Source organism: Gracilinanus agilis, chromosome 2 (genome assembly GCF_016433145.1).
Source record: "Gracilinanus agilis isolate LMUSP501 chromosome 2, AgileGrace, whole genome shotgun sequence".
Lineage (NCBI taxonomy): Eukaryota > Metazoa > Chordata > Mammalia > Didelphimorphia > Didelphidae > Gracilinanus > Gracilinanus agilis.
In genome coordinates, this window is record NC_058131.1 from 153,577,540 (window position 1) to 153,712,439 (window position 134,900).

At 39.5% G+C, this 134,900-nt stretch overlaps 4 protein-coding genes across 4 annotated transcripts; 1 reads left to right on the forward strand and 3 right to left on the reverse strand.

The window, feature by feature from the left end:
* Nucleotides 1–11,834: 11,834 nt before the first annotated feature.
* STARD7 (StAR related lipid transfer domain containing 7) lies at nt 11,835–30,161 on the reverse strand. Its single transcript, XM_044663460.1, has 8 exons — nt 29,668–30,161; nt 20,345–20,553; nt 19,957–20,006; nt 18,568–18,678; nt 18,403–18,485; nt 17,698–17,797; nt 13,169–13,253; nt 11,835–12,519 (listed from the first exon to the last, which is right to left on the reverse strand). Exons 1-8 carry the CDS (start codon nt 30,093–30,095, stop codon nt 12,335–12,337), a joined length of 1,251 nt encoding a protein of 416 aa, XP_044519395.1. The 5' UTR covers nt 30,096–30,161; the 3' UTR covers nt 11,835–12,334.
* Nucleotides 30,162–55,822: 25,661 nt separating this feature from the next.
* Nucleotides 55,823–72,171, reverse strand: TMEM127 (transmembrane protein 127). The gene is made up of 3 exons (XM_044660791.1): nt 71,928–72,171; nt 59,056–59,220; nt 55,823–58,824 (listed from the first exon to the last, which is right to left on the reverse strand). The coding sequence occupies exons 1-3, from the start codon at nt 72,169–72,171 to the stop codon at nt 58,517–58,519; spliced, it is 717 nt and encodes a 238-aa protein (XP_044516726.1). The 3' UTR covers nt 55,823–58,516.
* Nucleotides 72,172–72,924: 753 nt separating this feature from the next.
* CIAO1 (cytosolic iron-sulfur assembly component 1) lies at nt 72,925–77,409 on the forward strand. The gene is made up of 7 exons (XM_044660792.1): nt 72,925–73,220; nt 73,821–73,969; nt 74,298–74,409; nt 74,513–74,601; nt 75,702–75,903; nt 76,032–76,119; nt 76,886–77,409. Exons 1-7 carry the CDS (start codon nt 73,082–73,084, stop codon nt 77,124–77,126), a joined length of 1,020 nt encoding a protein of 339 aa, XP_044516727.1. The 5' UTR covers nt 72,925–73,081; the 3' UTR covers nt 77,127–77,409.
* Nucleotides 77,410–78,652: 1,243 nt separating this feature from the next.
* SNRNP200 (small nuclear ribonucleoprotein U5 subunit 200) lies at nt 78,653–120,176 on the reverse strand. The gene is made up of 45 exons (XM_044663461.1): nt 120,042–120,176; nt 118,731–118,894; nt 116,007–116,178; nt 115,037–115,229; nt 113,691–113,746; nt 109,461–109,559; nt 107,413–107,565; nt 107,154–107,253; nt 106,854–106,990; nt 106,357–106,440; nt 106,078–106,251; nt 104,817–104,954; nt 104,442–104,597; nt 103,465–103,635; nt 101,815–102,008; nt 101,109–101,232; nt 100,694–100,843; nt 100,234–100,344; nt 98,073–98,204; nt 97,748–97,936; nt 97,248–97,445; nt 96,697–96,849; nt 96,494–96,574; nt 96,150–96,233; nt 95,202–95,308; nt 94,741–94,859; nt 94,272–94,426; nt 93,474–93,663; nt 92,388–92,561; nt 91,128–91,288; nt 90,421–90,648; nt 89,607–89,798; nt 89,331–89,509; nt 88,822–88,973; nt 88,221–88,329; nt 86,148–86,256; nt 85,548–85,737; nt 83,983–84,147; nt 83,653–83,774; nt 83,289–83,432; nt 83,027–83,203; nt 82,538–82,698; nt 82,330–82,411; nt 79,221–79,313; nt 78,653–79,109 (listed from the first exon to the last, which is right to left on the reverse strand). The coding sequence occupies exons 1-45, from the start codon at nt 120,084–120,086 to the stop codon at nt 78,966–78,968; spliced, it is 6,411 nt and encodes a 2,136-aa protein (XP_044519396.1). The 5' UTR covers nt 120,087–120,176; the 3' UTR covers nt 78,653–78,965.
* Nucleotides 120,177–134,900: the final 14,724 nt, after the last annotated feature.

Genomic DNA, 134,900 nt, shown 5'->3' on the forward strand with positions numbered 1-134,900 from the left:
CTCCTCTTTGGAAGGGTCCAACAAGCCCAAAGTGACTGACTTCCCCTCATTCAGCAAAGATGACCAATCGATTATTCACCACACATTTACTGAATACCTCTAAATGCCCAGCAACTGTGGCAGGTGCTTAAGGGAACACAAAGGGGCAATAAAAGGAGTTTTGTGCTATAATTAGGGAGACATGACATAATATCTGGGCTAAAGTTAAATACAAAGAGATGTCACAAGGCAGTACAAGTGCCAAGTGAATGATACAGACAATAAAGGCAATGAGTTCAGAGGAGAGAAGATATTGCCAGGTTAACACCACCCTCTGGCATTTGGGACATCACTGCAGATCTTTTATGGAGTGGTGAGACACTAGCCTGAAGATTCGCCACCATTTCCTGGACCATCAAGAGACGATCACGTCCTTTCTGGGCTTTCTTCTTGTGTTCGGTTTTTCAGGGTCCATCACCTTGTTACTGGCCAGCTGAGCCGTCAGTCAGTATCGCTGGCCAGTAACAGTATAAAAGCCAATTAAAATTGTTCCAGCTGTGCTGAAAGACCTGATGCTCACACAGCTCAGCCAGAGCCATGGGTGAAAAGAGGGAGAGGGAGTGGGCGCGCTCCCATCCTCTCCCCTTTTTTTACACCTTTTAAGTATTCATTTTACACCCATTAAGTGGAATGACCACCATGGGGCATGAATAGGATGGTTCAAAAAGTTCATGATGGGCGAGATGGAGCTTGAAGGAAGGATAAGACAGTAAGACATAGGGAAAGACAAAGGGGACAGGGCATTCCTGACTTGGAGAACGACGTGAGAAAAGGTTCAGAGGCAGAGATGTGCATTCTAGGATAATGGAAGCAGTTGGGCCACATCAGGGTCTATCAGAAAAGCATGGCGGAGAGGTGAGAAGGTAGGTTGGGGTTTGCCTGTGGAAGGTCTAGAAGGCTGGGTTGTTTGGATTCCGTCCTTTAGAGAGTGGGCTTTGTACAAAGGAGAGACAGGATTAAAACTGTGTTTTAAGACGATGAATCCAGTTATCAATTGGAAGGGGAGACTGAAAGCAGAGAGATCTTCAACTATTGCAATAACAGAGGTATGAGGTGATAAGAAACATGGCAGTGGGAATGGTAAGGAAGGGAAGAATGTAAAAGAAGATTAAATCTGTGATTAGTTGGATGTTGGGAGTAAAAGATAGGAAGGACTATATCTGGGAGTTTCTATACCTGGGCAACTATAATGAGAGGCGTTATATAGGATGTTTTCTGGAAACAGCCAGGTAGCAAAGTGAATTCTTTTTTTAAGTTTATTTTTGAGTCCTGTATCTTCTGTCATAGTATCATTCTAAGAAGAGCTATGAGGGCTGGGTGACTGGAGTTAAGTGACTTGCCTAGGGACACACTGCCGGGAAATGCCTGAGGCTAGGTTTGAATCCAGGTCCTCCTGACTCCAGGCACAAGGCTGTATCCATTGTGCTTAGCTGCCCCAAAAGAATATATTATACCAGGTGGTGGGTGACGGTCTGACAATGTAAAGAGATGAAAAAAAAAAAGGGGGGGATTAGATAAAAATCGCAGGCCATAGGAAACCTCCATGTTAAAAGGGAAGTTAGGGATTTGAGGAAGAAATATTCATACTGTTAGGATAGCCCTCAGGACAACTACCGCACTGTCCCACAATATAATGCTGGTGCTCCTGTCAGAAAGAAATGCTGGCTTTCTTATGCTGCTCTCCACTGGCCAATTATGGGCCCAATCAGATGTGCGCACCTGCCCATCTTGCTAAGAAGGATAAGGCTCTTAGCCAACGGCCCGTGCCAATTCACCCAGCTCGGGGTCTTTCTAGAAAGCAGAAAGTCTCCTGACTAGGAGATGGCGGCAATGGGAGCACGGGGGAGCCTTTCACTGGCATTCAAGGGGACTTCGGCCTGGGCAACACTGGGAAAGTGGGGAGACTCAGGAAGCATGAGCCATTCTCCCATCATCGTGCCTCCAAGAGAGGTCTCTCCAGCACAGTTCCAGACCCACGGAGGAGGAGTTCAGAACCTTTTAGTGAGAGCCGGTCTTACCTATCAGTTTAAGGCAATCAAACACATTTACCTCCCCAGTCCAGGAGAGACAAAGATGTCTATCAAAAACTAACCTCTGCCAAACACACACTGTAAGTTTATACTTCCAAGTGGACACAGGCTTGCCTTGCCCATTCATTATGCCCAAAACATAAAAATTAGGAGTCATTATGAACATAACAAAGATTTACCACATGGTTCCTCTTTTAAAAAAAGAAAAGGAACTTTAGACTTTGGCTCCATCCCGAGCAAAGCCTTTTTATTGGCGCTTGCATGACAGTGTCTCTGAGAGATCATCCAGCCGTGGATTTTGAGCTAGAACCTTGAAGACTGAAACTCAACAGAGATTAAGCAATTTACAGCTAAGTGGGCAGTTCTTGAAATGAAAACCAGCACTCAGTTTGCTATATTATGCAGCCTCTCCTATGAAACTTTACTGTAGAAGCTCTCCTCCTCAGAGAGGGGTATCCATTGTTAAGGTAGAAGCCTAGCATCTTGGCTGGAAAAGATCTTAAAGATCGCGCCATCTACCCTCCGCCAACTCCATCTCCACAAATTTTAGAGATGAAGAAGCAATTCCAGAGCCATTGGCAGACTTGCACCAACAAGACACACTCTCCCTGATCCCAAATGGCCATGAGGTGGGCCTTAGACTCATCGGAGGGCCACAGGCCAAGAAGGGGTTAACAGCAGGGCTCCGCTGAGTCACTGAGGGCAGGATGGAAGGACACCCACTCCAGCCTGCACCTTGGCTGTGGCTCAGAACATGCAGTGCTACCCAAGCCACCTTCACCTTCCTCAGCCACCTCCTCTGTTCACATCCTGTTTCCACCACTCTGAAACCTCTCAACCCTAGCAGACCCATAATGGTTTCACATCACCTCATTTGGGTTGGTTTGGGGGTATAGGCTTTTATTTTTAGCTTAATGGGGGGGCTGTAGAAATGTACACTTCCGTCCAAGAGAGTCTCAGCATCAGAATCTTTCCAAATTTGGCTCCGTGGGCTCTAAGGTTTTTTCTGATAGGATCAAAGGTGCCTTTCTGGTAGTGGAGGCACATGGAGAGGGGAATCACGACTCAAAGAATCATTGAACAAAGAGGAATGGAGAAACTTGTTCTGAACTGAGACTTTCAGAAGCCACCTAGTATACCCCCATTTCCATGGTGCCCCTCTCCCCTTCAAAACCACTGCCCTCTCTGGTGATACCACTACTTAGAAGGCTTATGGGCTAACATAGCCCCACTGGCTTCTCTCTCTGAGGTGGGCAATTTCTTTTTAATTGTTGATAATATCTTAAGAAATATCAGGTCGGGGGGGCAGCTGGGTAGCTCAGTGGATCAAGAGCCAGGCCCAGAGACAGGAGGTCCTAGGTTCAAATCTGGCCTCAGCCACTTCCCAGCTGTCACTTGACTACCCTTGCCACTCTTCTGCCTTGGAGCCAATACACAGTACTGATTCCAAGATGGAAGTTAAGGATTATTAAAAAAAAAAAAAAATCAGGTCATTGGAGGTAGTATTTAAAAAAAAAATCATCCATCCCATTCTTTCTATTCTCTATTGGCAGGCCCCTGAACTTGCCATGGAAGCCCCCTGCCTTTACTGACTTTTACCATTCATTGTGTTGTCTTAGTGTGCACTGCCATAAGGTGGAAAGACTTGATCCCAATTCACATTGTTCAACTTCATCTTGCCTTCACACTGTTCACCATTTTTTTTCTTTCTTCTCTAACTCCACATGGCTATTTCAGACCTTCTCCTTAAGTCTATCAATTCTACCTAGAAATTTTCTTAGTTCTGCTTCAGCTCCCTCCCTCCCTTAAAAGCAACCCACACCCAAAGGTAATTCTACTGAAAGACTGGCTACTCTCAATAACCTATGATGCTCTCCTCTGCCTCCATCACTTAGCTTTGAACTTATTTTCTACTAGATTCTATCACAGCAACAACAAAAACTCTAATTGCTACCGACCAATCTCTTTGCCACCCACCCATCCTCTCCCCGACCCTCTACATCATCCTACCTGATTTCCCCAGCTCAATGTCCCTCCTCTCACCTTTTAGTTTATCCATAATTTATGTAACCTCCAACCAGCTGGGCCCAACTCCTTTCCTATCAGTATCTGTTCACACTGAATTTTTCTTTGAGTTCTTGCACAAAGGAATCCAAAGAAATTAGAAATGGGACCACAGCTACCTTATATAGTCCAGTCTGTTTTACAGTTCCCTCCTGAGGTAAAAATAAAAACCTAGAGGGCTTGGTGATTTGCCCAGATCACACAGTAGTCAGTCAGGAAGAGTTAAGTTTGAAACTCAGCTCCCCTGACCCAAGAGAACTTGCTACAATAAGCTGTGACTACAAAATAAGAATGCCTGAACTTCACAGCAGTTACCTGAGGGAGCTCAAACAGGGGACTCTCTCTCCATTAGAAGTTCTCTATCCTGTTTCTAATATTAACCAGTTCAGCCTACAGTACAGAGCAAAAAATGATAGGCTAGGGGAGAAAGGTCACAATGTTATAAATCAAATTGAATTCTATTAATATATTGCCTGGATCAAACCACTTATTCACAGATTTTTATCTGAAAGAGGAAAGGAAGAAAAGGAGAGGGACGGAAGCACTTCCAATGGAGATGGGGCAGCTCTAAATAAGGAAAAGGGCTGCAGAGTTGGGGATGAGAGAAAAAAAACATTAAAAATCATTCCAGGGTTACTTGATTCCTTCCCTTCAGCTCTAAATACTTTCAGCTTTATATCCATTTTTTAATATTCCCCAGCCTCCCTCATTAATAAGTACTAGGAGGCACAAACCCAAACCCTGCCTTTCCCCACCAAAGCCACCTAATCCAGCACCCACTCTTATTGTGGTTGTCTGACCCACTTCCTTTGCTTCTCACCTGCTGAAATCTTTTGAGAGTCAAGGACTCAAATCTGCCCCTTACAGGGGACAGCGTGCAATAGTCAAGGGAGTTTGTTTTATGCAAAATTCTTCCTCCAGAGCAGAGAAATTCAGGGCTATTAGATGTCTGCTACAGCTCTGCCACCTGCTGTAACCAAGCTGTAGTTGCACAGAGCATTCGAGGTGGAGTCTCAAGTGGCTTAACGGACTTAGAACTGAGAGGTCATCTAATCCAAGCTGCCTCCCTTATTTTACAGAGGAGAAAACTAAGGTCTAGAGAAGTGAAATATCTCTCTGGGATACACAGGAAGACAATGTGAGCTTGTAATAGCCTCTATCATGATATTATCTATAAAATTACAAATACTATGATGGTAAAAAAAACAGAGCCAGGCTACACAGAAAGTTGTCTGAGCTTAAGAGTTGAAAGAACATTCAATTTTGAAAGACCAAGAATTCTGATCAATCTAATAATCTAGAGGACTAATGATACAGCAGTACCCATCTCCTGGGAAAGGGAGTGGTTTTTTCTGATAACATGGAAAATATGGTATATTTCCTAGATGACCCTCTAAAATGTTAATGTTCCATGTCTAAGATAGTCTGTAATTTATCTTCACAATTATAAGGGGTTATTAGAAATCAAATCAGAAATAGATGAGAAAACATACTTATATGTGAGAAAAAGGTCTATGATGGAAATAAAGGCTGGTAAATAAAAAACAAAAAGAACACATACAAAAGATTAATGGGGGAAAAAAAGATTAATGGCAGGATATATAACAACAAATCTGAGAGAATGGAAGTCATTTGTAAGGATTCAAGAGGCTCCAAGAACATTATACACAAAGACAGATACACTGCAGCACATTCGAATATAATGGACTTCTCTACTAGCAGCAATGCAATGATCCAGGACAATTCTGAGGGACTTATGAGAAAGAACTGTGGGAGTAGAAAAACAAGAAAAACAACTGCTTGATCACATAGGTTGATGGGGATATGATTGGGGATGTAGGCTTTAAAAAAAATCACCCTAGTACAAATATGGAAATAGGTCTTGATCAATGACACATGTAAAACCCAGTGGAATTGCTTGTTGGCTATGGGATGGAGATGGAAGAGGGGAGGGAAAGAATATGAATCATGTAACCATGGAAAAATACTGTAAATTAATTAAAGTTATGTTCGCAATAAGAACAAGCAAGGGAAGATTCCCTGTTTAAATAAGTAGTATAATGTAAAACAAGAAAGCAAAATAGCCATTGCTTCCATCTTTATCAAAGAGAATACTCAAACTGTGAAAAAGATTTAGAAGGTCCGGATGCAGGGGATGACCTCAGAAACTTTGAGGTCTGACCAAACTCTAGAAGTTCTGCAATACTTGCTTCTACCATCTTTATGGCTATTGGAACAAATTGTTTTGACGTGCCCATTCTGCTGGGAGAAGTCTTCATGTGCTTGGAACAGACATTCCCCAGATCGCCAACAGGTTTAAACCTGGCTTGAACCTGGCTTAGGCCAGGCTGCCAAGATGGTTTTACCAGAGTGTGTACCATATGAAAGAATGTTCCAAATATGAGAAATAAATGCAAATCAAACAATTTTGGGGTTTCACTCCACCACACAGCAAATTGGTAGAGAAGCTGGTAATAGTAAATGGTAGGTGGTTATTGAATCCCTGGCATCTAATGTACTATGAATTGATTTAGAATTATGCAAATAACTAGAACATCCATAACCTCTGACCCAGAGATTCCACTGTAGGGTATATACCCCAAGGAGGGACAATAACAAAAAAGTAAGGTCCCATATATTAACAAAAATATTTGTAGGAATTTTTTTTAAACCCATAATACCTTCTGCCTTCAAATCAATACTGTATATTGGTTCCAAGGCAGAAGAGTGGGTATGGGCTAGATAATGAGGATTAAGTGACTTGTCCAGGGTCACACAGATAGAAAGTATCTGTGGCCACATTTGAACCCAGAACCTACAAGTCAACAGTGTCACTTTTTTCATATATTGGTTTTGATGAACTGTTTTTCTTCTTTTTTATTCTTTATTATAAGTAATTGCTCTCTATTAAGGGAAGGGGAGGTGATATATTGAGAAATACAGGTGATATTAAAATAAACATAATTAACAAAATGTGATTTAATTAAAATGTAAAATAAACCAATATAATATAATGGCAAAAAAGAAAAAATGTTATGGAAGTCCAAGAAATGAAAAGAGTAAATATTCAAAAATCATTTCAAGTCTCTAGGACTAGAAAAAAAAATCTCGGGAATAAAAAAATTTAAAAACATTTGCAAGTTTTTTTCAATAGTCTTTAAGAAATCATGGTAAATAATAGGTAGTCAGAAAACTAGAGACAGACATCCTAATCTTAAAGGAAAAAGATGTATCCCAGGAGCTACAGATTGGTGAATGATGTCAATCTGGCAAAAATTTATTCAGCGTTTGCAAACATAAGAGCAATATCAGGGACCTAGTAAGGATTCACTAAGAAAAGTTATGTCAAACCTCATTTTTAAGAATAAATTATTAAATCGGTGTAGAAACCATGTATTCTGACTTCAGCAAGGCAATTAGAGAAATATAGGCTAGACAACAGTAGGTAGTAGTTAGGTGAATTAGGCTCTGGTTGAACAATTTAGCTTTCACAAAATGACTGATGAATTAATAGTAACTTTGAGAGACACTACAAGTCAAATGTCCCAGAAAGTTTTGTCCTTGTCCTTGTCCTATTTGACATTTTTAATTAATGACTTGACAGAGAAGTCCTGTTTATCAACTATAGACAATATAGACAATACAAAGCTAGTGATAATTAATGTCAATTGGTATTCAAAAAGTCCTAGGTTAGAATGAGATAGTGTGGTACAAGAGAAAGAGCAAAGGCTTTAAGAGAATCTGAGTTCACAGGAAAACATTGTACATAGTAACAGCAATATTGTAGAGCAATCACATGTGATAGACTTTGCTACCAAAAGGAATACAATTCTGGGGGACTTATGAAAAAGAATGTTATCCATCTCCAAAGAACTGTTGGAGTAAGAATGCAGATAGAAGCATATGATTGATTTATCGCTTGCTTATTTGGGTATGTTTTGGGATTTTGGTTTTATAAGATTATTCACTTTTTTTAAAATTCAATTTGAGATAAATTTAAGGTGCTGTATTTGAGAGTTTAAAAAAAGCCAACAACCAATTATTTGAAATATAGTATTCTAAAGAATCATCTTAAATTAATATGAAGAAAACCTGGAGCTTTTAGCTGAAAAACTAAAGCAATCCAAGATCACACTTAGAGAAGCATAGTATTCCAGATCAAGGAAGATGAGTCACATTGAACCCTTTCATTCAAGTAAAAACACATAATACATTGAGTTTTATGTTCAGGTAAAGAGACAATTAAAGGAACCATTGGAAGAGAGGTAACCAGTATGGTGAAGGGTCTAAATAACATTACAAGAGTAACTATCCAGGTAAGAAAAAGGGAATTTATGATAGCAATCTTCAACTATCTGAAAGGCTGTCATAAAGAAAACTATATTTTATTCAGTATTGTTCCAGAGAACAAGACAACTTACTAGACAATAAAAAGAAACAGATTTGGATTTAGTAAGCATTTTTGAGCAATTACTGTCATTGAACAATTGAATTAGTGGCTTCAAAAAGTTCAAAGCTCCCTTTTCAGTGTAAATACAGTTTAAAGCACCTGTTTAAGACATTATAGGAGACATCCCTACTTTGGAAATAAAGATAAATTATAAAAACTGGGATTATTTCACTTTCCCTCTTAAGGTATTTTTTGCCATTCTTTTATGAAACTTGAAGAAATCAAAGCAGGGAATGAGCCTTGATGGAGCTGTCCTAAAGAACTACTGACATAACTGATGTCCCTCCTAAGCCACAGAACTAGTTCTTCACAAGGTCCTAACAGAGGACAAAAGTCTTAAGAGTCCAAAGTAAATAACCCCACAGTAGGTGGGAAAGGCAGCTACATGTCTCAGTGGATAGAGCCAGGCCTGCAGTCCAGAGGACCTAGGTTCAAATTTAGTTTCAGAGACTCCCTAGTTGTGCCCCTTGGCAAGACACAACCCTATTTTGCCTAGCCATTACCCTTCTGTCATAAGTTACTGAGAGAAAAAGGGTTTAAAAAAAAAACTGAGGGGGATGGGTGTGGGGAGAAGCTTTTAAGTCAGATCTGGGTTCAAATCCTAGCTCTATTACCTCTGACCCCAGGCATGTTACGTAAGCCTTTCTACACCTCAGTTTCCCCACTTCTAGTAAGAGATTAAATGTATAATAATCTTCAAGGTTTCTTCTGACTAAATATAAGCATGAATTCTAAGCCTACTTTTCTTTTCATTCATGTCTTTGATCTTCAAAGGCATTGTAGAGATTGAAGGAAAGCCTTTACATAAAGTATATACCTAATCCATTAAGAATCAGAGATTTAATGTTAAATTCATTAAAATATAAACAAAGGCACACAATAGTGCTTAATAGTGGTTGAAGTTTTAAAAAATAAGCATTATGATTAATGGGATGAAGAGAAGATCCAGATTCCCAAATAAAATAGCAGTTCCAAATTTCACCAATTGGTGTTATAATTTACCCAACCTATAGTATCTTTAAAAAAAATAATAATAAAAAGCAAACTATCTGAAACCTAACTTAGTACATTCTTTCAATCCTTAAATCCTATGGCAAAATTCAATCTCTTTTCTTTCTAACCATGGTAAACCATTTTCCAAATAAGCTTGCCCTTAAGTCCTTAGACTCTTTCTCAACAGTCTTAAACCTCTCATTACTTTTGCTCTGAGAACAGTACCCTTTGCCAATTTACAAAAAAATTGACCATCATTTCTTCCGCAACAGTATATCTTTAAGAAAAGTCACAGCAATTGTCAAGACAGAGACGTAGAAGAAATGGGTGATTCCTTTTTGGTTGCCAAGCCAGGTGACCAAAAGGGAGGGATTAGAATTCAAGCATAAAGCTCTACTCTGAGTATAAACCAATAAATACTGAAAAAGAACAAGCTATTTTTGTTCCCACACCCAAACTTGGAAAATAAAGGGCTGTGCCTTTGCATCAAGCAAAAACAGTCCTCTTTTCAGTTATGACCATGAAGGAAAAGATAGTTCCAACACTGAAAACAGTTCCCCCACCACCACTCCTCCGAAGACAAACACTTTCATACCAATCTGTATGTTTATTCACTTCTGATAAAAATGCCAGTTATTAGTGAAATTATTACAAACCCAAAAGTAACTACTACACTGACATAACCCAGTGCCACAAGACAGAACATGGAATCATACAGAGCATCCTAAGTACCCTAAGCACCTTTAGAGTTGCTCTCTTTATAAACATAGTACCTCCTGTGGGTAATGAAAACTAATGAAACCCAATGACTGTTCCCTGATTTCATCACATCCTGAAATCATGAAAGAAGAATCAATGAAAAGCTTGGGCTCCTCAGTGTACCTCTGTCATATCGTCTGAACAGAAGCCAAGAAAGGTGTTGGTGGGATCACTACCTTGGCACAAGCCCCAATAGATGATAAGAATACCATAGGATGACTGAAGTTACGCTTAGGGTTAGATCTCTTCTCCTCTGAGAGAAATAGGATGTGGGTGGTGAGGGTGGCAAAGAGAAGTTTCCCACCTAAATCTTAGTGACAGGGAGACTTCAAAATCCCCCACCACATTCCAGACTAGTTTTATCCCAGTAACTGAGACCACCCTTATTATTACTGCTCTATAAATGAGAACATAGCTAAGTCTGGAGACTGTACACTTGCCTTCGGCAGAATCCTTCCACAGCCAATATAGCCAATGTACCTGTCCAGAGTAAGGCACTCTAGTCACAATCAAAACCTATTAAATTCAGTTAAGATCATTCATCCACACTCTGCTGATTCCGTTAGCCTTCAAGTTGGATCTTTCCCTGGCCATAGCGGTTAATATATCTGGCCAGAGCAAAACATTTCAGCAAAATTCAAGTCAAGTATACAAGAGCTAATAGTATTTCAATGCAACAAGTAAAAAGATTGGTAATGGGAAAGGGTTTTGTCAAACTTCACTGATTTAGGAAAAATAGGGGAATGAACTTCTCTTTAGTTTTATTCCTCCTCTGGCTTCAATGCTAGGCAAAATGTTCAGATGAACAGCAGCTCAGCCAGCATTTCTTATGATGGCAACTATGGTTATGGCGAAGTTTCTCATTCTAATATCTTACCTTGGTTTATGGTTGGGACCCCTATGGGAAGAGAATTATTTCCCCTTCTCTGTGTATTCTCTTCCCAACTGGGAACAGAGAACAAGTCCCTAGAGAATGTCTCCATGTGATTTTATGTCTGAGCTTCACTACAAGAAGAGGGGCTAAACAAACCTTATGAATTTCCAAAAATGAGACCGACTTAAATCAAACCAAGATGGTTGACAAGTTTGGCATTTTCTTTGCAGTGAGGTTAAAAGGCAATCTTTTGTAGCTAGACTAAGGAGGAATCCTCAAAGCTATTAACTGTGTGATTCCCTATTCCACTTTCTCCGTATAACAGAAAATAAAAATTAAACTTAATTCATATTTTAAGTAACTTGCCATACCATCATCTTGCCTGATCCTGCCCGAATACTGTTAATGTATTATTCTAAAAGGTCTTCTTTTAAGGATAGACCTATGTAGGGGAGGATATGATGAGTAAAAAGATTTAATTCAAACCAAGGAGGACAGCAAATGTATTGAGTGGACTTAAAAGTGGAATCTCAGAGAGAAAAATAACACTTTCTGGGTGGAATAAGGGCATTTCTTGGCACAGCTTTCATGTTGTTCCTAAATAGACAAAGATCAAGAAAGGCACTTGGGCCACATAGGACTGTTTCATTTATGTCATCACATACAAAGACCTACTGCCAAGAGATTTCAATACCCCATTTCCCCCCCAAAATTGATGAAAAACCCAAACAGTCTTGTTTGTGGAGTCTTCAGCAAGTGAAGTCATTGCAGAATGGATGGCACAGAGTAAAATCCAAGCATGAGGAAAATGCTCCAAGGGGGAAAATGGAAGTGTTCTCATCCTTACAGAAGTATAGAAATAACGAATTTAAAATTCTTTGGCCAGGAACACAACAGCTTCCCAGGAGAGATGTCGTCTTCTCAAATGCTCTGAAAAAAGGATGTCAAAAGCACTGAAAGATTCAGGGCCAGATGAATTAGACTCCAGTAATCAAACTATCTTTGTGAGTAAAGCAGACCTCTTCAAATATACCTGGCTTTTCCCTGTTTTGCAACAGGAGTTAAAGGTCCAAAGCAGGCATGAAAGAACTTCTCTCCCACCCCTCCCCCCCAACCTAATTCCCTTTAAGCATATTCAATGCGAGCAGGGCCACAGCTGCCCTCACTCTTTCGATCTGGGGTCTGAGTGGCTGTTTTGGCTTCACTGCCAACATCTAAGGGTTTGGTTGAGATATAGTCCTTCACTTTGATCTCCATGTTCTTGGCTTTTAGGGTGGCCATATGCAGCTTCTCCAGAAAATCTGGCATGCCTATAGGAGAAAGAGGAGATGTCTCTCAGTGACATATTAAAGTTTAGAGGAACTGATTAAGAACAAGAATTCATCCTCTCCTGAGATCATACTCTGATAGTTAACTTATGAAGCACTGTAGAGAACAGGTTTCCTGTACCCATCAAAAAAATGTCTTCCCTGGGCAGACCCAGAAACAAGGACACAGTTCTTCCTGGTCTTGAAAGCTTAAGGCAGGGATGCTCAGCGCTAGCCATATCTCTAAATTTGGAAAGGTACCAATTAATAAAATTTCATCTCTACCTACATTACTTTCCATCTCTTTCCCCTACCCAAGAGAGATTAGAAAAGCTACTTGTTGACAGTAGAAAAGAAATTACATGAGCAAACAATCTGAAATAGAAGAAATTAGAAACAAGACTTCTTAAAACACTTCTCTGAACAAAAAGTTGACTTCAGTTTTTTAAATCAAAATCTTTTCATTATTTAATGAAAATATTTTCTTTCCAAGATTCTGATCAGTGTAGTTTTAAGTTCATTTCTAAGTCATTAAAGATTTAATTCTCAACAGTCTTTGATGTTCCAAGGAAAAACAAGAATATTCTTGATGTTCAGGTATACGACCTATAACATGCCCAACCCAGATTACATTTCCAGCTATAATACTCACCACTAGAGACCATCCAGCTGACGCAGTAACGAGGAAAAACAGTTTGGGGGTTATCACTGTATGTCAGCAAATAGTCAAAGCCATTCTGAAAAGGACAACAGGCAAGATGAAGGATTTTGTGTCACTCATCATTCCAAAGAGTGACCAGGTTCTGTTTCTAGAAAGTATTTCAGTCATAGATACTTATTTCCAATAGTCAATGCTGGCAGCTTATATGAAAGCTTAAGTCTTGCCATAATAAGAGAATGTGTACCGGGCAACTGTTAAGTAGAGCACTTTGTTAGGCAAGGTGGTACCAATGCTTAAAGGGAAAAAATGATGACTTATTTTTTAGCTTCTTTTTAAAAACAGCCTGCATAATGCTAGATATATATCAAAGAAATCAGAGAAAGGTCACATAGGTACTAAAATATGAATTATAGCATTTTTTATGGAAGCAAAGAACTAGAAACAAAATAGGTACCTAACAATCAGAGGACGGCTAAAGTACAATGGTACTTGAATATAACAGAATACTACTGTATTTTAAGAAACAATAAATATGAAGAATTCTGAGAAATATGGGGAAGTTTTTAATGAAGTAAACAGAACTAAGAAAACAATGAATTGTTTTTGTTTTTAAGTTTTAGAAAAGGATGGTTATTTATGTAATGACCCTTCACCTTGATCCTTTGGGAAAATGGGGAACCATGGGAATGGAACCTTGAATATAACATCAGGTTTTTTTTAAATATACTTTTAATTTTTTAAAAACTTTCCCTCTTTATGCTTTATTATAAGTGATATAAAAATAGGAGCTATGAATAAGAATTTATTTTTAGAAAGGGAGAATTATGATCCCATGTTTAATGAAATATAGTAAGACTATTATTACTATTTCCCCCCCTGGGTTATCACTTATTTTATTATTTTTGAGACAAGATAAGAAAACTGGCTTCAAAGTCAGGAAGACAAAGGAAGAATTAAAGTGCCCCCTCTGACAGGGATGTGATTATGAGCAAGTCATTTAAGTTCTCACTGCTCTAGGCCTGTGATGGTGAACCTACGGCACACCTACCAAAGATGGCACAGAGACCTCTCTGTGGGCACAAGAAGGCCCCCAGGGCTAGGAGTCTGGCCCCACCCCCAATGCAGGGGTAGGTGGGGCATGGCACACAGTCCCTAAAAAGTTCCAAAAGGGTTGCCCATCACTGCTCTAGGCTATTCTAAGTTCTAGAGAAAAGTACCAACTTAACATTGGTAGGGAGAGTTTCCTTACCGTTATTTGAAAGTTATGGTGATATTAATTAAAAATTGTTTAAACCAGGAGGACATCAGGAACTTGCTAGTTATCTGACCCTAGGCAACTCATTTAACCCCAATTGCTTAGCCCTTGCCACTCTTCTGCCTTGGAGCTGATAATCAATATCGATTCTAAAACAGAAGGCAAAGAGTTTTATTTAAAAAACAACTAGGTAGAGGGGCAGCTAAGTAGCCCAGTGGCTAGAGTGCCCAGCCTAGAATTGGGGGGACTTGGGTCCAACTCTGACCTCAGACACTTCCTAGCTGTGTGATCCCAGGCAAGTTACTCAACTGTGACTGCGTAGCCCCTACTGCTCTCCTTTGCCTTAGAAATAAGAAAGAAAAGATTTAAGGGAAAAATTTTTTGTTTAAATCATCCATCTTTAGTAAACATCCCTTCTTCTTCCAAAGGTGTTTTCACACATGCTCAGGCCTCCCCCATCTTAAAATAAAAACAAGATAATTCTACCTCTATTATTCTTTCTAGGTACCAGCCACTCTCATTTTCTTTTCCAATTGAAATTCTCAAAGGTATCTATGGCCATTGCTTTAACTTTCTTACCAACCATTAACATCTTAATTCTCTGCAATCTGTTCTCTGTACTCACCATTCTACTGAGAAAAAAAGTTTCCAGTCACTTCCTTTTCACTAAATTCAGTGGGTTTTATTTCTCAGTTCTTTCACCTCAACTTCTAGGTCATTTGATAATGATTACTCTCTATTCATTCTTGAACTTTCCTCTTTTACTAATTTCCATATAATTATGCTTTCCTGATTCTTTTTATATATTTTGCTGGCCCCCTTTTCCTTCTTTTTACCATCTGTGGACATTCTCCAAAGCTCATGTCTTAGCCATCTGCTCAGTCTCAAAATTTGTTTCTTCAAATAAGTGTTCTACTCTCAAGCTTTCCTTTCCTTTCAAACTACCCTTTTTATACAGATCCCTCCCTCCTCAAAAACAATGGATTTTCCAAATGACTACCTATAATTTAGAGTTATACTGCCTATTCTCTTCAAAGTTAAACCTACTTGGAATGTCCCATCATTACCGCAAGAGTTCAACAAGTCCACAACCAAACTTTTTTTTCCTCAAAACTAGTTTCCCTCTTCCAATATCCAAGGAGTTAGTAACACAACTATTATTCTAATCCCACAGAATAGGAACTTTAATCATCCTTTTCTTTTCTTTCAACCCTGCTATGTCACTACAATCTAATTTATTCTCTTTTTTAAATTAAACCCATGCCTTCCATCTTAAAGCCAACTCTAAGACAGAAGAATGGCAAGGGCTAGGCAACTGGGGATAAGTGACTTGTCCAGGATCATACATATAGGAAGTGTCTGAGGCCAGTTTCGAATCCAAATTTGGCATTCATATCCACCTTACTACCTATCTGCTCCTCTATTTGTTCTATTCTTTTTTTTCTTTTTTCTCAAACTTTTTTCTGTCTTAGAATTAGATATTAATTATCAGTTTCAAGCCAAAAGAGTGGTAAGGTGGGGGCAGCTGGGTGGCTCAGTGGATAGAGAGCCAGGCCTAGAGACGAGAGGTCTAGGTTCAAATCTGGCCTCAGACACTTCCCAGCTGTGTAACCCTGGGCAAGTCACTTGACTCCCATTGCTTAGCCCTTACCACTCTTCTGCCTTGGAGCCAATACACAGTATAGACTCCAAGATGGAAGGTAGGGGTTTTTATAAAAAAAGAGTGGTATGGGATAGGCAATACTGGAGTTGTGACTTGTGGGTGACACAGCTAAAAAGTGTCTGAATCCAGATTTGAACCCCAGATCTGCCAATTCCAGGACTGGCTTTCTATCCACTGAGCCACCTGGCTGCCTCATACCCATTTATTTTTGTGAAATGTCTCTGGGTATATCCCTTCCAGTAAGTACTACCTAGTTCCTACTACCACAGTCCAGGTCTTGATCATAATACTAGTATAACAGTTACCTACTTTGTCTTTCTCCCTGACTAATTCATCCTCTTATCAGCCAAGGCATTTTTATTATGTCATTCCCTTGCTCAAGAGCTTACAATGGCTTCCTACTGAATCATATCCAAATTCTCTGCTTTATTTTTAAACTTGACTCCACTCTATCCAATCAATTTTATTTCCCATTACTACCCTCTGTTCCAAACAGAACAGCTTTCTCAATATCCCTTTCTATTAACGCATTCTCACTCCCGCTACGTCATTGCTCATAATGTTGCCTCTATCTGGGATTCTGTCTTTTTCTTCTCTATTTACTCAAAACCCTGCCCTCCAACCCCCTAATTTTTCTAGGTCTGGCTTCTACTTCCATGAAGCTTTTCCCTGTTTCAACAGAACACATGCAAATATATTTGTCCCTCAAATAAAAAAATAAATATTCCTGAGTCTACGATGTCCAAGGCACTATATTTTTCAATAATTGTACATGCACTATTCTTATCACTCTGACTAGAATGTAATATCCTTGTAGGAAGGACTAAGACATATCTTTTATATCCATACAGTGTTTTATTTATATAATAGGTACTTGGATATTTGGTTTACTTTAAGGTATGTAACTAATCAATTTTGCAAGTAGCACATTAGAATACTCCCACTTCCTATTCTTTGCAAGAAAGAGTCAAGCCTTAGATTATTTTTCATTGGGGGAAAGAGGGGAAAGGCATGTGCAGTTTTGGCTTCATAAAATGAATTTTAAAACTTTCTCAGACTTTATTCCAAGGTAAGAGTTGTTAAGAAGCATACTTCAAATAGAGAATGAAATGTTCATTTTTATAGTTTCCATAGAAGGGATAGAATGATGGAAACTTAACATGAATAACTACTCAGATAGGCTCCTCTTGAAGATAAAACAATAGACTGAAATAATATTCCCAAAAGTTATTCATACATCTTTAAAACTAAGTAGTAAAAGGAAGAAATTAGAATCACAGAAAAGAAAAATAACATTCCAGGTACTCAGCTAAGTTAACAAAGCTGTCCAAAAGCAAGTAGAGATAATTATATTTTGCTTACAGAGAAGAACAGCTTTTGGAAAGTACTCTATAGTAACTAGAGAAAGGAAGTAGCCAATGAACCATCTACTTAGCCATTAGTATGACAGTGCCTAACAATCTGTAACCTGGACTCGGAAAAATTTAGTTACTAATCACCACTGCGGCCTCTTTCACCAATGCCATCCTGCTATGTAATTGCAACTCATCCCCACCCTGAGGTCTCAACTATCCAGAATTTCTTGGCTGAAAGAAAGCTCACCTCATCAAATGATTTGTGGGGACGGATAACCATTTGGGACTCATATGACCGGACACGAACAAATTCAGGAGATTCTGGTACATTAGGATGTTCCACGGCACTATAAGGGAGAAGACAAGATAAATGATGACCCTAGAGATAAAAGAATAACCCCAGATATCACTTGTCTTGGCGTGTCTACCTTAAAACAATATTAAGCTTTCTGAGGCTAATGATTCAGGGGGAACAAAAAGCTCAAAAAAAAAAAATTTTTTTTTTGGGTATTCATCTTGTGATCCTATGATTTAATTGGTTTAGGGTATTCCCAGGAGGTAAATCTCCTTTACCAATTCAGATCTGCACTTCCTCAGAGGACTCTGTCTTAATGAGTTTCCTAAGGTACCAAGACAATAAGTAACTTGCCCAGGATCACAAAGTCAAGATATGTGAAAGGGGGAAGTATTCCTGCCTCCAAAATTTCCTGTCACTCCCTTGAACCCCAATTTCTCTTTTGGTAATCAATTGGAAGGTATCATTCTAAAGAAATTTATCTTTTTGGAACTTATCACTGGAAACCTTCTTTCCCTTTAAATCATCTTTGACATTTGTAGCTCAGAATTCATTGAGGAGAGTATTAAGTATTCCAAAGATATTTAAATGGATCTATTAACAGAAGTGAAGATTTTGACCAAAATCATTATTTGCCCCACTCCCAACTATACGCACCGTGATACCAATACCATCACATTGTTTTCTTGATCCACACTGTACCTTCGGACATATACATAATCCCTTGAGTACATTGGATACTAAAGAAACAGAGAGAGAATTAGGTGTCTGTATCAGATATATCTGATGGAAGTAAACATCAATGAAAAGAAAAGTACTCACAGGAAAATGAGTTACCCAGTGAAGAACTTCAGAACCACTTAGCACATCCCTCTCGATGACTTCCAGTTTGATGACGAGAGCATCCCACTTCTTCCTATACTCTGTATCCAGCTGTAGAGAGACCAGAGATCCCAGGTTCAAATCTGACCCATAACTTCATACTTGAGTGACTCTGGGCAAGTCATTTAACTCCCACTGCCTAGTCTTTATTGCACTTCTGCCTTTTAATAGATACTTAATATTAATTCTAAGATGGAAGACATGGGTTTAAAAAAACATATGGAGACTAGGAAATCTCAAAAGTTATGGAAAGCTCTATCAAAAAATCCCTCAAATTTCAGCCATTAGAAAACAGAACACTGAGCATTAGCTTCTGTTTTTATTAGTTAAAAGACAGCTAAGTTAAAAAAAAAAAGTTAAGCGACTATCAAGGAGAAGTTACAACATACTTTACAGGAAAATGGGAGCATTGAAAGACTTATTTTTGTCATACATATGGCACAAAATATTTTTATGGAAAATTGTCAGATCTGTTCAACCTAATCCAAACACTAGAACTTAAAAGGCAAATCTTAACTAATTCCAAAACACTCTGCTGCCTTTCATAGCTACCTCTCATGAGGTAAAGTGGAGAACTTAGAGGGGGAAAAGGGAAACCACTTCAGATAACAGGCTCTGAATTGTATGGTCCATTAAGCAGGATCTGGCTAAATAGCATTTAATTCTGATACTGCACATAACACCCAGGTAATCTAGCAATATTTTGTGAAAATAAACTAAAAACTAAGGACTAAAGCCAATTAAGAGGAAAACAAAGGTTAAAGAATGACTTAAGCTGAATACTTGCCCCACAAAGAAAAGTCAAGTGTCTCAACCCATCCAACTTGCCAGAAAACAAAAAAGATCAAAAAATAAAAATCTTGCTTTGGCTCAGATCCCATTAAAATGAACTTGCTAAGGAATTAACAAAATTCTTTGGCTATATTAAACATGTTGTATTTTATCTATTTAGGAAGCCATTTGCTGGAACTTAAAAAAATACTATATTACAATTATAATGATTATCACAATGTAAAATACTTCTGTAATATTTCATACTAAAACCAAAAACCTACTTGTCCATTCTCTCAGTTGATATTCAGAGTCAACTGATTTGAAAAAAGAGAAAATCATACTATATCCACTTAACAGATGAGGAAACTGAAGCACAAAGAAGTTATAAAATGGGCTAAATTCATAGTGTATTGAAGCGTAAATGGCCAACTTGACAGCCAATACTAATACGATTTCTTTGGACAGGAAAATTTCCTTGATAAAGATTTTCCCCCCTATCAATGATACTAATTAGACTCATTAGGTCTAAACTTTGAGGGGAAAAAGTTGACTCACCTGAACATTGAAGAATTGTCTGGGTGTCACATCAGTATATGTTCCAAAAACTAAAAGGAAAATAGGTGTGTCACTACAATTGTTAATCGGCTTCTAATTCAACTGTGATTAAATTACAGATGTATCACTGAGTATTCATATAAAGACAATAAAGAAATCACACTGAAGCAGAGAAAGAAACATATTTTATAATCTTAAGACTGACAATAGTCAAGCCTAGAATATGAAAAAAAAAAAAAAAAGGGACAGGCAGACCAAAATGGAAGTCAGTCAGAATAAAGTAGTGTGGGAGGAACAAAGGAAAGGGAACCAAATGACAATGCCAGAGATCTGTCCTTCTAGCCAACAATGGCATGTCAAATGTCTTAAGCCAGAAATGAGGATTCACCTCTGTATTGGTATAGATGAGTACCACTGATCAGGCGCCTCCAAAGTTTGAAGTGTTTCTTGTCCATTACCATTTCCCATGGCTGGTCTTTGGTGACTTTATCACTTGTTTCTTCTGTTTGGGGTTTCAATTCGGGGGGGTGGCACTCAACGCCACTGCTTCTGAATACACTAGATATTTCCTCTATTCTTTTCATCTCATCAATAGATCTGAGAAAAGAGAAAGATGAGAACCTGTAAAATCTTATGATCACTGTCATTAGCCAAAAGAAATTTTAATTAATAAAAAAAAAACACAATACAAGAGGGTAAAAAATCCTCCTCATTCTGAGAAACATACTTTCAAATCCCAGAAAAGAGTAAGATTTTAATCTGGGGTTTGGTAGTTATTTAGACCCTGAAAATATCATTACGAATTAATAAGAAACCAAAAAATGGGTAGCGAGACACAAAAAAGGATGCTAAATGAAGCAAATAATTAAACGAATTGTGAATAACAACAAATTACAGCAAGTTAATAAACCTAAGCTGAATTCATTTTTTTCCCTCCCTTTTTCTGGCACATGAACTAAACCAAAAATACTTTATAAAAAAAATAATAAACTACCAAAACCTAGCAAATACAACTCAGAAATGAAAATTATTTTTCAAGCTACTGAACTGATTAAAAGAAAAATATGCAAATATTGGAGGGGATGTGGTGAAATTGGGACATTAATGCATTGCTGGTGGAGTTGTTAATTGATCCAACCATTCTGGGTGGCAATTTGGAACTATGCCCAAAAGGCTTTAAAAGACTATCTGCCTTTTGATCCAGCCATAGCACTGCTTGGATTATACCCCAAAGAGATAATAAGGAAAAAGACTTGTACAAAAATATTTATAGCCGCCCTCTTTGTGGCTGCAAAAAATTGGAAAATGAGAGAATGTCCTTCGATTGGGGAATGGCTGAACAAATTGTGGTATCTATTGGTGATGGAATACTACTGTGCCCAAAGGAATAAAGAACTGGAGGAATTTCATGTGAGCTGGCATGACCTCCAGGAATTGATGCAGAGTGAAAGGAGCAGAACCAGGAGAACATTATACAGAGGCTGATACACTGTGGTACAATCGAACATAACGGACTTCTCTACTAGCAGCAATGCAAGAATCCAGAGCAAGGCTGAGGGACTTATGAGAAAGAAAACTAGCCACATTCAGAGGAAAAACTGTGGAAGGAAAAACACAGAGGAAAAACAACTGCTTGAACACATGGGCTGATGGGGGTATTATTGGGGATGAAGACACTAAATGATAACTCTAGTCCAACTATCAATAATATGGAATTAGGTCTTAATGATACATGTAAAACCCAGTGGAATTGTGCATCGGCTAAGGAAGGTTAGGGGGATTTGGGGAGAGGAAAAGAACATGAAACATGTTAACTATGGGAAAATATTCAAAAGAAAAAAATATAAAAAAGAAAAAAGAATATGCTCTCAGAAATTAGTTGGAATTTGAATCCATGTACTAAATGAAAAGTCAAAGCATATAAGATTTGCTGAAATTAAAGGAAACTACAACACTCTAAAATACTCAAAAAGTAAAAAAAAAAATCAAAAAGATAATACAATAAGCAACTCTATGTATAAACACTAAGCACTAATATAGTGTCTATTTAACACTAACAGCAAACATTTATAATGCTTTAAAATTTGCAAAGTGCTTTGCATATATTATAAGTCATTAGTTCCTCACAACAACCTTAAGAGATAGCAATTATTAACATTCCCATCTTACAGAAGTTAAAAGAAGTTAAGTGATTTGGCCAGGGTCACATATCTAATAAGTATCTAAGGCAGTATTTGAACTCCAGTCTTCCTGAGTCCTAACAATTCTATCCACTTTGCTGCCTGGCTGTTCCAACAGTAGCCAGTCCAGTGCTCAATAAAATTACTAAAATAGAAGAAATTGGAAATTCTAAGGAGTTATCTATAACACAATAAAGTTCAGAAATGCAGTATTAACGATGAAGTTCATTTCACATAAGTGATTATTTCCAGAACTAGAAGGAATAGGAAAGATTTCAGATTATAAACATCAAATCCGTACTCTTGGACATTTGTGCTAAGTATTATTTTTTTTCTTTCTTCCTTATTTTTTTAAAGCTTTACCTTCTGTCTTAAAATCAACACTAAGATTCAGTTCCAAGGTAAAAGAGCAGTAAAGACTAGGCAAATGGGGTAAAGTGACTTGCCCAGGGTTATACAGTTAGGAAGTATCTGAGGCCACAATTGAACTCAAGACCTCCTGTCTCCACGCCTGGCTCTCTATTCACTATGTCACCAGCTGCCCCACTGCTAAGTATTCTTAAGTGGGCTTCTGACATAACATAGATTTCCAATTAGTCTGAGTAGAGCAGTAATAAAAAGCTATCTTTCCTTCCTTACCAAAACTTGTGTGACCATTCTACAAGTTTTTCAAAAGAACTAAAAAGTCATCTACCTTATCTGTGGAAAATTCAGTTCTACTATCTCTCAAAAAAAAAAATAAAAAGAAGATTCTTTTCTTTTATTCTACTTTGCCCACTCAATTCCTGGCCAGGGCCTTGGATAAGCCAGCCACAGAACATCAAGTTCCCTAGACACAGTGATGACAAACAGTTTACATACACAATACAGTGTTTCTCCTTATCTAGTCCAAGATGAAAATAAGCACAGCTTGAGAGTTTACAGTGGCCCTGAATCTGAATACCACTAACAGAACAAGGAATTATAATTCATATCCATCATGTCCTATCCTTTAAGGAGAAGGATGATGTCAATAGGTAAATGTAGTTTGGAACCAAGACACTAGAGTTCCTTAGAAATTTGCTAATAGATATGATCAGATGGCTTATTTTCTGAAATTAACTGCAAGCAAAAAGTCTCTGGGACGTAGTTTCAACCATGATACAAAATCTATAAGCTTCAATAATTCAACTGAATCAAATGTTTTCTAGGAGAAGTTTAAAGAACATTTTTACTTTTGAATATGAACTTAATATATTTATATGTAGGTTTCATTTTTTAAAAGTACCACCCAAAAAAATTCCCAACAACCAAAACCAACCTTATCACCTAACAATTATCCCAATGTCTCATCCTTATTAAACATATTAACCCCATTTTTCCAATGAGGAAACTAGAGATTCAGAGATACTAAGTTAGTTGTTTTAGTTAGAACAGAGGGAATTAACCAACAGGAATTTATTAAACTTTGTACATTCATTTCTGGGTCAATCTGAGATTGTACAAGGAGTCAGAGATTCAAGAGATAACTGTGACAAGTGAGCTTCACTTTAATTTCTTTCAAAATACCAAAGCAGATTATTCAAGAAATGGCTAAGGAATATCTTGAAAAAAAAAAAAAAAAGAATGTGAATAAAGAAACACAAGGTATAAGAGAAAGAGTGCTTGACTTGAAGAGTGGAACCTGCCCCTTGAGTTTACCTGCTATGAGACCATGGGCAACTCATTTAACATTTCTGGATCTATTTCCTCATTTGGAAAAATGAATGGAATTAATATCTATATCATCTCTAACCCACAAGGTTACTTTAAGAGTCAAATGAGGTTATGTTATATACACTTTGAAAACCTTAAAATGCTACACATTATTACTATTATTAATTATAAAGAACCAGCATGACTTCATCAAGAACAGGTAATGCCAGATTAATAACTTCATTTCCTTTGTAACAGTGTCAGTCAGTTAATAAGTATTTACTGTTCCTACCAAGTACAGGCACTGTGCTAAACCCTAGAGTCAGGCCTGAAAAGAGGTAAGACAGATGTTGCTATTAAGGAGCTCACAATATGAGACAGAGAACAGAAACATCTAGCAGGGTCTCTGTCATGCAGGTTGGGTTAAATTTTCCCTAAAAAGTAGGGAAGCTGTCCCTAAAATGCAAATGGTCTAGAGAACTATGGCTTAAAGCACTGAGAAGACTTTCTAGTCACCAAGGGCAGTGATGCCAAACAAAAAATTTGTAGATCCTTGTGGGTTGCATATTAACTTAGCCATAAATTAGCATCATTTATGTTGCACTGTATTTTTATTGTGCTCAACATTTTCCATTTACTCTTTAATATGGGCTGTACTCCGGGAGTGCTGTCAATCAGCTTGTGGTGCTGACCCCCTTAATAAAACACTAGGAGGGGGGCAGCTGGGTAGCTCAGTGGATTGAGAGCCAGGTCTAGAAATGGGAGGTCCTAGGTTCAAATCTGATCTCAGACACTTCCCAGCTGTGTGATCCTGGGCAAGTCACTTGACCCCCATTGCCTACCCTTGCCACTCTTACACAGTATTGACTCCAAGACGGAAGGTAAGGGTTTAAAAAAAAAATAATAAAATAAAATAAAACACTAGGAGAAGCTGTGGCCCTCAGACTCAACAGATATCCCGCAGACAAACAAGTTAACACTGGCCCTTCTGACTAGATGTATTTCCATATAAAGAAGAGGCTACATCTGAACTGAACTAGTGCTATAATCTTACTTAAGTTTCCATGCTATTATTAAGTAAATATCTTTTTAAAGTGTTGGATGGTCTACTAAGGTCTCATTTCATTTCAATCCTGAGTCTGAATTGACCCAAAACAAGATTACTAAACTGGCAAATCAGGGGAATATTATGGGAACAATTCACCTAGATGCTAGAAGTATATGATCAAATTGTTCATGCTATTCTTGTGGAAAATTTAAGAGCTATCAACTGGATGATCATATGGCTCAAGGGATTAAGAACTGACTGAATAGCAAATCTCTAAAGGTAGCAGTAATGTTTCAAAATCAACCTGAAAGGTCTCTAATGTAGTACTTCAGAAATCTGTGCTTAGCATTATGCTTATGCCAATTTAATATTTTTATTAGTGACAGATTGCACAATTACCACTTAGGTTCAAAAAAGCAATTTTATAAGTATTACATGAGATTTGAAAACAGGTAGACAAGTGCTTTTTGAAAATGTTCTGGGGTGCACTTCCCTCCTTCCCTTTATTGGACTAGAAGTGGAATATTGCAGAGAAATTATTTTACTCAGTTGATGTGTCAATTAATTTTACTTTTTTCCTTTTTTTTTTGTTTTAAAGGATAACTCACTAGGTAGGAAAGAAGTGAAGGATATATTTGGAAATAAAAGTAATAAAAACAAAAACTATCAATTTAAAAAATGTTAAATAATCTGGTTTTTGGAAAAGTTATTCATGATAACATGTTATGTTAACGTGAAATGAGTTTTTGTTATTTTACATGAATGATCTTAAATAACTGTGCTAGTTTTAATATCTAGTACAAAAAATATTGAAAAATAAATGCTCTTTAGGGGTCCTTATATTTTTTAAAACTCTTACCTTCTGTCTTAGTATCCATTCTAAGACAGAAGAGTTTAAGGGCAAGATAACTGAGGTTAAGTGACTTACCTAGAGTCAAAAAGGCTAAATTTGAACCCAGGTCCTCCTGACTCCAGATCTGGTATTCTATCCATTGTGGTACTAGATGCCCCCTCTGAGTTAGCCTGGCAGCTGGTCCTCAATAATTTTTAAGAGTACAAAAGAGTTAAGACCAAAAAGTTTGAGAATTATTGATGCAGGAAAGCCAGGAGATAATGACCAGCATGGTGAAGTCTCATAATCATGATACATGAGGATTAATAAAAGAAAATAGGGATAAATTTAAGCCAGGGAAAAAAAGACAAAGATATATGATGACTAATTTTCATCAACATTTGAAGGGAACAGGAATATATGAATTTGTTAAGCTATATGGCAGAGGGCAACGGACTACCAGAAGGAAGGGATGGAGGTTACAGAGAAAAATCTAGGCTTGATGTAAGTAAAAACTTCCTAACAGCCAGAACTTTCTAAGAATAAAATGGACTATGCTTTGTGAGTCAATGGCATACAAACTGTTGATGAAAAGTTGATGAAAAGTTCCTTGACAAGTGGGTGCTAGAGCCCCTGCCTCCTTAGCAACCAGATACTAAAGACATGGAAAATTAAGTTCTTACCACCAAAGTCCTTAGCACTGTCAAATAGTTCAACATCAGAAATGGATTCAATTACCATAAAGACAAGGTCTTTACAACTAAATTGTAGATAAAATTTCTATATCTGGTCTTGTCATCCCCACTTCCCCCTCATTTTTGGAATTCAGGCTCCTTCATAGTAAGTAGGGCCTATCTTTTTTGGTTCTAGTTCCAACATTTTGCTTATAGGCAACATTTAAATAAATGTACTTTTTCATTCATTCATAGTGGATTCCTCCTTTTCATATCTTTTAAATGAAGACTAGAGGCCCATTTCTAAAGGATTTTGTTTGGGCTTCTTTTTCAAGAAGTTTGGACAAGATGGGTCTCTAAGATCTTTTGCAACTCCAAGATTATGACTTTGACCTATCTGGTTTCATATAATTTCCACCACAGCTTTCCAAACTATCATCATATTTGGTAATTCTTAGATAGTGACCTGAGACTTTAACTAAAGGCTTCCACACCATTAATTAGGGGCCAATTAATTTAGCTGCTCTATAGTAGAATGGGAGAAAAAAAAATCTCAGGTCAATTTTTACCTAATAATACTACAGAACAAATCCATCAGAAAGATAACTTGAACTGCTGGTCGAAGTAGTCACAGGAGCCTCTTACACAAAAGCAGCTTTAATCTCAAGGACAGAAGAAAGTCACTTTCTTCCTCACCAGTAAGCCAAAAGGATTTTATTTAAGTAAGGGCACTCTAATAAATATCATGCTGAAATATTCAAGTATTCAATTTCCTGAGTTAGGTTTGGAAATGGATAAAAAAAAAAAAAAGACAATATTCTCTATTACATTAACAATCTATAAATATATTTTCTTCTTGTATGAATTAAAGCAAGAGTCTAATGAAGCAGAGCTTCTTCCCATAACTATTCCACATACTGAATATATATATGTGTGTATATATATATTTCTTAATTTCCTTCCTCTCTCGCTGCTGGGTTTTTGTTTTTCACTTTTAAAAGTTATAAGTAAAAATGTTTTATTTTTCTGTAAGGGCACTAGACTCAAAGGTAACTAACTTTTTTGAAAGCCTAGCCAGCAACAAAAATAATCAAAATTTATTAAAAATATCGACCAAGAATCTTAGTGTACAAAGTTTTAGGGTAAGACTTAAGAGACCTGAGCTCTAAATCTTTGGTTCCAGCAATGACAAGTTCCTTCCTCTCTCAGATTCTCTTGATGCTGTTAAAATTAATAAGATAGTGTTAGAATTGTCCTTTAAACTCTCTAGAGGTAAGTACTTAGAATAAGAATTTAAAACCAAGTACTTAAACAAAAAAAAAACATGTATTCAATTAAAAATGCCTGCTGCATTATCATTGTTTAAAATGTCAATAACAGAAATGTGATTACCTTGAAATGTTATAACAAAATAGCTAGGGATTGTGATTTAGGAACCTCATAAAAAAATCTTGTCTTTCATTAGCAGAAAGTATACATCCCTCCAATTCTGTAGGAAACACATACAGTTCTTAGTGCAGTGGGTCATTATTTAAGCCAAGGCAAAAACATTCTGGGAAATAAAAATCCCTAGATTAGAAAATTCTAAGCTGGTTATGGCAATCTCTGCAAGTGCTTATTTCAAAGCAGATGGAAGGAATCAAGAAGTATTTAAGTATGAACAATAATCAACACAAAGCACAGAAATACTCAGGTTAAACTTAAAACATCAAAACTACAAGTTAACCATTGAACACAGTAACAGCAATATTGTGGAATGATCAACTATGATAGACTTACTACTCTTGACAATACAATTATCTCGGACTATTCTGAGAGATTCATGTCAAAGAATTCTCTCCCCCTCCAGAAAAAGCAACTGTTAAAGAGTGGGAATACAGCTCAAAGTATACACTTTTTCACTTTAATTTGTTTTTTTATTTAGGGGTTTTGGTTTTAGATGATTATTCTCTTACAAAAACTAACAATATGGAAATGTTTCGCGTGATAATACATGTATAACCCAGATGGAATTGCTTGCCAGCTCTGAGTAGGGGGAGGGAAGGAAGCCAATTTAGATCATATAACTTCAGAAAACTTACGTGGAAATTTGTTATTACATGTAACTGATAAAATAAAGTGTGAGAGCAACTGAAAAAGAAAACTAAGTTATCATTACAGAGACTTAGAATGGCACCTTACAACCAAATTCTTTATGAAAAATTTCATTCACATTTATTATCTTATCAAACTAACAATATTTTGGGAGTCTTCTGTTCTAAATCTACAGGACTGTAGCAAGAAGACAAAGTTTTAAGAGTATATATTTTTATATGCTTTTTACAAGAACCAATATTCATGAGGAATTCAATAAAGCACTTCCTAGATTTTAGTTTAGGCATTTAAAAAAACCACTTCAGGTAAGCCTTTATTAGCAGAAACAAATCCCAAAGCTGGTAAAAAAAATAAAGATTAGAGCCCAAAGGATACCCAAAACATGGTTTCACATTGTCCAAAGGGGAGGGGTTGATAAAATATTTATCCTGGTCACCAACTGGTCGGAATTCTGGCAAGATGAGCAATGAATGACTGCCACTTCATGTGTGTGTATATACACACACACACACCCCTAGTTACTTCTGGAAGAAGTATTTGCATTTTAAGCATTATCTCTAATTACAGAAATAAAAAATTACCAATTACAAGAATTTCAACAATCAACAAACACATGAAGTAGGCTTTGGGTAAGCCAATGTACTATTTTGTATCCCTGGAATCATAAACAGGCCTCAGAACAGTGAAGCATAAAGTGAAAAGAACACTAACAAGGATTCTTTCAGAAGGAAACTCATTCTGACTCTTTTTTTTCCATATAAAAAGAAAACTATTCTATTGCTTCCTTAAAAATTCCAGGTTTTTGTCTTGAAGTTTAGTTATTGTTTTTCCTTCAATTAAGCCTATTCTGAAGAGTAGATTATGTTAAAGTTTCCTGCACACACAAAAAAATCTTATTTCACTAGTCTTTGCACTATCATCACCCACCTTCCCCACAGGACAAATTTATGCCTCCTTGGAAGAATTCCTTCTTAACTTGGAAGAATGAACTTTTAGAATATGTAATTTTTAAAAAGGACTTTTTTGTCAAATGTCATTGTCACGGAGATTAGCAAATTGGTAAAGTACCAACTAAAAGGCAACAGAATTTTAAAATATATATCCATCCCTTTATGGGAGTTAACTAAAACCCACCAAAGTTCTCTTATAGAATATCCATTCAACAAACATCAAAAACTAAAATTGCAAATTAGAAACCAAATTCCTCACCTCTGTAACTCTTCTTCTTTGATCCTCTCCTCTTCCCACACAAAGATTCCAGTTAGAGCCGCCATCAGTTTACAGGCATTCCCGTGGTGGATATAAAACTTGCGCCAAAGTCTACTGAAGAGGCTCCAGCGCGTTCTCTCGGAGTAGATATTGCCGTAGAGCTGGCCGATCTGCTGAGCACGGCGGACCCTCAAGCTGGTGACATAGCTACACTGGTTAGCTAAAAGCGAGAGCAGGCTCTTATTCTGTCTGGGGCCTCTTTCAATTTCTTTCTGGAACCAACTTAGAAACTGCTGTACCCTGCCCTTGAGGGAGCTCACCTGACGCCCCCAGCCCAGATTCCCATCTGCAAGTCTGGCAAACCTTGCAGAGCTCACACAGTAGAAATAAACACTGGAGGGCGACCTCCTCTGCAGTGAGTGGAACATTCCTGCTAAGTCGGTCCAACCAGTCGGTCCCCCTCGACTCCCTCCCACGGAAAGGATTAGTCAAAGCTTGTGACTTACACAACAGGGACTCACCAGGAGCCTCTTTCTCAAACCAACAAGACTAGGGTTCCCCCTCACCTTCAGCATTTGACTTACAAAAAGTAAATGGAATTCTGGCTTCCAGGGGGAGAAAACCTAGTCCTCCTCTACACAATTGGGACAAAAAATATGCACCCAAATCACTGAGAAAGAAAGGAAGATCCCGGGAACAAACAGGTAACCTGGCAGATTCTCAATGGTTAAGGGTGGCAAAATAGTGGGCCAGTTTCTGCTACAGAAATACTGTGTCTGATGAACTTCTCAGCAGGATTGACTGGTTTCTTGGGTGGGAGGAAGCGTCCAGTGAAACAAGGGAATCAATCTAATCGCAGTCGAAGGGAAGACTCTGCAAACGCTGATGAGAAACCGTATGGGTGTGTGGCGCGGGGAGAGAGAGAAGATAAGAAGATGGACCCCGGGAGAATGAGCGAGAGTGAGAGGGCACGCACGGGTGGGTGACAGGGAGGCTTCATGCAGCCTGGGCCTGAAGGACAAGCGTGACTTCCCACCCCCGGAGGCCTCCCAAGCCGAGGGGCAAAGCGACCTCGGTCTGGAGGCCCGGACTGGTCAGGCAGGTGGTGGCGGGGGTGTCCCAAAGAGGGAGAGGGCCGCTCGAATGGACGCTGGAAATGGGTTAGACTGGGCCCTGAGTAACCAGTCCGTTAGGGCCCGTCGACCTGGTCTCCCTTCGCTGGGCCCCCGCGGTCTCGTCGTCTCGGTCCCCGGAGCCACAAGCCCGACTCGGCCCCGCCCCCGTGCGCACAGGCCGCCGGCCTCCTTCTCCGCAACAGCCGGAGGAGCCAGGACCAACAGTGGCGGGCCGCCGTGCACAGCGGGCCAGAGGGGGCCTAAGCGGAGGTCGGGCACGGGCAGGTTGTCCTGGGGCTCCGGCCCAGCAGCTGCGTAGATGTCGACCCCTCTTCAGCAGCCACCACACACGCTCCTGCCCCTGCAACCTACCTCCCCACCCCCAGCCCCGACTCCGCTACCTCTCTTCTGATTGGCCGTAACCTTCGCTCTCCCGTCACTCACTGGCGCCCAGGAGTGCTTGTCACGAAACTCGGACCCAATTCGTCTAGCCTCGGACTCCGCTAGCAAGGTAGGTGGAGCCGCACGCTGCCTCAACCATTCAAGGGCGCCTTAGTGACGACCCAGGACCCCGACGGCCGCCATGTTCGCGCTCCTACCCCGCCCCATCTCCTCGTGGAGCTGTCTGTGGAGGTGCCTGCGAGAGTGACTGCTTTGTTTTCAAGAGCTCGTGAAGGAATACTATTCCCGAGCTATGGTGGGTTAAGGAAGAGACCCCCAACCCCTGGCCAAATTCCCCCTTCTCCCATTTTCTACAATGGCACTGGGGTGATTGCCCTTGAGCGGGTGCAGTGACGTCATCACTTTAAGGCGCTAAGGCAAGGACCGGAAGAATCTGAAGACCCTGCCCCTTTCGGGTTTGTCTAGGTGTGAATCCAGTCTTGATCTCAACTCCTCTGTATGCAGATAATTCCCAAATCCACTTATCCAGCCCCCACCTCCCTTCTGAACTTGTTTCACATCTCCACCAAGATGTCCCATAGAAATCTCTAAGTTAATGTGCAAAAATCTCAACTCGTCTTTTACCCCTTAAATTTCTCCCTCCATTCATTCAACAAGCATTTCTTGTGTGCCAGATAGGCCGCTAGGAGGCGCAGTTGGATAGAGCGCTGGGCCGAGAGTCAGGCAGACTCATCTTCCTGAGTTCAAATCTGACCTCAGATACTTCCTGACTCAGTGACCTGGGCAAGGCACTTAACCCTGTTTACCTCAATTTCCTTATTTGTAAAATGAGCTGGAGAAGGAAATGGGAACCGACTGCAGTCTCTTTACAAGAAAACCCCAAAATAGAGTCATGAAGAGTTGGTCAAGACTACTTTGTCTTATGAAATCTTGGGGTATTCTTGAATCACCTTAGATAGGACTAGACTGGAACAATAAACCTTCAAGTATAATGATCTTGATCTCAATCATTTCAAGCTAGATAGTAGTATTAGATGTAATCTAATCTTAAGTACCCTTTTGTCTTAGAAGTTTCTCCCTTTGAATCTCAGTCCTCTTCCCTTATCTCCATGTAAGCCAATCAGTTATCTTTCCTTTCCTTAGCCAACCACAAAAAAAAAAAAGGGGGGGGGAGAGCCATTAAAGTAGTTAGAAAGAAAAAGAAAAAGTCTTTAATGAGTACAAGAGAGACAAGGCTCAAGATTCCACCGCCACACAGAGCCAGAGCTCAGGGACTCTGGGAACAATGTCTCTGGGAAAACACACTCCAAAGGAGATTTTCCAATGAGCTGAAGAACTTGGGGGGTCTTACATACCTTTTGGGAAATAAAGGACAGGAAAGTATAATTGATAGGCTTTACTATGGGCACCTGGGGAATGAGGAGTCAAGGACTGGATTATGAGGAAGAGGCTGATGCTTTACAAAAGGATGATTCCAGCCAGGGGCTGGGCTACCTGAGAAGAGGTCTCTGATATACTGAGGAAACTAATAAGGTGAAAAAGGGTACTTAAGATTTTATTATGTCTACTAATTCTACCTAAATTGAGATCATTAGGTACTTTAAGGTTTATTTTTCAGTTGAAGACTAGGTCAGTCTGGGACTTGGCTTAAGGCAAGTTCCCAAGGGCAAAAGGCAAACTTGGGGACTCCATAAACAAAACTGACACCATTATTCTCCCAAATGTCCCAAGTTCTTCAGTTGGAAATTCTCATGATGAAGATTTCCATCATGGTGCATTTTTCTGGTGTGGCATCGGTTTGTGTGTACTCTGAGATGGCCATCCGAACTGTCTCCCTCCTCTGATTAAAGACTTGTTCTTTGCAACTACTTTAGTGGTTCTGTGGTTCTTTTATCCAGGTCAACAAGACTGAAACTGAGCAATTGTGCCAAACATTTCCCTGCTTCAGTGGAAGGCACCATCATTTTTTTAGTAGCCCCTCAGGTTTCTGGCAGAGACATTTTCCACCCTCATTCCTCAAATCCAAGACAGCTGCCAAGTCTTATCAGTTCTACCTCCTCAACGTCCCTCATAGCTTTCCCCTTCCTTTCACACTAAAACTACAACTAGGTAGCTCAAGCCATCCTCACCTCTTAAATGGACTATCCAAACGGGGCTCCAACACCCTGTTGTGACAGTTGGGTTATTTTAAGTGTAACCAGAACTGGTCTGGCCATTCAGGTAACATGAAGGCGACCAATAAAAGGAGGCTACCCCTATCCATACAGGAGGGAGGAAATTCAGGCTATCTGTTAAGCAAACTGGGCATAGGGAAAAGGCCCCTCGGGGATGTCTCCAGACTCCATATACCTGAAGTGGGCATGCCCAGACCAGACCAGTTTACACAAGCAATTCAGAAATATAATGGCTTCTAAGAACCATTTGGTTCCTTCCTTTTTCAGCTTTAGGAAGTTTATTTTTAAAGTTTCTTTAGTTGCAACAACCATCCAAGCCCCCATTAGGAAAATTTCTAGCATCTAATGTTTCTTTCTCTAACCTTATGTTTGGAGAATGATTCCAATATTACAATTATTATTATTATTTTTAAACCCTTACCTTCCCTCTTGGAGTCAATACTGTATATTGGCTTCAAGGCAGAAGAGTGGTAAGGGTAGGCAATGGGGGTTAAGGGACTTGTCCAGGATCACACAGCTGGGAAGTGTCTGGGCCCAGATTTGAACCCAGGACCTCCTGTCTCTAGGCCTGACTCTCAATCCACTGAGCTACCCAGCTGCCCCCTCCAATCTTACAGTTATGTTTACATGTGGCCTCTGCCTTTTTTTATGGTTGAGGAAAAAAATTCAGTTTACTAAAAACATTTCTGAAATAAACCAACAGATTACATCCAAATATCTTTGAATAAATAGACATCAAGAAGTTGAATTGGGGGGGGGGGGTGAATTAACATTTTCTTGAAATTTTTCTCACCCTGGGAAGATATACTTTAAAATTCCAGTAGAGTCAATGATTTGGGTATGAGGGAAAAGGATTTTTCAAGAGTTCGGTAAAAGGTAAAACATGAAGCTCTGTTACTCACTGCCCAGTCTCAGGTCATAAATCCAGGGTAGACTAAAGAGAAGAATCACCTAGAATTGGCATTCCAGGCTGAGGAGCATTTGCTGGCTATAGGCTGTGTACAGAGGCAAGCTTAGAAGCAAGCAGCCATGGTGTGGCTTGACCAGGGCACACCTTGGGGTCTGGGCTCCAGCCTCCAGCCCAATCTGCAAAGGAATCTCAGGCAAAGGGAAGCTGCACTTCTATCCCACTGAACCAGGACAGCTTTCCGGAAAGCCAGCTAAAAGGGGCTGAGCCCAGCAGGGAGCTATAAAAACTCCAAAGGCCTTTTGCTCAGATCTAAACCCACATTAGAAATTTGTAGAGGTGGGAGAAATTACTTCCTGGGATCTTCTCTATCCCCAGTTTCTCATAAACTTTTCCCTTATCCATAGATCTGACAGGCAAAATTTTCTGTTTAAATTGTTTACTCATTTTGAGCTTGTGTTGGCATATGGTATGAGATGTTGGGTCTATGCTTAGTTTTTGCCAGACTGCTTTTCAGTTTTCCCAGCAGTTTTTGTCAGATGGCGAGTCCTTGCCCCCAAAACTTGGATCTTTGTGTTTATCAAATACTATGGAATCAAACACTATGACTATGGTCATTTATATCAGTGTATACCTAATCTGCTCTACTGCTCCACTACTCTATTTCATAGCCACTATCAGATTGTTTTGATGATTTCTACCTTGTAATAGAATTTAAAGTCTAAGTTGGTATTGCTATGTCTCCTTCCTTCACATTTTTTTTATTGATTCCTTTAATGTTCTTAACCTTTTGTTCTTCTAGATGAATTTTACCTTATTTTTGGTTCTACAAAATAATTCTTTGGTAGTTTGATTGGAATGACACTGAATAAGAAAATTAATTTAGGGAGAATTGTAATTTTTATTGTATTGGCTCGGCCTACACATAAGCAATAAATTATTTCTCCAGTTGTTTAGATCTGTCTATTTATCTGAAAGGTATTTTGAAATAATATAGTTCCTCAATTTGCCTTGGCAAATCAAACTCCCAAAAATTTTGTGTTATTTGTAGTTTTTCTAAATGGAATTTCTCTATATCTTCCTGTCAGATTTTATTGTTAATATGTAAAAATGCTGATGATTTATGTGGGTTTATTTTTCATCCTGCAACTTTACTAAAGTTGTTAATTGTTTCAACTAGTTTTTTAGTTGACTTTCTTAGATTCTCTACATATACCATCCTATTAGCTGCAAAGAGAAATAGTTTTGTTTCCTCATTATATGTTCTTATTTCTTCAATTTCTTTTTCTTGTTTTATTGCTATAACTAGCATTCCTAGTAGAACATTGAATAATAGTGGTTATGCTGCATATCTTTGTTTCACTCCTGAGTCAGCCTTACTGGAAAGACTCCTAGTTTATCCACCTTACAGATAATGCTTGCTTTTGGTTTTAGAGAGATACTTCTTATCATTTTAAGGAAAATTTCCATTTATTCCTATGCTTTCTGGTGTTTTTAATAGGAATGAGTGTTGTATTTTGTAAAAACAAAACAAAACTTGTTTTAAACCTTTTCTGCTTTTTTTCCTGCTATATTCATATTTCAAGAACTCTTAAAAGAAAACTTCCCAGACTTCTTAGAACCAAAAGACAAAATGGAAATAGAAAGAATGCATTATCACTTCCTGAAAGAAACCTCAAATTGAAAACTCCCAGAAACATTATAGTTAAAATCTAGAGCTTGTAGGTCAAAGAGAAAAAACACTGCAAGAAGCCAGAAAGAAAGAATTCAAGTACACAGGAACCAGTCAGGAGCCACACACAATTTAGCTGCTACCACTTTTTTTTTTAAAACCCTTAACTTCTGTGTATTGTCTCATAGATGGAAGATTGGTAAGGGTGGGCAATGGGGGTCAAGTGACTTGCCCAGGGTCACACAGCTGGGAAGTGGCTGAGGCCGGATTTGAACCTAGGACCTCCTAGGCCTGACTCTCAATCCACTCAGCTATTCAGCTGTCCCCAACTACCCCCAGCTGCTACCACTTTAAAGAAAAAGAAAACTTGGAATATAATTTCCAGAAGGCAAAGACTTAACAACAAAGAAAAACTGCAAGGGAAAAAATAGGTCTTTAATGAAATAAAAATTTTCAAGGTTTCCAGATAAAAAGACCAGTTAGGAAGAAACTTTGAAATGTAAACCCAAGGGTCAAGAGAAACATAAAAAGGTAAACATGAGTAAATGATCATAAAGGAATAATAAAAGAAAAACGGCTTACATTCTAATTGGGGGAGGTGACATACCCTGTTATCAGCAGCAGCCATAGAGGAATCCAATTAGACAGAAGGCTTGGGATGAGTTCTGTTAGGTCTTGATTATCTTAAAAGAAGAAGGGCGTAATGGAGGGAACTGGAATATACTAGGAGGGGAAAAGAAGGGGAAAGTAAGGGAAAATTATCTCAGAACTGGAATACCAAAGTAGAAGTCTATAAAACAAGGAGAAAGTGATTGAAAAGCAACAGACATTTGAACTTCACTTTCACACACAGAAAAGGGTACAGATAAGCATTTTACTAAGCAAAGAAAAAAGAAGGAAAACCTAAAGGGGGGGAGGGGGGCTTAGAAGGTAGATTAAGAGAGGAATTAATCCTAAACAAAACGAATCCTATGTTGTTCAGTCATTTTAGTCAAGTCCAACTCTTCATGACCCCATTTGGGATTTTCTTGGCAAAGATACTAGAGTGGCTTGACATTTCCTTCACCAGCTCATTTCACAGATGAGAAAACTGAGGCAAACAGGATTAAATGACCTGCCCAGGATCGCATAGCCAGTGTCTGAGACTGAATTTGAACTCATGAAGATGAGCGTTTCTAACTCTAGGCCCAATGCTCTATCCGCTGTGCAATTGAGCTGTCTTCATTTTAATTCTGTGCAAATCTTTATGTTTCATGTGTATTTCTTATAGACAACATTATTTGATGCTGTTTTCTTTTTGTATTTGATATTTTATTTTTCCCAAATTACATGCTAAAAAGTGTGTCATGTTTTTTTTTAATTTTGAGACCCAAATTCTCTCCTTCTTTCTCTCCCCTCCTCCTCACTGAGATGGTAATCAATTTGATATAGGTTTTATATGTGTGTGTCAACTTTGAAAAACACAGAACCACCAAAGTGTCAGAAAGACCAAATCTTTGATCAGAACAAGAGACAGAGCTCAAAACAGCCGCCATACAGAGCCAAAGCTCTGGGTCTCTGGGAACAGTGTCCCTGGGGAAATACACCACCAAAGATGATTTTCCAAAGAGCTGAAGAACTTGGGGGTCTTATATAACTTTTGCAGGAATAAAGGATGTGGAAGTATGATTTATCAGCCTTATAAAGGACTTGAAGAAATGAGGAGTCCAGGGCTGGATCCTCAGGGAGAGGCTAATGCTTTATAATGGATACAGAAGGATGATTCTAGCCAGGAGCTGGTCCACCAGGGAAGGGCTCTCTGATACAGAGGAAGAAACCTCTAAGACAAAAAGGGTGATTGAGGTTTGAGTATTTCTATCATTCTTATTCAGGACACTTAATGGATGCTTGGTGGTCCATTGTCCCCAATGGCAAACTTGGGGGTTCCAAAAACACAGTTGACACGTACAATCATGCAAAACATTTTTCCACATTAATCCTTTTATGGAAGAAAGATCGAAGAAAAAAAAATGGAAGAAAGTGAAATGTAGTATGTTTTGGGTCTGGATTCAGACTCCATCAGTTCTTTTTCTGGAAGCAGATGGCATTTTTTGTCACTAGTCCTGCAGAATTCTCTTAGTCATTGTATTGATGAGAATAGCTAAGTTATTCACAGTGGTTCATTGTACTATATTGCTGTTACTGTGTCCAATGTTCTGATTCTACTCAATTCACTCTGTATTAGTTTGTGCAAGTTTTTCTGAAATGCTTCTGCTCATCATTTCTTATAGCACAGTAATATTCCATTACCCTCATATACTACAACTAACTCAGCCATTCTCCAGTTGATAGGTTTCCCCCTCACCTTCTAATTTTTTGCTACCACAGAAAGGGATGCTTGAAATATTTTTATACATATAAGTCATTTTCCTTTAAAAAAATCTCTTTGAATTAGAGACCTAGTAATGATATTGCTGGGTTAGAGGGTTTTAGAGATCCAACTCTATATTTCTGGGGGTCCTGAGTGGCATTTAGTGGCGTCGGATTGAATGAGAACAGTCAGACTAAATGTTTAGCTCATAACTGCTCCAACTTGCCAAGGAGTCTTGAGTTTAATATATACCAGTTTCACACAAAGAGCACAGAGAAAAAAAATCACAGCTGTGAAGGGGTTACAAATTATACAAAAACCCATTAAAGTCTAAAAAGTAGAGAGATAGGTCCAGGGTCAAAGGCCAAATTCCAACCACCAATTAGTAGGAGATTAATGCTGGGAGCAGAAATATATTTCATAGATATCCTAAACTAATTGAGTCCTGTACTCTTGATTACAGGATTGCACCTGGTCAGATAAAGTCTTGTCTAGCTTTGTCTGTCTCTGGCCTTGATTGTCTAAGTAATATATTTTTTAGAGTTCAGGCTTCTTAATTATCAAGTAGAGAAATTGTTAACTCAGTAGCTGCTGGTCTGCAAAGGACTCAAAGCTTTTCAATAAGTCTATAATATTTTTCCAATAAGAAAAAGTATGGATCATAAAAGGGGTCAAAAGAGGGGTCTCAGATTTTTATCTATTCTCCTATTGGCTTCCCACAGAGGGAATATATTGTTTTTTAGACCTTTGGGCATAAATCCAAATTGCTCTCCAGAATAGTTGAGTCAGTTCACAATTCCCCCAGCTGTGCATTGTGTCTCAAGTTTTCCCACATCCCTTCCAAGTTGTGTCATTTTTCTTTTCCGTCATAATAGCCAATCTGATAAGTGTGGGATACCTCAAAGTTGTTTTAATTTGCATTTCTCTGATACTCTGACTGAGAACTATCTATAGATATCCTCTGACTATCATTTGGGGAATGACTTGTATCTTTCTACATTTGATTCATTTCTTTACGTATTTTAAGATTGAGGCCTTTATTAAAGATACTTGCAAAATTTTTTTTTCACCATTATGATCACTGTGTATTACCCTCTGTTAGCTGGGTTTTGGGGAACCCCAAGTTTTCCCCTTTTCCATGGGAACTTACCTTAAGGGGAGTCCCAAATTGACCTTGTTTCAGACTGGACAATAGACCTTAAAATACTTAATGATCCCAGTTTAGATGGGATTATGTGAAGGGGTGAAGGGATGAAGGTAGAAGGATTGGAGGAATGGGAGAAAGGAGAGAAGAAGGTAGAGGAAGGGAAAGGAAGCTCTGGCAGGGGAAAATTGACCAGAGCCTTTCAGAGCTCAAATAAAAGATCAGAGAGCAACGTTAGGGTTTAGAATAGCTGGGTTTTATTTTAATTAGAAAAGGGAAGGTCTAGGAAAAACTAGGAGGTAGGAAGAAAGGGGAAAAGGCACCAAGAGAGAGTGCTCGGGATCCTAAGAACCTGGAGAGCAGATCCTCCAGAGTAGAGAGAAAATTTGTTTCATACTGTTCTTTTGTGGGTTCTATCAGTCCAGAATTCATTTTGAGGTGCTGTTATATCAAAGTCATTTGGAAGATAATTTGGTAGAGGTCAAGCAGGTTCATGTCAGGTTCACCATTGTAACTACAAATTTATTATTTCCCTCCATTTTCTTGTAGTTTTTCTTTTTTATTCCCACCTGCTTCTTCTTGTCTTACAATTTTTCCTCTTTCCTCCCCCTCCTCCTTTACAAATAAGGTGGCAAAAGAGGGGCATTTTGCCTGACTCTTGTAATTTAAAAATAAAAATGTTTCCTTTCTATTGCAGCTCTCTCTTCCCTTTGTCCAACCCTTAAACCTAGATATTTATTTTTTCTTCTTTGTCTTTCTGACATTTGCATTCATTTTGTTTATGCCTTTTTCTTTTCTTATTTTCTTTTCCTCTTAAATCTTTCTTAAGCTAAGATAATGAACTACCAAGCTCTAAGGCATCTAAATGGGGTGAGTCCTCTGTCTTTTGCTAATAGGCTAGGTCAGTAATGGGCAAACTTTTTAAAGAGGGGGCCAAAGGAAAGGAAATGCTCATCTGTCAGTCTGTTTCTAAGGCAACTCTTCCGAAGTTTCATTGTATTGTATCCTACTCATGGTATTCGTCAGATTAGGGCCATAGTTTGCCCATCACCTCTATAAAGAAGAACACCATCCCTAAGGCATATGCTCCTTTGTCTATGCTAAACATATCATCTAGATTTGAGAGGGCCAGGTCTATAAAAGGAGAAAGAGCCACATAATCGAGATAATTTATATATTTCTAGCTAAAGACTGCTAGAAGAATTTGGGCTTCATATGCTGGTTGACATTCCATTTCTTAAAATACGGGAGAAGGTTTGGTCCACCAAACCTCGCTTAGTGAAGCTGTAGGGATCTACCTACCTGAGGAATAGTCCTTTCACCTGTAATGAAGTTTTTAACTAAAAGAAAAAAAAAAACACAGAACTACTAAATAGCCAGAAAAACCACTCTTTAATTAAGGAAAGGGGTTCAGTACTTTCCTCAAGGCCTCCACATAGAACTGAGTGCTACACACAAAACTTTAGGGGAACAGGGGACTAAGGATGAGAAGGATAGTTGATTGGCTTTACAGTGGTAACAAAGAAAAATGAGGAATCCCAGACAGGAATAACAGTGAGGGGCGGATGCTTTACCCAGGACACTAAAAGGGAAAGAGCCAGCCAAGAGCTGTGCTGCCTCAGTAAAGGACTTTGGCCTAAGGGGAGAAACCACTGGGGCAAAAAGAGATATTTAAGGGGCAGCTGGGTAGCTCAGTGGATTGAGAGCCAGGCCTAGAGACCGGAGGTCCTAGGTTCAAATCCGGCCTCAGCCACTTCCCAGCTGTGTGACCCTGGGCAAGTCACTTGACTCCCATTGCCCACCCTTACCACTCTTCCACCAAGGAGCCAATACACAGAAGTTAAGGGTTTAAAATATATATATATATAAAGAGATATTTAACACTAGATGGGATTAGCCCTCCCCACCTAAACTACTTTAAGGTCTATTGTTAGAATGAGACTCTGAGGTTGGACTTTCCCCTCAGGGAGAAACTCTCAGGTGACAAGGTCAAACTAGGGGCTTTTCATCTTTAAGCTAACTAAAAGTTGGGAGCTTCCAGATTCCATTTCGACACACCCCTCTTTTGGTTAAGGCCAAACTCCACTGCAGACCAACTAAATGGACAAATGGGTGATGCTATATAGGGTTTGACCCTGTTACTAATGGTGGAAAACTTTGAGGCACAGGTCCCAAAATCATGTTAAAAATAAATGCATGGTGGGGCAGCTGGGTAGCTCAGTGGAGTGAGAGTCAGACCTAGAGACAGGAGGTCCTAGGTTCAAACCCGGCCTCAGCCACTTCCCAGCTGTGTGACCCTGGGCAAGTCACTTGACCCCCATTGCCCACCCTTACCAATCTTCCACCTATGAGACAATACACCAAAGTACAAGGGCTAAAAAAAAAAAATAATAAAATAAATAAATGCATGACAATTTCAGCTTCAGAACAATTTTAAAAGTCTCAAAATTAAAATTCACTCCAAAAATTCTCGAAATTAAAAATGCTTCTGACTTTCCCTAGTTTTAAACCTCTCACACGCGCCCCTTGGGGGAGGCCGAGATGTGAGGGATTTTAAAAACTGTTTTCATTCACCTTTAACTACTTAACAATTATTATCTTGCTTAAATAGCTTAGACTTTTTTCGCCTATTAACTATTACTTTGTATAAAAGAAATAATGTTGCAACTGAGTCATAGCCAAAGCAAAAAGCCTGTAGATAAAAATTATTGGGGAAATAATTCTCTGGTGGAAGTATTACAGCATTTCCTGATTCAACTGAATTCTATCCTCTTTAATTATCTATTCATTGTCAGTTAGGGCTCATTCACCCCTGAAGTGAATGTCTACAGGTGATTTTCCTTAGCCTTCCTAGGCGCCAAAGGCTCCCTTCTTATCTCAGTGTTTCCTGCCTTGAGGCTTCAAAATGTATAAACTTTCCTGGTACTGGGAAGCAAAATTCAGTGTTCATCTGAAACTTGTCTATTAAAATTGCTGTTTAGAATTCACCATTTATATGTGTTGTTCCCTCCCCCTCCCCCTGTTGGCATTGATGTTTGCCAGGTTTTCCTTATGACCTGAATTCTTCCTTCTTTTAAATCCTTAGGGAAAAGGACTCTCTTTAATTGGCTAACTCATTAAAAATGACTAAAAATTTCCTATCTATCTGCCTCCACAATTCCTGTATTTTAGACCTTGCCTTTCCAAGGCTTCCTTCATTATATGATTACAGAAAACTTGCTATACCAGGAGAAAAGTGGGAAGTAACTTAAAATGAGGGAGAAATGCTCCCTTAATTTGAACTATTAATGCCATGCATAAATTGGCAGTGATCAAGGATCTCTTGTAGAACTTGACAGGAACTCAGCTGAGCCATTTCTTAGTCCCTCCATTCACTCCATTGACTGCATCAATAACCAATTTTCTCCATAGCATTTTTTCTCCAATTATTTTCCCAAACAATTCACTCTTAAATGGCAATTCTCTTTAACCATGCTCAGAGTTAAAATTAATTATCTTTTGTTTGTTAACAATGTTTCCAGGTTCCATTATTCTTTCCTAGACTCTTCTGATACTACTTTGGGACAAACACATTCTGCAATTCTAGGCCTGTATTGAACTAGCACTCTGGAATCTCTGCCGTAAATTCTCAGATTAACAGATATTATGTTTATGTCTCTTAAGGCAAAATGCTACTATTTTGAACCTTTCCTACTTTAGCTAAATCTGGGGGAATAGCTCTCTTCTTTAGGTTCTCTATTTAAAGGGGACCTTCCTCAGGGTAGAATTAGAATTCCCAGGAGAAATAAAATGGCCAGTTTTATATCTGCATTAGCAATATTTCTAAAAGTCATTGAAAATGATGAGAAACAATACTTATCTGGTTGTGTGACCCTGGGCAAGTCATTTGACCCCCATTGCCTAGCCCTTACCACTCTTCTGCCTTGGAGCCAACACACAGTATTGACTCCAAGATGGAAGGTAAGGGTTTAAAAAAAAAAAAAAAAGAATCCCTTAGATTCCAGGCTGCAGGAAAATCTTTGGCTCCTAAGAAATATCTTGAGCTAATAGTGCTCCAGGGGTTCTAAATAAATTCCTTTTTAACAAGCAATCTAGCAAACTTAACCTTAATAAGTTCTAATCACTTCACCCACACTCCAGACCTGGGGTGATAAAATGCAGGGCATCCTAGAAATTTCCTAAAAATTTCCTAGGTGGGAATTCCTTTCTCTAATTAAGGTCATGTGCCACTAATTGTCTATCAGAAAAATAATGCTCACAAAATAATGCTAAGGGGGCAGCTGGGTGGCTCAGTGGATTGAGAGCCAGACCTAGAGATGGGAGGTCCTAGGTTCAAATGTGACCTCAGACACTTCCCAGCTGTGTGACCCTGGGCAAGTCACTTGACCCCCCCCTTGCCTAGCACTTACCACTCTTCTGCCTTAGAACCAATATACAGTATTGATTCTAAGATGGAAGATACCGGTTTTGATTTTTTAAAATAAATAAATAAAATAAATGCTAAATTGTATTAGTTCTCTCCACTTAAAAAAGGAAAAATTAAAGGTAAACCACTATAGAAAACAATCAGGATTCACTGTTCTTTTAAAACAACAACAACAAAAACTTATCTGTTGTAATGGTTGCACTCTGGAAATTTACCTTAAAAACTCCCCAAATCAGGCTATAGTTCATGTTCTTTTTACTTTTCAAAAAGTAAAACCGACAAAAATTTATCACCAAACACAAAACTTATGATTAATAAAGAAAAGCTTAAAATTACCTTTAAATCACAATACCTAGCCAATTCCCATCTATCTTTTTACTCTAATTTATCTTTGGCTCCAAAATTACATTTCTCTCTGCTGCACCCTACACCTCTCTTTGGCCTGAGGCAAAAACAGCTAGGAGGAAATTTGTCAGTTTAAAAACTATCATTTAAAGCAAAGCCTTTTCCCAAATATGCCTTGTCCTTTTACAACAATGCAATGGCCAGTCGAGTCTGCAGTTTACCAACCTAAAATGAACTTTCTTTACTTCAGAACACACCCACAGGACTTTGGGGTTAAGATGGCTACAGAGTAGTAATTGGACTTTTACTCTCCTCACCAGGGACCCATTTAGGATACTTCAAAAGGCTTCAAGGGCTGATGCTTTACTATGGACACAAAAAGGGAAAGATCCAACCATGGACTGGACTACCTAGAATAAAGGATTTTGGCCTAAGGTGAGAAATTACTGGGACCAAAGAGATACTTAACACCTTGTTGGGATTAGCCCTCCCCACCTAAACTACTATAAAGTCTATTGTTAGTCTGAGACTCTGAGGTTGGACTTTCCCCTCAGGGAGAAACTCTCCTGAAGAGGTCCACTAGGGGCTTTTCACCTTTAAGCTAACTAAATTGGGGTTATTGAATCTTACTAGGCTACAAATTTGGGGACTTCCAGATTCCAAGTTGACTAAGTAATGGGGAAGGAATTGAGATCTCTAAGTCAACTTCCTCTTTTAAAATATCCACCAGTTGGTCCTAGGTTCAAATCCGGCCTCAGACACTTCCCAGCTGTGTGACCCTGGGCAAGTCACTTGACCCCCATTGCCTACCCTTACCACTCTTCCACCTATAAGTCAATACACAGAAGTTAAGGGTTTAAAAATAAAATAAAATAAAATAAAATATCCACCAGTTTAGCCTTCCAGTGTAGATCCAAAGAATGTATGAGGCCAGTCAGAAAGAAGACATGCATCCCATATAAAAGACAGTGTTAGGCCTGATGGAGGGTCTTTCAGTGTTAAGAGGCACTTGTGATCTTTATTAAAAGATCACATGCCTCTATTAATATACGATATTATACTCAGAGAAATGGTCTCATATATTGTTTAAATTCTGGATGCCATATTAAATTCTGGGTGGCAGGAAGGATGAATGGAATGGGAGAAAGGAGACAGGAAGGTAGAGGAAGGGAAAGGTAGGTAGCCAGTGGAAATTGATCAGAGCCCTTCTTGGCTCAAATAAAAGATCCGAAAGCAACTTTGGGTTTAGAATAGCTGGGTTTCATTTAAATTAGGAAAGGGAAGGTCTAGGGAAAACTAAGAGATAGATAGAAAGGGAAAAAGGCACCAAGAGAGAGAGCTCAGGATCTGAGAGCCTCCCAAGTGTATTATTTAGAATTTTTCTCCGGGGTGTGTGTGTTAAATTTTATAATCATAATTTCTGAATTATAATCTATAATACAAGTTAATTTTTAACTCCTTTAGGAGTAATCTGGGGGGTGGGTAATGTATTAGTTCTCAGAAGGGAATGTATGTTTTATAATCTATAATGTAAAGTTTAAATTCTTTTGAGAGTAATTTCAGGATAAGGATTTTGCCATCTCCCCAGAATTCAGACAACAAACCTGTTTGGTGAAGACACCATGAAGATGCCTGAAGAGCCTTCACTGGATCATGAAGATCCAAATTTGAACTTTGGGGTGCAGTTGATTTGAACTATGGGGAGTTGAATGAGTTGAATGCATTTATTTTGAATGGACACTTTATGCCAGAAAAGGGGACTGCCCCCTAAATGGCTTTTGTCAATGCACAGAACATTGGTTTTGTTCTTTCTCCCTTTTATTTCCCTTTTATCTCTGAATTATTGTAAACTTTAATTTGATTATGTTTTCATGATCCATTGGGGAGACTTGTCTCCACAAAGGATCACAGGGGGTAATGTGTTATTTAAAATTACTGGGGTTCTATTTAGAAGTATTAAGCCTCAACATATGTAGATATATGACAAACTTCCTGTGGACATGTGGGGGACTTTGAAACTACATTTCCCATGTCCAACAGGTTTCCTGTTTTGGATGACGTCTTCAAGGTAAAGCACATCTTTAAATATTGGGAAGTCGATTTTGACTTCCTCTTTTGCTACCTGAGCATGCGAAGGTACGAAACATAATGGCTGAGGCGGCAATTTGAATTTTTTATAGGCGTGTGGTCTAATTTATTTCTACTAACGTGGCTTTAATTAAAATATTATTTTTCCTCATAATATCAGCCTTTATCATTTTTAATCCTTACACAGGTCGAGAGCAGACCCTCCAGGGTAGAGAGAACTCCAAAAAGCACCAAACTCTCTCTTTTTTTACTTTCTCTGACACCTCCCACAAAGGAAGTGGGAATTGTCAAGGGAAGTTATAGCAGAGGGCCCTGGGAGTTGTAGTTTTCCAGGGCTTACAACAAATTCAAATGACACAATAGATTATTCTTGGCTGTAAGTTTTTTTCTTTTGTCATGTAAAGACTGAAATTCTCCAGAGACAGTTATTTCTTAAGTTTTAAGTTAGTGTATTAATCAGCTGCTCAAAAAAAAAAAATCTAAACTAACTAGTACACTCCCTCCTTTATCCAAATGGCCACTAATTGAACAGGGGCACTAATGTATTGCTGGTAGAGTTGTGAATGCAGATGGAAGCATATGATTGATTTATCATTTGTTTATTTGGGGATATGTTTTAGGGTTTTGGTTTTATAAGATTATTCACTTACAAAAATTAATAATATGGAAACATGTTTTGCATGTTAAAAATGTATAACCCAGATTGAATTGCTTGCCAGCTCTGGGTGGGGGGAGGGAGGTGATCTGGATTATATATAATTTCAGAAAACTGATGTGGAAATTTATTATTAAAATAAACATTTTTGTAAAGATTTCTTTCTATTGGTATGTTGACCTTTCTTCCTTACCCCAGCTATATTATATGCTCTTAAAAACAGGGGTTATAACTTCATACTTTCCTAGATTAAGATCTCAAGAGATCACCTAAGAGGGGCAAGGTAAAGAAATAAGCATTTACATAGTGTCTACTCTGAGCAAAGCACCATGCTAAATGTTTTACAAATATTATTTCACTTATCCCTTATAACTTTGTGAGGTAGGTGCTATATACCATTTCACAGATGAGAAAACTGAGGTTGAATGATTTGCACAGGGTTACACACTCCTCCAGCAGAGTAGAAGGAATTTATAGCAACTAATAAGTATTCAGTATTCTGCCTCATAGTCCCTGGCATCTCAGCTTCAAGGAGGAAAATGTATCATTGTTTATTCTTCAGGGTCTTTAGTTTTATTTTAGTGATCTTTTCTTTAATATTGTCATAGTCATTATGTATACTGTTCTGGTTCTGCTTATTTTACTTTACAGAATTTCTTGAGCTGTAAATTTCCTCATATTTTTCTGAATTCTTCCAATTAATTATATTTTATCACATTCATGTGCCACAATTTGTCCTGCTATTCTCTATCTAATGGTTACCCACTTTATTTCCAATTCTTTGCTACTGCACAATAAGTGCTATAAATATTTTTCTCATATATTGGAACTTCCTAGGGTTTTGTTTTGTGTTTTAATTTCTTTGGGTCAAATAGCCAGAAGTCTCATGAACTCTAGTTTTAAAATGTTCCTTTTTATTATAAATTTAACAAACATTAATGAACATGAACATTTCAAGAAATGGAGAACAAAAAAGGATTACATATTAAACTGTGAACCTCTTTTAAGTTTATTTTAAAGTATATATTAAATTTAACATAATAGTTACAGAACTGCCCTATTTGTGTGTCCTCAACTTTTTCCCACTTGGTTCTGTGTGGTTTAAAAAAATGTTTCATGGATTCTTTTATTTCTTTTCTTCTTAGGCTTTTTCTACTTCGTCAGAAAGGACGTGTCTAGAGTTCCTCCAAAATAACATTTGAAGGGAAGATATTACTAGGAGTACTCACCTTTATATGGGGAAGTGTTATTGTTTATAGAGGGAAAGTGAGAAAGAGGCTGACCTACCCTCACAGGACCAAGGGTAGAGGAATTGCTATGGAGGATGCAAGTAAATGGAGGCATAATCTGACACTAATACCTAGAATACCAAACTCCTCTGCCATGCTCTACAGTTATCACCTGAATTTATACTCCTCTCACCTCCTTCTACTCTGCTAGAAAGAGTGCATGTGATAAATTTCTGAACTTTCTAAATTTTTATGCCACTTAAATGTCTTTTTTTTTTTAACCATTTCCTTCCATCTTATAATCAATACTATGTATTGGTGGTATGGCTAGACAATGGAGGTTAAGTTAAATGGGGGTTACTTGCCCAGGCTCACACAGCTAGGAAGTGTCTGAGGTCAAATTTGAACCCAGGACCTCCTGTTTCTAAGTCTGGCTCTGAATCTGCAGAGCCATCCAGCTACACCTCAATTTAAATTTCTTAGAACAAAGCCCTCATTGTCTTGCACTAGTTATTTCGGTTGCAAAGGAGAGGGGCATGTTCTTTGGAGAGGTCATTTTAGTGGCTATGTGGCAGATGGTTGGAAGAAGGAAGAAAATGGAAGTGGGGATACTATTTAGGAAGAAGATATTATAACAATTCAAGCAAGAGGTAATGAAATCTTGAACCAGAGATATTATAATGTAGGCAGAGAGGAGGAGATGGACCCACGATGTTATGAAGAAAGAAATGAAAAGAAATGACAAGTAATTGGATATGGGGGGAGAGGGGACAAAAGAATGCAGGATCTAGGATGAACCAGTCAACAAGCATTTAAGCATCTACTGTGCTCCAAGCATTGTGCTAGACCCTGAGGATTCAAAGAATAAATGAATCCTGTTTGCCTCTTTGTTATAATCCAATGATCAGACAATAAATAGCCATCTTCAACTATCTGAAGGTCTGTTTTTTCTAAGGGGATATAAATATATGAGTTGTTATTAGATTATTAGGCTTGTTTTAAAGTTCAACTTCTAGGGCTGAGCCTAGGAGCACTGGGTGAAAGTTGCAGGAGTAGATTTCAGCTCAATTTAAAGAAAAATGTTCTAATAATTAGAGCTGTCAAAAAGCAGAATAGGCTGCCTCAGGAGATATTGGGTTTCCCATCACAAGAGATCTTTAAGGGGAAGCTGAAAGGCTTCTTGTCAGGAATGTTGAAGAGAAGATTCTTTGTCAGGTAAAAATTAGTCTAGACCTGATTTTAAAATATTTAAGTGCCAATATATGCAAGATACCCTGCTGGAGTTACAAAGGCAGGCTCCATGCTCTCAAGGAATTTACAATTAATTTAGGGATTCAAGAAGCTCTTATTTGAAAAGACTCTCAATAATAGCATAAGGAAGCATATGAGTGCCAAGTGATGTACATGCTATAAGAGCTCAGGTGAGTATGAAATATGATTTGATCTAGGAAGTTTTCTGGAAGGTAGGATTTGAGCTGGACTTTAAAGAATGGGTGGGATTCAGATAAGAGAGGTGAAGATGGCTGGTGAAGGAATGGGAGGCAGAGAGTGGTACATAAATACTTTAGTCTAATTTGGCTAGAGTGAGAGAAAAAGTCTGGGACAATAAGATGGGACCAAATGGTGGAAAGATTTGAATGCATAATGTCGTTAGATAGGTCCCTAGAGCTGTAGTCAGATGGTCTGGGTTCAAGTCCAGGTTCTGATTCTGACTATTCCTGTTACCATTGGTGAGTCACTTTTCACCTGTATAGATCTAAGATCTTCATCTATTAAGAGGATTGGATTAGATGCTCTCAGAGATCTCTTCCTGCTCTAAATTTGTGAACCTATGAGTCTAAGATAGGTTAAGTAACTTGTTCGAGGTCACACAAGAAGTATAGGTAGACTCAAAGGCAGCTACAATCCAGGGAAACAAACTTGGTGGAGAAGGGGTTCATCATCCCCTCCACTACTCTACCAACTTCCACTAATAAAGGCAGGCAAAATAATACAACAGAAACACCAGGGCATCCTGAAGGAGAGAAAGGAGGAGACATGTGCCAAACAAGTCAAACTGCCATGACCACTGTCTCCCCTCAGATATTGTTGGAGAAAGCCTTGGTCTCCGAATCCAAAAGTCCCAGGAAAAGAAGTGATGATTCTGTCTTCCACTATTTCTGCTTCCTACTTGGACCTTGTAGTTATCATGATGGGGAATAGACCTTATGGAGAAGACGCCCAACATCATGAGTACCAATCACTGACCAACTGCCCAACAGACAAGATAGGCCGAAGGGCTGGGTCCCCCAGACCACCAGGCCTGCTTCCAGTCTGACCTCCACTGCCATTGTCCAGGGAAGTAACCTTGTGGAGTCACCACCTGTTAATGTTGTAGGACCAAGGCTGCTTCTTGCCACTCAAATCCTTGGCAGTGTCAAGTAGTTCAATATCAGAAACCAATATAATTTTATTAATGGAAATGATGCTAAAGAAGATGCTGTACCCTAAGGACCATGGTAGTCATTCCTTGTGACTTTCAGAGCTAAATGTGAACTAAAATGGGAGCTCTTTGAGAGCCAGCTCTGTTGCTTTTCTTTTTAAATTCCCAGCCCTTTGCACATAGTAATTGCTTTGCTTTTTCATTCATTCACATATATTCATCCATTCTGATACCAAATTCAGTGTTCTTTCTACCAGATAACATTGTTTCTCATAACAAAATTGACCAAGCTGAGTAAGAGGCAGAGCCAGAATTCACCAAAATCCAACAGAGGACCATAATTAACACTTTAAAAATATTAATATCTAATTTAATTGTCTGCCACACACCCCATTTTTATACTTTCTTCTGATTTTACATTCCTTTTGCTCATTCAGAGTTCAGCTTAATAGGGAAAATCCCCTAAATGGATGGAAAAAAAGTCTATTGTTGAGGCCATGATATATACTTGGATAGGTGATCTATAGTTTATCTACCAGTACATACATTTTACATAAATATTACAAATAGGTAGTGAGCTGGGTCCAGAACAAAACAAAGGGAGGAAATAGGGTTAGTTGATTCTAAGAAAGTAGATAATCTTTTTAATGATCCTAAGTTTCTCCATCCAACAAAGACCCATCTCTTTTATGCCAATATTCTTCTGGTGATGTCCAATGGCAACGGAGAAACATACAGGGGCAAGAGGAGGCCTCACATACTGCATTTTAAGGAGTTACTGAATATTCATTCATCCAACAGAACATAGGTATTTGCCAAGAGCTAAGTAATGGAGATGCAAAGACAAGACAAAACAAAACCAAAATCTGAACCTTATTCAAGGTACTTTGATTCTATTTGGGTAGAAGGATGGCATTGTAGAAATGTATGACTATATCTGTATGTATGTATGTTTGTATGTACATATGTATATGTGTCTATACTAGTCATTTAGCAAGAGCAGTGGATAACTGATGGATGGTACACATAGTCCGCTGGTATATACATAAACATTATGGGAATGACAAAGAAGCAGCTAGGTAGCACAACAGATAAGAGTGCCAGGCCTGGAGATGGAGGTCCTGGGTTCAAATCTTGCTTGTGATACTGTCTAGCTGTGTGATCCTGGGCAAGTCATTTAACCCTGATTGCCTAGCCCTTGCTACTCTTCTGTCTTAGACAGAAGGTAAGGGGTTGAGACAGATAGAGACAGAGAGACTACAAGAAGGCCCTGAGCTCATTTGATGGCCCCTCTTTGGTGGATTTATGAGATAACATGGATAAAAGTCACATAGGACATGCATCATTGGAGCAGTAGCAACATCAAGGAGATAACAGATTCAAGGAAATCTTAGTAATAAATACCTGATTATTGTATTGAACAGAACCAACACGTTATCTATCCATTTAGACTTAGAACAGGGACATCAGAGGTCATCTAGGCTAACATCTTCATTTTACATGTGAGAAAGCTTGTGGAATGGCTGTCAGAACTTGACTCCAGGTCCTCCACAACAAATCTAGCACTTGTTCCATTGCACTTTGCATGTGAAATGAGTATCTTTTTAAAAAGTCAACTTCTGCTTTCCTTTATGCTACATCAACATTGTAATGGCTAAGGCTTTTTTGTTTAAACCTGTATATACATGTAAACATGTATACATGTAAAAAGCCATGTGCAGCCCTAGGACCCAGGACTGGTGACTTGCTATGGGATGTGGGTTTGTGGGGGGTACTACTTAAATACTCTTTAAGTAGCTTCTACTACTCATTGAACTTCCTACCCTTATCCAAACTCACATTTCAATCATTCAACAAACATTTGTTAAATGCTTGATCTATGTATACTTTTTTGTTGTTGTTAAAAAGCCTCTCTAAATTTCCAATTGGCAATTTTTTGTGTTGTTTTTCACTTGTCCAACCTTTTATTATCTCATTTAGGGTTTTCTTGGCAAAAATTTGAGTGGTTTGTCATTTCCTTCTCCAGTTCATTTTATAGATGAGAAATTGAGGCAAACAGTCCTTAAATGACTTGTGCAGGGTCACACAGTACTAAATATCTGAGGCTGGATTTGAATTCATGAAGATGAATCTTCCTGATTCCAAGCCTAGTGCTCTATCCACCCACCATACCATCTGGCTGCCTCTAATCGGCAATTGCCATCCCTCTTTTTTTATGTAATCCAAGTCTGAAAGCCCTCTGGTATAGGACTCTTCTCACTAATGGAGATCAGTTCCCTACACTTGAATGAGGGACCAGGCAGGGTGGAGTTGGTGAGAATGGAGAGAGGAAAGCTCCAGTCTCATTAAGTTTCTGCAGTCTTTCTTCTGGCACTTCTGGCTTCTAGCTTAGAGAGAGAAGATAGATAATGCCAAATTCGATTTGAAGTTGCTGAAGAAAAAAAGACTCTCCTCAGAGTCTTATCCTTTAGCCACTTGAAGTGGGGTTTGGCATCATGTTTTAGGTCAGTACAAGAAAGCTTTTCAACCCATAATTCATTTTAGTCCCATCCCCTGGTTGCTACCATTTTCAGAGATAATCTAATTCATACTCCTTCCTCTCACCAGGACTATTTAATCTTGTTCCCAATAAATGATAACTTTAAAAAAAATCACTAGATATGGATCTTCCTTGTAATTTGTCTTAAAGTTTCCCAGTGCTCTGAACACCAACACAAATAAATATATTTGTTGAATTGCTTAAAAAAATTTTCACTCCCCTTGTCCTGTCCAATAGTGGAATTGAAGATGAGTTTTATGATCATAGAATTATAGACTGTTTGAGCAAGATAGGGACCATAAAGATCTTCTAGTTCAACTATTTATTTTATAGATGAGGAAACTAAGTCCCAGAGTAGTTGTGATTTGCTCAAGGGCAAACAGCTAGATTCTGATCACTCTCCTTTTGTATACTGAAAGACTTTCATTTCATTCTCATCTTGGTCTTCTCTAATCAGTTATCTTACACAGTTCATCAAAGATCTGGCCAACCTTTTCATCACTTCTGATGCTCTTTTCTATGCCTTAAATTCTTTACCATTTGTCTAAAGTTTTTGACTACTACAGAGATTGTATTTTTAGGTATATTAAATCAAACTTCAGGTCCTAAGGCAAAAGAAATTAGAAATTTCATGGAATAATGTACTGGATGACATTAAATGATGTTGAACTTCACTAGACCCTTCTGCCAACTCAGGTATGATACATAAGAGGGGGCAATGGGAGTTCCTAAATAAATGAGGGACATTGCCCGGTCTTTGGCCTCCAAGAGACCACCAGATTTGGCAGTCCAAAGATCTGAGTTGGAATCTGTTAATTACTAGTTAATTGACTTGGGGCAAGTCATCTAACATCTCTAGGCTCCTTTTTCTTATCTCTGAAATGGAGATAATTAAATTTGATTTGCCTACCTCTAAGGATTGTAGTGATGAGTAAGAGAGATAAACTATTATCATTATTGGCCTCATCAAACTCTATTATTATACAAAGGCATAGACTGGGGGACAATTCCCAAATATTTATTTTCAGGAATTTTCCCCTTCAGATCTACTGCTGCTTGTAGGACATCTCCACTAGCATCTCACACGTCCCCAAAAGGTTTCCACTAAAGCTGCTCTTCCTCCTAACTATACTATTTCGGACTATGGCATCACCAGTCACCCAGGCTTTCCTATCTACAAGAGTGGGGTTATGCTTGACTATTCCTTCTTTCCTACCCATTGATATTTAATCAGCTATCAAGTATAATATATAACAGTTTCCTCTTTCATATTCATCTGTATCTCTATTACCACTGCCAACTCCTTACTGCAGGCTTTCTATTTTACCACTTGTTTAGCCTTTTGTTAAAAGCTCTACCTTTCCCTGTTCTCTCCTGCTTCAACCCAGAATACTCCCTTATGTAAAGATCTGGGTATGCTATTCCTTTGCCCAGAGATAATTTGTTCCCTGTTACCCTCACAAATTGCCATTTAACTAGGAGTTTACATTTACGTGACAGATTAAAGAGGAAGTAGACATTGTGGCTGGACATAGCAGCTAAAAGATAAAGTACGAGGCCTGTCCCCTGGGGAGGAAGGGACTGACAATGAGTTAAGTCTTGGACTTAAAAGAAAATAAAAAGTATTGCCTATTACTACCAAGTTTCAAATGATTCAGGTCATTTGTTTACTTTTGATGATGAAGTTTCATATCTAACAGTAGAGGGCTGATTGTTAGCCTAAAAAAAGGAACTTGTTGATGGATTGAGGCAGGTACTGGAAGGTTAACTTTCCAGAGGTCTCATCATGTACCATCGTGATGTTATCCCAAATGAGACTAGTCTAGTAAGTTATTACTGAAGAAACCAGCTCAAAAAGCACTGAGGTGGAAATAGGAATGCTGGGCTTGGAGTCATTAGATCTGATTTTTAGCCTCATTTTCAGCAAGTTACTTAATCTTTCTTAGTTTGTTTCCTCAGCTGCAAAATGGGTATACTAATAGCACCTTCCTCATAAGGTTGTTTTGAGAATCAAATGAGATAAAACATGTAAAGTGATTGGTAAACTTGAAAGCAAATGCTAGCAATCGCTCTATATATAGGGTAATAGAATGGATGTTTTAGAAATTAAAATGTTAGTGTGAGGAAACTGATTTGAACGATAGGATTCTGGGGCCTATTTTCAAATTTATTCCCTGCCAAAGATTTTTTTCATAGTTATAGGTATATATGCAATAAGTAGTTATTGCTATGCTTCCTTTCCTCACTTCCTGCCAGGTTCCCACACCCCAACTCTAAATAAACCCAAAGCCTGTGAAGAAGTGGGAGATTGGGCGTTCCTCGAGACATGGGCCATAAGAATATTCAATATTATTTCCTTAATATCTCATTTCAGAAACTTGTAAAATAAATCTAGCATTTAAGAGTTTGCAAATATGCATGCATGTGGGCATGGTTTCAGAGATAGTTTGTGGGTAGCATTAGCTGAAAACATTATTACCCAACAGTTGGTTTCCTTAAAATTGGCCTGCGTGACTGCATACCACCACTTTCCGTCACTAGGCTGTGGTGACAGAGGGAAATTGTTGCCATCAGAAGACCTGAAGTTCTGAATACCAGCTCTGCTTACTACTAGTCTAATTCTGTTCAAGTCATAAGCTCTCTAGGTCTGTTTCCTCATCTGTAAAATACAGGCTTGGTGTCTGGGGGCCATCCTACTGCAAATACAGTGATTTTGACTTCTTAGGAGAAAAACTGGCACCAAGTGGGGCTGCTTCAACAATCAGAAAGGCTTTCTAGCAAACAGCAAGTCTTAGCTCTCACTCTGAACTCTTCCACCAAAGACTGCCATGCAGGGCCTGTTCACTGAGACTACATTCAGCTCTTATGTGCAGTCAACCCCTCTGCCTTTCCCTATGGGCGTCCCACCTTGTGGTTTCAAGAGAAAATGACTTTTCCAACAAAGTTCAAGGAAAACATGCCTCTGCATCTCATAAGCCTAAAGCTCATTTGTAAATAGACTCTTTCAATTTCTATCATTAACTTACAGATTTTTCAGAGGTGGGGAATACATAGCACAACTCTGGAAAACAAATTGTGAAAATATAGGGGCAGTTTTTTACATTCCTGTTTGATTTTTTTTTATTTTTCTTTAGAAAAAAAAAAAACACTGGGAGGAATTTACATGGTAAACCATCAATAGTGGGTCTCAAGAGTAAGAAGAATGAGAATGCATGGAAAATTAATAAAAAGTGGACCACAGGGAAGAGTCCAAAAGGTTTATGCCCAGGATCCTTGGACATAATGATGTTATCTATGCCAAGTTTCCCAGGCTGCCTTCTCTAAAATGGATGGTCACAGAAAGTTGGCTGAGCTCCAGAAATGTGCCAACAACAATGAAAGTACTTGACAGAAATACACTTAAAACAGTTCCTCTGTTTTATGCACAGGCTATTTATATTTGACTTTTTCTTTCATAAGAAGAAAAAGTCCAATGGAGTGTGACAGTCACCACTGCAATTACAATTGAACATCAGAGTAAGGAACTCTAGGCAGCTGGAAAGCCTGGATGCAGGACATGATCTTCATCAAAACAAGTTCTCATTAGCCTGACCTCAGTTCATTCCAGGCTTAAGGGATACATGATGTGGGAACAGGTTGACATTCCTTTTGCAACCAAACACCCAGTACAGCTGGACACTCCTAAAATCCTTTGCTTTGAACTACCCCAAGCCTTGGGTAATGAAGAGGCAGGCAGGCAGGCAATCTGAATGTCTCCCTTTTAGGGTAGTATTTGGACACTGATTTCAAAGATGCCCATATGTATATTAAAGAAAATAGCTTGGTAATTTATCCACTCTGAAAGCTGCCTCCATTATCTTCCTGACAAGCTGGGCTTTTCGGAAGACTCTCTTGAATTTTCCCCACTTTATGCTTCGGTTTTCTGGAAACTAAATTCAGCCAGAGCCAAAGACATGGGTGTGACCGGCAGTGGCCAAAGGTAAGGGGCAGGGCAAGAAAGAACCAGTTGTACAATGCAAAACTAGTGGTACATTCAAGAAGGGGTGAAGAGTGGGCATGCAGCAAGCTGTAGTGCCTCCACCCCAAGTTGCAGTTTCGGTTACCATGTCTGACCCTGAAGGATATTAACTATCAGCTCCTTCATTGACCTGGTCTCCAACAAAGTAGTTCTGAAACCTCACTTTATGGTCTCCCATCAGTTTCAGTTCCTATGTGTAAAATGGTAGGGACAGGGGTCTTGTGGCCTTCTGATGTCATTGTTCCTGATGTGAGGCTGACTTAAACCTCACTGTGAGTCCCGAGGAGCACCATGATGGCCAGGTCACTGCAGCTTCTCAGTCCTTGGCACCCCATGAGGAAGGCAGAGTATCTTGTATCACCTAATAATAACTCAACCTCCTCAAAATAGGTGAAACAATAATAGAGGGTAGAAGGATGGGTTCTGTTATGAAAGATTACAGGAAGAAGGAAGATGGGCTTATAAGAGGATAAGGCCTGAAACACTGTTGAGGCCCAAGGGACCAGGATAAAAATGAAAAACGACAACTTTCTTGTCCCTACTTAAAAAGATAATTTTCCCACTCCCCCCTTTAAAATCACCAAATTTTAAAAGGTGAAAGGTAGGAGAGACTTGGTCCAAGTGGCTCTCATCCTCAAGAGGCAGGCTCTCATCAGTTCTTCTATAGATTCGGTTCTTACCTGTTCAGCTCCTGCAACCTCAACCAAGCAGTACAGAGAGAGACTCCTATGTTTCCTACCAGTGTCTCACCTTCTCAGGGAGGAGGAAACTCAAAGACTAAAGTGCAAAGATTTTCATCATATTGTGTGTGCATCATAGTTTGGGGCAGATCAAGAGAAGGAGCAGGTTTGAGTGGGTGGACAGATACAGTTGATCCCAGAGCTATAGCTGTGGGGTAAGAAAAAAGTATCTGTAATGAGCAAGTCTAGAGAACGAATTCACCTTTGCCCAGGGGCTAATGAGCATGTTATCTCTTTTCACAGACATCACTAACTCTCTCCAAGAGTGGCAAGTGCTGTGAGCCACAGGAGGAATATCCCAGTCCTAAAAATGTGACCCAGAAGGAGAGAAAACTGACATGATCACCCCAGTGGTAGTGGCTATGGTGAGCAGAGAAGACCTGGAGGGGGAAAGAAAGGGGAGAGAAAGAGGACAAGATTTTAAATGAATGAGTTTCCTTTTTCAAGAGATGAGACAGATGAAAAGTCTTAGATGTAGTATCTCTCATTCAGAGGAGTTGGTGAAGTCTCTCAGGACATCAGAGCTAAGTGCTATAAGAAGAGAGATCTTCTGCTTACAGGGGGCAGTAAAGGTATAGGGGCATGGGAACAGGATGCTGAAGAGAGAACCCCAGCCAGCCTCATTATGGTGTGTAGGCAGGGGGTGGCTGGAACTGATTGATGACCTCATACTCGGCCGGATATGGCTCATTCTCTTCCATCTCAGAAAGTAGCTCCAGGGCCTGCTCCTCTTCTTCAGTGGGATAATGGCGCAGAAGGTTGGCAGCAGTGGCCAGGATGGAGGCCCCTCCTGCTCCTGCCACCAAATAGAAGCTGACAGCAAAGGTGACGTAGACCTGGGAGCCATGGTACTTTTTGTGCTGCTGCTGCTGAGCCAAGATGAGCTCTGAAGCCCAATAGCAGAAGCCAATCACTGTGGCACACTGAAGGACTAGACAGGAAGAGAAAAGAGAAAGTGAAAGTTAATGCCCTTCCTAGAGACTGAAGCACCTGAGAATAACAACCTTGGAGAACTATGGGAATTGGCAGCCAGGATTAGGAGAGGTAGAAGGTATGGAAATCCCTTGCTCTCTACCAGCCAGTCACTCTGGGCACCATTCAATGTACAAGAATGTCTTTGCTCAGCTTTTGTTAACACTATCCTGGAAAGCAATGGGGTTACCTGTGAGGATGTGGGCAAAGGCATATCGGCGGGTGATCTTCAGAGCAGGGTGCTTGGGTCCAAATACATCAAGAAGAAAGGCAGAGAGGCTGCACAGGATCCCCAAGAAGCAAAAGGCAGCAATGACACGCAGCAGTAGCACCGTTTGGGGATTCATGCAGAAATCTGTTTGGGGAGAAGGATTTGAGAATCAGACATTTATCTCTAGGCTCCTTCCTCAAACTTCCCCTGGAAGTCTAGCAAAGTTGTTTTTCTTTATGATGTTGTTATTATATTTTCCTGGGTTGTCCCTGATGCCTGGAATGCTCTCTCTTCTCTACCTCTTCCTTCATGTCACTACTAAAATCCCATCTTCTACAGGAATTCTTTTCTGACCCTTATTTTTAGTGCCTTCCCTCCATTAATTATCTCCAATTTATCTGGTATAAAGTTTGTCTGTAGTACAAAACTGTTTGCATGTTGTCTTCCCCATTAAACTATGAGCTCTTTGAGGGAGGGACTGCCTTTTGTCTTTCTTTGTATCTCTTAGTGTAGTGATGGTGAACCTTTTAGAGGTATTAGAGGTGATATGAGAAATGTCCTCAGGTACCCATGGAGAGGGGGAGAGGAGCTTTCTAGTAATAAACGCTGGCAAACTCTGTGCTGGGGGGTGGTTTGAGTGCCCACAGAGAGGGCTCTGAGTGCCCCCTCTGGCACACATGTTATAGGTTTGCCAGCATGGTCCTAGTGCATGGCACAGAGCAGGCACTTCATAAGTATGAGGTGGCTTTAGATTTCTTCCTTTGCCCATCAACTTCTTGTATTCGACAGATTAGGAATAATGTTGTGTGGTCAGACAGAAAATTTCAGGAGGCTGCATCTGGCCCGAGGGCTGTAGTTTGCCCATCACTGCTCTAAATTATTCTCCTGATTATGCTTACTTCATCTACATTGGTTCATACAAGTCTTTCCTCAAGTTTTTCTGGAACTTCTCTTTTGTTTTCTTTCTTACGACATGACAACCTGATAAATATGAGGTGGCTTAGATTTCTTCCTTTGCCCATCAATTTCTTCTTTCATAGATGAAGAAATTGAGGCCCAGAGCAGGGCAATGACTTGTCCAAAGTCCCCATTTGGTAGGGGCAGAGCTAGTCCACATGTACACAAGAATATAAGTACAATGTATAAAGTCACTTCAAGAGGAAGAGGCTAAAAACATCAGGAAGCTCCCTCTACCCTTCTCTGCACATGGTCTCCTCGTCCTCCTAGAGAACCCCAACTTTAAGGAAGATGTCTACCCAGCCCACCCATGTCTGCAGTGCTCTCCAGGTTGGACCTTGACCTCTGGGCTTCCTCTTCAAACTCCCTGGGCTGGTACCTTCATGTCCTCTTGGAGGTCAGAGACTATCCTTTCTACTTGTATTCCTAGGGCTTAGTACCCTACCTGGCACATAGGAGGTAATTAATAAATGCTTACAGACAACACACCTGAGTTGTGCTTCAAGCCAGGACTTTTACAGGGAGGAGCTGAGAAGGGAACACACTTCAGATACAAGGGGCGGGGGAGGGAGAGGGAGACCCCTTTGTGCAAAGACACAGAGGTTGGAGATAGAATGTTGTGAGCAGCTCAGAAAAGAAAACAGTGTGAGACAAGACTGAGAAGATGAGAGTCTAACTGTAGAGGGCTTTAAATGACAGGCTGAGGGCTTTTTAATTTCATTCTTGACACAACAGTGAGTCAGACTGGTTTTAGGATAATCAATCTGAATTGTTCTGATTGTCTTATTTATTACCCTTCTGATAGCCCTTCAGAATGATTTTGTTCCTCCTAAATCTTCTTTTCTTCAGGTTAAACAGATAAAACTCTGTCCCTGGCTCTAGTCCAAATAAGAGTCCCTCAGACTCTGATCAAGATATTTGAGGACAAAGGCCAATCAACATCAACCAGAAACCTAAGTTTGCCTTTCTAAATATTCCAATGGAGAATCATTGGAAGTAATAAGCAGTCCAAGTCACTTCCTTTTCAGATGAGGGACTCTACTACAAGTGGACATCACCCAACAGATAGAGCAATTTGGACAGCAATTTGGACATCTCCGTTCCTCCTCAAATCATGAAATCCTTGCTCTCTAATTAAAAATGTAGGGTAACTTGGCTTTCTGGCAATATATGTATTCTTGAAAAATCATGTGAAATTCCCATTTGTAAACTGAATCCATTTTCCAAATAATTTACTTTATAACTACAGCAATGGATCAAAAAAAGGCAACAATCTTTATCTCTCAGTGTCTCCTAAAGCTTTAACAAAGTTTTGATGTCTATTCTCTGATAAAAAATGATAATTAGGGAGAAAATGAGGGTAACATTTAAGGAGAGCATCGGACTCTTTAGATAAAATTCTTACCCTTTTTATAATGTGACTAGTTATTCCCAAATAGATCTATTTTATAAATTCAAATTTTGAATTAAATTTCCTTAAAGCAGGACATCTTCTATGGACCAAATGTGGCCAGCTTCCTGTGAGGTAAGAAAGATTTTTGCATTTAAAATAAAAATTTGTGGTATATAAAAGTGTAAAAAAAAAAACATTTGGTTTCAGGCAGCCAGCCAGACTTGGCCCTCAGGCTGTAGTTTGTGGATCCCTGTTTTATATATCATTCCCATATGGGTCAGTTCTGAGAAGCTGGTATAATCTGGAGTGGTCACACTTTAATCCACCTGGAAGCAACTAGGTGATGTAGTTAATGGAGCTCAGGGCCTAGAATCAGGAAAGCCTGAGCTTAAATCCATCCTCGGGTATTTAACAGCTAGATGTCTGAGCATGTCACATAACCTATGTTTGCTTCAGTTTCCTCTTCTAAAATGAGGATAATAATAGCATCTACCTCTCAGTGTCTGTCACATAGGAAGTGCTACATAAATGTTACTTATTATTAATATTCTTATTATCCAGGATAGCTGCATGCAATTTGTTCTGTTTACATTTGATATATATGACCTTCTATGACTTGATTACATTTCAAATACCAAAGGGAGAATGAGCACATGCATTGGATTGTAGGAAAATATTCTGTGGAGCTGACTTCCTTTAATGGAGTTTCCTCAACCAAGTAAAGCTTGGCAATTTGGTAATTGAAGAGAAAATCTTTAAGAATACAGAATGAGAAGGGAAGTTAGGTGGCTCAGGGGATAGAGAGCCAAGCTTGTAGATGGGAGGTCCTGGGTTCAAATCTGACCTTAGACACCTCCTAGCTGGGCAAGTCACTTAAGCCCAATTGCTTAGCCATTATCACTCTTTCTGCCTTGGAACCAAAACTTAGTATTAATTCTAAGACAGAAAATAGGGGTTTATAAAAAAATAAACACAGAAAGAAAGCCATTTCTGGGAGGGTTTGGGGAGTATAAATTGTTAGAAACACAAATACATGTTACTATTATTGCTGCTGAAGAAGAAAAATTAATTTCCTAGACTAAATGTTTAACAAGAGCTCAGAAGGTTTTTATTATGTCAGTCAGCAATCCAGCATTTATTAAACGCCTCCTATGTGCTAAATGCTGGGGATTCAAAGAAAGACCAAAATAAAAATTTCCCAGTCTCCATTCTTAAGAAGTGCACAGTCTAACAGGGGAGACAAATGCAAACAATAAGCTCCAGACAGGACAAACTAGGAGAAATCTCAAAGGAAAGACATTAAAATTAATTAAGATTTGAAAAAGATTTCTTGTAGTAGGTGGGACTTTAGCTCAGACTTGAAGGAAGGAAGGAAATTTAAAGAGGTAGAAAAAACCAGGGATGAAACAGGCAGAGAAAATGCTGAGTCAAGAGACGGAGACTTCTTTTATACAAGGAATAGCCAGGAGGCCCATGTCACTAGATAGCAGAGTACACGGAATGGAGTAAGATGTGAAAAAGGTGTGAAAGTAGGAAAGAGTCAGATTATAAAGGGTCTGAAAAGTCAAACAGAGTATTTTATATTTGATCTTGGAAATGGCAGGGAGCCAATGGAATTTATTAAGTGGGGGGCAAAGGAGGAGGCCAGAGTTGACATGATTAAACCTGTACTTTGGGAAAATTACTTTGGCAGCTGAGTAGAGGATGGAATAAAGTGGAAAGAGATCTTGAGGCATGGGAGACTGCTATATTATATATAGGAGACTTATAGTAATGGCACAGCAAGTTATAGTAATACTGTAGGTGTGAGATAATAAAGGCCTGCACCAGAATCAGTATTGGCAGTGTTGGAGGAAAGAAAGGGATCTATCTTCTTTTCTTCCTTCCTTTTTAAAAATAAATGTTACATAGGCAGAAACAACAGGAGTTGACAACTGATTTGATATGGGATATGAAAGTGAGGGGACGAAGATTATACCTAGGTTTTAAGTCTGAGTAACTGGAAAGAGAGTGGTTTTTTGACAGTAATAGAGAAGTTCAAGAGAAGAGAAGGTTTGGTGGGAAAGCTCATGAGTTCTGTTTTAAACAAGTTGAGTTTAAGACACCTATAGAACATTCTTTTTGAAATGACTAATGGGGGGCAGCTGGGTGGCTCAGTGGTTTGAGAGATAGATCTGGAGACCAGAGGTTCCTAGGTCCAAATCTGGCCTCAGACACTTCTCAGCTGTGTGACCCTGGGCAAGTCACTTGACCCCAATTGCCTACCCTTACCACTCTTCTGCCTGGGAGCCAATATACAATATTGACTCCAAGACGGAAGGTAAGGGCCTAAAAACAAACAAACAAACAAATAAAGAAATAAAATAAAATGAAACTAATGTTGCAGGACTGGAACTCAGGAAAGAGGTTAGTGCTAGATAAACAGATTTTTGAAACACCTGCATAGAAATAATAATTGGACTCATGAGAGTTGATGAGGTCACCAAATGAGAGTATAGGGAGAAAAGAGAAGAGGACCCTTGGGGAACAGGTTACTGGGTGTAACACGAATGAAGATGTAGCAAAAGAAAATGAGAAGAGGCAGTAAGACTTGTTGGAAAAAGAACAAAGTGATACCAGAGTCCCAAAACCCCTGAGAGGAGAGAGCATTTAGAAGAATGAAGCAAAATTTCAAATGATGCAGAGGTCAAGATGGGTAAAAGACTGAACAGAGGCCATTAGATAGATGTAACAATTAGGAAATCATTGGTAACTTTGGAGACAGCAGTTTCAGTTCAACAATGAGGTTGGAAGCCAAACTGCAAAGTTTAGAAAAGAATGAGAAGAGAGGAAGCAGTGGCACCATTTACACAGTTTTCTCACAGAATTTAGCCACAAAGGGGAAGAGATATAGACTGGCCTTGGCAAGCAGGAAGGCCATTTTCTCATCAAAGGCTGAAGTGAAACAGGAGATACTGGGGAACCATGTCAGAGGGATATGAAATGAGAGGGAAGGGAAAAGAGGGTGTTAACTGTCTCAATTCTTTTAATGAAGTATGAGGTGAGGGCCTCAGGCAGAGATCCTATTCTCTCATAGGGAATGACATGAGAAGTTTGAAGAGAGAAGAAAAAGTCTGGAATAGCTATTGTGGTGAGTGGAATAGGGAAACATTTAAGGAAGAGGAGAGGACTGGCTTCTTTTTCACTTGAAGGCCCAGTTGAGATTAGCTAGCATAAATTTATAGTGGAATTAGCAGGTTTTTATTTTTCTCAAGTGTCACCCAGTAGCAAATGAATAGATGTAGATGAGGCAAATGGTGGGAGTAATCTGAAGTTCAAGTCTGGTAAAAGGACAAGGGAGCTGGGGATATAAGAGCAGAGGACAGGATAAAGTTGAATTGGTTCATCACTAAGAGTCCAGAGGAGAAGACTGTGTGGTCCAGACAGGAGAGATTACATGAGACAGTACTGGGGAATGGAGTAATTGGTAGAAGAAGTAAGGCAAAGAGAAAGCAGGGAAAAATAAAAAAAGAATCAGATAAAGGAAACTCAGAGTTCCTCAAAATGGAAGTGGGAGGCTTGAGGATGTATCAAGGTCAAGGGTGTGGTGACTCCTCTGAATAGCTAAGGAAGAATGAAATAGGTAATGGGAGCTGAGTAGACTGACATGTTAGGGTACCTGAGGACACATTAACAAGCATGTTGAAGTCCCCTAGAATGAAGGAAGGAGTTAGGATGAAGAAGAGGAAGATAGTCTGGCACTAACCTGATTGAGGAGGGAAGGAGGGAAAATGATCTTGGGATCGGTAGAGAATAGCCACTTGAATCTGGATTGATTGATGAATCTGTAGTGAATGAACCTCAAAACAAGAAAAGTGGGGGCAGCTGGGTGGCTCAGTGGATTGAGAGCCAGACCTAGAGATGGGAGGTCCTAGGTTCAAATCTGGCCTCAGAAACTTCCTAGCTGTGTGACCCTGGGCAAGTCACTTGATGCCCATTGCCTAGCCCTTACCACTCTTCTGCCTTGGAGCCAATACCTTGTATTGGCTCCAAGACAGAAGGTAAGGGTTTAAAAAAAAAAAAAAGTCTGCTTCTTAAAAACTGTATGGCTTTGGACAAACAACTTAAACTTTTCTGAGCTACATTTTCCTCATGAGGTTAGTCCCTACCCTTCTATCAATGATGTAACAACAACAAAAAAGAAATCAATGAAGTTCAAATAGGAAAGGAAATAGTTAACTGGGGGAAAAATCTTTTCAGAAAGTTTCTCTAATAAAGGTTTGATATCAAAGTTCCATAAAGAATGAATTCAAATATATTAAAATGATATCCATTCTCCAATAAATAAATGGTCAAAAAGATATAATCAGTTCTTAAAGGAAAAAAAAATCCAAGCTATCAACACTCCTATGAAATAAAATGCTACAAACTCCTAACAATTAAAGAAATGCAAATCTGAACAACATTGAGGTTCTAGCTCATACCTGTCGAATTGGCAAGGAAGATGACAATTGTTGGAGGGTCTTTGGGGAAAGAGATACACGAATGTACTGTTGCTGTAAATGAGAATTGCTCCAACCATTCTGGTTGCCTTAGTGAACTATCCCTTATTTAGAACTATGCCCCACCCAAAGCATATTTGTACTATGTATATTCTTTGACCCAGTTATACATCTCAAGTCTATATCCCAAAGAGATCAAAGAAGAAAAATCTTCATATATCCAAAAATGTTAATAGTAGCTTTTTGTTGTAGCAAAGAAATGGAAACATAGTAGGTGCCCATCAAATGGAGAATACCGAAATATGGTGTATGAGTGTAATACAACATAATTTTGGAAAATGCTGGGAAGATTTGTATGAACTGATACAAAGTAAAGGAGGAAAACCAGAAAAACAGTTTATACAATAACAAGGTAATCAAGAAAAATAACTTTGAAAAACTTAAGAACTCTGATCAGAGTTAATCATTAATGCAATGACTGACAATGACTTAAAAAACAGACAAGGAAGCATACTATCTAACACCTGACAGAGGGCTAAGGTGCAGAATTAGACTTGTACTTTGATATGGCAAATGTATATATTTATTTTGACTATGCTTTCCTTTTTTATGACAGGATATTTAAGGGAGAGGAGGGAAACTAGTTCTAAGAGTACTCAAAAAAAAGTACCCTCCCCCAAAACCTCTGAATTGTTTTAAAAATGCACAGAAAAGAAATGAAAAAAATTCAGAAGGAAATTGATAAGCAGGAGGGCTTTGAAAATGACACAACTTCATTATATATTTAAAACATTTTTTAAGTTCAATTTTATTTTCTGTTTCAAATTATTTTCTTCTGTCTTCCCCACTCTATTGAGAAGTCAGTGAATTGATATTCCTACTTTACCATATCCCCTCTGACATCTGCCAGTTGTCTTTGTTTTGCTATGTCAAGCCAACCTAATGAGAGAGTAAGGTAATACCTCAGAGTTGTTTAACTGTATTTTCTCTGATTATTAATGATTTAGAGCATTCTTTCCTATGGCTATTATTAGTTTTACTTCTTCCTTTGGAAATTGTCTTTTTATATAATTTGACCATTTTATTATATACTTTTAAAGAGCAAGCTGTATTATAACTAGGATTTGCATTCTTACATATAACCCTTTTTTCTTTCTATTTTGTATATGGAAATATTCTTTTTTGGCATTTGTTAAATTCAGAAAAAAAATTGAAGGTCTGTTGTTTGAAATTAAAATAAACTTATGAATGTGAAAATATTATGAAAACTTAAGAGGACTACACAAATATAAGATGGTATTATCATTATTATTAAATCTATTCCTTTCAAGAAAAGACAAAACCAGAACAAATGATTACTGGGAAAAGGGACAGATGGGGAAAGATAAAAATTTAATTTTAAAAAAGTAGGAGGAGACGTGGAAATTGAAGGAGGCTTCTTTATTTTAATTTAAACCAAATTGTCATACTCCATTCTACTCTGACCCAGTCAAGTCTCCAATAGATGTCATCAGATTTTGTTCTTGAGTTCTTTAAAGTTGGTGGGTATAACTAGACTGCCACCTCTGGCCATACAAAAAGGTTTGTTGTCATCTGAAACAGGATCCTGGGGAATTGACTTTGCCCAAGGTCACTGGTGAGTCACCAATCTGGCCTTGTTTTGAAAGCTCTGGCTCTTCCTGCCTGCCTGCTCATCACTTCAACCACTGCCTTATTCAGACAGGCTGCAGGCCAAATGCCTAACTTTGCTTCAACTAGTTCCCTTTTCTTCTTCTCTCTCTGTCTTAATGGAGTTCCTGTCAACTCCAGGTTACTCCCTGACAGATGGGAAAAGCCTTTGACAGACCCAATCCGTCATAGCATTAGGAAGGCCCACCTGCCTAGTCTTTTTTTCTCCATCTTGATTTTTCTGAATCCACGACAGGCAGCTGACACCTGATCCTAACAGTCCTCTGGGGGAGTCTGTCACCATAGTAACCAAAGTCAAAGAAAATGTATAAACTGGGTCCTGAATGAACTAAAGGCACTAGGAAGGATCTAGCTACACATGTGACAAATCCCAGGTGTACTGTCAAATCCCTGGAAGATACTTGAAATTCCAATGACTGATCATCAACAATGATTCACCAAACACCTAATCTTATCCTTCCACATTCCTAAAAGATGCTACTCCTGGAGCTGCCTCACCTATTTGCCACCCAGCATCCAGACGTAGAAATTAAAAGGGTATTTATAGTTGAGAGTTATCATCACTTTAGCCTTTCTTTGAAGGAAACCCTAACCCCTTTGGAGCAGAGAAAAAGCTGAAGATATCTTTTGAGCTCTTCCTATCCTTGATTTCTTTATATAATGCAGGCCTTAGATTAGAGGATTGAAAGCAATTTAGGCTGACCTGAATGAGATCAAGCTAGTCTGCATTTCCTAAAATCTCCAAAGCTGCCTGAACCACTGCTTAAAGGTGAATATTTCTGCCTCTAAAACACTAAACCTCAACATGAAAGTATTCAAGATTATAAAGAATACAACTTTGACTGGTTTTGGAAGATACTAAACTTGAAAATGATAAACTTTGGACAACTCTTGACTTAATGAAAAAGACCTTATGACTCAGTTCCAGAGTGAACTGTCCATTTTCCCCAATCATCTAAAAAGATTTCCAGGTGTTTCTTCCTCTTTCAGAAACCAATTAAATTCAAATAGATTTTCAACTAGAGGCTTTAATAACCTTGCCTTTTGTTGTAATGTTCAGGGATAGGAGAAATCCTGGGTCTCTATGACATACTAGGACAATTTTTCAAGGTCCACAAAAGATCCAGAACCAGGGTAGGTTATCTATTCATTAATCCTTTTCTCCTCTCAGCTATGTGGGAGGAAAATGGGTAGATACACTACCAGACACTTGTCCCTTCTGGCTCTCTTCTATTGCCCTTTTTGCTAATGCTTCACAGGTGGGCCAGTTGTTCCCAAAGTCAACTTTATTCACTGACATAGGCCTTGCAAAGTTCCAGCATGAAGAAGGTAAAGGAGGTAGTCATATTTAACAAGTTATTATATATAGAAACTATAAAAAGAGTTCACTGAATTGGCTTTCAATCTAAATTGATATCCAATACAGGACATCTTCAATATTTCTTTCTTCCTTTTTTATTTTTAAAAACTCTTACCTTCTGTCTTAGAATCAATACTAAGTGTTAGTTCAAAGGGAGGAGAGGGATAAGGGTTAAGCAATCAAGATTAAGTGATTTGCCCAGAGTCACATAACTAGGAAGTGTCTGAGGCCAAATCTGAACCTAGGACCTTCTGTTTTTAGACCTGACTCTCAATCCACTGAATTACCTAGCTGCCTTCCCCCTTCCCCCCCAATATTGCTATAGATCTGTAATTAGTATTTTTGTGACTTCACATACATCTAACATAGATAATCTACCCAATGTGCCTTTCTTCTAAGTTTAACATTCTGCAGGGATCAGAGAAGCCTTGGGGCTCTCCATTTATGATTTCTCATTATAAAGACCTCTATTTTCTGAAATTATACTGTATTATATATTTGTTTTTAGAGAAGCCAAACATGTAATCAAGGGAAAACTTATGCACCTACTTTAGCTTCTATCTTAGAATCAATATTGTGTATTGGTTCTCAGGCAGAAGAGCAGCAAGGGCTAGGCAACAGGGGTTAAGTAATTTGCCCAGGGTCGCATAGCTAGGAAGTGTCTAAGGCCAGATTTGAACCAAGGACCTCCCATGTCTAGGCCTGGCTCTCAATTCACCAAGCCAGCTAGCTGCCCACTTGGACCTACTTTATATAGACCTTAAAAATGCTAATGACAAGGATCCATAACAAAGCTAAATTTACATGGAATGGTTGGTAATAGAGTCTTAGAGGGTATTACGAAATGTTAAGAAGAGAGTACTGGGTACCATACTAGAAAAAATACCAGAGTCAAAAGACCTAAAGATTATAGTCTTGTTCTAAGCAGGCGTGTGACTTTAGGCAAGTTACAATTTGGGTCCAAGTTTCCTTATCTGTAAAATGAGAAGTCAGGATTGAAATAGTCACATCATTTTTCACCCAATGCCTAATGTCACTAAAATTTTATTCCATAATTTTCCCATGAATGGGGATATAAAGGGCATAGAAAGTGAAAATTGCCAGTTGACTGCCAGATGCTAAGCTCTCCCAATTAATGAAATACAAAAGGATAAACTCTCAAAGCTGGAAAAATGGCAGATAAATTTTATACTCTAGATGAATGGAATTTAAACTAATGCAATCGTGGAACAATTATACAAAACATACTTACATTACACACTTAGTTTCTGATTTGAGCTATCAGATATGTACTAGGAAAGAGAATTAGGTATTGTCATAAACTGTTTCCTGAACATATCAAACCAACAGGCCAATACAGGGTTGGGCAGTACCAGGAAGAATGAATTTGTTATGCAACATATGTAGAAAATCAAAGTATATCTATACTTGGACAACTGTATGAAGTTTGGGCTTCCAAAATGAAGATATAATCAAGCTGGGGAAAGGCCCAAAGACAACTAAAATAAGGGGAAAAAAAAGTTAAAGGGCAAGGCAACATGCAAAGATATGCAAAGGCTAGCAGAGAAATTCATTTATATATTTCTTAAAATACAGGAAACAATTTCTTGAGTTTGAAAGAATCAGATTCCTAAAGTGTTATAAAAATACAAAATAATATAAATATAAAAAGTTCAAGATGTATTTAAAAAATTCATGGGGATTATGTTCATGATGTGTTAAAAGCTAGGGATATTGAGGGTCATAAATCACTTTTTAAGATTAATATCAGTCATGCTTCCTAACAGAACAGTCTTTAATACCACTGTCAGAAACAATGGTGGCCAAAACACTGTAGGCATAATGCAATATAACATTTATTTTATTCCTATAGTATGTGTAGATATTTTATAAGGGTCAGAGGACAACTGGCTATCCTGAAAATTGTAGACTATGACTGTCAATGAATCATTATCATAGATCTGGCTTCCAGCATTTGAATGAAAAACTAAAAGCCTAAATTCCATTCTTGATTTGGTCACAGTAGGACACAAATCACAGGCATATGTACTACAGACACAAACATCCTTTCTATGGACCTCAATTTTCTTCTAAAAACAAAGATAGGAGAATAATTTCTTTTCTTCTAACTACCTCAAAAGAAAGGTAAAAGGGTGAAATGGATAAAACAACTGAACATGTCAGGCCCACTGTAATCATTTCATTAACAGCAATGTCTGACTGAATTTATAAGGGGTTAGAATAAAAAAATGAAACCTAGAAATGAGGAAAAATGACAATTCATTCAGAGAGGCAAATAACTGAAGTTTAAGACACCTTAAGTACTACTGAATCTTTTCTCAACTAACAAAATTAAAACTCCTACCTCAAGACCAGTTAGATTACTATCAAGAAGCCTTCCTGTACCTGGCAAGTTCCTAATTATGCTTAAGAGGAACCCCATTAATTGGGCACTTTCTTATCTTTTTGTCTTTTGTTGTTGTCTAACATAAATGGACACTCCTCGGGAAGAATTTCAGTCAATCATTATCTTGGAGCTGGAAAAGTGCTCTGAGGTCCCCCAGTTTAAGCTATATCTTAACAGGAATCCCTTCCAAAGAAAGCCTGAACAAGTGGTTACCCTGGTTTCTGTGGAGAAGGGAACACCCAATAGAGCAGCCCAATCCATTTGGACAGATCTAATGGCAATTCTGAAGTAGTAAGGGTTTCCTTGGATGGAGTCAAAATCTGTACCTCCCAACCTAACATGGTGTATGCCACAGGGGCTAGCTAAATAGGATTAAAATGAATAAATTAGGGGGTCTCAAACAGAGCCACCTGGTGGGCATGAGCACCATAAAAGCATGGCTGGATAGGTTGCCCATCCTCAGATCCTAGATGCTCAGGTTCTGTCCATCCCCTTCCTCGATCCGTTGCCCCCTTCCTCAGGTGCAGGGAAGAAGCACCCGGGGTAAGACTAGAGCATCCTTACCTTTGAGCAGGTCTGGGTCCACATAGCCTAGCACGTCGGCCACTCCCAACTCCTGGCGAGAGCAGGTGCCCCCGTGGATGTGCAGCCAGGCCGGTTCGGCCAGCGCGGTGCACAGGGCAGTGATGGAGAGAGCCCCCGGCAGCGCCGAGGCCAGACTACGCTCTGGCTGCTTGGGCAGGGTGCTGCCCCCCGGGCCTCTCCGCCGGCGCCCACCGGGCAGCCCTGCGCCTCCCGGAGCGTACATGCCGGGGAGCCCACCGGGCTGGGCCCGATCCTCGGGGACTGCTCGCTCGCTGCTCGCCCGCTGTCTGTCCTCGACTGACCGAAAACCTGGATAGGGAGAAAGAGGAAGGGCGCTGCTGAGGGCGGTCCAGCTCGTGCCCCGGCACGGCGAGGGGCGGAGAACCAGTGCTCAGCGGGGAGGGGACCAGGGACCGTCACTCCAGCTGGGGGAGGGGGGTCCTACCGGCATCCCCACGGCAGCCCCCAACCCCCATCCATCCATCCATCCATCCATCCCCTCCACCCTCCGCTTACCTCCAGCTGGGGGTCGCGCCACGCAGCTCCAGGCCCGTCACCTCTGCTGCCCGCTCCGGGCCCGCCCGCCAGGTTCCCCGGCAGAGCGATCCCGGAGCCCGAACCCGCAACGCCCGGACTCGGCCAGAGCCCGGTCCACTTCCGGCTTCCTCCCCCCTCCCACCCCCACCCCTTCTCTTTCTGGTCGGCTCGTCATGACGCCGCGTGCGTGTTTCGTCAGCTCCCTCCTTTCCCCTCCCCCCATTTCCTAGCTTGTAGTGTATTCTGTCGGGGGATTAATTGGAGACGGCTAGTTCCGGGCCTGGGTAGGATCCGCTTAACCGCGTACGGGGTTCAGTTCGGCGCTGCCCAAGAGAAGGGAGAAGAGCCCACCGTGCTTCTGAGGCTCCAGGCAACAACTACAACTCCCAGAAGGCAGTGAGGCAACCGAGCCTTGCGGACACTACAATTCCCAGGAGGGTTCGTGGCGCGAGAGCGGAAGTGGTGGGGACCCGAGACCTGCCGCGGGAGTCGCCGCGGGAGTCCGGAGCTGAGTTGCAGCTTAAGTCCGAACCGGACCTTGGCGCGGCCTCCTAGGGGGCGAGAAGCCTGAGGTCAGGCCGAGCCTGGGCGCCACAATGAAGGACTCTCTAATACTCCTGGCCCGCGTGCCGGCCCACCCAGACTCACGCTGCTGGTTCCTGGCCTGGAACCCTGCGGGGACCTTGCTGGCCTCGTGCGGCGGCGACCGTAGCATTCGCATCTGGGGCAAGGAGGGTAAGGGCTCCCCTCTCTTCGGGGCCCCTGGCCCTAGAACTTCTCGTCCTCCTCTCCCTCCCACCGCCCCCTCGGTGCCACCCCTCAGGAATCTCCCAAACTGGGTGCCTTGCCTAAATATAGCAACCGACTGCGCTTCACAGTTTGTAAAACGCTTTGCATCCGTTATCTAGTTGGATGAGGGAGGTTAACAAGTGTGAACCTCATCTTAAAGATGAAGAATTCGGTTCAGAGAGGTTATGATGACTTGCCCCTTAATGCCTAGTATTGGCAGGATTTGACCCCAGGTTTTCCAGGCCCCTCAAGTCCAACTTTTTTTTTTTTTCCTGCAGTGTCATCTACCCATCTCCATCTATCATCCTGGAATTCTCTTACCAGGTTCCGCCCCTTCCCTACCTCATTCCCCTAAGTGGCTGGAGAGAAGCTTAACCTCTCCTCCCCCATCCTATAAAAAGTAAGGGCAGTATTCCCTGGTGCTAATGCATCAGTTGATATCTTCTCTAAGTTAAGAAATCTGTTCTGGCTTCCTTCAGACTTCTCCCTCCCCACATGTAGTTTCCAGGCTGATGATGTGAACTTCAGCATCATCTTTCTCTCTAGGCGATGGCTGGGTGTGTAAGTCTGTTCTGGCTGAGGGCCACCAGCGCACCGTGAGGAAGGTGGCCTGGTCCCCTTGTGGGAACTACCTTGCATCTGCAAGTTTTGATGCCACCACTTGTATCTGGAAGAAGAACCAGGATGACTTTGAGGTAACTAGGCTAGAGAGTAGGTGTGTAGGATTTCTTCCAGCTTGCTGACCGAGGATGGCAGAATCCTGAGTCCTACCTGGGATTGGCAATATTTAGTTTATTTCACTTGAGCATTTATTATTTTTGAATAAGTATTTGTTCTTAGTTAACTGGGTGTCAGGCATTCTGTTGCATGCTGGGGCTACAAAGACAAAGAGTCCCTCCATGAGTTTGGAATATAAATACAGATCAATACAAAATATATACAAATAAATTTCTAGGAAGGGAGAAGAGAAACAACAATGACCTTCTCCTTTTATTGATCTTCATCCACCATCTTTTTTCACAGTGCGTAACCACCCTTGAAGGGCATGAAAATGAAGTAAAGTCAGTAGCTTGGGCCCCATCTGGTAGCCTTTTGGCCACCTGCAGCCGGGACAAGAGTGTCTGGGTCTGGGAAGGTGAGTGGCATGACATGGAGAGAATTCAGAACGTTGGTTAGTTAGTTATCCATGGCCTTTATGGTTTTGGCTGTTGGGCTCATAGTCCCCTTCCTTCCTACAGTTGATGAAGAGGATGAATATGAATGTGTCAGTGTCTTGAATTCACATACACAGGATGTTAAACATGTGATATGGCACCCTAGTCAAGAGGTAAGTCAAGGGTAGTAGTAACCCTTGGGACAGAAGGCGTTTGAATATGGGATTGGGAGAATCTTGGACATTAAAAGCTTCATTCTGACCCTCTTGAGCTTCCTAAACTGTTGTGTGTTGTATATGAAACTTTGACTCTACTTTTAAAAACAGACAGTAAAGTCTCTCTAAGCTGTAAGAGCATATGGGGTTACTCCATAACTTCATAACAAAAGCCACTAAAAGTCACCAGGCTGTAGTTGATAGACTTGGAGTCAGAAAGACCTAAATTCAGATTTGTCTCAGATATTTACTAGTTATGTGATCCTGGATAAGTCACTTAACTTAGTTTTTGTCATCTGTAAAATAAGGGTAATGATGCCTGCCTGACAAGATCAAGAGATACGTGTAAATCTCACAACTGTGACATTTGTAAACCCTAAAGTCTTGATGGTGAACCGATGGCACGTGTGTCAAAAGACAGCATGCAGAGACCTCTCTGTGGGCACAAAGGGCCATCCCCTGCAAAGTTGCTCCTTTCCCTTTCTCCACTGTGCTTCCCTGTCCTTTTTCCCTCCCCTAAGCAGAGCACCCAGGTCACGCCCCTCACTTTCTCCCATCCCTGTCAGGGACTAGGGGCTGCAGGCCCTACCCCCGAAAAGATCTCCACTTTCTTCCTTTCCTGCCAGCCACAAGCTTGGGGTGGGGGTGACTCTGGTTCCCCTCCCCCATCCCAAGACTAACTGCTCACCCTCTTTGGGAGTTGTAGCCCAATAGGCAGGTGGGGTTGGATGCAGGGATAGGTCCTGTGGCCATAGGAGGTGGCTTCCTCTGGTACCAGTCAGCTGAGAGCTGGCCCTGCCCCCAAATGCAGAGTGGGGGGCACTGGGTCTCCGAGCTGCCTACCCCCTAGCCTTGCCCCACCTTCCCAGCCCATGAAAGCCTGGCAGCAGCCCCTCCTTCAGCCAGGGCGTGGGAGCACAGGCCCGAAGTCTGGAGTGGAGGTGGGACACAGCACAGGGTCCCCAAAAGGTTCACCATCACTGCCCATAACCATTATATAAATGCTAGCTATTATTAACTTCCCTAGCAGTGTTTATATATATTCTGTGCTCTTCTAGCTATTGGCATCAGCCAGCTATGACGACACAGTTAAGCTCTACAGGGAGGAAGAAGATGACTGGGTATGTTATGCCACCCTGGAGGGCCACGAGTCCACAGTGTGGAGCTTATCCTTTGACCCCAGTGGCGAGCGCCTGGCATCTTGCAGTGATGACCGTACTGTGCGCATTTGGCGCCAATACCTACCAGGCAATGAGCAAGGTGAGTGCAAAAACCAAGACAGAGAGGGAGGCTTTTAAGACTTGGATCAGCAGGTCTTCTAGAGAACATATGCTTCATGAGGCAATGTTTGCACATTTCTCAAACTAACTGGAAGCTCTTTATGACAGGAGTAGTCTGCAATGGTTCTGACCCTACCTGGAAGTGTATTTGCACCTTATCTGGTTTTCATTCCAGAACAGTCTATGATGTCTCTTGGTAAGTCGTTCTCTATGAAGCTGGGTAGACACATCTGCACTGACTTCTGCTAATTGGGTTTGGGCTAATTGTTGATTTTGCCAGTTCTGGCCAGTACAAGCCTTCTGATGTAACTGATGCACAGTAGCTTCTGGTCTGGGAGTATTTCAGGGAACGATAAGTACATGCAGAGATTAGCTTGATTTGGGGTATGGAATAGTCTCCCCTTATGAAGTATGCGTTAGGGAAGACTAGAAAGTAGCTTCAGTATTAATTTTGGCTGAGGACCAAGCCCATGTTGAAAATGGCTAAGGGGACTTTCCCTTCAATCTATCTACCAAGCAAAGATATAGCTAAAATTACATATCAGTATGTTCAAAGAGATCTAGAAATTTTAGAATTATGTAGGTTGGACTCTGGTTATACTCAAAGAAGACCTCAAGTAACTTTTAGCTAAATCTTGGAGACTGGATTTTAGCCTAGCTTGAGAAAACTAGTACAGTGATGGGCAAACTTTTTAAAGAGGGGGCCAAAGAAAAGGAAATGCTCATCTGTCAGTCTGTTTCTAAGGCAACCCTTTCGAAGTTTTGTTGTATTATATCCTACTCATTGTATTCGTCAGATTAGAAATAATGTGGCACAGCTGGATTTTTCATTTCAGGGGGTTGCATCTGGCCTGCGGGCTGAAGTTTGCCCATCACTGAACTAGTATATATCTCCCCAAACATGATGATTCCAATTCTGCTTAGAATCAACCTTTGCATTGAAGAGCAATATTTCTTCCTAGGTGTCACCTTACTGGGGCCCTGGCCACAGCTTGTGGTGATGATGCCATTCGGGTATTTGAAGAAGACCCCAGCTCAGATCCTCAGCAGCCATCCTTTTCCCTAACAGCTCACCTACCGCAGGCCCATTCCCAGGATGTGAACTGTGTAGCTTGGAACCCCAAGGAGCCAGGGCTACTGGCTTCTTGCAGTGATGATGGTGAGATGGCCTTCTGGAAATACCAACGACCAGAAGGTCTCTGAGGCCCTGCTATCTGTTGTTACCATCCCTTGGACCTTCTAGCAGGGGAATAGAATTTATTTTCCCCAGAGGAAAAAAAAATCATGAGAATCAGTTTTTCCAGTCTATGATAAAAGCCTGAAGGAGCACAGTGCTAATTTTACTTCATGTCTGAACTTAATTCCTCTATTCAGTTTGTCAGATGCTGGGTTCAAGAGCCCAGCTCCAGAATCACTAATAATTTTTCTGTCCTGTGATTCAGGCTCCCTAGTTGAATTGTGTAAAATAAATGTTTTAAAAATCTTAGCCTCAGTTTTACTTGTATTAAAATGGGTATGGTGTTAATTATTTAAACATTTATATTATGTATACATCTACTTTCACAGGTTTCATTTTGAGAAATTCCCACCAAGGTGTGTAAAATACTGTTTGACTACTTCAGAGATGTGACTACTGGATGCTAAAATACCTTTTAGTTATACCTTTGACCCAAAGCTCTGTGTCTGTGTCCCCCAGGCCATTCTTGCCAGTTATGACCAGATAGGCCGTTAGGTAGCTCAGTGGACATAGAGAGCTAGGCCTAGAGACACTGAGCTCAGACACTTCTTTAGCCTTGGAACTAATACTTGGTCTCTGTTCTAAAACAGAAAGTTAGAGTTTTTTTAAAAAGAAAAATTTCCAGGGACTTAAGGGAAGCTGGGAGTGAACTATCCAGTGAAGCTAGTCTTGCTCAGATTTAGGAATGAGTGGTTCGTATTCATATTAGCACTTTCATCTCTATATATAAACAAGGTAGGTACAAAAGGAATTGGAGATCATCATCTCAGAAGGAAGGCTGTTTGCAGAAGGTTGGCAGGGTCAGAACTAAAGTTTGCCTCGCATTCCACAACTTGTTTTCATTGGACCCCCAAGAATAACTATGAAAAGATGTTCAAGTCCCCTTCAGATCAAATTTAGCATGTTTTCCAGCTCAACATGCTTTCTAAGAAGAAGTAGAAGATAATGTAGCAATTCAAGGAAATCCACAGATTTAGCACATGAAACTTGTTTGCCAAGCTTGGATTACTTGCTTAAAATGATACTGTGCATATGACCTGAAAAGAAATGAAGGAAGCTCTGTCTAAAACTCTGGATTAATAGCTGACTACATTGTAAGGCTCAAGAAACAATTTATGCTGCCCCCTGGCGCTTGGAAACTGTAGGACTTCAAGACTTCAAAATGCTGAATGTAGAAATACTAGCTTAGGGGATAACCTGTTCCAAAAAATTTTGGGAACTATTGCTAAAGCATTACCTTGATTGAACTAGCCACCCCTCATTCCTTCAAATCATGAACCCTGACAAGATCTGATTTCAGTTAACAAGAAAGGTAATAATTTGAACCCAAACCAAAAATGTCTGGAGGGGTTATCTGGGAACAGCAGTCTCATCAGGCTGTGCTGAGGAGTTTCCTCTGGGTAATGGAGCAGGCTGGAAGACCTATCTTAGCCAAGGGCTATAAACTTTTACTACTAAGTGGAATCATTTAAAAATGTAAACTATTGTCCAGTCAGGGAGTCTTCAAATGATTTTATTAGAATACTCAAAACTCAAAAAGGAACTACAAAATAGCCACATCAGAAAATACTGTACAAGTTACATGCTTCAGCATGGCTGACAAAACCCAGCAGGAATTAATATCAGTAAAGGGATTTGGGGCTAAACAAAATAAGTGAAAATGTTGACAGCCAGGCCAGCACTGGCATGATTCCCTTCAATGTTGGATCTCTGAAAATTGAGGCTCCCAGGTAGTTAAACACACTAGTTACACACTAGCCCCAATCTAGCATTTTTCTTTGAAAGAGTAAATGAATGCCCGGGACTCAGTCAGAATCACTATCACTCTCTGCTTCCTTCACGTCCACACTGAATTTGTATTCCTGGTCACAACCCATGTAGGCATCACTCATAAAATAGAGAGTGTAATTATGGGCACCGGTGGCTGGAGCCACAAAATCAAGCTTCACCTGGAGGGGGGAAAGGAAGCAAGAATGAAGATGAGCAATTCTATGATTTAGAGAGCTTAGTCTGTCCCACCCCGCCTCCTCCACCTAATATTGTTCATTCCAGTCACTTACCTTAGCCTTCTGTTGCAGTGTCAACCTTTTGATGGAGATGAGGCTATTGGATTTGGAATCTCCAATCACCACCCACCAACCCTCCTCACGTTTCTAGAAAAGTGAACAAAGTAAGGACCTTAATTTAAAAAAAAAATTAATTTTGTATTCTCCATTAATTGTAACAAATAGAGCTTCGATGACAGCACCTAGGTGGCGCAGTGGATAAAGCCAGGCCCAAAGACAAGAGGTGCTGGGTTCAAATATAACCTCAATAGCATCCTGGCTATGTGGCCTAACTCCAACTGCCTAACCCTTACCACTCTTCTGCCTATAGTGAATCTGAGATGGAAGGTTGAGAAAAGGAAGAGAGGAAAAACATGGAGCCCCACCTTTTTAGATCTATTAACTATAACACAGCAAAACATTTCATGTGTTAGTTTCTCTCTACAAAGTTTCACAAAGTTATTATAAGAAAAGCAATTAATATAACTCTTTAAAGTGCTATATAAATGTGGGCTATATTATTGGTCCTCCACTCAAGTTCTATTCCAGGGGCTCCTAACGAGACAGAGATGACTCAAAGACTAATAAGACAATGCTAGAAATGGCTTCAGATATGGGCATAACAAGGTACTTGGTGTATTGTCTTAAGGACCAGCCTACCTAAAATTCAGAAGGCTCATCCAGAGTAGTTTGGCCTTAGGGCAACTAAACACAGTGGATAGAACACCAAACCCGGAGTGGGGAGGACCTGGGTTCACATATGAACTCAGACATTTCTTAGCTGTGTGACTCTGGGCAAATCACTTAAAAAGGTTGAGCCTGGTGTGTCAAAATTCGCCGAGCATAACTTGGGTGGTGTGTCACTTCAAGAAAAAAAAAACCATAATTTTGCAATATTTATAGTTTAAATAACAAAAATGTATAATTGTAATGTATAACTGTATTTAATAAACCAAAATAGGTGGAATTGTCACCTAAAGTGTACAGAGTGTCTACACTACACTACAGCAAATCTTTCATCCTCAGCATGTGGCCCCATACTTCTCTGTATGTGGTCGCATGCCATCGAAAATGGCTACGTGTCAGTGCTGACACGTTATAGGTTTGCCACCACTGGCCTAGACTCATGTTAGCAAACCTATGTGTGCAGGGTGAGGGGGGGAAGGGGTGTTTGGGGTGGGAGAGAGAAAGAGAGAGAGAGAGAGAGAGAGAGAGAGAGAGAGAGAGAGAGAGAGAGAGAGAGTGAGTGTGTGTGTGTGTCTTTTAATGTAGTTTGGATACCAAGTGAAGAATTGTTTTGGCCATAAAAACTCATTAAGAGTCTACACTAAGGTGTGAAGAAGTTGGGATCTGTGGAGGAAATGTCCACTCTTGATCTTCTGATATGATGGGGAAAAGTTAAGGAGTTGGACTTTCTTGAAGAGGCCAAGGAATATTTAGTTAGATCTAACCTTATCAGGAAAGGTTGATAGCAGCCTGAAAAATTTTGCCTCCAAATACCTCCTCTGTGGTCTCTAACTGTGTCTGAGATTCCAAGACTCCTTTGAGTCTTGCAGATGTTTCTATCATTAAAGAATACTCTATATTGCAAATGCCCAAAGAAAATGAACACTAATTCCTTGTGTGAATTAGCTGGCACACCAGGCAGGTCACTAAAAGAAGAGATAGGGATAACTATTTCACAGCCAGGCCCACAGCACATCCAAGGTCTTTTATAGTTACTTATGTCAGTGATGTTACTTATCTGACTGTTAAGTAACCACTGCAAAGAACCACATCTCCATACCAGAGTAGTATGGGCACCCACATATCAAAGAGACAACAATCTCAATAACTTATTGAATGTGTAAAAAAAGAGTTTACTGATTTAATAAAATTTAATTATCTGGTTTCCCTTGCTTCTTTAGATTTTTACCTTGTGCAGAAGGGACACTGGGGAGTAGAAAAAGAGAAACTGCTAGAAACAAATCTATTAACAGGTAAGAGCAAGGGAAGGAGACATTAGGAGCCGAAGAAACAACAGGGAAGGAAAGCCTGGAGGTCTGGGTCATCCACTCCAACATATCTTAATAGCCCTTGAGGGTCCATGGGTATAATAGCATAGTATGATAACATTTACAATGAACCTAAGTCATCAAGAAAAGGCAAGAAAACGTATAATCCTTTTCTATTACTTCCAAACTCCTATAAAAATGATTAAAATAGTTTTTATTACCTAAAAAGCTCTAATGCCTAGCATAGTGCCTGTTATAACTTAATGTCTGAACTTAACTTATTTAATTCAGTTATCTGCAAAACCAATGAATCTAGAATACTTCAGTGACAAAAAGAGGAGTCATCTACTTTTCATATACACTTAAAAAATGAGTATACATTATAGGAAGACATTAAGTAGGATACAAGGAAAAGAACGAGTTATGCCGTGGAGCCTGGATTTCAAATTCAAATCGAAAAACCATTAACAGTAGCTATGTTGTACTGTAGCTTCATTTTGCTAAACTTATCCTAATTTCATTTAAATTTGGTTCTAGTGGCACTCTGAAGCTATACAGCTATGCATCAGATACCTCTGATGGAGAGGGTTCTTTGTGTGTGAAACATCCTTAAGTTCAGAGCCCTAGAAGAAGGACTGGAACATCTACCACGATAACCAGCCTCACTCTACTTCTCCCACCCCAAATTTGGTCCTGAAACTAGTTATAGAAATATGAGTGAAGAAAAGGTAGAAGGAAATGGAACTGTCTTCTCATTTATCCCCTGACCAGTTCCAGATGCAAGGGACAGCTAGAAAAATGCTGGGGGTGGCTTGTAATGGACCCATAAATCTGTATTTTAAAATTTTTTTGGCATTCCTGGAGAGAAAAAAACCTCTGCCAACACAGATCAGTATCTATTCTATAACTTAAAAAGTTTTTGAAAAGTTAAGGTTACACAGTATAACTTAAAGGTGAGACTTGAACCCAAGATATCCTGGCTTCAAGGATGGCTCTCTAATCCCTCTGCAATTCTGCTTCTTAAAGCAATATTACTCAATCTAAATGTCCTATTCCTCAATGACATGTTTGGACACTAGTAGTGAAAAAGGGATTCAAACCTGTATCTTAGCAAAATCAGAAGAGCTTACCTGTGGGAAAAGAGGAGCAATGACAGGGCCTGTGACTTCCTCTTCTCGCTCCAGCTGCACCAGCACGACAACTGGTCCACCACTGCAGGAGAAAATCAAGTCATCACCACTCGAAGCAGTGGGCTTAAGCAAGGGGTGCCTCCCCCTGGGGACCCTATGTAAACATTGAGTGTTTCCAGAGCCAGGGAGTCAGACCCTCTCAATTCACCTGCGGATACTCTCTTTTTCCACCACCTCATAAGACAATTCAATATTAGGATAGCGATTACAAAAGCGAGCTACATCAGCAATCTGATTGTCTGATAGTTGAAGCAGTGTGTTGCGTTCTTCATCTTCCATCTCCATAATGTCAAAGACACTCTCCACTCCCTGTAAGGGAACAATGAAGGGTCAGAGAGATCCAGGAGAAAAGGAGGAGAAATACCAATGAAAAGCTATAGGAACTCATTAATTTCACTAACAGTAGCAGGTCTTACTTCTTAACCAAAAGAAATACTATTAGCACGTTAAATCCTCTTGTCTAAGATTTTAACATGTGGATCTTTCATTACCAAATGAGAACCAGAGATTTTCTCAGCTTATAACTGGGCTCCTTTTGCCCTTGGATAAAGTTTAAGTCTAGAAAATTCAGCTAAGATATCAGGTGCTTCCACCCTCAGGCATATCTCTAATGCTAGCAGTCTAAATCTCAGATTACCTTGTCAGTGCACCGTTTGATGTGATCAGAGGTAAAGTGTGGCAGCTGCTTCAGGTAGGAGTCTTTGGACCACATGGCTTGGGTAACCATCTGAGCCAGTTCCATGGCTGCCAGAGCAGGGCTCAGCCAACCATTACTAGAAAGGACATCAACACAGGCTTGAATGAGCCGAATTGCCTACAGGAGAAACAAGAGTGGGTCAGGAATAGGACCTACTGTCTTCCTTCCTTCCACCAGCCCACCTCCTCCAATCACACAGTACCTTGCTAAGGATTTCTTCAGTGTCAGATTGCAATTCAGCACTCAGCTGCATACGAGACAAATGGGCCTGAAGCAACAGGTTGGTCTTAACATGGGGGTCATTGAATTTGGGGTTGTTCAGCTTATGAGGAACCTTCTGAGCCAACTGGAAAGAGGAAGAAAGAAATCTTATGAGGATTAAGGGTCATTTCTTCTTCTTACACAAGGGTTTAATCTAAGGAAGCCACACAGGACCATTCAGCTCTATGGTGAAATCTTCCCAGATTAATAATTAAGTAATATTTAGAATTAGGATTTTTGTTGTGATAGGTTACTATGAACTTCAAATGCCCAGTCTGAACCTCAGAACTATGACTATACCTCACCTGCCGTAACAAGTTATCCTCATGATGTCGGATGGGGATGTTCTCATACTCTGCTGCATTGGAAATGATCTCAATGAGTCCACGCACCTTGGTCTTGGCATTCAGAGACATACTGAAGAGCTCTGGAGAGAGAAGGTTTTGGTAGAAAGTCAAGGACAGCTGGAGAAAGGAACAAAAGAGAAATGCCCAACACCATGGGACTACAATGACATTTCACACAATTTATCACATCCAAAGGGTCTTGGGTAAGCCATTTGTAGCTATCCTTTTTCCCCATAAGCAGGGTTATTCCTGTATGACTTTTCCTCAGATGACCCTAGGTTCCCTTACCAATAGTGGTATAGTTGATATAGTAGTAAGCAGCAATCATGCCCAGGTTCAGAGGTGCCACATCCATCTCATCCTCAATACTGATACATTTGGATTGTTCCAGGTCACTTAGGGTCTGTTCTACCAGTTCCGACAAGTGATCTGACAAATGACGATGGGAGATGCCTATAGATTTAAGAGACCAGTTAAAGACAACATTGGAGGGGCTCTGTTGGATAAAGTTACACTAACATATTGCTGGTAGATCTGTGAATGGGTAAAACCATTTGGGAAAGCAATAAGAATTACCCAAATAAAGAGGTAAAAATGTTTATACCCATTGAGAAGAGATTCTGCTGCTAGGAAGATACTTCAAAGAGGTCATTGATTTTAAAAAGGGGGGAAGTGGTGAAGAGAAGGGTCTCATAAATACCAAAGTACTTAGAATAGCATTTTTTTGTGATAACAAAGAACTAGAAACAAATTAGAGGCCCATCAATTGGAAAATAGTTAAACAAATTGTAGAGTATGAATATAATATGAAATACTGCCCTGCTATAAGGAATGAACAATATAAAGAAGCATGGAAAAACTTGAGAAATGCAAATCAAAACAATTTTGAGGTTTCACCTCATACCCTGCAAATTGGCAAAGATGACAAAGATGGAAAAAAATCAATGTTAAAGGAGTTGTAGGAAGATGGGAACCCTGCTGCTGCATGGAGCTGTGAATCACTACAATCATTCTGGAAAGTAATTTGGGATAATGCACATAGTAATTAAAATAACCTTACTATTTGACCCAGAGATTCCATTACTAAGCTTTAAGCTCCAACAAGGCCATTGATAAGAAAGATCCCATATAAACCAAAATATTTACAACAATATTTTTTGTGATAATAAAGAATCAGAAACAAAGTATATGCCCAGTGATTGATGGTTAAACAAATTGTGCTTCATGAAGGAATATTACTGTGCTGTAAAAGACAAACTAAAAGAAATAATGTAGAGAAACACAGAAAGATATACACGAACTGATGCAAAGTGAAGTAAGCAGACAAGAAAATATACAAAGTACAATGTAAACAGAAAGAACAACCATATGTACAAAAATCAAAAGTAAATGTGGCAAAATTTTAAAGAGATACCATGGTTCAAAGAGATATAATGCTATTTTTTCTTCCCTTTTTAAAAATCGAATTTGTTATGTGGGATGGCTATCTGGAAAGGGGAAGGAAGAAATACTGGAGAAAATTATGGTTAGCTAAAAAGACCAAAAGATATCAACAGAAACTTATACCCCTACTCTCCTCCTCTTTGTAGAAATTGGGGGTGGGAGAAGGAAAAATGACACAAGCATGGAATACTGCATTTGTCAGATTTTCTCAATGTACTGACCAGATTTACCTATTCTCTCGCTATTTTTTTGGGGGGGGGGGGGAATAATATCAAGGAAAATTGAGCTGATATAAAAACAAAAATGAATCAATTTTTTAAAAAAGATTTGTAGAACGGCTAAGGAGCTAGATGTCTAGGACTGACACTAGAAATATCAGGGTAAAGAGGGCTTCAAAAAATCGAGCTCACCTTGTAAGTTGTAGTAATTGGGGTTCTGGGTCATGCGCCGGTATAGGAAGGTCCAGGTGAGATAATCTACTGCATCTTGCTTGTTCTCAATTGTCTTGGTGACAATCTCAGCATTGAAGTGGTCATGCATGCAGTGATCCAGATGAGACTCTACTGGCAATGGCTCATACAGAAATTTCTTAAAGAAATCCTATGAGGAAAAGCAACAGCCGATGAAAAATAAGAACTTACTAGGGCTGACCAATAAGGCATGGATTCTGCCTGAGATGATGATAATAGAAGCTAAAGTTGCAAGTAGCAATCATTGACCTAACCAACTTCTTCTTAGAGAAGAGAGCATCACTAAAGACACGTACAGATGATGAGAATAGAACCAGCCAGGGGTGACAATTAGAAATGAGGGAGCACTAAATAGCATTAGAAACATGAGAGATAGGTATCCACATCTTGTTCAGATTTCATGGAGCTGATCTCTAAGGAGTCTGGGGAATGGACAACAGCAAGAATACTTAAGATGTGACTGAAATCATCATCCAGAACAGAGCTAACAATGTGATGGTTGTTTGAGGCCTACCTTTCAAGGGTCCTTCATATCCTTACCTTTTTGGAGCCTTGACACATGATGACACAGCGTCCTTCATCATCTTGCAAAGGTCGATTGGCATGACCCACCATTTGTAGCACATCATAGATGGGATAATCCACATAACTAATACAAGGGAAAAAAAGGGGGAAAAGACAGTGTATAAATAGATAATGTGAAAAAGAATATGTCCTCATCATTCTCCCCTGAAAACTAAGTAGGGTTTAAAATGTTTCCATTATAGGGTTAGAATATAAGTAAAAGTGCTATTATTTATGAATTTTATGTTTATGGTTTTGTTTATAGCCATATAATTTATCCTAGCAATTTTCAATTTACAGATAAAATATTTAAGGACAAATTTCACATATCCATGGTTTAGGGACCACATAGAGTTTGACCAAAGCTGCAAAAATTACCCAAAATCAAAAGCTACAATATTCCCTTTAAAGAACCTCATGAATCAGTCTTAATTCTTCTAGATAGACATTTCAAGGACTCACTAGACACTATCCTAGCATACTTTACCCCATGACCCTTTTCCATCTCCCAACATCCTCACCATCCTGGAAAAGTCCATTTCTGATGTTAGGCTGCTACAGAACTTTGGAAGAAATTACAAAATTGTACAAATATTTTATATGCAAACAAAAAGGCCTCCTTCTCAAGTGCCAGTTCAGCAATCCTATTCAGTTCTTATTAACTTCCTAACTCATTACCAACAACAACTATCTTAAACCTTTCCCCTACAGCCTCAACACTCAACCCCAAAGCAAGTATCTAAGGTTCCTACATGCCTTAAAAGATAGAAGCTATCTAAAACGAGCTTCCTTATCTCAAAAACCCTCATCTCTGCCATCCTTTCCCTATTTTCTCAAAAGATGAGGTATTCTTTCCTGGAGCAAATCCTTTTCCCACTTATATTCTTAAATCCTTTCCCCTTCTTGACTCCTCAGAGACCTTGTGTCAGCCATTATTCTTTTTCTATCAAGCACCATTTTTTTTTCAGTTAAACTGAGAAGCAATCCATTTTCAATCTATTTTCCCTGGGTCCATATTAGTCTACAAATGTATTCAGGTTTCCCCAATATTGGGGGTGGGGTGGGGAAATCCCTTCATGTTTTCTGACCTCTCTCTTAAAAAAAAAAAAAAAAAAAAAAAGAAAAAAAAAAAAGGTTTTATGTCTGTATCCTCAGCATTCCATTATACTCCAATCCCTTATAATCTTGTCCATATGCAATATTCCTACAGTTCCCTAGAGACCAAATTTATAGGTTGGGAACCACTAGATTAGAGAACCTATCTTCCAAGTCAAACATTTTATGATTTTAGCCTCCAAGTTATCCAAATACAGCCAAGAAAGTGACTATAATCCAAAACATGACCCTTAGGTAATAGGGACAAAGACAATTACCACTGGAACTAAGCTGAGTGCTAAATGGGCTGCATTTTCACTTCATTAATTCCATTTCTTACGTGATCTTTACATATCCATAGCTACTGATTTTGGATTCTCTTTGTTTTACAGAAAAACTCCGCCAAGGACGGTCCCAAGCCCGGCTGAAAAAGGAGGAGGGTTGGGCACGAGGCTAGCAACCTCACCCCGTAAAAATTTCATTTGCTACAGAAACTGCAACCTCATTAAACCAACAAAACCTACGATCGCCTAGTCTGGAAGATTGCTCTCCAACAGAGTCCACGACGCGTGCTGGCAAAAACCAACAAACTCCAGGTCTTTGTTAACAGATGCCTACGTCAAATCTTGAATATCAGATGGCCTGAAAAGATCTCCAATTACCAGACTCTGGGAAAGAACAATTCAGTATCCCATCAGTCAGGATGCTATGAAAAAAAATATGGAACCCACCAGGGAGGAGGAAAGTTGGAAGGCCAAAACAGACCTGGCAAAGATATGCCCAGTTGGGGGAAGTTGCCCAGAACAGAGTCCGTTGGTGTGAGATGGTTGCGGCCCTATGCTCCTCTGGGAGTCAATAGGAATAATAATAATAACAACAATAACAACAACAACAACAACAACAATAGTTTTGCAGGAAGGTAAACCCCATGTAGATGGAAAGTGCTGTACTCACGCATGGATCTTGCCGTTATAATACTGTGTATCCATGATGATCACTAGATGGGCAGCCACATTCATGCCCCAGCACAGACTTCGAGAGGCCACCACCACCTGGATGGCACCTGAACAGTAGAAGGAAAGTAGAAAGGTGAGTCTAAGGATTCCCTTGAGTGAGGTAGGACCCTTGGCTTCCATGCCAGGTTATGACATCTAAGACCTGGAGATGCCAAGGCAGACTTGGCACTTTTTAATCTATGACAAACTGACCACTGCTTCAGGGCAATGTGCCCAGCACCACAGAGATTTAATTCAATGGCACTCTTGCCCAGTTTTGTGTGGGAGTGGGGAGAGAAAGAAGGAAATCTCATAATTTAATAAGGGAAGCCTGCATTAGATTCCAATGATAAGAAAAAGGAAGCGAAAACAGGTTACTTCCTAACAAGATGAAAAGCCTGTTGTGAAGAATAAATAATTGGGGCTGGAGATGGTGAAGTAGGAAAAGCAAATGTCAAACCAAAGTAAGATAATGAAGTGCCAAGTGAACAAAAATAAGATTAAGAGGAGGCTGATGAAGTCCTAAGAAGGCCCTGCAGTGATCTCTGCCAATTCTGTACCTGAGCTGAAGAGCTGCTCTACTAGGCGCCGCTCTGCTGGGCTAAGCCCTTCATGCAGGTAGCCCACACCATTCAGCAGTGTCTCTTTGAGGGTGCTGTCACTCAGCTTCTCCAGGTATGGGATCAGATCCTTCTCTGTGCAGTGTAGAAACCTGATCATGGGAGCAAGGAGAAAAAGCAAAGGATATCTCAGGTGCGGAAGTCTCATACTCTGCCTCAGGCAAAGCTATAGAATGGGTCAGTACACTCGCTAGCAGGCCCACCACCATGAAACACATCTTTCTTGGGACAAAAGGAATGTCTACACCTCTATAAGGACCTCCCTAAGAATAGTTTTCCTGGGAACCTGGGATTTCTGTAGAACTGACTTCTGTGTACAAGATAGGAATACAGAGTGGTCCTGAGCAAGGTGGTGGAGGCAAACTGCCTGTGAGAGCTCTGCTGCTTGAATACTCTTCTGCCATAGATTATACCTCTATGGCAGAAGGAATCTCTGCTACAGAATGTACCTTTGTCGCTGAATGTCTGCTGCACAGGTGGTAAGAATGTCAATGGCAGTCAGGCGAGTCTGCTTGCGTGATGGAACAAAAACAATGACGGGTTTCTTGGGTGAATGCTTTGTGATGGCATGGTACACTGGCTTTGCCATAGACAGTAGGCGAGTCTGTGTGTGGCTAATGTTGAAGCCCTAAGAACCAAAAGGAAAAAGGAAAACATGGATGTCATAAAGCTTGCTGTTCCCTGCATATTTAAAAGCAGATGGGAATGATGGAAGTAGTCCTTACCTGAATATGCAATTCCAAGGGGACAGGACGTACATTGGGGTGAAAATTAAAAGTGGAGGTTGCACTACAGCCTAACCAGTGGGCCACATCCTTAGCATTAGAAAGGGAGGAACTAAGTGCCACAATGCGAATAGGTCTCTCAATCTGAGAAGAAATGTAGCGCATACGAGAGCAGATCACTTCAAGTACAGGCTGTAAGAGAAATAAGAGGATGAATTCAAAAAAAGGGTATCAATTTAGCCTAGTCAGTCCCTCTAGAAACCCAGCTTTTCATTTCCAATAACTTCAATTCCATCCATGACTGGGGGAAGGGAGGAAGCAATGGACCCAAGACTTTCAAAGACCTAGATATGAGTCTTGGCTCCATCCTTTACTAGCTATTCAACCTGAAACAAATTATAATCTAAGCCCGAGTTTTCCATCTGCAAAAGAAGTCTACCAGTGTCTGAAAGTTGCTAATCATAGGTTTAAATGAGTCTACAAAGTACTTTATATATTCATTATTTTATAAATACATACTACAATTATTACTAATCCTTTCTTCAAAGCTAGGGGTCTCTTCTAACATTCTCTATTCCCCCAAATCAATAATCTTCAATGAAAAAACATTCCAGTTTCATTTTTCATGATGCTCTACAAAAAGCATTTAAAATCCTCTCCTCTCCATTGAAATGTTAAGAGTTAAATGGCAGACAGCATTCTCCTGAGGCCATTAAATAAGGAAACTGTCATGCCTGTGTGGGCATCTCAATACCAAGCTTTCCCTAGTGAGAAGTACTAGACCCATATTTTTGCTAACAGACCATATACATACCCCATTTTCACCCCCAATGAGGTGGACCTCATCCACTACAAAGAGGTTGACATTTTGGACATTCTTGCGCTGCTTCCAGCGGCGGGAGAGGATGTCCCACTTTTCAGGTGTGCTGATAATGATATTGCCTTTGCCTAAAAGCTTCAGGTCAGTACTAGTCTCTCCTGTTAGCAGTACTACCTTTTTGTTGAGTCGATCTTGGAACTTCTCATACCAATCCATATACACCTGGCAAGGGAAGAATACAAGAAATAAGCCTCTCCAAGTTGTCACTTCAACCATTCTGAGAAAAAGTTCAGGAGATAAACAGGTCACAAGACTACCTTTTTAGCTACAGGTATCAAAGTACTTTACAAACCTCTGCTGATTCACTGAAGAACACCTTCTCCCACAGGCACAAATAAAGAAAATGAAACATAAAAGGAGGAAAGGCATCAGCTATCACCGAAGGTTTCAGAAACAGGAGAACCTTCATGTAGATTAACAAGGGAAAAATCATGAAGTAAAAGAAAAACTGAATTTGGAGTTCAAGGACTTGGCTTCAAACTCAACTTTGGTATTTATTCAACCTATTATAATAAGCCAGTCATATTTCCTCTCTGAACATCTGTCTAAAATGAAGCCAGGCCAGATTCAGGGCTCTTCTCTGATCCTATGAATAGCTTCTAGGGAAGGTATGCCTAGGGAAAGGTGAGCAGTTTCCTTACCTGTTCTGCTAGAGCCTCCATGGGGGTGATATAGACACAGCGACCTTCAGAGTTCTGCAAGAGCATCCTTAAAATGGCAAATTCAGCACAGATGGTTTTCCCACTGCCCGTTGGGGCACCCACAAATACGTTGTCATCACTATTGTACACCGTATTAAACACTACAAGCCAAAAGAATATCAGTGTTAAATCCAAGAGAGAAGGGAAGGCTAGGCAGACTACTAGGTATAAAAGTTGTGTAAAAACATGGTCTTGTGAGACAAGATGGTGGCTATATCATTGTTGTCATTTTAGCAGCCAATTTCATGCATTCAACAAGAAGTTACTAAGTTTCCTGCTACATACACAAAATTATGGGGAGCAAATGCCAATAGTGATGACCTAAATATTGCTGGGCAAGTCACATGATTTCTCTGGTGCCTCAATGTAAAATGAGAATAATAGCAGCAGCTACTTCATAGGGTTGTTGAGAGGATCAAATGAGTAAACACATGTAAAATGCTTTATAAGCCTTAAAGAGCCATATAGATGTTAGCTACTAATATTATTATTGTTAAGGAAAGAAAAAAGAAAACTCAGGTATTTAGAAGCACAATAGATGAGAATGAGAAATATTTCAAGATCCAAGGAGTTTCTATGGTTTCAGCAATGAATCCCAAAGCAAGTAAAAAAACAAAACAAAAAACACAAACCAACTATTTTCTACCTTGCTTTTCTGATCCTGCTTTTACCCCAAAGACTGAAATGGAGATAGTGGCTTAGAGTTTCATCCCTAGCTCTGGTCATTAGAAATATTTCCAAGTCCCGGGGCATTTATAATGGTTCTGGGGAAGGCTAAATAGAGAGGTATGGAGTCCTTGGACATCCTACAAGATAAACTATTCAGGCACCCTGGGCATATGGTGAAGCACTAAATTTGACGACTTTTAAGTGGTATAGGCACTGGCTATGATAATGAGAGATATAACAAGGCACTAGAAGAAAAGCTGGATTCACTGTAATGAATCCCAGAAAGCAGAAAAAGTTTAAAGTTCTACCAGTTATTAAGATAGGAAAGCTTTAGAAACTTTAAGTTTTAATGTTGGATTCAGGTTATTACCATGAAGGAAAATTTACTGGGTTTTCCCACTAGCTAGCTTTTCTGAAAACAAATCTCAAGAGAAATTGGCCTTCTATCTTTGGCAAGGATAGTTTAATTTCTGAACTAATCTTTACATAAGGTTCAGATGGGGAGGCAATACATAGTGATTTGATACCCACCTTGAGTTTGGATGGGATTGAAGAATGGGAATTTGTCCTGGTAGAGACTCTCAAAGGCACTGTTCCTCAGGGCAGACACAGGCAACGGCTGTAAGTCTAAAAGTTCTGTGGGAGGTGGGTACTTCTCAGGTAAGATTAAGTGACGGAAGGAGACAGGCAACTGGGTCTCACATGCTACCAGGTAAGAAATCAGGAGTCAGAATTCATAACAATCTCCAATACATACCTTCAAAGTTCCTAGTTAGTAAACTACAGGTTTGTGGTTCTGCACTCACTATCACAATACATCATACTGTGATAATTAGATTAAGTCTACACTGCCCATCTTTAGATTTAATCACCAAAGGTGAGAACACCTCTAATTCTGGGAGGTCCATAAACCAGGTGTGCTAGGGTGAGGGACTGCCCCCTAGGCAGTACTATGAGAATCATCTATTGTAATTGGACATGCAAATCAGGAGGGAGGAACAGGAAGTGATGCATAAGTGACCCCTTTAAAAAGAGAAGGCTCTCAGTCAGCTGGGTTCTTCAGTGGAAGAGAGCATCTGGTGAGGACCTCTTCTGGTTCATGGAGGAGTGTTGGAATGGTGGGACCTCTGCTTCCCTTTGAATTGTCACATGTGTAAGTTAGGCTGACTCTCTCTCTCTTCCCTTGGCATTTCTGGAGGCTCTAGCCTCAGGGAGGCCTCTCTTGCCTCTCTAATTGTAAAAGGCCTTGTGGCTAGAAGCCTTGTTTAATTAACCTCTGTACTTCTTTGCTGGGCCTCTAAATTCTTACCTGGTCCGGGCCAGAGTTTCTCTCTCTCAATTTCCCTACCTTCAACCTTCCTAATTATAAATAAACTTCCATAAAAGTCAATTTTGACTTGAGATTATTCTTAATTGAGGACTGATAATAGTTCAATCCTCTGGCGACCACCTTTTAATATGTTGAACCCATAAAACCCCTCTTTCCTCATTTCAATACCATGTCCTCCCCTTAATAGTAATACAGTTAAAAAAAAAAAAAGATATTGTGAGATCAATAGCCATAAGGGGACCTATTCTTATTGAAGGGGTTAGCTTTCAAGAGAAGCCAGTACTCACACAGCCAGCGGTCAGACACCACTCGAATAAAGTACTGTGGAGGAAGTGGTTCAAACACAGGAACAAAGAATGTAATGAGATGCTCATCCTGGGCATACTTGGCCTTGAGCAGAAAATACTCATGATGTAGAATCACTTCACTGTCCACATCTTCTACCAGAATCCAGAATGCCTCAGATGAACCATGGACCTTTCAAGAGAAGGGAATAGAGTCAGCAAAGAGCAATGCCCTGCCTTCACTAACATAATAGGCTAACATCCTGTCCAGTCACCCGTCTAGGAAACCATAAGATCTCTTTTGACTATGAGCTCCTTGAGAACAGGGACTGCCTTGACCATCCTTTGTATATAACTATTGCCTTAGGTGCCTAGCACTTAGTAGATACTTAGTAAGTATTGTTGACTTGACCTGAAACTTTACCCTCACACTGCACACACACAATCCTTTTTTCTAGCCTCTTACATGATCAATTCAACAGTAACACTACTACCAGAAGGGGCATGGCAACTAACTGCTCTGTGGTTTCTGTCACAAACCCTGTGGCTCTCCAAATCAAAATTCACTTGCCCAAATCTTCATCCCTCTTCCTCCCAATGTGTTCTCAATCCCTTTAGAATGTATAAGCTCTAACCACAAGGGCAGGGACTGATTCACTCAGCTATACAAAGTGTCCCAAAAGTCCTAGTGCAGCTGCATGCTTTTAATAGTTACAGTAGCTATTTAATAGATGGTTTTTCCCTTCATTGAATTCTCTCATAACCACTCTGAGAACAATCACTCATAAAATAAAACCTCACCTTTTCATCCCACTGGAAATCAGGGGTTATGGTCAGCTCTACTTTCAAGGTAGAACGAGTAATGGGCTGCAAATGCACTGAGAGTTCCAACTTGGGGAAAAGGTGGACATATTTGTGGATGGTCTTCCCCATCTTGGGCATACGGATAAGCTCACCTATGAAAAGAGGCAAGAAGAGATGGCACAATGGCTGCAGGCCCAGTCAATCTGATATATTACATAGGACCAAAGAACTACTATGGATTATCAGTAGTTTAGGTGTTGGCTAACTGGGTTCTTTCCATCACAATCAAATTAGAACGGTGATCAATTAGAGCTCAAAGACAAAGCCCTAGTAGTCAAGTTAAAGATATGTGATAGGGACAGAGTTAGATCAGAGTGTAGAAAATGAGGTCTGATGTTAGGATGTAGTTTCCATTTCAACTTGTACTTGTTCCCAATGTGGCAAAAAAGACCAGAATTCTACAAACCTATCTCATTGTGATTCAGGTCATACAGACGCTCAAAGGGGAAATTTTTCTTCTCAATTTTCTTTACCACCTCCTCAGGGAGCTTCCGGAACTGGCGCAAAGGGCACATGGACTGCCACCTATTCAGGAAGGAAATGAAAGCCAATGGATCCTCTTCAAGCCCTGTGGCTCTTTGAGGAACGGATTAACATTATTACATTTCCCAAAAGACAAGGCAAAATTATAATAGACATGTATAGAAACAAACAAAAATGAAATCTAAGCTGTGTCAATATATTTGCTACCTAATAGTCGATCCCAATTCCATAAACTCCAATGAACTCAAGAGAAGCCAAAGATGTTGTAAACTCTGTTGCTTCATAACCATTCTAACCAGTCAGCTATCAGATTCAGATTGAAATTATAGCCTCAGACTCTTTTCTGCAACCAATGATTAACTTTTCAGCCCATCAGCCCCTTACATGCGTTTGTCAATCATCTTGCATAGATTCAGAGTCTTGTCTGTCAGCTGTGCCCAACCTCGATTTAAGACGATTTCAAAGATGGCACGCATTAATCGACCAGCCGACTAGGAAAAGAAAGTCACAGTTAGTTTCTTATAAGTGCTAGATCCATTTGGCTGGCTTATGCATGGATGAGCTCATCCTCTGATCCAACCACCCTTACCTGCTCACAAAAACACCTTACTTCTCTCTCTTCCCTTGCTATATAACATAGTTTTGTTTTTTTTAAACCCTTAACTTCTGTGTATTGGCCCATAGGTGGAAGAGTGGTAAGGGTGGGCAATGGGGGTTCAAGTGACTTGCCCAGGGTCACACAGCTGGGAAGTGTCTAAGGCCAAATTTGAACCTAGGACTTCCCATCTCAAGGCTTGACTATCAATCCACTGAGCTACCCAGCTGCCCCCTTATAACATAGTTCTTATTCTTATTTCCTTTCCATACTGTAGGTGCTTACTGAGGGAAGGGCAGCTCTCAGGGACAGCTGAGTTGTGAAAATCTTAGGTAGCTTAATACAAGGTTCACAACATAGATTGTCTCCTGCCAGTAGCTTCAAGCTACTGAGAAACTTTATTAGATGGAAACAATAAAAATGGAGAGACTTTTTGTCACTTTTAGCTCATTAATAAAGGCTGTGACATTAACAAGAAGGAATTGCCTTTGGTTCAAGAGGCCTAGCTGCATGACTATCTCCCCGCCTCTCCCCAACACTACCATCCCCTCCAACAGCCTCACCCTCTCATGATGCTCAGGTCAGTAAAGCAGCAGATACTAGGCTATCACAGCAACACTGTACCACAGCCAGGAAATTCTGGCAACTGCCCCCACCCTAAGACACACATAGGAGAGCAGGAAATTAAAAATCGTGTGACCCTACTTGCTAGAGCCAAGTTCTAACTCTAAACTCACCTGTGTGACATATACCATGTCCGCCATCAGTGCAAACCCCTCCAGCTTTAGCTGTGAAATAAAGGCCTGGAGAAGCACATTGATCTGTAAAAGGGAAAAGATGAGGAAAGCAATATAATCTCTACAGTCTGATTCAGAGTATCAACTGAATTCTGTTCCTGCTCTGGGCATCCTTCCCAATACTAGATACTAATTACTTTGTACAAAAGGGATGGGTAGAAGGATTACAGTCCAGCAGGCTACCAAAACAGTTATCTGAAATCCTAATTTCTTTTGGGAGTTATGAAAAAATGTGATCCTCATCCTTCAGGCAAGGACCCTAGTTTAAGTGGTCAGATGCTTACCTTTGCACTTGGCTCCTCAATACTCTCTTTCACGGGAATAGGAACCCTCTCCAGTAATTTCTGAAGCTCTAGCTTCTCTTCCTGTTAAGAGGCCAGAAAATGAATCAGAAAGAAAACCCAAGTACATAGGAAGCAAAATTTTAGGTTCCAATGCACTGAGTATCAAATCTCAGGCTCTTTCAGGCTGACTTCTAAAGACTCACCTCTCTTACTGTAATGTTTTTGAATTCTGAAGATAGTGAGAACACTCTAAAGAGCTCGATCTCACTCAGGGTTGGTTTCAACAGCTGGTTATAGGTCTGCACTGTATCATTGGTGATATAATAGTGACTGGCAATACGGCCAAGCTCTGTCACCTACAAGAAGGAAAATGCAATTTAATATTGATAGTTTAAATCCCTTTTTGCAGCTCAATAACTCCTTATCATAGGTTTTTTTCAGAGAGACTAGGGGCAGAGTGTGCTTGAGCATAGTACAAGAGCTAGCTCAATGAGGTGGACACATGTCCACAATGAAAAGTCAGTTAAACTCTTCATATTAACTCAGCTAATATTAAGGGAAGATTTTCAGGACTCATTGCAATTAGATGAGGACATCCTGAGTTCAATTAATCAACCACTACTGAAATCCTATCCTGTACTTTTGTATGGGATCTAGGAACAACACAAATTAAAGCTTCAGCCGAATAAATTAAAATTCCCTCAAGTCTGGGATTTCTCCTCAAGCCCTCAGGCCTAAGAATCACCCTACTCACTTGGAAGTTGCCAGTCTTCTTATCATATTTGACCAAATTGTTCTTGTCCAGCATGAGAGCTGCAGTATGCACCAGATCTAGCCGGCGCTGATCCAGCAGGGGATCACCCTTAAGGTCATCATGTGAAATGCCATAGAGAGTTGGGGAACGGAGCATTCGGATATATAAATAGGCATAACCCAGCCAATTTACTGCATCCTGCAAAGACAAGAGCTCACTGATCTTAGAAAGAAGAGTAAGTATCAAACAATTACTAAGATTCTAGGAGGTTATTACCAAGTAAATCCCCTAAGACCTTGGTAATGAATATAACTGGTAGCACTAGCCACAAAATCTTATAAATAAGCACAACAAAGAAAGTCATTAAGGAGAAAGCCCTGTTGGATGCTAAGTGATTAGTAGGACAAGATTAAAGGTACTAGCTCATTCTTCTGACCACTTTATCCTAAGTTCAGAATAGATCTGAGAAAGTGGAATCTAGTGGGCAGAGCAACTCTTACCTTAGCATTCTGGACATTCCCCAGGACAATCTCAGCATTGAGCATGTCAGGCAGCTTTGATACCATCTGGCTCTCAATAGGTAGCTGCTGATTGAGTAGGGACAAATAGTACTGCAGCTCCCCATGAGATGTAATGAGGATACCTTCCCCTTTTGTATCATACTGTGGTCGACCAGCACGACCCAGCATCTAGACCAATCAGGAAAAGAAAGTGAATTGCAGATGACAAGAAAGCTTTCTGTTTGACATAAAGTATTCTGGTATCTTCTTAGTACCCTTGCACAAAGTTTTGAACCAAAATACACTTAAGTTAAAGGCCCATTACCTGCAGAATGTCCAATGCTCCCAATTCTGTCCAACGACCCTTTTCTGGGCTATACACCTGTGTGCCTTTAATGATGACTGTATGTGCAGGAAGGTTTACACCCCAAGCCAGAGTTGCTGTAGAGACTAGAACCTAATAGAGGCAAGTCAAGTTTTAAAGATAATCAAGGGCTGTACTATTGGTAACAAACCAGATTGGTAAGCAGCTCTGCCTTCTCAAGGAACTAGCCCTATGAAAGGGGACTATCACATCAAGTTACATAACAGGGTCACATTTACATAGTGCTTTAAGGTTTACAAAACACTTTCTTTACAACATTCTTAGATAATACAAGCATTATCACCATTTTACTGATGAGGAAACAGAAGCCCAAGAAGTTAAGCAACTTGCCTAAGATGGATCACCTAGCTAGTAAGTGGTAGATGTGTAAATGAAATTAACTCTAGCCCATTCATAGTCAAAAATCTACTTACCCATGGCATCTAGATTACATCATCCCCACCTCCCTCAGGGGAAGTGGAGATAATTTAATCGCAGGTGACAATCTAGATTATATCATCCCCAGCTCCCTCAAAAGGGGAGTGGAGATAAGTTAACCACGTGTGACAATAAGTATCAAATCAAGAACAAGGGACTGCCCTTTGGGCAGAACAAATCAGTGTAGAGGCTGCCATTGGTCCACTTGAATTAGAGGTGGCCCACAGGAAACAAGAGATTCTATCTCTTTAAATACATGGGTTACAACCTGGTAAAGTTAGTTCAGGAGTTCAGGAGTTGAGGAGTGGAAGGAGTTCAGGCTTTGGACTTGGGGCTGAAGGTGCACGGCTGAGACCTCAGAATGCTTCTACTATGAATTGTCACATGGGTAAGTTAGGCTGACTTCCTTGGCCTATCTTGGCGTTTCCAAACTCTGCCTTAAGTAGGGCTTATAACCTCTCTGATTTCTAAAGTCTTGTGGCTTGTAACCTAGTTTAGTTAGCCTTTTAACCTTCTCTCTCTGTCCAGGCCTCTCCCTCTTTCTAATTACTTATATTTACCTTCCTAATTGTAAATAAACTACCTTAAACTGGACGCTGACTTGGGTCTATTTTAATTATGGAATCAATCTGAATTTTTGATTCCTGGCGGCCACACTTTAAATATATATTTATAAAATACCTAAAAATCTCCCTCTTACATAGAATAGAATTTTGAACAGTATAGAACAGGCCAGCTTCCAACATATGCTTGATAAAATTATGGAGAAGAACCCTTTTTGGTATCTCACACACCCTACAATCTTCAGGTAATGGATGGCCTCTGGAACTATAGCAAACAAATTTCCAAATGGTTAAAGTGAAGTTGTGAGACACCTTTAAAAAGTGACTCTCTACCTATGCCCAAAGGGCTTTAAAACACTGCCTGCCCTTTGATCCAGCCATACCACTGCTGGGTTTATACCCCAGACATAATAAGGAAAAAGACTTGTACAAAAATATTTATAGCTGCGCTCTTTGTGGTGGCAAAAAATTGGAAAATGAGGGGATGCCCTTCAATTGGGGAATGGCTAAACAAATTGTGGTATCTGCTGGTGATGGAATACTATTGTGCTCAAAGGAATAATAAACTGGAGGAATTCCATGTGAACTGGAACGACCTCCAGGAATTGATGCAGAGTGAAAGCAGAACCAAGAGAACATTATTCAGAGGCTGATACATTGTGGTATAATCGAATGTAATGAGCTTCTCTACTAGCAGCAATGCAATGACCCAGGACAATTCTGAGGGACTTATGAGAAAGAACGCTATCCATATCCAAAGAAAGAACTGTGGGAGTAGAAACACAGAAGAAAAACAACTGCTTGATCACTTGGTTTGATGGGGATACAATTGGGGATGTAGACTCTAAACAATCACTCTAATGCAAATATTATAATATGGAAATAGGTCTTGATCAATGATATGTAAAACCCAGTGGAACTGCTTGATGGCTATGGGAGGGGGGTGGAAGGAGGGGAGGGAAAGAACATGAATCATGCAACCATGGGAAAACAGCCTAAACAAACAAACAAAAACAATAACAACAACAATGTGACTCTCCCTATCTCCCCCCAAACAGGACAAAACCTAGTTGTCTATATGTCACCACTGCAGTATGTGTATCAACCATGCTTTCCCTCACCTGGATGTGTTTATCAGCAAAAAGATCTTCTACAAGTGTTCGGTCAACTCTGGTCATACCAGCATGATGAATGGCAAAGCCATAAGGCAAGAGGTCCTTCAATTCCAAATTCTGTGGCATAGAAAAGACACTTGAGGTGAGCCCTATTTTCCTGTCCTCGGTTTATTTGAAATCGTAACATCATCACATCATCAAAAAGTCTCTGAAACCTCCAAATATGCATTGCATACAGATGAGGAAGGCAAAGCTGCCTACAGAGTTTTCAAGACTCCATTTACACAGTAATTCCCCATTAGGAAAGAATCACATTCAGGACAAGATCTCAAATATAAGTGAGGCAGGGTCACCAACGCACTAATTTCTTAGGGAATACTTGCTGATGTTGCTGCTATCCGAAGCCAGACTCTGGTACTACATGTAGTCTGCAGGCCCTGAGTGGAACCTGCCTTTTCATTCTCACCTTGCACTGTTCAGCTTCTGTCCGCAGAACCTCAGTGGAAGCAGAGCCTTCTCGAAGGAATAGGCCCAGTGTATCTTTTTCTAGACACATATCGCGGATGGCCCTGGCTGTCTTTCCTGTCTCTTTTCGAGAGTGGACAAATACTAGCACCTGCAACGAAATTACATAATGACAATGCAGAGATGCAGCTCCAAGGGCCACTCCAGGAAATTTCCTGAGAAGCACAGTAAGCAGAAAGTATTCAATATTGCAAAAGGTCAAGAAGCCAAGGTTTTGTGAGGAAGGCCAGCCAAGGAGAAGTAAAAATCTTGGCTGTCTAAGAACTAGTAAATGTCTGAGGCCCAAATGAACTACAGAAAACCCAAAGGACTCAAGATGTTTAGAAGAAATCAAATCAAAGGAACTTGAAACTAACCTGGTTTTTCCCAGCATGTTCCATAATCTTCTCATAAACTATTTCATTCATTATCTGGAAACGTTTGATTGCCTTCTTCTCTGTGATACCCACATATGTCTGTTCAAGAGGCACTGGACGGAAGCTTAAAAAGAAATAGTGACATTTCTTTTTAAAATAGTGTGTGTGTGTGTGTGTGTGTGTGTGTGTTGTTTAGAGGAGTGAAGAAAAAAGAAAGTCAATATTTTCCCTCATCCTAAGAAAACAAATGCAAAGGGGCTCAGTGGATTGAGAGTCAGGCCCAGAGACGGGAGGCCCTGGGTTCAAATTTGGCCTCATACACTTTCTAGCAGTGGGACCCTGGAGAGAGGGAGGGAGGGAAAGAGGAAAGGAGGGAGGGAGGGAGAGAGGGAGGGAGGGAAAGAGGAAAGGAGGGAGGGAGAGAGAGGGAGAACAAGAACAAATGCAAAAGCCCATTTCCTCAAATGCACTTATTGTTTACTTCACAACTCTCCCCAAGGCTCCCAAACCCAATTCAAGAGATTTCCAGGCCTTAGTTGGAGGCCTTTTGAAGAAATAGATTTGGTGTATTCTTCTCTAGACATATCCTGAATGACCCCGGCTGTCTTTCCTGTCTATTTTTGAGAGTAGATAAACACCCAATTGTATGGGAAATAGCAGAGAGAAAAATCTCTTTGAGTTGACAGCTTCAAGGTCCTCTTCATACCTGTTGTCAAAGTAAAAAAGGCCCTTGGCAGGCTCTACACGTAGAAAAGTGGCAACATCCTCATAGTTTGGGAGGGTGGCACTGAGCCCAATGAGCCGAACTTGTTCCTGGGTCATCTCAATGTTTCGGATAGCCCTGGCTACTAAAGCCTCAAGGACAGGACCTCTGTCATCATGAAGAAGATGGATTTCATCCTGGAGATGATATGTAAACAAAAGTTAGCCTTGTTACAAGAGAAATAATTCCCTGGACTCAATTTTTTTCCTCTAATAGATACTAATTGTTTATAATGCCTATATTAAGGTAAAAGAAGTATCTTACTCAATCCCTCACTAAAAGGCAGAGACATTATCATGTAGTACCAGAGAGACTCCTGCACTTTGATCAAGAGGAAAAATATGAGCATGTTCATAGTACATGGCACAACAGCCCTGCACATTATCTGTATCTTGCGCAAGTTTGTTGAACCCAAGAGAGCAACAAAAATTAGGAGAAGAGATACAGATAAGGCTACCACTTATTTATAGCTCAAAGAAAAAAAATCACCAGAGGAAAGATAAGATCAGTGGCAACATTTAATTTACTTTAAGAGGTAAGTTCTTTAACTGGTGCAATGTATCAAGTGATTATATGCAAAATTCTATTTTTCTTCAAACATGTTTACCCCTAGAGCATTTCTTTTCTTTTAGCTCCTTTATTTTTTAGCTTTTAAATACTTGATTTTTTCCTCAATTACCCATAAAAGTAATTTTTAACCTTATTAAAAAAAATGTGAGCCAAATAATCTCCTTCCCTTGGCAAGCAATCTGAAATAGATTTTATATGTACAGTAATGTAAAACATTTTTCCATATTAGTCATTTTGTACCAAGAATTCAGAGGAAAAAAATGTAGGAAAAAAACAAAGAGAGTGAAATATATTATGTTTTGAAATGTATTCAGACCTCCTGGAGTATTTTCAAAATCAGATATGCCGAGTCATTAAAAGCTAAAGGTTTACAGGATCTAGAGAATGAATCCGAGAGAACCACTTCAAGGAGAGATAAAAAGCAGATCTAAGTCTAGTGTCCAGAAAAATTCCCTAACAGCCTCCTTTCTTTCCTTCCATTTTTTTAAAACCCTTACCTTTTGTCTTAGAATACAGGCTAGGTAACTGGGGGAACGTGACTTGCCCAGGAACACACAGCTAGCTTAGTGTTTGAGGCTAAATTTGAACTCAGGTCCTCCCAACTCCAGGCCTGGCATTCTATCTACTCTGCCACCTAGCTGTTGGCTTAACAGTTCTCTCAGAGTGGAATGCCACTGGAAGGACTGACTTTCTCTACTATGGAGCTCTCCAAGCAAAGGCTTGATGGTCACTTGTCAAGAGAAGCTGAACAAGAGGTTCAGGGATAAATTAAGTGAGGGATTTCCTTCTGATTTAGCCACCCTCATTTTGAGTACTTTTCCTGATTCTTATTGTCATTTTCTAAAATATCCTGAACTTGAATATCTGTAACCCTCAACTTTGAGCAAGATTTTCTATCAGTCTTAGTTTTGTATTAACGGCACTAAAAGCATGAAACTTGTATCAGCTACAATATTAGATTCAAGTAATTTTCTCTAAGAGGTTTTTCTCTTGATCCTTCAAATCCAGAAGTTTTCTACTTACCAAGATGATGAGTCGTACTAGTTGGGTGTAGGTACGTTCCCCACCCTTTCGGGTAATGATGTCCCACTTCTCTGGGGTGCAGACAATGATCTGAGTGGCATTGATTTCCTCCTTGCACAGTTGGTGATCACCTGTCAGCTCTGCCACATTAATACCATATGTTGCAAGGCGCTGAAGAATTAAGAATCAAGAGACATCTTAGAGAGGAGAAGTTCAAAAGTGGTGTTATATTATATACTTCATGACACAAAGCAAATCTTGTTTCAGGATATAGGTAGCTCCCATAAACAAGGGAGCTACCTATTGACTAAGCTGGATTATCTCCAAATTTTTGGCCCAGACCTATATGGGTTCTTCTCACACAGAAATTCCCTCCACCAATACAAATGAGATGTAAGTGAGATGTCAGCATGGTCAGAGAGCTAGTATAGGATATGAATTCAGTTTTCATGATGCTATCCACTACCTCAGACTGTTAAATCTGTGTCCACATATGACAAACAAGTGAAGGTGGGACTACATTTCAACCAAAAGGAGAAAAAAAATGGAGTACTTGTAAACAACTTTCATTGCTAACGTGCATATAAACATTTAACAAATACTGTACTGATGAGAATAAATCAACTAGTAAAGAAAAAAGAACAGAGAAGAAAAAAACCTTGACAAAAGACAGGTACAAAGCAATTTTTACTGCTAACATCTAAAAATTTCCAAGTGAGGCTACATATCACAGAACACTGAACTTGTAAAACCACAAACAGAAATCAAAAGGTTCAAAACTAATTTCCATCAGACTTGCTTCTTCTACCCACTCCAAGGACTTCAAAATAAGGTTAATAACACTGTCACACCTCGTTACTATTCATAAAAGAAGGTTTAGAGAGTAACTGAAGATATAAAATTTACAGTTAAGTCTTAGCAATAAATTGGTCTTGGGAAAATCTAGATCAGAGTTAACTTCTTATTGTAGCCCTTACCTTTCCAAAGTTGCCCACCATCTCCTGTACCAGAGAACGCATAGGAGCAATGTAGATGATCTTGAAATCATCCACATTAATGGTACCATCCATGTTAATATGCTTCCCAATCTCCCGGAGCATACACATCAATGCCACATTAGTCTTGCCAGCACCCTAGGACAAACAGCAAAAAATATGAGGTGAGGTAAGAAAACAAAGAAGGCTAAATTTATATCTTATCCTAGACTCAAACGAACATATAAAATTAAGTTACTTTGTCTTTACAAATCCAATATTCATTTTATTCACAATCCCTCCATTAATGAAATACAGATACATCTCAAGCAAAATGTAAAGTTGATCTCAGAAGGTAAGAATCTCTGGATTTCATACCGTGGGAGCACACAGCAAAAGATTGTCATCAGTCTCCAAAGCAGCATAGTGGAGTTTGCTTTGTATTCGATTGAGTGTTTTAAAGCCCTCAAATCCAGCCTGAGCATATTTTGGTAGCTTCTCCACTGGTAGCAATTGCTTAAAAAAAAAAAATAGCATTCAGATCCTATTGACAAAGTCTGGAAGACTTGGTGGTTCTATCTTGCTAAAGAGAATCTAGCTGCAGAATATCAGAATTTTCTAGAACCACCAACTTCCGGAAAGATGACAGTAATTTTTTGAAATAGGCTAACATACCAAAGAGATATGACATTTAATGTTTAAATTTCAAATGTCTTCATCACATAAAATGAATGAGCCTAAGCAAGAAAAATGTGGTGTCATTATGCATAGGTCCTAATAATGTCTTCAACTCAGAGCCTGTTGATTTGAACCCAGGTCACAAGATAGGGTCAGAGGGATCAAGCTATGCGATGCAATAGAGCAACAGGCCTGGAGTCAAAACTAGCTTCAGACAGTTCTCAACTGTGACCCTGGGCAAATTACTTAACCCCCCAGCCCAATGATGGTGAACCTATGGCATAGGTGACAAAGATGGCAGATAGAGCACATGCACACTGTGACCCCTACCCCCCAGTTACTAGAAAGGCAGAAGGACCCAGGTGGAGCTGCTCCCTTCCTCCTCTCTACATACACTCGAGGATATTCTTCACTTTACTATTCCTCTGCCCAGCAGCTCAATGGGAACCTTCTTCCCTCCCCGGTCTAGGATAAGGTGGATAGCTCATAGGCAGCAGACAGGGAGGGGACTGAAACATTCGGGCCACTCCCCTCCCCTTCTCTATACTTGCTAAGGACATTCCTCACTTCATCCACCCCTCTGCCCAGCAGCTCAGTGGGAGTGCTCTCTCTCCCTTCCACTGTGTGGGGTAAGGGGGGCAGAGGATTGGGGGGGGGGGGAGGGAGGGAGAAGGGGCCCGGCAGCAAAGCATATGGTCTTGAGGGTGGGCATGGCTTCTAAAAGGTTCACCATCACTGACCTAGCCCTTGTTGCTCTTCTGTCTTAGAACTAATGCTAAGACAGAAAGTAAGGTTAAAAAAAGAAAAACAAAGCAAAAACCAAAAAAAGCAGGATCAATTTCCAATTCTGGGATAAAACCAAATGCCCAGATCCCATAAAGGGTCCAAATAATCAAAGTAAAAAATAAATGTGAGATTAGACCAAAGTAATAGCTTATCAACAAAAGAAAAAGGAACATACCTCTTCAGAACCAAAGGGTTTGGGTTTCAGAGCAGGCACATGTACCTCTTCATAGCCCTTGCGCTGGCGGCGGAAGGATCCATCAGGAAGTTGACAGCGTTTATTGGCCATGAAATGGCTCCCCTGGGTGAAGACCAGATCCTCCAAGTCTAGAACCTGCCTTGGGGCTAGTACCTAGGAACATCAAAAACAGCACCATTCACCAGAAAGCTTCTTTTCCCCTCTTAAATTTCAATACTGGCATTGTCTCAGCTGATTGAAATAGCCTTGTTCACCTACCTCCCCACCCTGATCTAGATCCATGGTTTCCAGATCTGTGTCCATTCTGGACTGCCGTACACGTTCTCTCCTTGACCGCTCCTCCTAGAACGGGAAAAAGGCAAATATCATCTACAAACTTAGGCTCAAATTCTTTATAATGCACCTATATAAAGCAAATTTAGCTTGGAAAGGGTCAATTCTAACAAAATAGAAAGTTCACATGCCCACAAAAGCATCAGAATATGCTGACAGCCTCAAGCCAGTATGGCAGTCTGGACTAAAAGGCAATACATGGTGGCAATAAAGAACTTAGGGTCTTTTGCCTATGGTCTATTTAAACTATTGGTTCTGATCTGAACCCACTGACAGGCATTCAAGTGGCCCAGAATAAAATTCAACTCCATATTTCAGCTCTTTAGGAACCATTTTGTGAACTAATATTTCAATTTTTCTTTCTTTCAAAGACAATTACCTAATTCAGAAAGCTTACTGAAAAATTATAGCTCAAGTCTTACCCGGATAAGATCTTCCTTCTCAGTTTCATGGAGTTGATAGAGGAATTTGGAGAGCTCTGGATCAGATTCCATCTTTCCCATGATCCTCTCCTTTTCAGCTTCACTCTGTGCACTTGCCAGCAAAGTACAATATAAGACTATAAAACAGAAAAGAAAAAAGATGAAACATGAGCAGAAGGGGCAGAAAAGGAAAAACAGGATAATGGGGAATCCAAGTTATAATGTTATAGGAACCACACCTATGAAAACAATCTCCAACATATATACAAAACGAAGAGACAAAACCCTCTGTATACTCACTCATCATCCTATGTTGCCTCAGCACTTTAATAAAATCGAATGTGTTGAAACCCAGGAGCAGGACCAGCTGATTCTCACACTCTCGATCATCACTGGCTGTCTACATAGACACAAGATATGATTAGAGTCACTACAGCAGATTGCTTTGTACCACTTTATTTCCTATGAAGTCAAATACTCGAGTATAAAATCTGATTGAGTGGGTAGCTGCTTGTCTGAAGGAATGGCATCATCTTTATATTAATCCCAACATAGATACCTTCAGGATCTCTAGCACTTCATCTGCCTTCTTCTGAGATACAATGGCATCATCATAGAAACGGCTAAGTTGTCGCTGTAGCCAAAAGGCATCAATGTCCCTTGGATGCAAATCCTTTTTCTTGGAGCTCATCAACTCACCAGAGGCTACAAGCTATAAAAATAACTTTGATCATTAAAATGGACACTTCTTAGTAAGTATATTAGGGAATATAGAATAGTTTAACTATCAGATCTATGGAAAAGGGAAGAATTTATGACCAAATGAGATAGAGATCATTATAAGATGTCAAATGAATCATTTTGACTATACTAAACTTAAGTTTTTGTACAAACAAAACTAACATAACAAAGATTAGAAAGGAAACAACAAATTGGGAAAAAAATTCTTATAACAAATTTCTCTGATAAAGGTCTCATTTTTTAGATTTATTGAGAACTAAGTAAAATTTATAAGAATACCAGCCATTATCCCCTTGACAAATGATCAAAAGATATGTACAAGCAGTTTTCAGATGAAGAAATCAAAGTTATCAACAATCATATGAAAAAATGCTCTAAAACACTCCTGAATAGAGAAATGCAAATCAAAACAACTTTGAAGTATCACCTCACACCTATCAGACTGGCCAATAGGAAAAGGAAAAGTGGTAAATGCTGGAGGGGATGTGGCAAAATTGGGACATTAATGCATTGTTGGTAGAGTTGTGAACTGATCCAACCATTCTGGAGGACAATTTGAAACTGTCTAATAATACCACTACTAAGTCTGTAACCCAAAAAGATCAAAAAAGGGGAAAGGACCTACTTCTACAAAAATATTATAGTTGCTCTTTTGATAGTAGCAAAGAATTGGAAATTGAGGGGATGTCCATTAATTGGGGAATGGCTGAACAAATTGTTGTACATATTAGTGATGGAATACTATTGTGCTGTAAGAAATGATGAACAGGATGATTTCAGAAAGAGCTGGAAAGACCTATATGAACTGATGCAGAGTGAAATCAGCAGAACCAGAACACTGTATACAGCAACAGCAATACAATGGGATGACCAACTGTGAAAGACTTAGCCGGTCTTAGGAATATAATGATCCAGGATAATTCTGAAGGACTTCTGAAAAAGAATGCTATCCACCTCCAGAGAAAGAATTGTTGGAGATGGAATGTAGATCAAAGTATACTATTCTCCACTTTAGTTTGTGTTTTTATTTTGGGGTTTTGGGTTTTATATGAGTATTTTCTTACAATAATGAACAATATGGAAATATGTTTTGCATGATAATACATGTATAACCCAGATAAAATTTGCTTACCATCACCAGGAAAGGGGAGGGAAAGAGACAATTTGGATCTTACAACTTCAGAAAATGCTATGTGGAAAATTATTACATATAATTGATAAAATATCTTTAAAAAAAAGTCCTGTCTCCTATGCTTGAAATCAAGCCATATTCCCAACCATATAACCTTTTAAAAACAGTTATATAATTTTCCTGATTGTTAACTGAAGTAAGGTTTCATCAATCTTAGGCTCTAAGCCAGTGATAGTGAATCTTTTAGAGACAACGTGACATGTCCCATGCTACTTACCCCAGACAGGGGAGGGAGAAAGAGAGAGGAGTGGCCCGAATGCTCCACTTAGGGGACAGAGTAAGAGCTTCCATCAGGCAACTGGGCAGAGAGGCCAGGAGGTGTGGTAGAGAGGATGAAGGGAGCAGCTCCACCCAAGTCCCTCTGCCTTTCTAGTAACTAACACTGGTGGGTGAGGGCACATGTGCCCAGAGAGGTCTCTGCATGCCATCTTTGGTACATGTGCCATAGGTTCGCCATCATGGCTCTAGTTAATCATAGATTTATTTGTTTTTTTTTTTCTGAAAATTTATGAGAATCAAGAGATTAGTTGCTCACCTTTGGGTTCAACCTCAAAAGGTATGTTTCATTACAAAGTTTACTTCTATCACCTGGGGAGTGAAAGCTACACCAAGAAATAATCTGATCATCAATCCTACTCTACAGATTGTGAAAAGGACAGAAAGGCTGTACTCACATTGGCTGAGAGGGTGCAACGCACAACGGCCTCATCTCCTTCCATATCATCATCAGATGCTTCTTCTCGCACCTCCCCATACACATCTTCATCCCCTTCCTATGGGTCAGATTTAATGAGTCAGAGCAGTACCTGGTGGTTCTATAAAAGTGTATCAGTCCCAAATAGATTCTTATAGCAGAATCCTTAGGATTAAACAGTTTCCTGAAAAGTAGATTTCACAACATCTTCCAAGACTTTAATGAACAGACCAACAAAACTATATTAAGCATGGAAGACAAGGTCATATTTATTCATTGATCAGATTTTCCACCTCTTTCTTACTCCTCACCAACGACTTAACCCATTGGGTATCATTCCACAAAGGGGTAATAGAGCCAGTAGAATCAAAGCCCAAGCCTAGGATTCCAGTATTAAAATTTCAGACTAATGAAGCTTTTTAGAATAAACAGACAATGAGATAAAAGTCATATACTTTGAAGAACAAAGAAATCGGTGGTAGCAATGTGCACTAGTAGAATCCAATGACATTCCTCTAGCCTAGTTCATTTTAGAATCATAAAACTTTTAAAGTTGAGAGGGACAATAGAGATGATCTACTTCAATGCCTTCATTGTAAGATTAAGGAAACTGAAGCCAAGAGAAATTTTAAGTTGCTGCCTCACATGTTTTGTTGGAGGCAGGACTCCAGACTCAGACTTCTTGTACTATACTATGTTGCTCCTTATATTTCATGATATAAGGTGCCATATCAAGGAGTCAAGAACAGCACTGGTTTGGAATAAAAGTTTGCTTATAAAATATTATGAAGGAGAAAGGAAGATTATAAGTAGTACTGTCTCACAAAACAAAAAAAAAAAGCAGGGATGACAAAAACAAAGCTGTATAAAGCTTGAAGTGAGAGATCAATCCATATAGGTTTAATATATGAAACGGGAAAGGACAACAAATTAATATGAAGTCCGAATGATGAAATAAGTGAATAAGTGAAACTGACACTAAAGATTAAGTAGTGAAGAGTAGCTTGCTATGACCAAAGAACTAGAGGAAAAATTACTTAAGCTGGAGGCAACATAGGGATGAATTTTCAAGTCTCAAAGAAAAGATGATTCCAAAAGAATGGTACAGGCTTATGAAATATTAGCTCCCAACCTCGTCCCAAAACAGCAACTATTCAATATGCTTCTACCTTCTTATTGCTGTGAAATCTTACTGAAATGTTCTCTATACACACTATGGTTAAACTTCATGAAACAATGGGAAAAAGAACCAGCAAGTTTTTACAGGATTTTCTAAAGCAGATGGTATTCTCAGTCACACAACTGATTCAAAGGTATAGAGCAGTGATGGGCAAACTTTTTAAAGGGTGGTGGTGGTGGGGGGCCAAAGGAAAGGAAATGCTCATATGTCAGTCTGTTTCTAAGGCAACTCTTTCAAAGTTTCATTGTATTGTATTCGTCAGATTAGGAATAATGTTCTGTAGCAGGATAGAACATTTCAGGGGGCTGCATCAAGTTTGCCCATCACTGGTATAGAGAATAAATGATAACACTGTTATTGTTTATTACCCACAAAAGGCACTAGATTGGGTAGAGCAAATGCAGCCTTTAAAACCTCCAATATAATACTTCTGATGTCTATAATACAGAAATAACTTTTTTCAAAGAGCCTGAGTACCAACACCAAGCAAAGAGGTAGACATGCTTAACAAGGGTATAAATGAGTGTCATTTTTCACATTTTCTGTGCTAAAAGTACAAAAAAGGATTCTCTGTAAACGATCAGAGTTGCATAATATTCCTTTTTTTTGCAAATAACAATATGTTGGCTGCACTGAGTGCTATAACAGTACAGATACTTCTTCAATGAGATCTGTCACTTAAAGGACACTGGTTTAACAATCCATGGAATAATGCATTGTCCAGATGATAATGTGGTTGAATAGGCAGCACAATGAATTTACCTATTAGAACATGTATCTTGGATGAGTATTAACAAAGAACAATGAGAAGGATAGGAGGAAAATTAGACTGCATTTAGGAAAGTTAGCCAGACAACAGCATAGTGCTTCAGTGATTCCAAGCCCCTCCATTCCACAAAAGTCCTTCTTTTTAAAAGCAGTATTCTCCTGACAATGCTTATGGCCTATAAATCATAAATCATGATTCTCAAGACTCAAAACAGCCGGTGAACTAAAGGGCAATGGTGAACTACACAATAAATGTGAATATAGGCTCCAAGATATTACCAAGGCAACATGTATTAAGCACCTACTGTTTACATTGTGCTAAGTACTGGATATACAAAAAAAGGGCAAAAAACAGTCCTTGATCTCATGAAGCTCACAATCTAATAGGGGAGACAACATGCAAACTACTATGTATAAACGATTTACATGGAGGATAAATTAGAGGTAACCAACAGAAGGAAGGCATTGGCATTAAGGGAGATCCAAAGTCTTCTTGCAGCAGAAGAAACCTGGAAACATGGAAGGGGCCAGATTATGAAGAGCTGCATGCTGAATGGAAAATTCTATATCAAGTTTTGGAGGGAATAGGGAACCAATGTGGTTTGCTAAATTGGGCAAGGTGACATGGTTAGACTAGCACTCTGGGAGATCAATTTGATAGATGAATGGAGTATGAACTGGAATGGGAAGACTGCAGTCAGAGAGACCAACCAGAAGGTTGCTACAAAAATCCAGATATGAGGTGATATGGTCTGTACTAGGATGGTGGCAGTGTCAGAAGAAAGAAGGAGGTGTATATGAAAAATGTCAAGGTAAAATTGGAAGGGCGTGGCAAAAATTGGTATAAAGTGGGAATGCGAGGAGTCAAGGCTGCCACCTAGGCTGCCTGGGAAGATAATGGCATCCCCCACAGTAATAGGATAGGAAAAGAAAGCATGGGGGATGGGGGTGGGGAGGGGAGAAAATGAAGAGGAAGAAGACAATTATTTCAGTTTTGCACATTTTGATTTTAAGTTAAGATAGCCATGGGACATTCAGTTCATAATGTTCAAGAGGCAGTTGGAGATGTGAGACTAGAAGTCAGGAGAGAGGCTAGTGGATGTCAAGTGGATCTGAGAATCACTAGCATAGCAATGATAACTGAATCCATGGGAACATATAAGATCATCAAGCAAAATGGAACAGAGGGGAAAAAGAACTCAGGACTAAGTTTTGGGGGGACACCCATAATCTGGATGAAGATCGAGCAAAAGAGATTTGAGAAGGAGTAGTCAACAGGTAACAGAAGTAAGATCGTATCACAGAAATCTAAGGAAGAAATTATCAAGAAGAGGGTGATTAATTGAGTCCAAGGCTGCAGAGAAGACAAGAAAGATGAGAACTGAGAAAAAGTCATAGAATTTGGCAAATAAGAGATTATTGGTGTAAGATTAAAATTAATATCCAATAACTCCAAGTATTATATATTTTTAAGATTTATTAATAATCACTTGAAGTAGAGGAAATAAAAAGACAAAAGTAAAAAGCTTGAATAAAGAGAAGTTTCCCGACTGTGTGTTAGGGGAAGAAGAGAGAAAAAGGGGCAAGGTTACAGAAACTTTATCTCCAAAACATAACAACATGATTCTGGGAAACAGAGTCCTGGGGTACAAAATTCTAATTACGCATTAGTAACTTCAGAGAAATTTCAGTTGAATATGAGGCTGGAAGTCAGACTGGGAAGACTTAAGAGGATGGAAAGAAAAAAGTGGGGGCATCTAGTGTAGACAGCATTCTCACGGATGACACAAAAGGCAGATTCTAGGTTGATTACCTAGATGTGCTGGAGGGTTTTTTTGAGGATGAGAAAAGAGATAGGCATGTTTGGAGGCAGGAAGGGATGTGAAATTTTAAAGAGAATTTCATGGCATGAGATTCCCTTAAAATTAGAAGTTAATCATAACAAGAATAATAGCATAGTAATAATAATAGGATTTATAAAGACTTTAAACTTTGCAAAGCAATTTACAAATATTATCTCATTTTATCCTTACAACAACTTTGGGAACTAGGTGCTAATATTATTCCCATTTTGCAGATGAGAAAACTGAAGTTAAGAGCTTTTTTTCAACGTGAAAGAGTAACTAAGTATCTGAGGCTCAATGTCTTCCTGACTCTAGGTCCAACTCTCTAGCTACTGTGCCATCTAATCACCTCATTAAGCCATCCCATCAAAGACTGAAAGTGTGGAATTATTAGTCAGTTTCACAGCTTATCACTTACCTCTTCATCTGACTCAAATTGTACATTCACACCATAAGTTTCATCAATATTATCATCTGTAAAGGAAAATTAAAGAATTAAGGATGAGTGATTAAGGAAAGATAAGGAAATTCTATAACAAATTTTTCTTTGGAAATTCTATAACAAAGGTTGAGAATTCACCACTATATTACTTCATGGTAAATGCTTCAACCTTAAGAGAAAACAGAAAGAAAAGTCACCAAGCTTCAAGCCCAGAAGAATCATATATTAGAAAAGTTTTTTTTTTTAACAATTTGCATTTACATACTAATTTAAAATTTCTATAACACCTTACATATAGATTTTGTAGATAAAGAAATTGAAGCTACAAGAAGTTAGATGACTTGCTATTACTAAGTGGTAAAGGTGAAATTGAACCCAGAGCTCATCTAATTCCTTCCCTATGCTCCTTCTACTATATCATGCTGCCTCTTTTAAGGGTTTAAAGCAGGGATTAAAAAAAAAAAACAACCTTACCTTCTCTCTTAGTATTGATTTTAAGGCAGAGGAGTAATATGAGTTAGGCAATGGGGGTTAAATGACTTCCACAGGGTCACATAGCTAGCAACTGTCTGAGGCCAAATTTGAACTCAGGTCTTCCTGACTGTAGGCTTGGTTCCACATCCACTGAGCCACCATCTACCCGCCTCCTAAAGCAGGGGTTCTTAATCTGGCATCCAATAACTTGCTTTCTGCCAAAGGGTGCATGACACCAGAAGGACTAAGAATTGCTAGTTTAAAGAGCCTTAAAAGCTTAACTAGTCTTACCCAGAACCTGAGTAAAAACATTTTCTACAACAGATTCAACCAGAAATTACTCTACCTTTGCCTGAATGAAGAGGAACTTATAACCTTTCAGGGCAGTCATTCTAGTTTTGGTTAGTACCATTTCCCAATTAGAAAAAAAAATTTTTTTTAAATATTCAGATGATGTTTGCCTCATGTTCCTAGTTCTGCCCTCTTTAACATAACAGTCTTCCAAACATTTGAAAGCAGCTAACATATTCCAAGCCTAAATTTAACTTAAGGTTTGACTTAATTAAACCTAACCTTCTTCTGTGTCCAAATACTTGTATCTCAGCCAGACATAGCCATCCAGTCAAGTTGCTCTGTTTTCCTAATTAGCTGGACTTAATCATATTAAATTTTCTGGGATAATAAATCAATGATTTGTAATAAAGAAGAATCACGAGAACAACCAGACCAAAGAATCTTTAACTGGTAGGTTCTAGGGAAATAGTTGAATTCAGGAATAATAGTTTCCAGGGGCCAGCAAGCAAATCAACCAACAAGACTAAAACATAAGTTTTGAAAAGTTAGGTTACCCATGTTCTGGATTTCCTTGTCTCCACCATAATCTGTGATCTTTTTGCCCAAATTCACTAATACATGGTATCGGGTATCATCTGTCTGGCCCAGCAGCAGGTCAATCTCCTTTCTTCTTTCCTTGTCACGTAATTTCTCATTTTTCAAGACAGCTAAGACCTCATCTGCTGCACCACAAAGGATATCCCGTGGCTGATAGTGGAAAAAAGAAGCATATTTTAGTCTTGATAGTTAAAACTAGCCAACAAGCCATGAGAAATTTTAACTTTTCTATTGTTATTATTGAGTTGTCAGTCATATCTGACTCCAAGTGATCCTATTTGGGATATTCTTGGCAAAGATAATGGAGTAGCTTGCCATTTCCTTCTCAAAGCCATTTTATAGATGAGAAAACTGAGGCAAGCAAGGTAAGTGACTTGCCTAGGGTCACACAGCTAGTAAATGTCTGAGGTCGGATTTGAATTCAGGTATTCCTGACTCCAGGTCTAGCATTCTATCTACCATATCATCTGACTGCCCCAAACAAGCAATCTATAGCCCATCAAAACCATTATCACCATTAAACCACCCTTTATTATGTTATAAAGCAGTTGTGATTCTTTTGGTTAAAGATACACTCTTCAAAATCACACAAATGTGACTGCTCCTGTTTTAAAGGAAAGTACAAACTGCTATAGAAGGGAAAAGTTAAGTGTCTTGGTAAATTGGACACAAGTTTCTCCATATCAATTCACCTAGAGGATTAAGTATACTCAGTGCCCAGAAAACTCCAAAACGCTTATTAGCAATTACTTTATCACTTGCTTCAATAGATTATCTTAGACTTATGAGGGTCCTCAACCAAAACAGTTAATTTGGGGCAGTTTAATGTGGAAGAGTCATAAAAGAAACAGAGAATTTAAGATGCCTTAAGATAACTCTCATCAAAAACATGGTATCTTTCCTCAGCAGCTTTGCCTAAAAACTTACCTGATCCCCCAGTGCCGCCTGGATGAAGCTAAGCAGTACCTCATAGGTCTCTCGGGTCTCCTTGGTTTTGGGTTTATAGATGATACCCACCATCTCATCAATGCCTTCTGAGAGCAGTGTATAGCCTTTCATCTTATTGATGTCATGCCTATCCTCATCACGCTTTCTTCGTCTGAGTGGAGTAAACCAAGAAAGGAAGGTGATGATCAAGACCTATTCCTACCACATCTCACCCATTATGATAAGGCTAATTCAAAAATACACCCTTCTGTTCAACTTCACATCTTGGAAACAATACTACAGAATCTGTCTTCCCAAAGTGAATACAATTGGTCGCATTTAATTTCAAGAACTATTCTCCTATTATAGTACTGAATGCCAAAAAATTCCTATGCCAGTTTTTCATCAAATACTTAAACATTTTAAGAATTTGACACTTGATTATGAATCGTTTTCTGGTCCCTTTTCCCAGTGCCATTAACCAATTTTGATCACTTTTTCCTACATGTGAAGAATTTAAAATCAGATAACTTGAGGGCAAAAGAAAATTAAGTAAATGATCTAGTCTCTACTAGGAAAAAGCCTGAAAACAACTGTGCTGAGAAAAAGAAACAGTTCTACAAAACAGATATTAATGTTTAAAAATTTTTTAAATGAAGTTTTTTTTTTCCTGCAGGAACATTTGCTACAGGAGGGAACTGTTTTATCTTCATTTAAAAAAAAATAATTTCATTGACAAGTATAAAATCAGCAAAGAACCAGGGATAAAGACATTGTCTCTAATCCCTGCTTTCTTATTAAGTAGCTCCTTCTCCATGAACAAGTCACAAAATCAGTTACATCTTATGAGAGGAAGATGAGCCAAGGAAGAGTACATTTATAAATTCAGGTTATCCAGCTCCAATTGCTATAGCAAGCAATCCTATTCTTCCCTAACTGGATCTCTATTTCACTCACAACAGAAACTATTCCAAATATTCTTTTCTTATAAACCTCCCAAATTTGCCTCTTCCCCTGCTCCAAACCAAGGACTCCATCTATCATTTTACCAAGAAAAGGGAGGTCATTGGAGATAAGCTCTTATTTCTCTCCTCAAAGCTCTTTGACATCATTTTCAACTCTCTCCTTTCCCCCACTAGTTTGACAATAAAGTGGTCCTCTTTGGTAAGGCCAACCCCTCTAGATATTGATCTGATTCTTTTTTTGAGCCTTGATCCTTCTCAACTTGTCTGCTATGTCTGAAGCTGTCCACTCTCCGTCTGTCTCTCCTCTGAATTTTTGTGACATTACTCTCTCCTGGTTTCTTCTCATATAATAACTTAGTCTAAGCCCTGCTTTGGTGGCTCATCATCCATATCATAGCCCTTAACTTGAAGGTGTGTTCTGGACCATCTTTTCTCTTCTCCTTATATATTCAGATACAGTCTCTCCTCTGAGCTTCAGTCTTGCAGTACTTAGTGGAGGTTTTAAAGTAGCTGTCTTGGAAATACGTCATACTTGACACATCTAAAAGTGAACTTATGATTCTCCCCAATACTTGCCTCTTCCAAACTTCCCTATTTCTGTCAGATACCGCCATTCTTCCAGTCTCCCAGGTTCATGATAGGTCTAATCCTGGACTACTCACTCTCTATCACTCCATACATCCAATCAGTTGCCAAATCTTGGCATTTCTAGCTCCATAGTATCTTTTGCATCTGAGGCCTTCTCTCTACTCACTCAGTCCATTACCTTAGTTTAGGCCCTCTTCACTTCACCTAGATAACTGCAATAGCCTCCTCAAATCTCTAATTGCAGTCCACCCTCTCTGCTCACGGGGCAGTGATTTTCCTTCAGTACAAATCTGACCAAGGAACTCACCTCCTCAACCATCTCCAGTAATTCCCCAATGCTTTTAGCTTCAATATAAATACTTCTGTTTAGCTTTTAAAGCTCTTACAAAGTGGCCTGAATTTACTTTTCAGTCTCACTGGTCTTTATGCCCTCTTCTGAACTCTAAGATCCAGCCAAACTGGTCTTTTCACTGTTCCTCACACAAACAATATTACATTTCCTTGTCTTGGTACCCACTGTTTCCAAGTGAATTTTAAGAATCATTTATTACGGGCTTACTATGTGCAAAGTACTATGTAACATGCTTGAGATACCAACAGAAAAGATAGTCCCTGCTCTTGAAGAACTCAGTAAGGAAAACAAGATAAACAGAAAGTTTTAGCTTCAAGTCAAACAGAAAGGTCCCATGGTCTTTTGGGTGTAGCAGCAAAGTAGATAAGTAATGTCTCCTCTTTAATATCATGCCTACCAATAAAATTATGTCAGTTTCAAATGTTAAATCATTTGACAATGACAAGAACATTCTTTTATGGGTCTTTAGTAATTGTAGTACCCTGGAAGCAGATATCAGTAGTGACCATTATATAAAAGCTTGTTGATGATTCTATATAAGGAAGGGGCTAGTCAATATTATCTCTAATACATCTTCCAGTTCCAGCATTCTACACTTTATTTGTTTGTAAACAACACTTATGAAATATATATGAGAGACATAAAGTTTAGAAGAGAGAATCTCTAAAATCCTTTAGGGATTTCTAGTCAAGTAATTCTATATTCAACATTGCTTCAAGTATTTCAATGCAAGATATTTGAAAACCAACACTCCATAAAGTTGATAAACTTTAATACTTTCAGTTTCAAGGAAGAGGACAGAATTTGCTATATACTCACTTGGCTCTTCTCTCCTCCTGCATCTGAGGTTTGGTCCTTTGTGCCTTATCACCCATTCGAGTACCCTCCAGTTTTCCCACCAGTGAAAGTACCTCTCCTGTTGGCTCATCACGGCGGGTTCGGTCAATAAGAGAGCGATCAGCTTGAAGGACAAGGTTGGAGTTCTGGAATGATCATAATATTAGAGGAGCTAGAACAAGTGCAGGATTTGGTCCAAGGAGGCTCAATTCTTGAAATGGATCCCCTTTACCCAGATGTTAATTCTTTTTTTTTTTTTTTTTTTTAAATAAAAACCCTTACCTTATGTCTTTGAGTCAATACTGTGTATTCGCTCCAAGGCAGAAGAGTGGTAAGGGCTAGGCAATGAGGGTTAAGTGACTTGCCCAGGGTCACTCAGCTGGGAAGTGTCTGAGGTCAGATTTGAACCTAGGACCCTCTGTCTCTAGATCTGGCTCTCAACCCACTGAGTCACCCAACTGCCCCTCCCCCCCAGATGTTAATTCTTGAGAATAACTGTGCACTGACTTCACATGTACAATGGGCATAGTATTGCTTGCCTTTCTCAATGGGTGGTGAAGAGGCTGGAGGGAAGAGAATTTGGAACTCAAGGTTTTTTTTAAAATGAATGTTAAAAATGAGTAAAAAAATTTACAAAAGGGGAATAATTATACACCTCTACATGTGTACCTAATAACAAGTCAGATTGATAGGGTTTTTGTATTGAGTTTATTCAGTCACGTGCAGTTCTTTGTGACCCCATTTGGGATTTTCTTGGCAAAGATACTGAAATAGTTTGTCATTTCCTTTTCCAGTTCATTTTACAGATGAGGAAATCGAGACAAACGGGGTTAAGTGATTTGCCTAAAGTCACACATTCTGTAAATAGCTGGAGGCCAGAAGATGAGTCTTCACTTCTCTGCCACTGTGCACCTAGCTGACCCCTGTAGCTTAAACCTGTCGTTTTATTTTAAGTTTCCAAATTAGAGGTTTACCCATGCTCGTGAATACCTAAAAAGAATTCCTTCTATATGTTCCAAGGTCGTAATAGAAAAACACAGTTGTGTCTGACGGTGGGAGACTATGTATTAATAATCCTGTCCCATCTTAAAGTCTCCACTCTCCCTTCTTTTAGGATGTAGGGGGAGCCCCTATTGGTCTCCACGTTCGGACTTTCTTTTAGGGGCTCCTCTCATGACTCCTTAGAATGTAGCTAACTCCAAAATCCTCTTTCCTCTGCTTACTCTTCCTCCTGTTCCCCAAGTTCTAGAGATTCCTTCCCTTTTCCCAGGCCGAGCTCGGCTCGATACTCACAGCCTTATACTCGTACTGTAGGCTCCGGGCGGTCACATCCGCCATGGCTGCACCTGCTCAAGTGCCGTAGCCAAGGCCCCGCGAGTCGAATCCGTCCCTCAAAGCCCAACTCTCTCCGTTACTAAACTCTTCCAGCACAACGCACACACCACAGAAACGCTCCGAAGGAAGTCGATCAAAGAAGGAAGGAGCCGAAAGCTTCTCTCTTCCGGTTCCGGGTGAACTCCACTTCAAGAACAGTAAATCGCGCATGTGTACAAAGTTGGCCAGGGCACAGGAACCGGGAAAGGGAAGAGCCGGCTTCTTTTTTCTCGCGCGAGAGTCAGGCTCGCGCCTGGAGTGACGTCACTGTTAGTCGTTTAGCCTGCGCGTTGGGGTTCTTTGGACGGCTTATTTGCTTTGTGAGGAGTCACGAGCCTGTGCTGAGGTGCATTAGTAACCTTGAAGTGTCCGGATAGACTGCAGTAAATTGCTGCTCGCGCTTTCTAACACTATTTCTAATACAACGAATTATGAAATTTGTGATAGGCACTTTAACCGTTATATCACATAGATCTCTTGCCTTGGAGGTAAACGCTATCACTTTACTCACTTTACAGATTAGTAAAACTTGAGATAACTTTGATTTTCTTGGGTTATAGCTTTTGTTGTTAAGATTGATTTAAATATCTTTGGAAACTACTTAGAAATATAAAAGATAATGATAATGGTTTCCTGCGAAGTGAATATAACTAGAACCCCTTCATCCATGAAAAGCAGAATCCTAGGATCTTATCAGCCTTGCTAAGAGGGCTGCTATATAGCATTAATCATAAAAATGATTTGGTACTAATTAAAATATAGAAAAGTATGTTATTGAACCAGACAAGATAAGCAAGAAAAAGATAAGATAGAAGAGAGATAACAAACTACTTGGAGAACTCCTTATTTAACAAGAATATCTGGGAAAACTGGAAAGCAAGTTGCTAGAAATTGGCTTTAGGTGATCATTGTACGTCATGTACTACAAAAAGGAAAAAGTGGATATGTGACCTTAACATAAAAGTTTACACTACACAATGAAAAATTAGAAGAAAATAAGGGTTTTTCATAACTATTACTAGGGGGAAAATCATAACCAAACAAAGAGATCCCCCAAAGTAAAATAATATCAATGGCATATAAAAAAAATGTATGTCAGAGAAGACTGAAAAACTTGTAGGGTACAGCTTCAGCATTCAGGGTTTTCCTCACTTTTGGACTGGACTTCTGGCTCATAGAGCTCATGTGCTAAGGTCTGGCAGTTGTAGAGAACAAGATTTAGATGTAACTTAGAGAAAAATGGGAAATTCTTCATATATCAATCATTTATATTAAGCACCTAGTATATGCTTGGGAATATAAGTATGAAGAATGAAACAATGACTGAAATTAAAGTCAGGACCCCCTACTATTTCCACTATGATTTTTTTTGGGGGGGTAGCCTTAGTCTGTTTGGGAAGTGATAATCTGCTGCAGGTACTTTTGATCCCATTCCCACTTATTAACATTTTATGAATTTAGGTAAACTAAGTCATTGACCAGAAAACCTGTTTTTCCCTGGGGAAAGTAGAAATCAGAAATGAGCTTTCCTGTGAAGGTCAGTCAGCTCAGAACCAAAACAACACAGTCAGGATCCATGAGAAAGTAACTCCCTTATTCAAGCAGCCAGGATAAAACATTCTATGGGAAGTCCCGCTACTAACCAAAATAGCTTCCAGATGATAAGGCTTGCTTGCTTCATCAAGATTATGTCTCATTAATGAACGTTGTTTGCTTTGTATCTTGCACCCTATAAAAACTGCATTGTAATTTTAGTCCAGGGCAGTTTCACTAGGAAACTGTCCTGGCTAGTAAATAAAATTATAAATAAATATTGGTTTCATTAATCTGAACTCCTGGGTGTCCAGACTAGCTTTATGAAGTGTACCACTTCATTTATAGCTAATATTATTTCCCTATGATGAGCAATAGAAATGACCCAAGACCTTGCCCCTTTTAGTGATGTATACCTATCAGATTTGTCTGCATTTACTACAAAGGTCATCAATAAAAATATCCTCCAACTTGAATTATGGACTGGTCCCCTAAAACCATTCTCCCTTTAAGCTATTTTCAATCTTGACATTTAAAAAAATAAAATTTTAATGATCTATTTCTGAGTTTTGCCTCATTATTATTAATCAAGGCAAAAGATGTAACAAAGAATTTTTCTTTTAACACCCTTCTCTAGGGAGCTTACATTCTATTTTATTTTATTTCATTTTTATTGTCATGCAAAACACACTTCCGTATCAGTCATTATTGTAAGAGCAAACTTATATATAACTAAAACCCCAAATAACCATTGATATGAAAGATGACTCTAACAGTTCTTTCTCTGGAGGTGGATGGTATTCCCTCTCATAAGTCAGGAATGTAGGAGCTTACATTCTAATGAGAGAAACAAGTACGTATAAAATTCATATAATACAAAATAAATAAATACAAATAAATTCTAAGTAGCTAAATGCAAGGTAGTTTGGGAGGGTGACTCAAACTTGGGATCAGGAAAGACTTTATGAGGAATATGGTTCTTGAACTTCATCTTAAAAGAAGAAAGGGATTCTATAAGGCCAGAATCAGGAGGAAATTCATCTCCAGTATCTAGGATAGCCAGCATAAAGTAACAGAGAAAGGAGTTGAAGTAGTGTGCCCTGGAGAACAGGAATTTGGCTGGATCACAGAGTGAGGGAGGGGCATAATATGCATTGAGGTGGAAAGATAGGCAGAACCAGGTGGTATTTAAAAGCTAAACATAAATTTGTTTGATCTTAATAGAAAGCCACTGGAGTTGACTGAGTAGAGGAAGTCACATAATCATATGTAGACCTGAGACAGGGAGACCAGTTAGGAGGATGTTGCAGTAATCTAAGGGACAGGTATTGACACCCTTAACTAAGGTAGTAGCTCTATGGGTGGAGAGAAGGGGATAGGTGCAAGAAATGTTGAGGAGGTAGAAATGTCAAGATTTGGCAACTGAAGATGTATAACCTGAGGGAGAGTGAAGCACCAAGAATAATATTTGAATTATGAAACTGGGAGACTAGAAGAATAGTGTGTTTGACAGAAACAGGGAAAGTTAAGAAGAAGGGAAGGTTTGAATGGAAAAATAAGTTCAGTTTTAGAATAATAATTTGTTGAATTTGAGATATCTCTAGAATATACAGTTTTAATGTCCAAAATGCAATTTTTGCTGCAAGACTGGAACTTATGCCTAAAGTTAGATATATAGATCTACCAGAAGATGACATTTAAACCCATGGAAGGCAATGAGGTTACCAAATGGGAGAGTGTAGAGAGAAAGAGAAGAAAAGAGGGCTTAGGAAAGAAACCTTGGGGATCAAGTACAGATGAGGATCATGGTATGGAAGATGAACCACCAAAGAATTAGGAGTGCTTAGAGGAGAAAGGAGAGAGTAGTGCCATAAAAACCCAGTGAGAAGAGGGTATCCAGAAGGAAAGGGTGATTGACATTGTCTAACAAAGCAAATCACTATAGTATGATTAAGACTGAAAAATGACCATCAGATGTGGCAATTAGGAGATATTGGTACAAAAATACTTTTAGCACCTCTTTTCATAGTGGCAAAGAATTGGAAACAGAGTGTCCATCAACTGGAAAATGTCTGAACAAGTTGTAGTATAAGGTTTTAATGGAATACTATTGCACCATAAGAAAAGCTGAACAAGATGAGTTCAGAAAAACCTTGAAAGACTTATATGAACTGATGCAAAGTGAAGTGAGCAAAACCAGAAGAACAGTGCATATACTAACAGAAAGATTATATGACCATCAGCTAGGTCCCAAGATAACAGCAAAGGACTCATGAAAAAAATGCTATCTATAGCCAAAGAAGTAACTGTTGGAATCTGATTGTAGATTAGCATACCCATCTTTCATTTTATTTCCTTCATGTCTTTAATTGTGTGTGTGATCTGTGTCTTGTCATGGTATTGGGGAATATGGAAATATGTATTGCATGAAAGCACTGGTATAACCTATATTAGACCATCACCTCAGGGAGAGGTAGGGGGGCAGGGAGGGAGAGAATCTGAATCTAAAAATGTCAGAAAAAAATGGTCAAAAATCGTTTCTACATGTAATTGAAAAGCATTTTTTAAAAAGCACTGGTCACTTTTGAGAGTTTCAATTGAGTCGAAAGCCAGATAGCAAAGGAAAGAAGAAGTGGCGGCAAGTATAAAGAGATTTTTCAAGGATTTGGACCAAGAAAGGTAGGGGACGGGTGGGGGGGGGGAAGGAGACAGACAGACAGAAGGTAATAGCTTGAGAAGATAGTAGGGTCTTGTGAAAGTTTTGAGGATGGGAGAGATTTGGGCATGTTTGAATTTATCTAGTAAAGAACTAGTAACTAGGAAGAGGTTAAGAATTCAAGAGAGAATATATGTAACCACAAGATGAAGTTGGTGAAGAGGTACCCTCTTGCCTAGGAGCTAACAGCCAGGTAGAGTTGATACATACTCAACTGCAACAAGGTTGTGGTTTGGACATCCTTACCCTTCTTCCTTGGAGCTAGGAATTTTAACTTTAAATGGAAGCTGGGGAAGAGGGGATTAGGATGTAAGAGGAGAATTAGCCACTCAAAGTCTTTAAATTTAAAAGCAGTTATTCTTCTCCAGTACATAGATTTTCTGTTTGTGATTTCTGGTACCTCTATTAGTCTCGGAAATGTCATTGTGGTTTTCTCTGTCTCTGTCACTCTCTGTCTCTCCCAATTTCACTTAGCCAAAAAATATTTCCCATCTCTAAGAAATGAAATTTTTTCCTTCTTTTCTAATTTTTTCACTAACCACAGCAAATAGTTTGGAATTGTTGGCCAAACAAATTTATCATAGCTAAAATGGCTTACGAGTTAAAATGAACATTTAGAGAGAAAAATTGACAAAAACACAAACTACTAACTGCAGCTCAAAGAGCCTAGAAGGAACAATGGAAACAGGAAGTGAAGAGTTAAGAAATAAATGGAAAATAAGTCTCCCACTCTCAAGATCTTTTTATCATCTCTAGATAATGCAGACGGCTTAGTTGATAAGAAGTAAGGACACAGAAGATCTTTTAGCTTATGCTTCCAGCTCTGTCTCCAGGAGCATGGAGTTTATTATATATATTTCAAGACTCATTTCACACAAAAGAATCCCACCCCCACCCCAAAACTTCGCAGATGTGCAGAAGTTACAAATTATGTCATATTAAAACACAAAAAATCTCATTTGACTTCAGAATAGAACAAGGCCAAGGTTGAATTTTGGCTGATCCATTATCGAAAGCTAAGTCTGAGAATACTTTCTCAGGGACGAATAGCCCCCACTAAAGGAAGTTTTGTCTAAATTTTGTCCATTATTGACTTTGAGGTGTCTACAAACAGATTCAAAGTCCATGTAGCCTTTTGCTTAATTTCCGTCTTTAGTCTTAGAGAGAAATTGTTAACCTCTTAACTGTTGGTTTGCTAAGAACTTAAAGCTTTTCAATAAGGAAAGGTGTGGATCAGAAAAGGAGTCAAAAAAGGAGTCTCAGATTTTTATCTATATGAGATTGTTTCTCTTATTGGCTTCCCACATCCCACCCCAATCTGATATGTCCCTTGTGGATGGGAAGATGGGGAAAAGTGTTGTGGCTTAGGTTTTATGTGTTTCACCACCTGGACCTACCATTTTTACATGTTTGTGCTCATGCTGTCCTAGGCTTATACATGACCTCTATCAGACCATCTTGTTTTCTCATACTCATTGATAAATATGAAAAATGATAAAGGCTGGTATAAATATATATATTAGTATTTTAATTAAAGCCATGCTGATAGATAAGTTATTAGACCATGCGCTTGTAAGCATTCAAAACTGCCGCCTCCATTACTGTCTCGAGTCTGCTAGCCAAAAGAGCCTACTGGCAAAGAGACCACTCCCTCCTAACCCAGGAGATTTAAGCTCTTCCCTGGGTCAAGACGTAGGCCTTCCCAAGCCCAAAAACCCGGAAACGGAAACCAGTTGGACCATGTTGGATCACGGGAAATGTAGTTTTGATACATTTCCTATGTCCATAGAAATATATACACTTTTAGATGGCATTTTCCAAATTTCACTTTTACAATTCCCCGTGAGGTCCGGCAAAAAAAAAGGTTAGTCCTTTTTTCTTCGCTGGACCTGTAAAAATAAACAACTTCTAAAATTTAGGAATTTGGGGATAAAAGAAATAGATGAACAAATGGTTAAAATTAGCCGCATTGACAAAAACCAATTCGGGGTCAGTCCCCTTTGGTATAACAGTGTACAATTAAAACAATACATACAACTCAATTTCAACTCCCTATAGTTCAATCAACTGCACCCCAAAGTTTAAAGTTTGGTCTTCATGGTACAGTGAAGGCTTTTCAGACATCTTCATGGTGTCCTCACCAAACAAGTTCGTCGTCTGGATTTTGGGGAGATGGCAAGATCCTTATCCTGAAATTATTCTCAAAAGAATTTAAACTTTACATTATAGATTACAAAACATACATTTTCTACTACAAAGCATTTGAGTTAACTATCTACTCTTTGTAGTTTGGCAAGATGACTTTAATGGCATCCTTTTCTACTGCCACCCATATGGTTTCCCTAAGAAGTTCATTAAGGTTCAAGGTTAGGGGTTTGACTAGGAACTTGAGGAAGTTAGCTAAAAATCACTCCCTACTAGCAGAAAGGTAACTGGATTCTTCAAATCTTCTTTGTCAATGCCTTTGAAAGGCCAAAAGGCAGGTTACATTCCTCCTTGGAGCAAGAAATTTTGTAGTCCTTTGAAAAATTAGATGAAGCATGTTGAAATTTGCATATGTATGTGTGTGTGTACTATGTATCTCATAAGAATCAAAATAAATTTTTTGTTCAGTTGTCAGACTCTTCATGACCACATCAACCATATAGTATACCAGGTCCTTTTAAACTCCACTATCTCCTGAAGTCTGTTCATTTCTTCCATGACACGTTCTGTTTATCTCATTCTTTTCTATCTCCTCCTTTTGCCTGTAATCTTTCCCAGCATCAGGGTTTTTTCCAATGACTTCTGTCTTTTCATTTTGAGGCCAAAGTATTAAGTTTTAGCTTCAGTATTTGTCTCTCTAATGAAAACTCTGAATTAATTTTTTAAAATATTGACTGACTTGATCTCCTTGATGTCCAAGGGGCTCTTAAAAGTCTTTTCTAGCATCACAACTTGAAAGTATTGATTCTGCAGTGCTCAGCTTTCCTTATAGTCCAACCCTCATGGCCATATATTATTACTAGAAAAACCACAGCTTTAACTAAATTGACCTTTGTTGGCAAGGTAATACCTCTGCTTTTTAGTTTGAGGTCCAGATTTGCCATACCTTTCTTTCCAAGGAACAAGAATCTTTTAATTTCATAGCTGTATTCACTGTCTGCAGTGATCTTTTAGCGTAAGAATATAAAATCCGACACTGCTTCCATTTCTTCTTCCTCTAGTTACCAGAAGTTATAGGATCAGTTGCCATGATCTTAGTTTTTTTAATGTTAAACTTCATTTCAGCTTTTACACTCTCCTCTTTTACCTTCATCAAGAAGCTTCTTAATTCTTCTTCATTTTATACCATCAGAATGGTATCATCCGCATATCTGAGTTTATTGATATTTCTCCTGGCAACCTTAATTTCAGCTTTTGATTCTTCCAGCCTGGCATTTTGAATGATGTACCTGTATATACGTTAAATAAATAAGGTGACTATAACCTTATTGTGCTTCTTTCCCAATCTGAAATCAAACATTTGTTCCATATTTGGTTCAAATTTTTGCTTGGTCCACCACATATGGGTTCATCAGGATACAATATCTTTGAAAACTTGCCAAATTTATTGTGATAAAAAGAAATACTAAAACTTAAAATGACAAAAATTATTATCCCACAGAATCCCAGGTAATCGTCTCATAGTGCTATCCACACAAATATGCAACAATATTTAAATAGGTAATAGATATAATGCAGTATAAGTATTCCTTGACAGGCTTTTCCAGTGAGTAATGCCTATAGAATGTGAAGGATATTTTGAATTGATCCATCAATAAGCATTTATTAAGCATATACAGTGTGCCAGACACAGACTAGGGATATACAAAAAAGGGGCAAAAGACATACACTGCTCTCAAAAAGCTTACAATTTAATGGGGGAAGACAGTATGCAAGCAAATACAAAGCAAACTATATACAGGACAAATAGGAAACAATTAAAAGAGAGAAAGCACTGGAATTAAGAGAGGTGAGGGAAGGCTTCCTGTAGAAGGTGGGGTTTTAGTTGAGACTTAAAGGAAAGGAAGCCAGGGAAGTCAGAGCATATTTTGGAGAGTTGGGTATAAGGAGACTGGAAAGGTAGGAGGAAGCTGGGGTATGAAGGGCTTTGATTGCTAAAGAGAGGATTTTGTATTTGATCCTGGTGGAAATACTGAGCCATTGGAGTTTATTGTGGGAGAGGAGGGGGAGAAGAATTTAACATGATTGGACCTGAGTATTAGGAAAATTACTTTGGGGACAGAATGGAGGATGGATTGGAGTGGAGAGAGATGAGACAAGCAAAAACACCAACAGGCTATTACAATAATCAAAGATGGAAACCTATCCTGAAAACCTAGAGAGAAGAGAGTATCAAGGAGGACAGAGTGATCAACAGCATTAAAGGATATAAGCCAAGGAAAATTAGGATTGAGAAAAGGTCATTGGTTATAGCAACTAAGAGATCATTAGTAATTGTAGAGAAAGCAGTTTTAGTGATATGATAAGGTTGGAACCAGATTGTGAGAAGTTAAGAATAGAGTGAGGAGAGAGAAGAGTAGTGAGAATTAGAGGAGAAAAAAATGGAGAAACCTATTGTAGATAGCCTTTTCAAGAAGTTTATCTATAAAAGGCATATAGGATATAGGTCAAGAGTTAGTAGGGATGGAAAGATCAGGGATTTTTTCAGGATAGAGGAGACATGGATATGTTTGTAGGCAATAGAGAATGACAGATTGAAAAGAAGTGATAGAGTAGGGATGACATAGGAAGTAATCTGCTAGAGGAGACAGGATGGAATGGGACTTCTAGAACAAGTAGAGTACTCCTTGGTAAGGAATAAGACTACCTGTGAGAGAGTAAAGAAAGAGATAATGACAGAAGGCACTTGAGTGATAGATGAGGAAGAGGGGAGAAGAGGGAGATCATGGTGAATGGCCTCATTTTTTTCCCCTGAAAAATGTGACACAAGGTTCTTTGATGAGAGGGGGAGCAGAGGAAGAGCCACGTGAAATCTGAATAGGGATGAAAAGGTTTGGAAGAGGCCCTGTGGGTAGTGTGGGCTATTGAGTTGATAAAGGAGCAGTAGTGAGGCTCTAATTTGTAACAGATTCAGTCAGAATGGTTACATGATTTTCTCCAACTTCACTGAACAGCACATATGTAGATGCAAAGGTGATAAATGGTGAGAGTGATCCAAGGTTCAGTCTTGACTGGGTATAACCTGGGATATGATAAGGGGCCAGGAGTTGAATTGGTTCACCAGGGAGAAGAAGAAAGAATGGCTAGTGAAAGGGAGATGGCCTGGGAGAGAATTGAAAGGTCAAGGGATTGGAGGTCATAGTGTAATTAAATAGTAGGGTTATATAAGAGAACACAAAGGGAGAAGTGAAAAGCTGTTAGATTATGGTCAGATATGGGGATATCATATTCTTCAATATGGAAGTGGTACATATGTGGGTGATGGCATGACCAATGATATGACTGACTGTCTCTGTATGTGGCTGAGGCAGTGTGAAGGAGTAGCTCATGGAAGGTGAGTAGGTTGAAGAACTGAGTGTTTAGGGTATTAGAGGAAGAAGCAATATGTATGTTAGAGTCCCTTAATCTGAGAGCAGAAGTTGGGAAAGAGAAAAATTATAAACTAGTTACCGATCTCATTGAGGAAGGAAAGAGAATGACCAGGAGGTCTGTAGACAGTAACTACCATGATTTTGATTGGGTGGTGGATACGAATAGATTGAACCTCAAAAGGAATATAGGTCACTGAATGAAGGAAGAAGGGGAGAACCAAGAGGTGGCAATGGGGATGAAGGAGTATTCTAGCTTTCCTGCCTCAACCAGGGAGCTGAGAAGAATGAGGGAAGGTGCAGCCAGTATTAGAAAGGATAGCTAGGAAGGCTGCATCATCAGGGGAAAGTCAGTTTTCAGTAAGAACTGGTAGATGGAAGGAATGAGAGAGGAATAGATTTAAGATGAAGTTTGTTGCCTATGCAGTGGGCATTCCAGAGGGTTCAGTGAAGGCTGGGTGTAGTTAGGATAAGACTTTGGGGTGTGAGAGTTGAGGAGGATTGTAATGAAGAATCAGGTGGTAGAGGGTGTGAATTGGTGTTTGGAAGATGATCTATAGAACTTCAGAGTCAGTAGGATGTGAATGGTAGGACCAGGTGTGATAATATTCATCACTGAGGGGAGGGTGCCACTCCTGTGCTCTTAAAGAACAGGCACAACAGGAAATGAGAGAAACTAAAGGGCAGGGCTGATCTTCATTGCTTTAGAGATTCTCCATAGATCTCCAGTTGGGAGACTGGACTGGCAGTAGCACATAGCAGATGCTGTGTACAGATATAGATGGAAGTAGTTTCTTTGGGGTAGGTGGAAGGTACCCTCCTGACCCCAAGCAGCCTTTTCCACAGAGGTAGAAGGCTAAGGGTGCTAAAGCACTTGCCATCTAAGTTCTTCTCTCCTGAGAAGTTGTGCTCAGATAAAGGGATATCATAATCTTGAACATGGAGGTGGTACATATGTGGGTGATGGCAAGAACAATAGTATGACGGTCTCTGTATATGTTGTGAAGTAGTAGCAGGCATTGGTAATCCCCTTGCAAATGGCCTGGATCCCTAGCAGCCTTTCTTCAGGGGACATACTGCTCTTAGCAAGAAATGGAAGGCTCAGGGGACACAGAATTGCACGTATGTATCCATGCGTTATAGTCCATGTGTACAATAGTCCTGAGTATAAAGTCCGACTTTGGAGAAATAGAGAAAATGAAGAGATAGTTAAGATAAAAACCCCTCCTTTATTAAATGCAAACATATGGCAAGGAGATATATTGACCAGTGCAGCTCTTCCAGTCACTGCCTATGGGGATGTGCCCAACTTATGTCAACTAGCATTTATTTTATTTTTTTTAAATCCTTACCTTCCACCTTAGAATCAATTCTATATATTGGTTCTAAGGCAGAAGAGTGATAAGGACTAGGTAATGAGGATTAAGTGACTTGCCCAGGGTCACACAGTTGGGAACTGTCTGAGGCCAAATTTGAACCTAGGACCTCCCATTTCTAGGCCTGGCTCTCAATTCACTGAGTTACCTAGCTGTCCCCATCAACAAGCATTTATTGAGTACCTGCTACATGCTATTCATTATGCCAAGCATTGAAGCTACCAAAAAAGCAAAAAAAAAAAAAAAAAAAAAAAAAAAAAGGTAAAAACAGTTCCTGCCCTCAAAGAACTAAAAAATCTTCTATTTATTTATTTGTTTGTTTGTTTATTTATCTGTTATTATTTCAAATGTTTGCAAATCTAAATAAAACAGGCATTCTGTGTATAAAGAAAAGGAAACTACTACACAAACAAAATCACAAATCTATATTTTAACTTACTTTTCTTCATATCTACATAATGTGTCCCAGCCCCTCCACACATCACATAAAATATCACCATGGAGGCCAACATGTTCATATAAATGAAGTCTTTTATGTTTCTATTTTCTGTTCACTCTCTGGAATTAGTCACATTCTCAGTTTATTCTTTCAATATTTGTTTTGTATCATGTTCTTCTCATTTGACTGTTCATTATCTTGTATAGTTATTTCCAGGTTTTTTTTTAAACCCTTAACTTCTGTCTGAGAATCAATACTGTGTATTGGTCCCAAGGCAGAAGAGTGGTAAGGGCTAGGCAATGGGTGTTAAGTGATTTGCTCAGGGTCACACAACTAGGAAGTGTCTGAGGTCAGATTTGAACCTAGGACTTCTCATCTTTAGGCCTACCTCTTAATCCACTGAGCTACCCAGCTGCCACCAGGTTTTTAAAAAATCAGTTTGTTCATCATTTCTTATGGCACAGTAGTATTCCATCACAATCATTTATCACAATTTGTTTAGCCATTCCCCAACTGATGGGCATCCCCTCAGTTTCCAATTCTTTGCCACCACAAAGAGAGTTGATATAAATATTTTGGAACATATGAGTTCTTTTCCTCTTTCCCTAATCTCCTTGGGAAGCAGACTCAGAAAAGGAACTTAAGGTTTAATGGGAGGAAACAATATGTAAACAACTATACAAATGAGATATATACAGAATAAATCAGAGCTAATGTCAGAGAGAAGGCCCTAACATAAAGGGTGACCAAGAAAGGATTCTGAAAGAAGATGAGAGTTTAACTGAGACTTGAGGAAGACAAAGAAGGAAGAAGGCAGAGGTGAGGAGGGAGAGCATTTCAGTAAAGAGAATAATAACCAGGAAGCCAGAGTCATGGATTGTGGATTGTGAAGAATAGTAAGAAGATTGTAAAGGTAGGAAGGGACTGCTTTATGAAAGACTTAAAAGGGGACTTTATATTTGATCCTGGCAGCACTAGGGAACAACTAAAGGTTACTGGATAGGGGAGCAACATGATCAGATCTATGCTTGTATTAAATACAAAATATCTTAGTTGCAACTTTGGTACCAGTTCACTCCTGAAGAAGCCTAGCTTTAATTACATTAATCTACATTAATTTACCTTTCCAGATCTCATAAGGATTTCTGCAAAAGAAGACAAAAGATCGGGGTAGTTCCATGGTAGGCATGACATATGCTCACAACTTGGGGCTGTTTGAGAGATGGAGTCAACGTCCTCCATCCCACTCCCTAGAGGGACTTGTCCTCATGCTTCTAAGTCATCAGGAAGAGGACCCCTAAGGATCATTATCCAATCATTTTTTCAGTCACATTCGACTCTTTATGATCTCATTTTGGGTTTTCTTGGCAAACATACTGGAGTTGTTTGCCATTTCCTTGGTTCCATTGGTTCCAAGGCAGAAGAACAGTGAGGGTTAGTTAATTGAGGTTAAGGGATTTGCCCAGGGTCACACAACTAGGAAGGGTCTGAGACCAGATTTGAACCCAGGTCTTCCCAACTCCAAGCCTGGCACCCAACTCACAAGCTACCTCATTACCCTCTCCAGCTCATTTTATAGATGAGAAACTGAGGCAAACAGGATTGAGTGTATTGCCCAGTGTCATATAGCTAACACATGTTTGAGACTGGATTTGAATCTAGGAAGACTTGTCTTTCTGATTCCTAGCCCAGTGCTCTGTCCACTGTGCTACCTAGCTACCCATAAAGTAAGCACTAATCTTCAGAAAAAGAGGAATAGATGGCCTCTTTAGAATGTTCAGAGTTCCAGCTTGGCAGCCAGTTAAAATATATATATTGCATCAGCTAAGTACAAAACCTCTGAGTCATCATAGCCTATAGCAGCAATTCTTAAACTTTTTGGTCTCAGGACCCCTTTACTTTCTTAAAAATTATTGAGGAGTTGGGGCAGCTGGGTAGCTCAGTGGATTGAGAGCCAGGCCTAGAGACAGGAGGTCCTAGGTTCAAATCTGGCCTCAGACACATCCCAGCTGTGTGACCCTGGGCAAGTCACTTGACCCCCATTGCCTACCCTTACCACTCTTCCACCTAGGAGCCAATACACAGAAGTTAAGGGTCAAAAAAAATTATTGAGGACTCCAAAGCCTTTTTTGTTTACATGGTTTATATCTATTGATACTTTTTGTATTAGGATTAAAAACTGATAGAATTTAAAAATATTTATTGATTCATTTAAATAAACTAATCATGTTAACATAAAAAACATACATTTTCCAAGACAAAAAAAATTAGTGAAATGAGTGGCATTGTTTTACATATTCTTTCAATCTATTTAATGTCTCACTTAGTAGAAGACAATTGAATCTTCCTATCTGTTCCTTCATTTGTTTTATTGTGATATGTTGTTTTTGGTTGAAGACTGAATAAAATCTGGTATCATGGAGAAATATAGTTGGAAAAGGAAATAGAATTTTAAAATACAAAGAACATCTTATATTACTGGGAAAACAGTTTTGACCTCCCAGACTAACTAAAGCAATTGACAATTACTCTATTATTTAAGAACTATTGGTCTATGGAAACAATCAAGGGCAAATCCTTGTGCTTAACTGGAAATCCCAACTGGACTGAGTGTGGCCTAAATGGGGGGTGGTGCCACTACAGGGCTCTATGCTATAATGGTAACAAAATTGGTTGTCTAGGGCAGCAATATAATCCACATTTCTAGGCTTCACGATCAGCTCTCTTCAGGGCCCTATAAGTCCAAATGGACTAGACTCATAAGGAATAAATGGTAAGGTCATTCTTACTGTATTGGAGGTCCAGGGTAGTTTGCTTCCCTGGGTCTGACTCCTTTTCCCCATGCTCAGTCCTTGGAATTCAGTCTATCTCCCTTTAGCTCTGCATTTTTCTGTTACAAACATCACTTGTTTGTTCTTGCAGGCCATAGATATAGCAAAGGTAAATTTTGTTTTCCGTGTTGTATCCTACTGGTGGTATCTGTATACCAGGCTGACATGGCCTCTATTCCCTTGGCCCTTTACTTTTTCAAGTAAAGTAACTCTTTTTCATCCTCCCTCCTTCCCTCCCTCCTTCTCTCTCTCTCTCTCTCTCTCTCTCTCTCTCTCTCTCTCTCTCTCTCTCTCTCTCTCTCTCCCTCCC

Bases quoted from the DNA above. Each gene is read 5' to 3' on its own strand.
- STARD7 (XM_044663460.1), bottom strand. From the start codon at position 30,095: ATGTTCCACTCACTGCAGAGGAGGTCGCCCTCCAGTGTTTATTTCTAC. The intron at 20,554-29,667 runs GTGAGGAATTTG...CTCTTTTCTCAG, and splicing joins AAAGAAGAAGAGTTACAGAG to ATCTATTGATGAGATGAAAA. The intron at 18,486-18,567 runs GTGAGTACTTTT...CTGTTTCTTTAG, and splicing joins ACTGGGTAACTCATTTTCCT to TATCCAATGTACTCAAGGGA.
- CIAO1 (XM_044660792.1), top strand. From the start codon at position 73,082: ATGAAGGACTCTCTAATACTCCTGGCCCGCGTGCCGGCCCACCCAGAC. The intron at 75,904-76,031 runs GTGAGTGCAAAA...TCTTTATGACAG, and splicing joins CCTACCAGGCAATGAGCAAG to GAGTAGTCTGCAATGGTTCT. The intron at 76,120-76,885 runs GTAAGTCGTTCT...ATTTCTTCCTAG, and splicing joins ACAGTCTATGATGTCTCTTG to GTGTCACCTTACTGGGGCCC.
- SNRNP200 (XM_044663461.1), bottom strand. From the start codon at position 120,086: ATGGCGGATGTGACCGCCCGGAGCCTACAGTACGAGTATAAGGCT. The intron at 93,664-94,271 runs GTGAGGTTTTAT...TTCTCTTGAAAG, and splicing joins ATTTCCAGTGGGATGAAAAG to GTCCATGGTTCATCTGAGGC. The intron at 89,510-89,606 runs GTAAGGACTACT...TTTGGTTCTTAG, and splicing joins CCTTGGAATTGCATATTCAG to GGCTTCAACATTAGCCACAC.
- TMEM127 (XM_044660791.1), bottom strand. From the start codon at position 72,171: ATGTACGCTCCGGGAGGCGCAGGGCTGCCCGGTGGGCGCCGGCGGAGA. The intron at 59,221-71,927 runs GTAAGGATGCTC...CTCCCCAAACAG, and splicing joins GGACCCAGACCTGCTCAAAG to ATTTCTGCATGAATCCCCAA. The intron at 58,825-59,055 runs GTAACCCCATTG...CTTCCTGTCTAG, and splicing joins CTTTGCCCACATCCTCACAG to TCCTTCAGTGTGCCACAGTG.